This window comes from Pleurodeles waltl, chromosome 4_2, assembly GCF_031143425.1.
Source record: "Pleurodeles waltl isolate 20211129_DDA chromosome 4_2, aPleWal1.hap1.20221129, whole genome shotgun sequence".
NCBI classification, from domain to species: Eukaryota; Metazoa; Chordata; class Amphibia; order Caudata; family Salamandridae; genus Pleurodeles; species Pleurodeles waltl.
The window spans coordinates 293,007,519-293,151,697 of record NC_090443.1 but is presented as its reverse complement, the minus strand read 5'-3'; the positions used below and the strand labels follow the sequence as shown (position 1 = coordinate 293,151,697).

Sequence of the window (144,179 nt, the reverse complement as noted above, 5' to 3'; positions counted from 1 at the left end):
AAGAGAAAGTTGGAGGAGGGAGGGTGGAAACAGGGACAATGTCTGCCATCAGAGAGGAGGCCAGAGCCTGGATTGATCTCTGTTGGGCCACCAAGCCAGTGTGAATGCCCTCCAGGAATGCATTGGTCTGTTGCATTTGGGCTGCCAGCCCCTGGATGGCATTCACAATGGTTGACGGCCCTACACAGATGGATCGCAGGAGGTCAGCAGCCTCCTCACTCAGGGCAGCAGGGCTCACTGGGGCAGGGCCTGAGGTGCCTGGGGCAAAGGAGATGCCCGCCCTCCTGGGTGATCGGGCACGGGCAACTCGATGAGGGGCTGCTGGGAGGGCAGTGCTGGTACGGGGTGGCGGCTGTACCTGTAGCTGGGGTGGTCACAGAAGTGTCCGCCACCACCAGGAAGCTTCCATCTGAGGAGGTATCTGTGTCCGAACTGTCCCCTCCAGTCTCCGCCGTGGTGCTCCCCTCGCCCTCCATCCACTGGTGCTCTCACCGTCGGTGGACTCTGCCTCCTGGATCCTGTGGGATGCAGCTCCCTCTGTCGCCGGTGCCTCTGCTCCTCCGCCAGATGATGCTTATGCACATAAGGACAGGATGACAAAACAAAAAAGGGGGGGAGAGAGACAAAGGATACACTGGGTCAATGGCTGCACCAACTCCACCGTTCGCGTACATAGCACCCTCACACACAGGGAACAGGCATCCGCACTATGAAATGCACTACCAGTAACAATGCTAGCCACCAGGGCATGGGGAGGGCCACATACCGCCAACTGCAGCACACCTGGGACCCACACAGCCCTGCCCAGTAGTGGATGCCTACAAGCTAGGTAGCAGGAATATCACTTCCCCTACTCTGCAATGTCAGGCCTGGGCTATGGGCACCCACTGACACACATCCCTCACCCGGGTACCCCCCTACCATGCGTAAGTTGTAATGATGGGAACTGTACTCACCTCCTTGTGGCTGCTGTGATGCCCTCAAGCGCCCATTCAGCTCCAGATAGGCCACCGCCAGTATGCGGGCCATCAGGGGGGTCCGGGGTCGATGAGTACCCCATCCTCGTTGGGAGGCTATCCCCAGCTGGGCCTCCTCCGTCTTCCATGCCCAGCGTCTCAGGTCCTCCTACCGTTCCCGACAGTGGGTGCTCCGCCTGCCGTAGACCCCCAGGGTCCGCACGTCCTTGGCAATGGCATGCCATATACTCTTCTTTTGATGGGCGCTGACCTGCAGAGAAATACACACAGGAAAAGGTATTAGTCAGACCGGCCTGCATGTTACACTTATGGCCCACCATACCCCTTCACATCGCCATTTGCAGACACAGGGCCCAGCATACAAGCTGACCGCCACCCAGGGGCCATCCACCAACCCCTCCTACACAAGGCCTTCACACACACCATTCCATGCATTCATGCCCCATGCATCGTGCTCACAGTGTACTCACCTGTTGGTCTGGAAGCCCATACAGCAGTCCGTACTGGGGTAGGACCCCATCCACCAGTCGCTCCAACTCTGCCGAGGTGACGGCAGGGGACCTTTCCCCAGTCACACTGGTCATGGTATGTTCCAGACCCCAGGTCACAGCAGCACATGCAGTGTAGGTCCTCTACTGTTGAAGGTCAGGTAGCAAGGGAATGATCAGTTAGAAAATGGTGGTCGCGTCCGCGGCAGTGCATACCGTCACCACAGGCGTACATGACCATTGGCCACTGTACCCCATAGGGGCCATTATTATCCAATGAGGCGTTGCACGGCGGTTCCTGACCGCCTCCCGCAACGGCGCACAACTTCAGCGGAATTACCTCACTTCCACATGTCCCTCCACACGGGACAGGCGTGGATCCCTGTGCTACTCACCCAAGAAGGTCTGCCAGATAATCGTGGCATGCTGCATATTGCACAACCTTGCCTTGAGGCACCATGTGCCTTTTCAGCAGGAGGAGGAGGCTGGAGATGGCCATGTGGCAGCAGTGGACGCTGTGGACAGTGAGAATGAGGAGGCAGAAGATGAGGACAACAGAACAGCAGTGATTCGACAATACTTCCAATGACACACAGGTAGGACAGTGTTATTTCATTTCATTGACATTTTCTTATTTATCTTTGTCACTGGCATGCTGTTATTTCCCACTTCCATGCCCATTCACTGTACCATTTGGCAACTCATTTTGCAGATGTTGGTGCCCCACTATCACTCCTGGTGTGATCACTGCAGCCAACTACAGGTCTTTCCTATGTGAACATTACTGCACAGTTGAATTGCAATGTTTGAACCTGGTTAAACAAATACATACTTAAATCGTTTGACATACTCCATACTTGTATTTATTCAAAGGGTATTTATTGAAGTGCTAAGGAGGAGTGGCGCAAGTGCATTGGGATGGGGTGATGATGGAGGAAAGTCCAGGGTATAGTTCCAGTCTGTTTGTAGCACAGGTACATTGTCCATGGGGACATAGGAAGGGGAGCAATGGCAGTTCAAGGTGGACAGGGTGACAGAGTGGGACACAAGGGTGACAATCAGGAGAATCTAATTTCCTGGCGGGGGTCTTGGCAATAGTCTCTGGCTTCTGCCTGGATCGTAGGGAACGTTTGCGGGGTGGTTCACCTTCTGCAGGGGTTAGGGGTGCTGGTGGCCTGTTGGTCCTGTGGCGAGGCCTCCTGTCTACTAGCGGCAGCAGAGGTGGAAGGCAGTTCAGATGTCTGGCTAGTAACAGGGGCCCGCTGTTGTGAGGCTGCCTCCCTCATAATGTTGGCCATGTCTGCCAGCACCCCTGCAATGGAGACCAGGGTAGTGTTAATGGCCTGCAAGACCTCCCTGATCCCCTGGTACTGTCCCTCCTGCAGCCGCCTGTTCTCCTGCACGTTGGCCACGATCTTGCCCAGCGTATCCTGGGAATGTTGGTATGCTCCCAGCATCTCGGTCAGTGCCTCCTGGAGAGTCTGTTTCCTGGGCCTGTCCTCCCCCGGCGCACAGAACTCCTCCCAGTTTCCCTGTTGTCCTGTGCCTCTGTCCCCTGAACCGTGTGCCCACTGCCACTGACCCCAGGTCCCTGATTGTCTTGGGGGCAAAGTGTGCCCTGAGGTCCCTGTAATGGTGGACACACTGCTGATTGACGTGTCCTGGGGACAGAGGTATGGGTACGCTAGGTGGGTGCTGTGGTGGTGTTTCCTGAGGGGGGAGGCTCTGCGGTGGTGTGTGACTGTGGCTGGGTAACCGACTGTCCAGAGGTCCCTGATGGGCCAGGTTGGTCATCCAGATCCAGGCGACCAGAGTTGCTGTCATCACTGTGGGCCTCTCCTATGCGGGGACTGGATATTGCTGGCACCTCTTCTCTGCTGACATTGGCTGAGGTACCTGTGGGGATGTAAATGCAGTGTAATTGTTTCTGTGTGTAACATATTGTGCCTCGGTGGGTTGCCCTGTTTGGTTGTATTCGCCCTGGCAGCTTTCACTTGTGTGAGTTGGTATGTGGTGGGCTAGCTGATTCTCTCTAGTGTGCATGCTTTAGTGATAGGTGACTATGCAGGGCTGTGAGTGGTGTCCATGCATTGGTGGTGCATGCAGGGCTTGGCATTGGGATGGGTGAGATGTGATGGTGGGGGATGTTGGAGGTGGTGGAGTGATGGGAGTGAGGGTGAGGGTGGGGCTATGTGATGGCATGCAGGTAGGGGGGTGATAGTGATAGAGAGTTGACTTACCAGAGTCAAGTCCTCCTGCTACTCCTGCCAGGCCCTCAGGATGCATGATTGTCAAGACTTGCTCCTCCCATGTTGTTAGTTGTGGGGGAGGAGGTGGTGGTCCACCGTCAGTCCTCTGTACAGTGAGTTGGTGTCTTGCTGCAATGGAACGTACCTTCCCCCGTAGGTCGTTCCACCTCTTCCTGATATCACCCCTTGTTCTTGGGTGCTGTCCCACGGCATTGACCTGTCCACGATCCTCCGCCATAGCTCCATCTTCCTTGCAATGGATATCTGCTGCACCTGTGCTCCAAATAGCTGTGGCTCTACCCTGATGATTTCCTCCACCATGACCCTTAGCTCCTCCTCTGAGAATCTGGGGTGTCTTTGTGATGCCATGGGTGTTGTGTGAGTAGTGTGGGTGAGGTTGTTTAGGGTGATGTGTTGGGGTGTGTGATGTGGGGTGCATGGGTGGTGTATAGGTGATGGTGGTGTGTGGCTCTGGTCTTGTCTGTGGTCGTGGTGTCTGTCTCGTTCCAATGTTTTGTAATGGTAAAGGGTTGTGGGTAATGTGGGTGTGGGTTTTATAGGGGTGTGGGTGTGTGGATGTCAGTTGTGTGTTATTTAAATTGACCAATGCAATGTTGTTTTGTATATGTGTGTGTATTTTGAGCGCAGCAGTATGTATCGCCAATGGTTTACCACCATTGAATGTCCTCTGTGGTGATTCGGGGGTCATATGTGGTGGGCGTTGTTCTGTTGGCGTAACGGTGTGGGTTTTGATACCGCCAGTTTATCACTGACCTTTGGTTTGGTAGAATTGAGTTTGTGGCTGAATAGTGACGGATTGGTGTGTGTGTGTCATAATATGGTGAACGGATGTCCGTGGCGGTATGTTAGCGGCAGTCAGCATGGCGGTAAGCAGGATTTACTGCCTATGTCATAATGAGGGACTGAATAAGGAATTGAATAGTATAACTAGAATTTGTAATTGCTGTAATAGAAAAAATAGATGCAGCATGGGCATATTTGGCTGCTCAATGTACCTGTTAATCGACCTGGTCAGCTGGGGCCCTTCTTCAGAAATAATGATGGCTTGGTAGGCTACTTTTACTTTTACCACCGCCGGGACCTCTTCTGGAAAATTCTGAATAGGATACTTTGTGGACAGGAATTAAGGAAAATAATGTTTGCCCCTATCCTTTCAGTCAGTATCCATGACCTTTTTTAGAGCACTATGTAGGGGAAGATTTTCAGATTCTCTTTTCTCATACTGACAGGTAAAGTATTTACTTTTCCTAACAGAGCTACATCAAGGAATGCCATATTCTTCCTTACAGGATGCAGAACTTCTTTTGATTCAGATCCTTGAAAAGAAACCTCACCTCAACATCTCCTCATTAATGTACTCATCTGTATCCACCAGGTCTGAGAGCATTCTATTAGATGAGGGGGGATTTTCCTGGCAGTATCAAACAAATGTGAGCAACTTCCGCTTCAAATATTGCTAGGCAACCTGTTCCCACAAGATACGGCCATCTTAACCCCAGACAGCATGTTTGCTTTCAGACACCACCTAGGTTCGCTCCAGCAAAAGCATAAATACCTACTTTTGCTCTTTCTGCGCACACTTCATGAAGATGGTCTGCTAAAGTAGGACCAATACATTTATTAAAATACACACTTCACGTGGAATTAATGCTGTGTGTGGGACCATAAAATAGGACCTATTAATACAATAATATCTACTCTGGTCAGGTTTAATGTCATATGTGGGTCCTGTAAGAGACTGGATTACTAATTATGGCCAGTGACTACCAAAGAATATTCACAAACCTTGTCAGGGTATACCATCAAAGTCCCTAAATTAAACTGCGCTCAGCTCCCTGACAGCTATGGCCCAGAGCAGACATGCTTAACTTAAGGAAATGTGTTAAGTATTTATTCAATACCAAAACGGTAATGAAGCCAAACTGCAAAACAATAAAGGTCCCAAACTGATTTACACAAATAGAGTAAAATTTAGTAAGCAAAATGAGACCAAAATGACAACATTACAATGAAAAGGAATCAGAGTTACGAGTTTTAAAAGGTTTAAGTAGAAATACCAGCAAAAAGTAAAAATTATAGTCAGGGGTTGCGGTAGACAAGGTCCCGGCGCAATTTGAGGCAGACTGCAATGTAGTGCATATCGGATACACCAACCAGGTTAGTCGTGTAAAAAGATTATACCTTCTGACTTAGGGCCTGATTTAGAGTTTGGTGGATGGGGTTATTTTGTCACAAATATGACAGATATCCTGTCTGTCGTATTACAATTCCATTATATCCTATGGAACTTGTAATACATCGGACAAGATATCCGTCACGTTTGTGATTTAGTAACCCATCTGCCAAACTCTTAATCAGGCCCTTAGTCCTTTAAATCCCAATCCACCACAGGAGTACACTTCCAAATCCCTCCAGGACCTCAACGGAAGCAATTAGAGATTTACATGGTATCAGACAGAGGCCAACTGCAGGGTCTAGTCAAGGACCAGTAGCTATCAGTCTTCTGGGTACTTTCTGGATAGATCTCTTTTAGCCTGTTGTATCCCTTGTGAAGGAAAATATAAAATGCAAGGAAATCTCACCAGCAGAAAGTGGTGTAGACCAGTATGTAATTAAAGAACAGTATAAGCCTAAGTTTCACAAGGGCACAGAGTAGGTGCGAGTTCACAGGAAAACAGAACACAAGATCAGCAAGTTTAGTTAAAAAGGAAAACATGATTAACAAACCCTTGAAGAATTTACAGTCACAGCACACAAGGACATACCCTCACACCCATTGTTAGCAGAGACGCTGTTCAGAAAATATGTGGTCAAAGGCAGTTTTACTCAGCAGTATAGTAAGTTAGATAAGAAATCCGGGGAACAGCGTAACGAACACTCACACACCCGGGAAGGGAAGGTTAATGATTCAAAGTTCTGTAAGGATCAATATAAGGGGAAATAAGGGGTGAGGACACGAGTTCAAGGATGCAGCTAGTGGGGTGTCTACGTGGAAATATATCACCAACTTGTCTTATTCCATGACTTGTTTTTGCTTTTTTTAAGATAACGTGCATAAAGTCATTGTAGTTTTTGAGTATAAAAGGAGCTACCTGCGAGCAGTATTTTGAGATCAGCTTCAGCTCTATGGGGTTGACTGACTTCCTGGCTGAATTGTGATTAAACCTATATTGTATTGCAAACAGATCTTGTCTTTCTTTATTTTTTAGTCAACCTTTGGTGAGTCAGTCAGGAGTCCAGTTCGTCTTCACTGACTGCTGCTGATGGACAGCCTGAAAAGATTACTATGCAGGAAATAAGGTAAGCAGATACCCTGTTTAACAAAATATCTGCCTATTCTCATGGGTCGGTAGGTTCCAAGGTTGCATTCATGCAGGTGAGGGCAACTCAGACTCCTTACCTTCAAATTTGCAATTGCATGATTCTTTGGCAATGACAATGTGGAAGAATAAAGAAACGCATGCATAATTGTTTGGATACTTCCTAATACTATAATGTATGTAGGGAATGAAATGTGGTAATCACGGTTCCAGTTGGATGATAGTGGTAATCCTCGTTCTAGCTGGCTGATAGGAAATTGATAGTGTATTACCCAGGAATTTCCACCTGGAAGGGACATCTCCCCCCAGAAAATGACTGAGGCTGGGATACCAGAGCGGGGTGGCGTCTGATATTTTGGTAAGGAGACAATTAAAAGATTGGTTTCATCAGCTCAGTCAGACGCTAAGGCCCAGATTTATGAAAAGTGGAGCTGCACCTAGTGCAGCACCACTTTTTATGTGCCCCTTAGCACCACCATGTGTGTGAAGTATTTAAAATACGGTGTTCCATGACAGTAGTCAGGGGAACTAGTGTCAACATTTTTTACGCTAGTCGGGCACTTTGCAGGACTAGCGTCAAAAATGTTTACACTAATCCTACAAAGCACCCAGAGGCTTATTGAACACAATGGGAGCCTCTTTTTAGCAGGCGTTAAAAAATGCCGATAAAAATGGCGCAAAGGAATCTCAACCCTGCCTAGTGCCGGAACGCCCCCGCATACATTTTGCCTGGTGCAGGCATAATGTGGCACAAGTGGTTACAAAGTGGTGCAATGCTTTTGCAGTGTTTTTGCCCTTCCAACGCCACATTAGCATAAAAAAATGACGCTAATATGGGATTGGAATGGTGTTAGGCACCATAAATCTGGGCCTAAGTTCATGGACCAGGAGGGAGTGGCCAGATTGTAAGACAGCCCTGTTAGATCTGGAAGTATAAAGAAGAAGTAGTGAGCTGGGGACCGGACTACCTTTGTTAGGTCTGATGTTTCGGTAAGGAGACGGTCACATAATTGGTGCTTGCAGGCTTTACTCTGAGCAAGGTCAGACATCCTACTTTCAAGTTCCCAGATTTAAGACATCCTGAAGGCGCCTCTAAGGGAAGACTGGCCAAGGCTGAGCCATCAATCTGAGTCTAATGTTTTGGTAAGGGGACAACCAGATGGTTGGTATCAATTTACTTTACCCTGAGCACTGTCAGACCCTTGGTTGCAAAATCTGAAAAGTGCATTAGTTTATGAATGGATATACCTCCATGAGTGAGGAAGGCACACACATTCTATAGTACATCATAATCATAAGGGAGAAAGGGTAATTCACTTTCCCAAAATAACCTGTGAATCCATCACAACCCAATATCCCAAAGTAGTTACACAGAGATTTTGAAAATATCTTTGACATCAACGACCACACTGAGTATAATAACAAAATAGAGAGATAGAGAGATTATGTACAGGGAATCAGATATACAAAATAGTTCTAATAATAATAGGGGGTCCACGGCCCACCACCAGACTCGAGTTCCCTGTTGGCATCTCAGAAAATTGATACAGGACTAATGACGGACACACAACAATCGTTAGAAATAGGGGAAGTGGTTGAATTGATAGTGGTCTTCGAACATCAGAGTGGAGAGCCTGTATGTTGCTCAGTGCCAGAGATTGTAAAAGATTTAGATTCAGAAAAATGCATTATTGTAGGCAACGTTGTCACGTAGGCTCTCATTATTCTAATGAGACGACTGGATTTTGAGCTGCAGAATCGCCTGCTGTGTGGGAGACCTAGTCTTACCCACTACAGGAGACACCTGTCGCCCTAATCCGGGTTTTGCTCCGGCTAACTAGCAGTGCCTCCTCTGTACCCAAGGGCAGGGATGATTGGGCAGCCGAGCGCATGACATAATTGATTTCCCCAGGGAAGACATCATCCCCCATACCTGAGCAAAGGCCTGGAGTCTGCATAAGCAGCTGTAGCAAAGCATTCAGCAATCAGCAAACAGTCGTGGTTCTCTGGCTTGAATCTCCCTCTCACGTGTATGAGACAAGGAAGTGTTTTTATAATGAAACAGCTGATGTTGTGAGAAAATGTCCCTACGTAAGGATGCGTGTTTTTCTAAGAATACCAGAGACTACCTATCTTACTGCAGCCTTGAAAGAAACACAGAGTGAACAAGAATGTCTTGTTTGAGAACGTAGTGATGGCATAGGCAAAAACAGCTAGATAGAGAGAAATAAAACAAGACCACAAAAGTGGCTATTGTTGAAATAATAAATGAAGCTGAATAAAATATATCTAGGTTAAAGTGCACAGCGGCAGACCTAGTATGCTAAAATAACATGCATGGAGCTATAACTAAAATGGCTACACAACACCCTCCCCATGTCGGTTGAAGGTGGTTCAAAGCCTAAATAAAAAATTTACTAAAACTCAACCTACGATATATGTTTAAAAGTGTCAATAATGACAAGCTAAAAGGACACGTGAGCATATAAAAAAGGACAATTTAAAATGTTAACATGTGGCATAACAAGGGCCGAATTTCAAGAGTCAGAGTCATTTTGAAAGTTGCCGATTGAATCCGGAACAATGGAGGAAAGGAAATCTTCCACTTCGGCAGGTGTTAAAGTTGGAAAAGCATCGCCGAGAAGAACCAAGGAGCAGATGTGTTCCATAGCATGAGCCTCAGCCAAAGCAGCCGCATTCCGTGGTGTGCCCAGTAATGAGTTCAGAGCCACATCCTCCAGGAAGGGCAACTCATAAGCAGCTTCCCGTAGCAAATGCACCCTCATTGCGCATGTACGGTAATTAACCCTCAGCGAGAACATCAACAGATCAGCGTCCAATGAAAGCAAACGCTGCATAGAAAGGCAAATTTTCAGTGCATGTTCGAACGAGCACCAGAGGCAGCGAAACACGAGCTGCACACAATGCAAAATCGGTCTGAATGGCAGAGACCCATTCACACTCCAATTCCTCCAGGAGTGTTGCTCCAAAGTACTGCATCATGCGTTCACGCCAGCTATGCTGGTGGGAGCGATTTCATTCCTCCTTGTTGCAGCGGGTCAGCCATTGCGCAGAAAAAGTAGCAATAGCAAAATGCCACCTATTATAGCCAAAGTTATTGGAAATCCTCCAAAAATACTGGAGAATATTGAGCGGATGGCTGATGGTATTGAACCAAAAATGGAGGAAAAGGTGTGAACGAAACCAGAACCAACAGCCTGAAAGAAATTTGTGATTGCAGTAGAACTGGATACATTAAATATTAATTCCACGAGTTCACCAAATTGTCTCGGAAAGTTGTTACTTAAAAGGGACTGTATCTCTGCTGATGACCTTGCCACTTGAAGTGCGTAGGTCTTGCGTGCAGATGTGAGGGCCACATGTATTTGGAACAGCAAAGCTTTGAGTCTGCTCTACTTGTCAAAATTTACACCAGAAGAAGCAATATGGGGCCAGATGTCAGCTACCTCTTTTAATCTAGTGGGAGGAAAAAGTATGTTCCCGCAGCATGTAACAATCTTAGAGACCGAAACAACATAAACTTTTCCGGCTTGCATCCCACAACAGTCTTCACCATTGAGGAGAACATAGCTGCCATTTGAAAGCACCTAGAACGTAGGTCTAATCAAGTGGACTGGATCTCCCTTCAGATAACAAGCCAAGTTCGCTGCTGATGCGTTACACGCCCCGGGCAAGGACAGCTGTTTACAAACCATCGGATGGCTGACAGAAGTCTCACATTCACTACCGCTAAGAAAGACCTCTTTCATGCCATTGAAGCATTTGTACGACAAGGGTAGCTCCCACACCTCATGGATGTAACTATCTCCCAGCCTTTCTTATCTGCCTACCAGAATGTGTTTTAAACAGGATGTGAATTGTAGTGTGGAAATAGGCAGATTAATGACCCATGTATTAACCATTCAGCAGATGGTATTTCAGCCACAGTAAAAGGCAACTTTTCTAACTTTTCGATGTTTAGCAAGACATAAGTTGCTTCTTTCTTAGCCATTAGTTGTTGTTGTTGCCTTAAGTTAAATGTAGTGAATATGTCTCTTGTGCTAACGTGTTGCCAGGGAACGCGACCTGCCTCAGTGTTTGAAGTGTCCAACTCAACTGCATAATGGACCTTAGCTGACTCTGTCCATGGTGTAAGGAAGACATATCTGTTTGTATAATGTCTATAGCAGAAGAGACAATGTTATTTAAGGTGTATATTCGGTTGGACAGGGTATTAATCCCATCATCTGCAACAGCTAATGCCTTCTGTAAGTCTTCTTGGTCTATTTGCCTTAACCGGGCAGCAGCTTCTTGTTGGGAAAGCTTCCAAATGTGATTATATACTTCATATAAGAAGCACTTTCTGCATTGTTTTCTGTGGCCTAACAGAAAGTCCTGTAAATCAGTGTTATTAGACAGGAGACTGAGGTGTTCTCTAACCGCAACTAGTGAGGAACTTTTTAACCATTGCTGGCATAGTTTCCCTACACCGTATGTTGCTACTATACCCACATGTTCAGAAGATATATAGCGATGGTCCGGCCTACTAGTTCTAAAAACCCCTGTGGAGTTTATAAAATGTTGATGAAACCCATTGGTATCTACTGGCCACAATAACCACCCGCCAGGACGTGACAGTGAAGCATTAAATGTGCCATTTTGGACCCATTCATCGAGCTGATCTTCAGTTGCATTGATATATTTTTGCCATTTATGAAATTTTGCAGGCGCAGGAATACTGGGCGCATTTAACTCCTTAATCTTAGCTAAGCCTAAACAACTTGTGTGTTGTACCATTTCATTTAAAAATATTGTTAGAAATGGGGTCTCTAGTTAGCAGTCGGTTTGCACCCTGTCCAAGTAGGGACCCTTACTCTAGTCAGGATAAGGGAGATACCCACTCAGATAACCCCTGCTCACCCCCTTGGTAGCTTGGCACGAGAAGTCAGGCTTATCTCAGAAGCAATGTGTAAAGCATTTGCACATAACACACAGTAATAAGTGAAAACACTACAAAAGGACACCACACCAGTTTTAGAAAAATAGCCAATTTTTATCTATCTAAAACAAGACCAAATACGATAACAATCCAACATACAGTAAGAAAAATATAAATTCTGCAAGATTTACTCAAAACTACAGGTCCTTGAAGTCGATAGCTCCACCTGGGGCTATCACGGCGTTGTGATTAACAAAACCAACAATTCAGGCCGGCCGTGGGGTTGCGGGCCAGCTACAGTGTCGGGAAGACCCGCAAACAGTACCTTGGATTTGCAGGGCGTCCTGATCCTCGCAGTGAGCTTCGGAGAGCAGCGTCACTGACGTCGTGGTGTCGGTTCCGGAGTCGGTGCAGGAGTCTTCGGACCCTTGAGGTCACACGCATTGCAGATCGAACTCCAGGCTGATGAAGTCAGGTGCGCCGGCGTGGATGGCGTTGGGGCTGCGGTGCGAAACTGGACGATGCGACATGCGGTGTCCACAGGTCACGGTGCAGGAAGCGGCTCGGTGATGGTGTCCAGTGGTGTCGGTGAGACCAGGGCTGCGGTGAGAAGCGGGGCGGTGCGACATGCGGTGTCCACAGATCACTGTGCAGGCAGCAGCGCCGTTGTTGCTGAAGCGCTGTCGTCGGTAGGCCTAAGCCAGCGGCGCAGGACGGGACAGTGCTTCATGAACCTCACGAGCAGTGTTCACAGACCACAGTGCAGGCAGGATGCCTGATGACGACGGGCTAGCGTCGGTGGACCAGGGCTGCGGTGCGGGATGGGACGGTGCTTCGTGTACCTCACGAGCGGTGTCCACAGGCCACGGTGCAGGCAGCAGCGCCTGTGTCAGCAGGAGCAGCATCGTCAGGGATGTCCAGGCTGCGGTGTGAGCAGGCGATGTCGGAGTGCGGGGCCCACAGGTCACGATGCAAGCAGTGGCTTGTTGAAATCGTCCGATGACGGCGTCAGGGAGACCAGGGTCGCGGGGCAAAGCGGGGCAATGCGACTCCGTGTGGTGTCGACAGATCACGGTGCAGGTCAGCGACATCGTTGGCAGTGTCGCAGTGGTTTCTCCTCTTGAACAGCACAAAACACACAGTTCCCAGTGCTGCAGGTCGAGGAAACTGAAGTCTTTGGTATCCCTGAGACTTCGAACAGGAGGCAAGCTCTACTCCAAGCCCTTGGAGAATTTTCTCAAGCAGGACACACAGCAAAGTTCACCCTTTGCATACTTTTCAGGCAGAAGCAGCAACTGCCGGCCAGTCCAGCAAAGCAACACAGCAAAGGGACAGTACTCCTCCTTCAGCTCTTCTCCTGGGCAGAGGTTCCTCTTGATTCCAGAAAGATTCTAAAAGTCTGGGGTTTTGGGTCTTCTTCTGATACCCAGTTCTGCCTTTGAAGATGGCAAACTTTAAAGCAAAGTCTCAAGTGTTTGCAAGATCCTTCCTTGTCCAGGCCAGGCCCCAGACACACACCAGGGGGTCGGAGATGGCATTGTGTGAGGGCAGGCACAGTCCTTTCAGGTGTGAGTGACCACTCCTCCCCTCCAGCACAGATGGCTAATCAAGATACGCAGGCTACACCCCAGCCCCCTTTGTGTCACTGTCTAGAGGCGAGGGGTGAACAGCCCAGCTGTCAAACTGACCCAGACAGACAATCCACAAACAGGCAGAGTCACAGAATGATATAAGCAAGAAAATGCCTACTTTCTAAAAGTGGCATTTTCAAACAGACAATTTAAAAACCCACTTCACTAAAAGATGTATTTTTAAATTGTAAGTTCAGAGACCCAAAAACCCACATTTTTATCTGCTCTTAAAGGGAATCTGTGCTTTAAGGATATTTAAAGTCAGCCCCCATGTTAACCTATGAGAGAGATAGGCCTTGCACAGTGAAAACCGAATTTGGCAGTATTTCACTGTTAGGAGATATAAAACACACTAGTACAGGGAGTGCAGAATTATTAGGCAAATGAGTATTTTGACCACATCATCCTCTTTATGCATGTTGTCTTACTCCAAGCTGTATAGGCTCGAAAGCCTACTACCAATTAAGCATATTAGGTGATGTGCATCTCTGTAATGAGAAGGGGTGTGGTCTAATGACATCAACACCCTATATCAGGTGTGCATAATTATTAGGCAACTTCCTTTCCTTTGGCAAAATGGGTCAAAAGAAGGACTTGACAGGCTCAGAAAAGTCAAAAATAGTGAGATATCTTGCAGAGGGATGCAGCACTCTTAAAATTGCAAAGCTTCTGAAGCGTGATCATCGAACAATCAAGCGTTTCATTCAAAATAGTCAACAGGGTCGCAAGAAGCGTGTGGAAAAACCAAGGCGCAAAATAACTGCCCATGAACTGAGAAAAGTCAAGCGTGCAGCTGCCACGATGCCACTTGCCACCAGTTTGGCCATATTTCAGAGCTGCAACATCACTGGAGTGCCCAAAAGCACAAGGTGTGCAATACTCAGAGACATGGCCAAGGTAAGAAAGGCTGAAAGACGACCACCACTGAACAAGACACACAAGCTGAAACGTCAAGACTGGGCCAAGAAATATCTCAAGACTGATTTTTCTAAGGTTTTATGGACTGATGAAATGAGAGTGAGTCTTGATGGGCCAGATGGATGGGCCCGTGGCTGGATTGGTAAAGGGCAGAGAGCTCCAGTCCGACTCAGACGCCAGCAAGGTGGAGGTGGAGTACTGGTTTGGGCTGGTATCATCAAAGATGAGCTTGTGGGGCCTTTTCGGGTTGAGGATGGAGTCAAGCTCAACTCCCAGTCCTACTGCCAGTTCCTGGAAGACACCTTCTTCAAGCAGTGGTACAGTAAGAAGTCTGCATCCTTCAAGAAAAACATGATTTTCATGCAGGACAATGCTCCATCACACGCGTCCAAGTACTCCACAGCGTGGCTGGCAAGAAAGGGTATAAATGAAGGAAATCTAATGACATGGCCTCCTTGTTCACCTGATCTGAACCCCATTGAGAACCTGTGGTCCATCATCAAATGTGAGATTTACAAGGAGGGAAAACAGTACACCTCTCTGAACAGTGTCTGGGAGGCTGTGGTTGCTGCTGCACGCAATGTTGATGGTGAACAGATCAAAACACTGACAGAATCCATGGATGGCAGGCTTTTGAGTGTCCTTGCAAAGAAAGGTGGCTATATTGGTCACTGATTTGTTTTTGTTTTGTTTTTGAATGTCAGAAATGTATATTTGTGAATGTTGAGATGTTATATTGGTTTCACTGGTAATAATAAATAATTGAAATGGGTATATATATTTTTTTGTTAAGTTGCCTAATAATTATGCACAGTAATAGTCACCTGCACACACAGATATCCCCCTAACATAGCTAAAACTAAAAACAAACTAAAAACTACTTCCACAAATATTCAGCTTTGATATTAATGAGTTTTTTGGGTTCATTGAGAACATGGTTGTTGTTCAATAATAAAATTAATCCTCAAAAATACAACTTGCCTAATAATTCTGCACTCCCTGTATATGTCCTACCTTAAACATACACTGCACCCTGCCCATGGGGCTACCTAGGGCCTAACTTAGGGGTGCCTTACATGTAGTAAAAGGGAAGGTTGAGGCCTGGCAAGTGGGTACACTTGCCAAGTCGAATTGGCAGTTTAAAACTGCACACACAGACACTGCAGTGGCAGGTCTGAGCCATGTTTACAGGGCTACTAATGTGGTTGGCATAACCAGTGCTGCATGCCCATTAGTAGCATTTGATTTACAGGCCCTGGGCACCTCTAGTGCACTTTACTAGTAAATCAAATATGCCAATCATGGATAAACCAATCAACAGTACAATTTCTATAGGGAGCACTTGCACTTTAGCACTGATTAGCAGTGGTAAAGTGCGCAGAGACAATAAACCAGCAAAAACAGACCTCAAACAAATAGGAGGAAGAAGGCAAAAGATTTGGGGATAACCCTTCAAAAAGGGCCATTTCTAACAAATATCATTTGGACAGGTATCAGGCATGCTCTAAAAAAAGCTTCCTTTCCCTGTATTTGTCAATGTTTAGTTCCCCACACACTTTTTAAGTCTATCGACTTCAGCCAATATTCATAGCCTTCTATAGTCAACCAGGAAACAAAGGAATCCGAATAAATAAATTTTGTATTTGTCAATAATTTGCGTACATTTCTATCGATGGCAATTAAAAATAATATGGCTCAGCATTTTTAACATAGTGCCCAGAAAATTATGCAAACTTTTCAGAGTATGTTTTCGAACTCCCTTGTGGTGGAGTTGGACAATGTTCCCATTGTGTGTAGTTAAAAACAGTTTTTGGGGTACTTGCTCTGTGGATGAAATGGTGCCCATAATAATTATAGCATCGTGTTTGTGGACCTGCGCGCAGCCTTTGATCTGGTGCCGAGAGACTCCTTATGGGCAGCATTAGGAAAACAGGGCATGCCCCAGACACACACCAGGGGGTCCTGGGCCAGCTGGAGAGGCTACATGAAAATACATTTGCAAAGGTCCGGTGGGGGCCAAAAGGAGAGTTGACAGACCCAATACCTATCAAGAGGGGGGTGAGACAGGGCTGTGTGCTCGCCCCAACTCTTTTCTCTTTATACATCAATGATCTGGTTCATCATCTGAAACAAAGTAACCACGAATCACCAAGATTGAATGATGATCCAGTCCCCGCCCTCCTTTTTGCAGATGACTCCATCCTATTGTCTCAAACTCCAATGGGCCTGCAAACTCTACTAGATAAATTCAGTGAGTATTGCAGCTTGAAGGGGTTAGAAATAAATGCAAACAAGACTAAGGCCCTCATTCTGACCTTGGCGGGCGGCGGAGGCCGCCCGCCAAAGTCCCGCCGTCAGATTACCGTTCCGCGGTCGAAAGACCGCGGCGGTCATTCTGACTTTCCCGCTGGGCTGGAGGGCGGTCGCCTTCAGACCGCCAGCCAGCCCAGCGGGAAAGAGGCTTCCACGATGAAGCCGGCTCGGAATCGAGCCGGCGGAGTGGAAGCTGTGCGACGGGTGCAGTTGCACCCGTCGCGTATTTCACTGTCTGCGCAGCAGACAGTGAAATACATGTAGGGGCCCTCTTACGGGGGCCCCTGCAATGCCCATGCCAGTGGCATGGGCACTGCAGGGGCCCCCAGGGGCCCCGCGACCCCCCCTACCGCCATCCGGATCCCGGCGGTCCGACCGCCGGGATCTGGATGGCGGTAGGGGGGGTCGGAATCCCCGCGGCGGTGCAGCAAGCTGCGCCGCCGTGGAGGATTCAATGGGGCGGCGGTACACTGGCGGGAGCCCGCCAGTGGTGCCGGTCCGACCGCGGCTTTACCGCCGCGGTCGGAATCCCCATTGGAGCACCGCCGGCCTGTCGGCGGTGCTCCCGCGGTCCTCCGCCCTGGCGGTCAAAGACCGCCAGGGTCAGAATGACCACCTAAATACTTAACTGTTAACCCTCACAAAGCACTCAAGAGAAACATTTGTATTAGAGGGCAGGCACTGGAACGAGTTAAAAATTTCAACTACCTAGGGATACTGCTTGATGCCAAATTGTCATGGGCGCCGCACATCAACAAAGCTGCTATCTCCTTAACTCATAGCTCTATGGCAATCAGTAAAAATTACAAATGTTCAAGGTCGAGTACTGTGTCACCAGTATTCGAGATCTACAGGTGCAAAGCACAGGCCGCTGCTCTGTATGGCGCAGAACTCTGGGGATTCACAAAACTAACTCCATTGGCCACTCAGGAAAATAATTTCATGAGGGGGATATTGGACCTCCCTCCATCGACTCCGCTGATTCCCTTAGCCCATGACACTAATATGAAACAAATAGGCAAATTGGCAGCCCTGAGGCCCCTGCTCTACTGGTGTAGACTTTGGACAACCCCTGAACTGATCCAATACAGGCAAGCCTTAATTGAGATCATGGGCTTGGACAAGACTATTTCCCTCCCGTGGCTTTATTATATCAGGCAAAGCTTTTACAATTTAGGGCTGAAAATCTACTGGGATGAACCGCATATACTCACAACCCAATCAAAGATCCGACTAAAGCAAGTATTTTGGGACTTCATCTTTAATAGCCCTCTTCATAGCAAGGATTCAGGTAGACTAACCTTAAGTTTTCTGGATTTTAAACCACTACCGAGCGCTGAGGAATGGATTGATACCATTCAACCTAGACGAGCAAAAGCTTTATTATGAAGTATCGATATGGGATTCTCCAGGTCAAGGCTTTTACCTTCAAATGGGGTCTCCTGAATGGGAGTAATCATGAGGCGACCTGCGAGCTATGTAATATGGAGACTCCAGAAACGACGGATCATGTCCTTTTAAATTGCATTGCCTACGATAAACTAAGGAAGAAATGGATCCGACCCATCTGCAGGAACGTTGGAATCAGGAACTACAATGAAGCTGCCAGATTTTTTAGATCCAGCTCGATACCATATGTTGTTTTTGGTCTAAGCCGGTTCTTAATAGCAATTTCATTCATCAGAGACAAGGCGGGCCTGAGGTTGTAGGCGCTCTAATTCAGGCAAAACTCCCAAAGTCAACCTATGGGTCCTGAAATCGATAACTGGGAGTCACCCTCTGCAATTCAATGGCCTTGGGACCTATAATCGGCCAAGGATATATCTAGCTCAGGGGACACTGTCTATGCCCGGGAGGACCGTAGCTACTGGGAGGTTGATTAAGTTACCTAGAATGGTCATTGTCACCTATGAAACTTGTTCCTGGATTCTGATATTTATTTATCTTTTATCCCAAAAAATCTCCTCCTAGTTAGGCAAACAAGTGCCTGGTGGCACGGGAGGTAAATTTTATGGGTTTTACAAATGAAATACTGTAATCGATTTTTACCTACTGTTTTTAAGATCAATATCAGATAACTTGTTTCTAGTAGATAAGTGAATATTTGCTGCTGCTAGAACAATGTGCCTTTTTGCATCACTCGATCGTATATGACCTCTAAGCAATATAGGCACGTAAGAAAGAAAGGAATCGTTGGGCCCTAGGGATTGTTAATCACTTTCTAAAAATTTGTCAAATAACCCCTCACGTGATGATGGTATCTATATTGCTAAGATTGTAGAGGCAACTTGAACCTACTGGAGGCAAATAGTCATTCAAAAGCATATATCCTACTTTCATAATGGTTACTTTTTGAGCTAGTCTATAGTTAATGATACTACTAGCAAGATAGCAATTTTAACTGTTTTTGTATTAAGGCTTATACTTTAGGGGTATTTTATAAAATTTTATAATAGTTATATGGCGATCTGCATGATGATGTGTACTGTATATTTTATAGTGTTTTAGTGATTAATTGTTGATTTTTTAATAACATTTATACCCATAACTCGCCTATTTGTATTGTATGGCCCTGAGGGAGCTTTGGTCTCGATCAGTTTTTAGTGTTTCTTTGTCTTTTTTCTTTTAAAAAAGTGTCTTTGTTTCTTCTAGAAATGTAAGAATTTTGTCAGTATGCTTTTATGGTATTGTTTTACCGAAATAAAGCTGTAAAAGTAAAAAAAATTATAGCAAAACATATCTCCATAGTTCTCTTTAGATTGGTAAACATCTTCGTTTTCAAATATAGTATAATACTGCAATTCAGTCATCATAGAATCAACTGTCTTCACATCCCAATCATCAGAAACAACTCTGGGTATTATTACATTGTTCATTGTAAGTTTAAACACATATGGTATTTGAATGACCTCTGTAAGGGCCGTATATATCAAATGTCACTTTATTCCAAACAATCCCATCCGTAATTGGTATAGCAGAAATGTTCACAAAAGTCAAGTCTCTGCAGACCTTGTGGGAAGAAAATTGTGGTTTTAGGACCTCATCCACCAGTTCAACGGTTGATTTTTTAGGAAGAAAATGACCATGTATTAATAAAAAGAATGTTATAACAAACCCAATCCAAAGTAGGAAGGCCAGTACAGTTAAAGAAAGCCACAGATAGTTCCATGGAAGAATAAATTATGTTGCTTTAAGCCAATTTATCAGCTTACTTGCTTTTGACAGTTCAGGCGTAGAAGAGGTGAGTGAGTCCGAAACTTTGTTGTTGATGTCGGCAAAGTATCCGGAAGCAGTTTGTGCAAAAGTTGGAGCCGTGTTTGTAGGTGGAGAACCGGTGGGTGTTTCCCTTGGTGGTTCAGAAAAAATTACGCCATCCGTCTGTGTTGAAGTTGTGTCAAATTGATCAGTTATTTCTGTATTGTTGGATGTGAATGGAACTAATGCAAGATTATTTTCCACCCTCCCCAAGCTCGGAGAGGCGTCAGTATTGCTGCTTACAACTTGTAAAGGAACTTCTTGACCAGTAGTGAGAGGGATTAGGGAACTACTGGCTGTTCCTCTTGGTCTGCTGTGCAGGATGGGCTACATGGTGTAACTTGACATTGTTGATAGATACAAAGTGGTTTTCTTTAGCACCAGCCAACGGTGGTAGGATGACAGTTCTGGTGCAGTGTATTCCCAAGACTGGGACTGGTGCACAATAAGAAGGACCAAACTCTTTTTTCACAGCAACCTTTTCACGTACTAGATCCCCAATTTTAGTAATCCAGCCTGTAGGCATTACAGGTACATCCTTAATTCCTGTGGAGGCAGCACTGGCAGAAGCGTTGTCGTCCCGGAACTGTTGCAACTCCTGTAAGACAGTGACACGTTAATTTATATCAAAGGGTGTTTCTGCCGCCTCCACGCCAGGACCATCAAGATCTGGAACAAACATTTGAGTTCCGAACAGGCACTCATATGAAGTACGCCCCCCCCAGGGACATTCTAGGCAGATTGTTAAGTGCTCCCTGGACTCCATACAGGTGATTAAGCCAACTACGACCCGTGCCTAAGACTCTGGCTGCTAAGGACTGCTTTAAGTCACGGTTTAGTCGCTCCACAACAGTTTTTCCCTCTGGATGAAATGGAGACAAGTACTGAGTTGGACCCCCAACAAAGCCATGGCATCCCTGAATGCCCTTGAGGCGAAAGCAAGGCCCTGGTCCGAATGGAAAGCCGCAACTGCATATGTACCGATAAAGACTCACAAATCTTTAATAACAGTCTGAGCTTCAGCCGAGCGTTGTGGCCACACCCATAGAAATCTGGAGCAGGAGTCAACAGCGGCTAAAATGTATTTGTATGCATTATCCGTACACACATTATAATGGTTTGTTTGAAATAAGGAGGGGTGTCTGTAGTGGGCGTTTAGCAGTGGAAACTTTAATTTGTTGGCAGATGTCACAACAAATAACATACTTCTTGGCCTCTTTGTACAGACCTGGCCATCAAAAACGGTATTGTAACAATGATATTGTAGCCGCCACACCAGCATGGGCATATGCTGTCCCCTCATGCGCTGCTTTAATCAACTCTGGCCTTATATCTTTGTTTGGAATTTCTCGAACCCTTACGCCTGATATCTTAACCTCAGCTTTTAGACAGCCTCCCATTCGGTAGGAATATTTAGCAGGAAATGCTTTTGGATATGGCGTACCTTCAGCAGTAGCTTTCACTGCAGCCCATATATCCTAAGTCTGGTTTCGCACCTAAGCGGGTTACTGCAGCGACAGTGGCGACTGTTGACTTTGCGGCTTCATCAGCCAGTGTATTCTCAGCAATGTGTATTCCAACATGCTGGTGTCCAAGTGTATAAACAACATGGAAATTTGGTAGCATTTCCTTCAGATCCGCTACTTCCCCCACAGTAGTCTGTGTTTGATGGTGTTGCCTTTAGAATCTCTGAACCCATTCTGGCGCCAGTAATGAAGGTATTCACTGAAGGACTGGACACAGTAGTACGAATCACAAACAGTCAGCGTTAGCTGTGTAGGATCCGTATGTTCCAGTGCCATCACCAGAGCCTTTAAGTCTGCTAGCTGTGCTGTGCAATCCCCTAGGGTTTGCATGAATGTATGCTGGGGACAAAATTTATTATCTGCCATGTAGCCACTTACGACTGCGCAAGCAGCGGAGTATTGGTGCTTTGTGCCAATCGCAGGTTGCGCTGAGCCTTCTGCGTATATGACTCTTTGATACTGATCAATAGGCAATGTGTTTGCTGGAACTGGGTATTCTAGTTCATATTGCAAACATTCTTGAGTTTTCAACTTTGGGTAAAAAATGTAGTCAACATCAGTGGCTGTCAAAGACGTTGCCTATTGTATCCAACGTGGATGTAATGCTTTAGCTTTAGGAACGGTAGCTTTGGTAACAGCTTCAAGGGCTGGAATTGGAGAGACAAAAATAATGCGTTTGCCTTGGGCCAGAGGTCTTTCTTTAATGACAGCCATTTGTACAGCAGTGAGAATTTTCTCAGTGGGAGCAAAGCGTTGTTCTGCTGCTGATTACAAATGTGATTTGTACACAATTGGGACTGTCTCACCCTCATTGAAAGTTAAATAGGTGAAACCAATGGCACAAGCAATTACTCTGATGACCAAGTGTGTTTTGTTGTCCCTTGTGTGTAAGTGTAGTGCTGCAAGCATGTCTGCGTGCAAAGCCCTAAGTATGTGTGTATGTTCGACTGTCCAAAATGTACTTGAAAAGTCAGGACATATTAAGTCATATAATGGTTTTATGCGTGATGCATAACCAGGAATGTAAGTTCTGCCACAATTTTGAAAACCCAATAGAGATCGGAGGTTTTTAATGGAATTTGGAGGTTGTAATTGTGCGCATTTTTCTAAGAATTGTGGCGGTAAGCTCTTTCCTTCACTCTATAGTTTATATCCCAGAAACAGGACACTAAGGAAGGCTATTTTTGTTTTATTAAGATTGACTTTGTAGCCAAACTCAGCAAATCCTACAACAATGCAGGCTACCCGTCTTAAAAGTTGCAGCAATTCATCATCCGTAAGATAGATATCATCTACATAGGACAATGCTTCAAGGTCAGTGTCGTGCAATATTGAAGTCACATGAGCTGCGAACAGTCCCAGACTGTTCCTGTATCCCTGGGGTAAATGACAGAATTTGTTCTGGGAGCCTAGTGCGCTGAAACTTGTGAAGTCTCTACTCTCAGGCTCTATATTTTGGCAGAAGAAACCATTGGAAATGTCCAGTGTTGTTTTGTATTTCTTGCGCACTATGTTGTTCATAAGTGCTGTGCCATGAGAGTTTTGTATGGCATATGTGCGAGTATGACTGTTTAAGTATCTGTAGTCCAAGACTATTCTGTATTAATGGTCTGGTTCAGCTACTGGGAATAAAGGATTATTCATAGGTGAGACACAGGGTTCAATTACGCCCTGGTACTCCAGTTGTGTGAGGATTTCCCTTACGGGTGCTTTAGCATCATGTTTTATTGGATATCGAGGTTGAGGTTGGGGTTGAATTGCTTGGTGAAGTCTTTATTAGATTTACCCTGGAATTGTGGTTTTGTTGGTCTGGCCCCAGACTATCTCGACCAATACTAGAGTAGGTCTCCGCGATAATCTTAGGCAGCTCCCGTTTTTGATCCTGTGGAGGAACGTCCCGGAGCCGCATACGCACTGCTAGTACTACTGCTTCCCCTTTAAGGTTGCTTAAAATAATTGAGGATACCGTGGCAAAGTTGCCCACTAATTGCATCCCCAAAGCCATGGCCGGGGCAGCCCCGTATTCATCTTGAATTTCAATACTTCCGGTAAATTGGCAAGTGTTGGTATACCGTGTGCGGTTGTATAGAGCGCAGCAAATACCGCGCCCCATGTATTTCAGTTATCTATTGTGGGAACCATCCCAAATGGCAAGCACATTGTTAGTATTCTGTGTTTATCGTGAGGTCCCGTATGGGGAAATACTGCTTCCAGTGCATTTACTTTTTGAGCTAACCAAAACAGAGTTTCTTCTCGTTTGGCGGGTGCTTTACCCATGATCGAATGGACAGTCGCAGGATTAATGCCTGGCGTTACTGCATGTGGTTGCACCAGAGCAGCATGTGTTGGGTTTGTGTTTAATGTTTGCATTACAAACTGTACTAATCGTCTGTATATTGCTGTCAGCTCAGCATATAAGCGACGGACTTCCGCTACTGTTCGGTTTGCTGCAGCCGGATGAGGTGTATAAGTGGCCAATAAAGGCCAGGTAGGACCATCCTTACTTAGAGGACCTAACCTAACAGGTAAAATTGTGTGGGGTAGGGCATCATCAAGCCAATTATTATGTTCTTAATAAGATAAAGGTATTTCTAAATATGTGTATGCTCTGTATTGTCCAGGTACGTTTGCAGGTGTATAGTGATTAAATGTATTTGTGTTCCCATCAACTCCTGGAAATGTGACCCAAGAATAAAAGAGTTCTGTTCTGTAAGCTGCGTCTGCGTCAACAACAAATGTGACTGGACCCCCCTGGGCCGTTAAGCCATGTGCCAGTAAATATGCAGTAAGGGGTGGTCTCATATTGACTGTAATTGCTACCTGCTGTGGATTCACCATAATGAATGGTAAATTTGTTCAGAGATAAGCACACCAAATGGGGATTATCCTTTTAGAGTTCAAGCTTGAACAACCTCCAGCGTCCAATAGGTGTTCCCTACTTAGCTGAGGAGGAAATCCTCAATACCACGGACGTCTCCGTATATACTGTAGTACTGAGGTGTCTTTGTGTATTGTGAGACAGGGATACTCAAGAGGACCCGAAAATTAGAGCCTGACCAAACGTTGGTGGCGCCATGTTGCGTAGGGTTTCATAATTCGAATAAGACTACTGGATTTTGAGCGGCAGAATTGCCTGAGATGTGGAGACTGAGTCTTACCCACTACAGGTGACACCTGTCGCCCTAATACGGGTTTTGCTCCGGCTAACTAGGAGTGCCTCATCTCTACCCAAGGGCAGGGATGATTGGGCAGCCGAGCGCATGACATAATTAATTTCTCAGGGAAATCGTGGTCACTCAGGTCTCATCCGCCTCTCTCAGCTACATTCGTCTCACATACACAATGACAACATCTTAGATAGCAAAGCATGTACTGCAATAACCAGGACGATACAGCATGACAGAATTAGAATTGTGACAAGGAGAGTGAAGCATAGAAATAACGCTACCATATTGTCACTAAAGTCAACAGACTAATTCCTACCTAGGCTATGATAGAGCACAGCATGTTAAGCTCTAATTCTGCCCTTCAGGTTCCCCTGGAAGACATCATCCCCCAAACCTGAGCAAAGGCCTGGAGTCGGCATAAGCAGCTGTAGCAAAGCGTTCAGCAATCAGCATACAGTCGTGGTCCTCTGGCTGGAATCTCCCTTTAACGTGTATAAGACAAGGAAGTGTTTTTATAATAAAACAGCTGGTGTTCTGAGAAAATGTCCCTACATAAGGATGTGTGTTTTTCTATGAATACCAGAGACAAAAGTTTTACCACGTTGACCGGCAACCTATCTTACTACAGCCTTGAAAGAAACACAGAGTGAACAGGAATGTCTTGTTTGAGAACGTAGTGCTGGCCTAGGCAAAAAAAAGCTAGACAGACAGAAATAAAACAAGACCGTAAAAGGGGCTATTGTTAAAATAATAAATGAAGCTGGATAAAATATATCTAGGTTAAAGTGCACAGCGACAGGCCTAGTATGCTAAAATAACACCCATGGAGCTGACTAAAATGGCTACACAACAACGTAAATGACAAACAGTAATTAGTCTGACATGAGTGAAAGACTCATACCAGAATTAATTATCCACACACAATGATTGGGTAGTGGGGTATTCATCAGGAACAGACCCATCACACCCATCTACTCCTGCACCTTTCCCCAATGTACTAAAGGAAACAGAATTGAAAGCCTTGGGCCTAGATAAAGAGCACCCATAGGGCGTGATAGTCACTCATATTGCTACCAAGGCTGTGCCTAATGGCTCGGAGACCACAAATAATTGAGAGAGGGAGAGGTTAAGAGAAGTAGGACCTTAAAGGGATAAAAATAATTGGTCCACATAAATGCAACGGCCTAGTGTAATACACAAAAAGGAAAATATAAGAGAACACAAGATATATTGTCAAGTAAACAACCATGGGGACCCCTCTGGAACACATGAAAAATACACTTATCTCAGATAAAAAGGGGATAGAGAAACACTGTAAGGAGTGGTATAATGTAACACAGAAACATGACTTCCCATGCCCAAAGGAAGACATATTCAATGAAAAGATAATAGAACACATTGCCACCCATCTCAAGAGTAAACACAAAGGGAAGAAACTAGAGAAGAGAGAAGGCACCTTGGCCATGTGTTTTTTTTTTCTCAGTGCACAAACCCAGACCCACACCACATCATTCCCCCTAGTGCACCACCACCTCCCTATGCCACAGATTCCACACTGGGAATTTACACAGCCATACATAAACAAGAGCAACCAGCTACAGGACATGAAAATCCCAAAATAGATCCTCCCTTGGTGAAGCAGAAAGACCTCCCACAGCTGCAAAGTAGTACTCTGAGACAGCCTAGTGAGACCGCCAGTCTACTGCTGGGAGGCAGAGTGTATGACAGGGCAGGTTGAAGTGCAATTCAAGGTAAGATTTGAAGGAGCCAGAAAGACTTCAAGTCAGGAGATGACCAAGGCCCAGGCGATAGTGGATCAGAAAATGGGTACAGGGCCGAATCAGGGTCAGATTCAGATGAAGATAGCCTAAAACTAATGTTGCCGCCACCAAAGAGGGGAAGGTCTAAAAAATAGGGAGACGGAGCAAGTGACGAAGTGTGAGACAGGATAAACACTAGGATGAAAAAAATAGACAAACATATACAAGACGCAAGTAGCTTATTAGGGCAGGCAGAGGTAGATAGGCAGAAAAGAGACAGACCGCCTCAAACAACCACCAAGGTGCAGAAGTTAAGGGTCAGTGGACAACATGGTAGACCACATTATGACAGCCTGAAGGCAGAACTACCTGTATGGCATGGGAAAGAAACCAGAGAAGAAAAATAAAGGAGTGTGTGACCACCCAATACCCTATCAGAAAACCAGCTCAAGGCTCAGCTCTCAGAAAGCCAGCATGGACACCAAATGAGTTGACCCCCAAACAAATAATATTGCAAAGGGAAGGGGACTATTATTGCAACCCCTTTTGCAATGACTAGCAGGATGGACAGAGGGCGAAACAGCGCAATGAAGGGCATGGCCTAGGGAGGGATCCTTCCAAATGGAAGGCATGGCCACTGCAGAGTACTTCATAAGATATGAGGAGAGTGACCTGACAGGGATTATCCCTATATGCAAGAATGTCTTGTAGTGTGGGAAAGATACATAGTTGGAAAACCCAATGGGGCAACAGAGACAGCCAACACCACATTATTTACGCTGTTACCACTGATGAGGAAGGGGCCCAGCTAGCCGCATAATGTGCTGTGGCCACAAATGGACAAAGAGAATTTGAAAAAGACACTACCCCTTTACCCCCATCAGAGGAGGCAGGCAAATGGATAGAGGTCTTCAAGAAAAATACAACAGACATAACATTGGCTATAGGGGATTTTAAGAGTCTGCTTAGTACCTTAATAGGAGACAAGACAGATTCCATATTTTGGAAGGACCAAGTGAGTGGGGTGACAATGACGGAAAGCAAATATGATGGCGCACCCTTTAACCCATACAGACCAACACTATGGAGGGAACTGCATTCAGTACGCCCTGATAGGCCAGCTAGAGGGTCTCTCATGATGGTGACCATGGGAAGCACAGAGGATATAGGCCATTACATCACAAGGATAAAAGAGAGGTGGACACAGGAGGTAAGACATCGTTGGGAAAACACAGTGGGAAACCCAATACTATTCTATAATAATGTAATGAAAAAGGGCTTGCCTTCCGTCCTGCAGGTGAGGCTTGATGGGGTTGTGGGCCTGGAAGCCAAGCCTTGGCTCGATATACAAGCATACATCATTCACTTTTGCAAAAAGAAACAAGGAAAGAAAAAGGAGAAGCAGGAACAGACTGAGAGAATGGGGACTAAATTAGTTTAGCAGAAACTCAAGAAGACTACCACAGAAGGGGCGATCCTTGCTGCCTCTGCACTGATGGACTGCAGTAACAATGGGGCCACCACAAGAGGAATATGGAGGAAACAGGCACGGTTTAGAGAGGGTAGAAGAAGCAATCAAAGGGGACAAGGAGATAAGAATTGCGGACAGAAGATTGGCCAGGAGTGTTTTTACTCTCATAGGTATGGCCATTTCTGAACGGGGTGTAGGACAAAAATTTGAGATATGCAGCGAAAGGGGCAGGGAAACTATAACCAGATGGGCCAACCCCAGGGTAATATGCCAGTAGCTCAGTATCAAAGCAATTTCCAGGTGCCTCAGGTGCAACAGAACTGGCAGCAAAACAATTGGCAGGCACCTCTACAAAAACAGCAAAGCCCCTCAATAGTACTACCTAAAGGAGTGACAATGAGTGGAGGTAACCTATTAAATCTGAACAACAGCACTGATAATTATGGGTCATGAAGGTGTCTGCAGAGTAGTCCCATTTGTCCAGTCTTATTGGTGATGTACAGATCAGAACAGGAACCCGCTGTTTACACTGGCCATTAATAACCAGCCATGTACTTTCTTAGTAGGCACAGGAGTGACCAAGTCATGTATCCGAGAGGGTAACATCCCACTCTCCAGTGCAGCAGTGGACAAACAAGGATTCTCTGGGGCAGTCATGAGGGTTGCATTTACGCAATGGGTCACCATGGACAAAGGAGGCAATCATGTGGAGGAATGACTACTGTACTCCCCCACTGTAGGAGGCTGGCATGGTTTGTAGTGGGTACCTTGGGTACTTACACCTCATACCAGGTCCAGTTATCCCTTATTAGTGAAATGTAGTAGTGTTCTAGCAGCTTAGGCTGATAGAGGTAGCTGTAGCAGAGCAGCTGAGGCTCAACTAGGAGACATGCAAAGCTCCTTCAACACCACTATAGTTACACAGTACTGAGGAGGCAGAGGGGGCTCCCAACACTGGAGGGAACCCACAGATGACCAGGCAGCACCCACGGAGGTCCCAGGACATGGGGACAAAGGAGGTGCAAATTGCGGTTGTTGCAGCACTACAAAAGAAGGTCCAACACCACCGGAGAACAACTCAGCGAGTTGAACGTCACAGGATAGAGTGCTGGGGACCTGGGCCAGGCTGTGCACGAAGGATTCTTGCAATTAGTGCACAGAGGACTCAGGAGGTGAAGATGACACAGTGCACAAGGGTACTTTGTCAAACGGGGAAGGCAGGCTTTTACCTCCTCCAAATTTGGACAGCAGGTCCTTAGGACAGTCTGTGTCGAAGGGGTCCACCACCTGTGTTCCAAGAGCCCGCTCATCACCAGGAGAGGAGTCCAAGGGAACCGGTCATCGTCTTAGAAGATGCCTGCTGGAGCAGGGAAGTGACTCCGTCACTCCACGGGAGATTTCTTCAGTCCTTCTGGTGCCGGGTGAAGACAGGGAGTCCTCAGAGCGTGTACACCGTGGAAACTGTTGCAGTTGCTGGCTGGAGCTGGAGTTGCAGAGTCGAAGTAGCCCTTCTGGATACTTTGTTGCAGTTACAGCGGTTCCTGGAGCAGTCTGCGGTCGATCCGAGGTCAGAGGATGAAGCAGTGGTTGCGGAGGATTCCTGATGGAAACTTGCAAGCAGAATCTGAAGAGAAACCCACAGGAGAGACCCTAAATAGCCCTGAGAGGGGGATTGGCTAACTAACCGGGTATGCACCTATCAGGAGGGGTCTCTGACGTCACCTGCTGGCACTGGCCACTAAGAGACCTCCAGAGTGTCCCCGGACCTTGGAAAACAAGATGGCTGATGCCTGGGATACACTGGAGGAGCTCTGGGCACCACCCATGGGGTGGTGATGGACAGGGGAGTGGTCACTCCCCTTTCCTTTGTCCATTTTTGTGCCAGAGCAGGGACTGGGGGTTCCTGAACCAGTGCAGATAAGATTTAGCATTTTCTGTCTTTAAGCGCCTGATTGCCATGCATTGGAAAGCCCCACACGCTCCCCCACACACCGTCTGGCTCCGCGACCTGCATAGCCGTTCGCTAGCTGAGGCGCAGACATTACGCCAGCTACAACACAAAGGCCTGATACAGGGTGGGGCCGAAATCTGGGACATTTTCGTGGTGAACATAGAAGCCACGGACGACACGTACCCCCCCTGAAGTATCCAACACTCTGAATCTGCCTCCCTGTTCTATACCACACATCCCCACCATGGCCTCCAATTTGTTAGTTCTGATACTCTTATATTCTACATCAGCAAACCAATGGGGACACTTAAGGATACCTACCCCAAATCAATGTCCCTTTGGAATCGGTATCTTGTCTCGCTCATTGCGCTTTGGACGCGGGTCGGCACGTGGCCCCCTCCAACTCGATCAATAGCTACGCAGCTTATTTACTCACACAACTGACATGTCCCCCCCCCTCTTTCCCCATCCTCCTCGACAGGCACGGCCCATCTTCACTCTTGTAATTAAAACATGCATATTGGCACCCAGATATGTCCCTAGTTATCAGTTACACAGTTTCTAAGTTGTATTTTTATGCAAAACAACGCAACTGCACCATACTGGATTACAAATATATGCAGACAGACTGTAAAATCCTGAATCGTGTATTGCAAGAATGTTTATGTATAATGTTTAATAAACAGATTTACAAAAAAAAAAGTACAGTGAAAATGCCTGTGAAATAGTGTGTGCACTATTTCACGCAGACTGCAGAGGCAGTCCTGTGAAAGGGTTTGTCTGAGCTCCTTATGGGTGGCAAAAGAAATGCTGCAGCCCATAAGGATCTCCTGGAACCCCAATGCCCTGGGTACCTAAGTACCATATACAAGGAACCTTTAAGGGGGGTCCAGTGTGCCAGTTGGAATTGGTAAATGAAGTCACTAGCCTATAGTGACTAATTTGGAAGCAGAGAGAGTATAAGCACTGAGGTTCTTGTTAGCAGAGCCTCAGTGACACAGTAAAGCACTACAGACAACACACACATAAGCTGTTTGATAGCTATTTGGCTTTGTTCATGTTTTAAGAGATAACTTACAGTAAATAAAAAGAAAGTTCTATTGCGGGTCCAGCGCTGGCCTTCATATCGCTTTTTGTTTCGAGGCAGAGGATGAGGAAGGCACTTACTAGTAAAGCACTACTGACAACACACACATTAGGCCACAAACTATGAGCACTGGAGTCTTGGCTAGCAGGATCCCAGTGAGACAGGGAGAACATACTGACATATAGGGTTTTCACTGTGACCACAGGGGTCCTGGCTAGCAGTGTTCCAGTGACACAGTAAAAACACACTGACACACACTCACAAACAGGCCAAAAGTGGGGGTAACCATGCTAGAAAGAGGCTACTTTCTCACACCCACTGGCCAAGGTAACTTACTAGGCCAGGACTCAATGTCAAAATTAAACCTGACCATCCACTTCGAGCTGGATGGCACGATAATTTGGAGTATCCCCTGTGAGGCAAATGATGCTTTCTATAAACATGTCAACAGGCAACTAGATTAGGGCAAAACCAACGGATGAGGAGGCCTTCATCAAGGAAGTGTACACCATCATTGCAGAGACACCATGCTTGCTAAGGAAAACCCTCCAACTAAAAAGGAGTTTTTGTTCTGCCCTTATACTGTAGACAAAGATCGTGTAAGCATCCTGAAGTAATTAATACTTTACATACAAGCTACTGAAATAAGGCCAGCTTATGGAGTAATGATGGTAGAAGATTGGGACCACAACCAGTGGGCATGCATAATATTTACAGATCCAGGAAAAACAATAAAAAGGGTGACAGCTATTTGAGGATAACCCAGGGTCTACCACAGTCATGTTCAAAGAGGAGTGTGGGATCAGAGTAGATTTACAGGTCAGAACACCAGCCCCAGGGCCAGGATATGATACAGTACCTGACTCAGATTTGGCTCAAGTGCCCTCCTCATTATGGACCAGAGGTCCACGTGATGGAAGGCTGATACAGACAGCCACCCCAGTACGGATTACACTGAAACCAGGTGCAATATTACCCATCAATATCTCCTGTCCAAAGAAGCAGAGGAGGGCATAGCTCCAACCATGCAGGCACTACTGGAACAAGGGGTAATATAGCCAGGGGTTTCTCCATGTAACAACTCCAGTTTCCGGTAGTACCAGATCCCTCTGTGATAATGACAAACATTCCATGGGGCAGCAAGTACCTCTTTGTGATAGACCTCAAGAATGCAATTTTTAGCATTCCACTGCACCCAGATAGCCAATATTTGCCTATATTCACATGCCACGGTTTCCCAAATCCTTATTCTTGATTACCACAAGGGTATTGCGAATCCCTAAGCATTTTTATCAGATCTGTGAAGCAAGACCTCTCTAACTTTCAGTGTGCTATTACTCTGCTTCAATATGTCGATGACATCCTTATCTGCAGCCCCACAGAATTAACTTGCAGAATTGACACTGTTAAATTGTTGATTACCCTTGCACAGAGGGGTTATAAGTTGGAGAAGGATAAGGTGCAATATTGCCAGAAAGAAGTACATTGCCTATGCCAGTTGTTTTCAGCCTCAGGAAGGAAAGTAACACCTGAGAGGGCTGAGTCTATAAGAAAGATACCAGAGCCCCGCACAGCGAAAGACATACAAAACTTCTTGGGTCTCTGTAATTAGGTTAGACATTGGATTTTCGAAAACAGCACCATCAATTCGCCCCTACTGATAGCAATAAAGGAGGCCAAGAATATTGGGTATGTCATTGAATGGATTGATGACACACAGACCACATTTAGCAAATTGAAGAAAGAAATAACAAATGTCCCAGTACTTGGCACAACAGTCTATTCAAAGGAATTTTACCTCTTCTCCCACTTCAATGGTATTGCAATGATGGGAGTTCTAACACAGAAGAACACCTCTGGGACAAAAGCCAATAGCATACTTTAGTGGCCTACTAGACCCAGTGATGAAGGGACCATATTCCTGTGAACAAGCACTGGCCACAGCCACATTTGCAGTAGGGAAAAGTGCCCCCACAGTGGTGGGCTCACCTCTAATACTGTTTCAATAGCATGCGGTCTTTGCTGTAATTCAGAAGGCTAAGACAACACTGATCACTCAGAGAGTATCAGGGTACGGAAATTATTCTATCAGTACCATCACTGAATGTGCGGTGCCAAACAGTTAACCCAGATACTTGTTACGCCCACCCTGTTGAGGGGGGAAACAATGTTCCTGATTGCGCTACATATGTGCTAGACTAATGCAGCCAAGCTGAAGAAAACCCCATACCAAGCAGCACTGTATTTTTCATTGATGGCTCATTTACAATAGTACTGAAGGCAGGATAAGACACATGGGTGCAGCTGTAGTTAGAGCATCACAACATGGATCCTCAGATTTTGAGGCAGTAGACCACATAACACTGCTGCCACAGTTCTTAGCACAGGCTGCAGAACTCATGGCATTCATAGCAGCCCTCAAACATGCAAATGGGGATAAGGTGACCTTCTACTCTGATTCTGCATAGGTCACCACTGCCGTCCGCTCCATCATCACCCCCTGGAAGAGATGGGGGTTCCTTCAAATCAGATAGTACCCCAGTCATGCATAGAAAAAAATTAGATCAACTAGTAGATGCACTACAAATACCCCTCAGTGGAGCCATATTTTTATTTAGAGAGCATTTTTTTGCATTTGTATACATTAACCAAAAACAACTTTTACCTGTCTCTAGTGATGGATCACATTACAATACAGAAGTATCAGATTGTGTTCCCAGTTAGTTGCAAGGGATACATAATCCCTAATTACCACTGCCTGTTGTCCCAGGGTGATCAAATGACTATATTGTGATAATCTCACAATTTTTTTCCAAATCCTGTCATATTTGCGGGAGCATCCCCGGGACTTGTAAATTACTTCCTCCATTTTACCACATCAGTCCATGCCCGAGTCCAAGCTGTGATCAGGAGGGCCGCTGAATAGGTCCCGGTGCGGGCAATGTCCCTTTTAGCAATCACCATGCCCACCCATACCAATATCCTATCTCCCCTGGATCACCTATTTTGTCAAGTATACCCAACAAAGCAATCTTGGGGTCTCCAGCAATTGTCGTGCTTACTACAGCAGATAGATAGTATGCCCAACACTTTCTCCTATTACTCCCTGATCACAGGACATGACTAAACCACCTGGAAGAAGTCGCCCACGGAGCCTCTGTACCTAGAGCACACAGGGGAGGCAAGAAGACTGGCTTTATACAACCAGAGGGAGGTCATGTACGCTTTATGCAAGTAGTTAAATTGTATGAAGCGGAGTCTGGCGGAGATTGTCAGGGTGTGATGGGCCATACACGTGTCCCCCCAGTCCGCTTCATCCAGCTCCCCAACGTGGCTTTCCCATTTACTCTGCAGGGGGTCGGGTATGTAGGGGCATGTATGACCCAGGATTTATAAATCTGAGAGATCACCTCTTTACCCAAACGGCCCATATGTATCTTATTTTCCGGGGGACTGTACTCAGGAGTACACAGAAGGGCATCACTGTAGATGTGTAGCACATGCCTGAGTTGTAAGTACCAGTAAAATTGGGAGTGGGGAATATGGAAGGCAGTTTGGATTTCCATTTCACACATCCTCAAGCTTGGATATCCCAACGGAGTGCCACACCTTAAATCATTTAAGGGTGGATAACGGCTCCATTCAACTGCCTGCCCACAGCAGAGATTCTGCAGTCAACTTACAGTTCCGGCCCAGCCACCCCAGTGTGGTTCTCCACACTCCAATGGCCACTTGGGTGACCTCAGGAATGTCGGAAGGAATAGAGGCACAGTAGAAGATATGTAAGATATTGTCTAGATCCAGGACGGCCAATTCTCTACCTGTATCCTGGTTCGTGCCACCCTCCATGTAGCCATTCATTAATAGGGAGTAGTTGAGAGGCCCAGTACTAGAGGCGTACATCGGCCATTGTAAGGCCCTCATCGTATATTGAACATGTGCACTTGTTGAAGGAGATCCTAGAGGGTCCACCTGCCCAGATGAACTAATGGCCGAGGGCTTGTACAGAATCAATCCATGCCTGAGGGCTCCACAACTGGTAATTTTGGAGAATAAATAGGGATTTGGGAAGGATCCTCATTTTATACAAGGCAATTCTACCCATAGTGTTGATTGGCAAGGTGTTCCAGCACGCCAATTCCTCCCTTACCCTGCGCAGTATTGGGCTCAGATTCAGGCTCCATGTCAGGTCTGGTTCCCGTGATATGTATACCCCAAGGTATGGAAAACTAATCCAGCACACTATGATTGCCAGGTTTCATCCCGGCTGTTCCATTTTAGTGGACCCGATAGGTACTTGTCCCATTGACCCAGAATCCCGAGGCCTCCCCAAAAACATTAAGGGCTGTTTTAAGAAGCCCCTAGTGCCACCTTGTGCCACATTTGCGTTTTTTTTTTTTTATGTAATGCAAATGTGGTGTTAAGGTGGCATTTCCCCTGCGCCATATTTACAATGTGGCGCAGTGCATGCATTGCGCCACTTTGCAACCCCTTGTTCCACATTAAGCCAGCCCCAGTCATAATGTATGCACGGCGGGGGGGCGTTCCGGTGCTGGGAACCTCAAAAAAATGGCACAGTGAAATTTAACAGATTTCACTGCAACATTTTTTTTGTAATTTTAACACCTGCTCAGAGCTGGTGTTAAAATGACTCACACATTTAAATCAATAGGCCTCCTTGCATTTTGCTACACTAGCGTCAACATTTTTGATGCTAGTGTAGCAAAGCGCCACAATAGCATAAAAAATGTTGATGCTATTGTTCTAACTACCACCATGGTGTACTGTTTGCTAAATACAGCGCAACAATGGAGTCCTTAGGTGCTGGTAGGGGGGGCGCAGAAAAAGTGGCTCATCTTCACTGATGCGCCACTTTTTCATAAATCTGAGCCTAAGGATCTGGAGTAGCCGAGCCTCCGTCTCCGCTGGCCTAGACATGAATGCCAGGACATTGTCTTCATACGGTGCCATAGGTCTTACATGGCTAATCCCCAGTTGAATCCCCACACCTGTGCGTTGCACAGGATCCACACCACCAGAGGCTCAATAGTGACTGCAAAAAGAAGGATTGATAGAGGACACCCCTGACAGGTGCCTCGCATCACCGGTAAGACCTCTGAAAGCACTCTGTTAACTCGCACTCAGGCGCCAACATAGAGAACCCTAACATAACTCCGGAACTGAGGCCCAAAGCCCATTCCCTCGAGCACCTCATCCAAGTTGGTCCAGTCGACTCTGTCGAAGACCTTTTCAAACTGAATGAGCAGGGCTAGGCCCTTATGCCGGACAGTGATATGTGTACGTTACGGATGCAATGTCTGGTGCTGCAGCGAGGGATAAATCCACATTCGTCAGGATGGACTAACCCACGAATAACTGTCAGCAAGTGGTTTGCCAGCAGTTAAGCATATATTTTAATTTCACTGTTGATAAGGGAGATAGGTTTAAAAGCGGTGCAGGTAGACTTCTCAGTCCTGACTCGGCCCATGGTCGGGAGGTGATTGAGGTTGCACGTGCCACCCTCCAAAACATCCAGGGACCTCTATGTGGGATGAGGAGGGGCGACGACGATGGTTCGGTCCATAGGGTATTCAAGCACATCACAGTTAGTGAAAGTGGGAAGAAAGGAAAGCCAGCCTGCTTGCGACGGATACAGACCACAGGGTATGCATCTTATGAGCAGCATGATCAGATGGCCCCACCTCCGACCTAGATGATGCTAGCGTGTTCTGGGCCAGACAAGGCACAATATCCAGGAGTGGAAATTAAGGTAGGCAGTGAAGGGTTCGGGCCCCAAGGGAGTATAATTCAGCAGATGGGGGTCATCGTTTCCGCAGTGCCCAGCGTTGGTCCTGGTCTGCAGGCCCAGGCCCAAAAGTACAAACAGCACAGAGCAATAATGGCCTAGTTGGCCTAGTGCATTCTCTGGGCACAAACTAGGGCCTGATCCCGTCCCTGCCTTGGGGTTTCTGGCCAGGGATCAAGGCACCGACTGGCCATCCTGGAAAGGTCTGCCACCCATTCTTCCCTGCAGGTTCACTCCTTGTGGCCTACCTCATGGCTGAAGACTCTCTCAGCGTGGGTTCCGCTTTCGTCATGGAGTCGGGCCGGGAGTCAGCTGTTGTTGCCGCTTAATAAGGATTCACCACAAGGCTGGGACTGAGTCAGATTACCGTGGGCGTGACTGCCCGCTCGGCCCATGTGAAGCCGGCAGTCCCAGCATGGGGTATCACGTTACACCGTCCTTGTCTCAGCACTGGCCCAGTGCTGCCCCGAGGGCAGCCTTCCCGACCGGTTGGGCAGGTTGCCAAAACGGGTGTCAGCTGCACCTGCCGCCGTGTAGGATGCAGCAGGCCAACAACAGAGTTCTGCGGTGCACGCCTGCACCCAGAAGAAATGCACAATTGGAGCGGCGGTGCAAAAGCTCAGCAATGCCTGTCCACTATCTTGGCTATCCAGACCATGCCCCAGTAGCCATTGTTAAATGCGCATTACACACAAATAATAATGACTATGGCCCTCATTACAACCCTGGTGGTCGGTGATAAAGCGGCGGTAATACCTCCAACAGGCCGGCGGTTAAAAGAATTGAATCACGACCATGGCGGAAACCGCCAAAACACAGACAGCCACTATAACATTCCGACCGCCACGGCGGTAGCAACAAACACTGCAGCGGTAATCGCCAACAGACAGGCGGAAGACAATGTACCGCCCACACTATTCCAAGGCACCAATCCGCCAGCTTTTCCGGGGCAGTACCAACGCCATCAAAAGCACGGCAGAAACAGTACTTGGAACGGAAACCACTCACCTCTCGACACCCAACAAGGAACCAGGACACCATGGAGCCCGAGTTACAGGTGTTACCAATGTTGATTTACCTCCTCTTTTACCAGGAACATCAAAGACGACGGCGACGATCACGGTGAGTACTGCACCTAGCACACAGGGGGGGGGGAAAAAGAGAGTGTCACACACATGCAACACGCAACACCCCCACCTCCAACACACACACACAAACACATGCAGCAACATTACATTTACTCCCCGCAACCTCCTGGAAGATCGCAAGGACCAAATGATGTGATTGTAACGAGTGTAATCATCGAAAATCCAGATAGGCCAACATAACTTTAAAATATCAGTATATACAAATATTAACAGCAAGTACAGAAGTCCGGATACTGTTCCATTCAATGTCCGTGGACCAGTGGTCCCAAAAAGCATGGGCGAAGCCCACATATGACACCTGCCTCAAAACGGAGAGAACACTGCTGGGGCATCAGGTCGGGAAAAAAACAGGCACCTCAGAGGGAAGGGGATGATGGGACGACACCACTGCTTCACGAAGGGGCTACATGCCCACTGCTTGGTCCTGGGGAGTGCAAAACCACAGTCTCTCAAGTCTCTCAAGTGGGTGGGTTGCCCACTGCTTGGTCCTGGGGAGTGCAAAGCCCCAGTCTCTCAAGTCTTTCAAGTGGGTGGGTTGCCCACTGCTTGGTCCTGGGGAGTGCAAAGTCACAGTCTCTCAAGTCTCTCAAGTGGGTGGGTTGCCCACTGATTGGTCCTATGGAGTGCATAGCCACAGTCTCTCAAGTCTCTCAAGTGGGTGACATGTTCCACTGGTTCTGGAGGGGGCTTTGTGCCCATAGTGCTTCATCCTATCAAGGACTGGGGTAGTGGATGCTGTTCTCCACTGTTTCTGGAGGGGGCTTGGTGCCCAGAGTGCTTTATCCTGCCAAGGACTGGGGTAGTGGATGCTGCTCTCCACTGGTTCTGGAGGGGGCTTTGTGCTCAGAGTGCTGCACCTGGGGTGTGGCAGCTCCCATTCCCTCACCTGGGTGTCTGACCCACGAGATTTTCTGGGAACAGGTAGCATGATACTCTATAGAGGCAGAGACACACTCCACCCTGCGGCGACTTAGCCTGCCAACTGCTGGTACTGCCAGTGCTGGTTGTGGTGCCTCATGTAGTGTGTGCAGGGTCCAGGAAGTCTCCTGGAGCCTCGGACGACTGCCCACTGGGGATGATGCTGATGTCGGCTGTGGTGGCACTGGCTGGGCATGTCGCGGGACAGGTGGCGGTGGCTGCGGCGGTGTCTGCGGCGAAGATGCTGCCGGTGGTGTAGGTGTCAGCACCTGTGGAGGGAGACAACAGGACATCTCCTGCAGCCTCAAATGGCTGCCCACTGGGGATGATGCTGGGGACTGTAGCAGAAGCAGTAGACGTGCAGGTGGTGGTGCAGGTGGCGGTGGCCACTGCCGTACAGGTTGCTGTTCTGTCTTGCAGAAGGGGTGACACCAGTCCCTCACCTGGAGGCTCCATGCCCTGAGCTGCTGGGACCTTCGCACTGTCCTCTTTTGTCTTGGAGGAGGCATTGCTGGGTGGTTGGTGTGGCTTTTCCCTACAGCATGTGGGCCCCTTCTTCACCTTGGCAGGTGGCGGAATAGGGTGATCCTTGGGCTCACTAGGCGGCACACTGGCAGCCCTGATGGGTGCCGCCCGCGATGTTACTGAACTTGCAGGGACCACAGTGCTTGAGGATTTTGTGGCTGAGGTGCTGGGCTGGGATCTGGATATCCTGGCCCTAGGGGAAGGACAGGGGGAGGTGTAGGGAATAGATCAATGTTAGCTAGGAAACGTTTTTTAGACACACTGGGACGGGAAGATGGAGGGGGTTTGGGAGTGGAGGAAGAGGTAGTGGTTGTAGGAGGTGTACGTCTGCTGAGTTTGGGTGAGGGTGCATGGGCTGGAGGCTCTTGTGAGGTGGATGGCTGTTGACTGGGTGTGGGCCTGCGTTTGTGTACTTTGGGAGGAGGGCTCACTGACACACTGGGAGAGGACACGGGGACGTGTGCATGGTAGTGGGGGTGGTGATTGCACGTGAGCGGTGTGTGGTGATGGGCGTGCTGGTGATGGAGGTAGTGGCTGAGGATGTAGTGCATGCAGGTGTGAGTGGAGACGAGACTGAGAGGGAGGTGGAGGACGTGGAGGAAGGGGACACAGTGGAGGCAGTGGATGTTGGTGTGTCTGCATGGGTATGGTGCTTGTGTGAGTGCCTGTGGGATGTGTGGTGCTTATGTTTGCCTGAGCCACTTTTGTGTGTTGATGAGTATGCATGCTGGTCTGATGGTGTGCTTAGGATAGGCAGAGATAGAGGGGATTGGTTCTGGGTAGTGGAAGTAGGAGGGGGGAGGCGGGACACAGGGACAATGGCTGCCGTCAGTGCTGAGGCCAGAGCCTGAAATGCTCTCTGTTGGGCTGCCACGCCAGAATGAATGCCCTCCAGGTATGCATTTGTTTGCTGACTGTCCAACAGTGAGGGATCTCAGGAGGTCAATAGCTTCCTCACTGAGGGCAGCAGGGCTGACTGGGGCAGGGCCTGAGGTGCCTGGGACGAAGGAGATGCCCACCCTCCTGGGTGAGCGGGCACGGGAAACATGCTGAGGGGCTGCTGGGAGGGAGGTGCTGGTGGGGCGGGTGGCAGCTGTACCCGTTGTGGAGCTCCCCTCGCCCTCCGTCCCACTGGTGGCTTTAGCCTCCGTACATTCACCCTCCTGGGCCATGTGGGTTGCAGCTCCCTCCTGCTCCGGTGCCAATGCTCCGCCACCAGATGATGCTAATGCACACAAGGGCAGGGTGACAAAGAGGAGACACATGGTCAATGCCAACAACAACACCACCGTTGGCGGACACAACACACAGGGAGCAGCCCTATGCACTAGGCCGTTTATTAACTGTTCTTGGGAAAATCACCTGCCCATGGGGGACTGTGCCTAAGCCCATTTGATGCACACCTGGAACCCACAGGAGCCTGACTAGGTGTAGATGGCCACTAACACTTTTGGGGTTGGGGTGCCACAGAGCCTGCCTAACAATGGACCTACCCTAGCAAGTTTGCCCTGGCCTAGGGAAACCCACAGCCCACTTCCCCCACCCAGACACCTCATACAGCGTGCAGAGTCAGCTGAATGAGACTGTACTCACCCCCTTGTGGCTGCTGTGATGCCCTCAAACGCCCATCCAACTCATGATATGCCACCGCCAGGATCCGGTACATCAGGGGGGTCATGGTGCGACGGGCACCCCTTCCACGTTGGGAGGCCATCCCCAGCTGGGCCTCCGCCGTCTTCTTACACCAGCGGCGCAGGTCCTCCCATCTTTTGTGGCAGTGGGTGCTCCGTCTATGGTAGACCCCCAGGGTCCGCACTTCCTTGGGGATGGCACACCAAATACCCTTGCTCTGGTGGGCACTCACCTAGAGGAAAAGTGAAGTAAGAATGGATTTTACTCCCCCGTCCGGTTCTTCTTACTCATTGGCCACAACTTCCCACCCTGGCCCAGAAACACATACATTGACCCTCCTCACATGTTGGCCACGGCCCACCCCCCCCTGTATCTTCCATCCACCCCACTCCATACATTCATGTCCCATCCATCATGCTCACAGTGTACACACCTGTTTGTCTGGAGGACCGTAGAGTAGCGTGTACTGGGGGAGGACCGCAGCCACCAGGATGTCCAACTTCTCCGCGGTGAAGGCAGGGGCCCTTTCCCCAGACTCACGAGCCATTGTCACTTCCAGACTCAGGTCACAGCAGCACTTGCAGTGTAGGTCCTCTCCTGTTGAAGGTCATGTATCAAGTGAGTGAACAGAGAGAAAATGGTGGGTATGTCCGCGATGGTGCGTACTGTCACCGCCGGCGTACATCGTCATTGGCACCTGGAACCCATAGGGCCCAATGATAACCAATGCTGAATTGCGCTGCGGTCTTCGTCCGCCTACCGCGACGCTGCACAACGCCAGCGCAGTTACCTCATTTCCCCTTATCCCTCCTTACAGGTCAGGCAGCCGCTGTTTCAGGGGACCACATGGCAGGGCAACTGACTGCGTCACAGCACTTTTGGGCAGAAATACGGACAGACAGCGCCACACACCGATTACATCACAATTGTTCAAAACACCCTTGTGCAAGCTATGTGGTGTATGACCCTCTGCTCACCCTTCTCCTCCATAGGGCACATCCGCTGGGGCAGATGATGAGATGGCGTCATCCTCCAGTATACAGACCCCTGGTGGACCTGTCGACAATGGAAGACAGACACATCATTATCACCTACCGACTTGATTGTGCCACAATCCATGAACTGTGTGCCCAGTTGGAGCCAGACCTGATGTCAGCTATCCGCCATCCCACAGGAATCCTCCCTCTAGTGCAGGTCCTGTCAGGACTCCATTTCCTGGCCAGTGGTTCCTTTAAAAAAACAGTGGCCATGGCATCAGGGATGTCACAGCCAATGTTCTCTAACGTGTTGTCCACAGTGTTGTCTGCCCTGCTGAAACACATGCGCAGCTACATCGTTTTCCCTCAGGTGGAGGATTTGCCCACAATGAAAGGTGACTTCTGTGCCCTGGGACATATCCCCAACATCATTGGTGCCATTGATGGTACACATGTGGCATTTGTCCCACCCCGCAGGAATGAACAGGTGTACAGAAACCGCAAAAGCTACCATTCTATGAATGTGCAGATGGTGTGTTTGGCAGACTAGTACATCTCCCATATGAATGCCAAGTATCCTGGCTCAGTGCATGACGCTTACATTTTGAGGAATAGCAGCATCCCTTATGTGATGGGGCAACTCCAGAGGCACCGTGTGTGGCTAATAGGTGAGCCCAAGGTCCCCACACAGTTTGAATAGGTGTCTGGGTATGGGAGAGTCCCTAAGGGTTGGTGTGTGTCTAACAGCTGTCCCTCGAATATTTGCAGGTGACTCTGGTTACCCCAACCTGTCATGGCTACTGACCCCAGTGAGGAATCCCAGGACAAGGGCGGAGGAATGCTACAATGAGGCAAATGGGCGAACTAGGAGGATAATAGAGGGGACTGAAGACCAGGTTCCGGGGCCTCCATCTGACAGGTGGCTCCCTATACTACTCACCGAAGAAGGTGTGCCAGATAATCGTGGCATGCTGTATGTTGCACAACCTGGCTTTGCGACGCCAGGTGCCTTTTCTACAGGAGAATGGGCCTGATGTTGGTCTTGTGGCAGCTGTGGAGCCTGTGGACAGTGAGGAAGAGGAGGCAGAAGAAGAAGATATAGACAACCGAAACAACATCATCATGCAATACTTCCAGTGAGACACAGGTAAGAGACTGGCACTGCTCCTTTCATATCATACTACTGTAGGACATTGCATGATTCTGGCTTTTTACCTCTGTGTATGGACCCTGACTGTTCACTTTGGCTTTCCATTTCACAGATCTGGGTACCACTTTCAGCCGTCTGCTATGTTTACTGCTGCCCAACAACTGTTGAACATTGGTATGTGAAAATGAACATTGACATTGCTATTTGTTAGAGAGGTTGTAATAACACACTTGTGAAAGTACAGACTGACTCCAGATCGTTTTGTGATTCAAGGGTGTTTATTTAAGTGCTATTCAGTGGAGGGGTATGTGCAATGGGCTGGGGTGATGGTGGAGGAATGTCAATGGTGGAGTCCAGTCTCTTTGTATTACAGGTGCATTGTCCAATGGGGCACAGGAAGGGGAGTAATGGCAGTTCAAGGTGGACAGGGTGACATAGTGGGACAGAATGGTGACAATCAGGAGAGTCTTATTTCCTGGCGGGGTCTTGGCAATGTTCTCTGTCTTGTGCCTGGATCACAGGGACTGTTTGCCGGGTGGTTCTCCTTCTGCAGGGGGTGGGGTGCTGGTGGCCTGTTGTTCCTGTGGCGGGACCTCCTGTCCACTAGCGCCGGTGGATGTGGAGGGCTGTTCATCATTCAGACTAGTGTCAGGGGCCTGTTGGTGCCACTGTCTCCCTGATGGTATTGGCCATGTCTGCCAGCACCCCTGCAATGGTGACCAGGGTGGTGTTAATGGCCTTCAATTCCTTTCTGATCCCCAGGTACTGTTCCTCCTGCAGCCGCTGGGTCTCCTGAAACTTGGCCAGTACCATGCCCATGGTCTCCTGGGAATGGTGGTATGCTCCCATGATGTTGGAGAGAGCCTTGTGGAGAGTGGATTCTCTGGACCTGTCCTCCCCTTGTCGCACAGCAGTCCTCCCAGCTTCCCTGTGATCCTGTGCCTCTGTCCCCTGAACCGTGTGCCCACTGACCCCAGGTCCCTGATTGTCTTGGGTTAGTGGGGTTGCCTGGGGTCCCTGTAGTTGTGGACACACTGCTGATTGATGTGTCCTGGGGACAGAGGGATGGGCCCGCTGGGTGGGTGCTGTGGTGGTGTTTCCTGAGGGGGTGGTTCAGTGGTGGTTTATGACTGTGGCAGGGGAACCGACTGTCCAGAGGTCCCTGAAGGGCCGGGCTGGTCATCTTGATCCAGGCGTGCAGAGCTGCTGTCGTCACTGTGGGCCTCTTCTGTGGGGGGACTGGATATGGCTGGCACCTCCTGTCCGGTGACGTTGGGTAGGGGTCCTGTTGGGGTGTAAATGCATAGTTATTGTATCTGTGTATGCCATCTTGTGCAATGGATGAGTTACCCTCTACTCCTGTGCTTGCAATATTAGCTTGGCCCTTGTGTGATTGGTGATTTTGGGGCCTGGGTGAGTCTCTCTACTGGACATGCTTTGGTGACGGGTGTCCCTGCAGTGGTGTTACATGCAGGGCTTGGTTTTGGGATGTGTGGGTTGTGATAGCGGGGTATCTGTGGGGTGTTGGGGTGATGGGTGTGAGGGTAGGGGTAGCAGTTTGTGATGGCACGCAGGTAGGGTGAGGGGATATAGTAGTATAGATTTGCTTTACCAGAGTCCAGTCCTCCTGCTACTCCTGCGAGGCCCTGAGGATGCATGATTGCCAAGACTTTCTCCTCCCATGTTTTTAGTTGTTGGGGAGGATGTGGGGGTCCACCGCCAGTCCTCTGTATGGCTACCTGATGTCTTGCAAACATGGAACATACCTTCCCCATAGGTCGTTCCACCTTTCCTGATGTCATCCCGTGTTCTTGGATGCTGTCCCACTGCGTTGACCCTGTTGACAATTCTCCGCCATAGCTCTATCTTCCTTGCAATGGACGTCTGCTGCACCTGTGATCCAAATAGCTGTAGCTCTACCAGGATGATTTCCTCCACCATGACCCTGAGCTCCTCCTCAGAAAACCTGGGGTGTCTTTGAGGTGCCATAATGTGGTGTGGGTGATGTGTGAGGTGATGTTTGTTGTACTGTGTGATGTGTTGTGTTGGTGTGTGTTCTTTGTGGATGTTGTATGAGTGATGGTGTTGTGTGCCTGTGGATGCTGGTGTTGTGTTTGCTATTCTCTCTCTCTGCTTCTTCCAAATATGTTGTTGTAAGGGATTGTGGGTAATGTGGGTGTGTGTTTTATAGTGGTGTGAGTGTGTGAGTGTGTGTATGTGTGTCAGGTGTGTGTATTTTGATTTGTTCAATGTGGTTGTGTTTTGTAAAGGTGTGTGTATTTTGAGCACGGCTTACCGCGGTTGAATGACTGCCGCGTCGATTCGTGGGTCGTGATAGTGTGGGCGTATTCTTGTTGGCGTGACGGTGTAGGTTTTGCTATCGCCAGTTTATCACTGACCTTTGGTGTGGTGGACTTGTGTGTGTGTCTGTATTGTGGCGGATTATGAGATGTGGGTCGTAATACCTGTAGCGGATTTCTGCCGCGGCCACGGTATCTTGACGGCCGTCAGCACGGCGGTAAGTGGGATTTACCGCCAGGGTTGTAATGAGGGCCTTTCTGTCCAAAGGCAATGCCCTAGCATATTGGGCAACCAAGGAAGCCGCCAAAGGCACACCACAAAAGCACCCTATCTTGCTCCTCCAGCCACCCACTTCAGATACTCCACATACTGGTGACACCCTCAAGGACACACCTGCCAACCCTGACCTCCCCTTCATTGAGACATCCTAGGGAAATACAAGAGGGAGCAAAACAGCACAAAGGAGACCTTTGGCAGCAGAAGGGGTGCCACCAAAGTAGTCATGATCTCATTTACAGGCATACACCTACTGGTAAGCCCATCTTGTAACAAGCGCTTCTTTTTCTAACCTTGCAGCAACTACATTTACATTTACAACGACATCTCCAAAGACACCATGTCCTCGATATTGCAAGCAGATTGTTTTATCACCAATTCAGCTGAAATGTTAACCCTATATATCTATAATTGCACCATTTGCCAGCAATACTCATCCAGTGTGACACTAAAGGTTAAAACATCTACTATACCAAAACTACAAGGACTATTTAAGAAACTACATTTCAATTTTGTTGACATGATTGACGTGATAATTCTAAATTTCTTATTGTTGTTGTATGCCACTTATCCTGTTTTATAGAGGCAGGTCCATGTGTTCACTGAGATGCTAAATCTGCAGCCAACTTCATAGCACCCTTCATCATTCCAAGGTGGGGAGTACCAGAAGCGATCATGTCAGACAACAGCAGCCACTTTGTCAACAACATCTTCACACATCTCTGTACCATGCTAGGTATTAGACATAAATTATTCTCAGCATATCACCCAGAGGGCAATGGCATTGTTGAGCGCCTCCACAGTCTGTTAAAGAACAAAATAAGCAAGATATGAGCCACTTTGGGTAAGAAGTGGCTACAATGCCTTCCAATAGTGTTATTTGTCTTGTGAAGCACTCCTAGTGGAGATCACCATCTCACACTGCATCAGATAGTTACAGGGAGATTAATGTCAACTACAATACCAGTCACCAGACATGCTTCCTGTGCGCATAGCACTGCAGAAATGCTTGATAATGAAATGCATGTATATCCCTCTGAACTAACAAAGACTGCATAGTTCTTTTCCAAACAGGCAGCCAAATGAAAGAAGAAGCGCGCCACTCCTGAGGTCGACCTTCCAGCCGTGCAACTAAGAGATCAGGTGTACATCAAGAACTTTGTCCGGAGATAGAAGGATCCCAAGTTCAACGGCCCGTTCTGAGTGACAATGAGTACCCCCACAGCAATAGAAGTAGACAGCATGAACCCATGGATCCACCTACTGGATGTCCAACAGGACCCTGCATTGCATCAGACACATCCACAGACAGAAAAGGAAAAAATGAGGGGGGAACGGGAAATCAATTGTAAAAATCCCTCTATCCAATGCACAACTGGGACACTTTCTTGACTCTGCAAATGGACAGTTATGTATTTTTCTTTTAGTTTTCCTTTTATGGCTTTTATGTTGCTGCTCACCTTATATATTTACAATGACTCATGCTTTAGAATATGTCAAAATGTCACAGCGCCTGTGGAGAGAAATAGCTACACCTAGCAATGTATGTCTTAGTATTCATGCTAGCTTATTAGACAATATGTGGTATTAATACATGTCAAAATAGGACTAGAAAGCACCAATGAATCCTGCTTTATATGCCCATTGATATCCCATGCCACTGGGTCAGATAGATTACATTCAAGTAAAGAAGTACCCCCAGGAATAGCCTTATACCTCTTACACTTCTACCTTTGTAGGATTAAGGCCCAAATGCAGCCGACACATGTCAAGGTAGCATATTTAAGGGTTAATGCTACAAAGTATGACTTGCTAGTAGAAACATTACATATCCTCACACTTAGACTGGACATTGAGGTCGAAATAAGACAAATGAATAATATAGGCCATGATAAGGCCAAAGAATGGATAGAAGCAGTTCTAAAATTAGGCTTTTTAGAGGTGGGGCATCCACCCATGAGATTAATATCTGCTTCTTTATGTTTCAGAGGGAATGGCACCATCAATGTAGGGAAAGACACCAAGTACAATACCACAATAGACAGCGTCATTAGTGGAAAGGTCTCTGTTCTTTGGTTACCTTGCACACGCCAGCCCTGGTCATCCTGGGAATAACCATCTCCAAGTTACATGTCCACCTCAGGGGCCATCCAACTACCCTGCTCCACCATCATTGGAAGACAAGAGCGGCAGAATATTTTGGTGCTTCAGTCTGGTAAGATGTTTTCCAAGAGTACAAGCTGTTCAATGATGCCCAGCTGTTCTTCAGAAGTGTCCTACTCTTCATTCAGGCAAAAGCAACTACTCAATGGTTGAAAATAACTAGATGGGAACGACCAATGCCGTTTAGGACAGATTCAATGTCATAAAGTAACAGCTGCATGCCATGAGAATGATAATCATGCAGCACTGCTATGTACTTGACCTTATGAAGGCAATGGAGGGATGTATGTGTGCCAAGATAGGAGCAGCTTGTTGTACATATGTCCCTACGAATGATACAGAAAATGGAATATTGACGGAGGCCATATGAACTCTGCATAACTTTAAAAAAGCAATGAGGGGCAATTGAGGTGCCCTAGATGAATGGTTTAAGGGTTGATTTGATAGGCTACCCTCCTGGATGTCAGGACTTTTTAAGGCCTTGTTGCTAATATTGCTTTTGATGTGGTGTGTATTTCAATAAGATATAGCTTGCTGCAAGAGGTTGAGCGCAAAGGTGGGAGGGTTGTTCACAGTCAGGCTACCTATGCGAGTAGTAGATGCACAGGGCAACATATATCAGATGATACTGAGCATAGATTCAGGATTAGAGGAAATATTTTAAATATTAACTGGTGGGGGGAATGTTAAGGAAAATATAAAATGTGAGGAAATCTTACCACCACAGGCACCAGCAGAATGTCTTGTAGAACTGCACAAAATTAAAGAGCAGTACAAGCCTAGGTTTCACAAAGACACAGAGTAGGTGAGAATTCACAGGAAAGCAGAACACAACATCAGCAAGTTTAGTTAAACAGGAAAACTATTAACAAAGCCTTGAAGACTTTACAGTCACAGCACACAAGCAGGTACTCCCATTGTTGGCATAGACACTGTTCAGACAATATGTGGTCAAAAGTAGTTTTATTCAGCAGTATAGAAAGTCAGATAAGAAATCCTGGGAACAACGCAACAAGCACTCACACACTCGGGGAGGGAAGGTTAATGTTTCAAAGTTCTGTCAGGATCAGGATAAGGAGGAACTGAGAGGGGAGGACATGAGTTCAAATGATGCAGATGGTGTGGCCTCTACATGGAAATATATCAGCAACTTGTCATTTTCCTTGACTTTTTCACTGCTTTTTTAAGATAACACGCATGAAATCATTTTCTAGTATAAAAGGATCTACCTGTGGACAGTAATTTGAGATCAGCTTCAGCTCCACGGGGTTGCCTTACCTACGTATTGTGATTAAACCTATAATGAATTGTCAACAGATCTTGTCTTTCTTTATTTTCAAGCTAATACCCTGTCGCTTGAACAGGAGGTCAGCCTTATGACCCTTGGAGTTCATTTCTTTGCCCTGGGTACAAAAGGGCGCAGGTCTAATCCTTAAGGGCTTCTCTCGAGCCACAGGAAGCAGGTCCAGTCCTCTTCTCATCTTCCTCAGGTCCAGGAAGTGTTTTGAAGTAGACTCCTGGATGTGCCACATTTATGATTTACACTGTGGGTGGAAATGACTCCTGAACACTTACTTTCTAATGTGTAAAAGTTCCCAGGGCCATACCTACCCACTTTGGACATTTTCAACATCTTCGGCCACACTAAAATTGGGCTCTGAGGGCTGGGAGTGGGGGGCTGTCTGGACTGTACTAAGGTTATTCTAGTGTCCTCCCACATCTAATAACAAAAATCCATTTGAAGCAGCCATTCTAACCCCAATAAACCCAGACAGAAGTCAAGGAGCACAAAAGAGGATTGATCTGCAACCAGTGGACACACAATAATTGTTTTAAGCCACCATGTTCCTTTCCACATTTAAGATCCTTTCAATTATATTTTCTAATGGTTTATAGAGTGGAGGATTTCTTTGGTCTTCGCCTGGACACTGCTGTGCACACCACTTTGGTATCTCGTTGTTTAAGTTGAAACCTTATTTTGATATCCGTTGCCTCTTTTTTGATTCTACTGTATGCGGTACCATGCATACCATCCATTAAGGTACTTGGGGGATTTGACTGGGAAGAGTATTGCGTTTGTTTTTACCAAGATTGAGACTCTAATTCTAACCCATAACCATTCCAAGATGGCGGCCTCGGAGAATTTGAAGGAATGGGCCTCTTCTTGCGTGTGAAGCCTCGCTCTGCTGACAGGGGGCTTGCGCGCTCTGTATTGGCTACGAGGAACCGGAAAGCGCCTCGTGGCCCGGAAATACTCTTTGGCCGTTGGTGAGGAGACGCACAGAAAGCGCCCCGGTTTCGGAGCTGTGATCTTCTCGTGCCGACATGGCCGACCTGTCCCTGGATGACCTGATCAGGAAGCGGGGGCTGGCGGCTGCGGGCAGGTGAGCACGAAGCCTCGGGTGGGCACGAAAGCCCTATAATTGCACAGGTTCATGCCCCGCCCACAATCTGAAATCTTGAGTCTTTTAGCGGCTGAACCACAGGACTTCCCCCTGCTCGGCCTGGAGGAGTTGTCAGTCACCGACTGAGACGAGAGGGATACACCATTACATAGATCCCTGGTGTATTTGGTGAGCGCAGAACATCCATGGGAAGAAGTGTTGGTTTATTCCCGGTGGGGTACTGAAGCAGAGGATTCAGGGGGTGGATCCCAGACGATGTACGAGGGGAAGATACTATTAAGTGGACAAGGCAAGGGTGCCTCCTGGTTGCGGAAGGGGACAATAACGTACGTGGTTTGGGTGGCAGAAGTATTACAATGAACAGTTGGCTTTTGGAAGAAAGGCTAGCGGTCGTGGCAGGGGTGTTTCTTCGGTGATCACTGAGTCCAGGTGGAGAAAGAGGTGTCCCGGTGGGACTAATAAATACATGTTTCCCTTCATGGAATACTGGCATTTAGTCATATAACAGCAATATAGTGAACTAAGAGGAGGGCAGATAATTCAGAAGGTCAGGTAAGGTATTTTCATTGGGAGTAAACTGTTCTGTCCTTGGAAACTAGGGTGCTCATCTCAAGGAAGGATAATCTGATTAGTAAAAGGGAGTTCCCTGTTTATTAGTGAGCGAGGAGACTGATAATTTCATTTGATAGGAACCCGGTAACAGAGAATTGTACCAGTGGGTTTCTGATAATTCCATTCTTGGAGAAGGGGAACCTGTGTTGGCAGCCCTTTGCATGTGGGAGGGAGACCCTTTTCCTATGTTTTATATGAAAGCCCGGAAAGACTTATCCATGCAGTTATCACATAACACTGTGTTGATGTGTAGTTGAAAGTGTGTTGTCTCTGGTTTGGGCCTATGTGGGAAATGTTAACTTGTCATGCATGATGACCACCGAGGTGTGGTTGCCACGTTATGGGGAGCATTATTTAACTGTATGATTAACGAGGAAGCATGTGGAATTGATGTGCATGTTTAAAATTTGTGTTATGCTGACAGTGCAAATTAGCTGTGCAGGTCCCTTTATTGTGGTTGTAGTGTTTTCTTTTATCTTCTCAATTAGATTTCCTATGGTGGGTATAGTAGGATGTTATCCACTTTGTAAATGTATAGATCTGAAGAGGCAACCGATGTAGATAAAGAATGAACAGTGAGGGTGTATAAAATCTTCCCAAATAGACTGTTACAGTCCTTGTTTATATGGTTGCCATTAGACTTCAAGTTTATCTCGGTGCTCTGCGTTATCATCATCCTTTTTGTTTTAATACAATATCAGTATTCATAGTACACGACTGTTTGGGGAATGCAGGGTCTGTGTAAGTCTTTAGGTGACCAGCAATACACTGTAGGTCTTTTTGGGCTTATACACAAAAGAGAGGGTGTTAGACAATGGAGAAATGGTGCTCAAAGACCCAGTCGCCACATGTACAGTTACTCAAATATCAGTAAAGCGGTGCACTCATAAGGGAAACACCCTTATCTCTAAACCTGAGAAACCCTGTTAATCAGACAAAAAAGTAGCATAAGAGGCACTCGTTATAACAGTATATGTCTCACAAAATCAATATTAAATCACTATATATACATCGTTTGATCACATGGAACATGCACCAGTACAGTCTGAGAACATACTGTCAATAAAAAGTTCATTCAGAAAAAGGAGAGGCGTCTTGGTTCTTCAGTGTGGTTCACCAGTCTGTAGTTTGTTTACAAATCGGCATCTTGCTCTTCGACATATGTAGATGTAGCATATTCAAATACATCTCAACTTCCATGTGTACAGATGTTGCATTTCAATTGTGCCACAGCCGACACGTGTTTCGTCTTAGGGAATAACCCAACGATTTCCTCAGGGCTGTTATAATGTCAAATCCTGTATATGCTTAAAGTTAAGACGTCACATAAGACAAGCATCAACATCTTCTCTCATGCTGTGTTAGCTAGTCAAACTACGCAACTAGGACACATCAAAACTTTAAACAATGAGGTATGGATCTGTATATGAATATAAGCAATATCGTGTGGTGAAAATTTACACCGCTTCACAACATCTGTACACATGGAAGTTGAGATGTATTTGAATATCCTACATCTACATACATCGAAAGCGAAAAGATGTCGATTTGTAAACAATAAACTACAGACTGGTCAACCACACTGTGCCATCTAGTTTCCAGCTAGGTTCCATGGGTCTTTTCATACATTATAAGCCCCCCCCAGTTGATGATGAGCTTTCAGGTAGTGAATTGGTATATCATATATGGTGACCTGGATTATAGCAAGTTGATACTGGGAAGGCGGTCATATATACTATAGTAATTGTCCACTGTTATGTGGTTACAAGTAGGAAGTTGGGTAGACCTTGTTTACTGTGTTAGTGAAGCGAGGGGGCAAAGAGATATATGGCTTGAGTCCTTCATGTCACTTAGCAGGTTGCTGGTCTTCTGGAGAAGTGGCAACACGTACTTCTAGAACTGATTTGAGAGGCGCGTCTCGTGATTTGGATGGCTGAGTTCTTATTCCGTTAATATGCTGTGGTCATTGCACGGTTATGTTGGATGGAGCTCCTCAGTACGTGTCGGGTGCCTTTCCGTTGTTTTTTCCAACTTCCACCCTCCCACTTGGACTAGGTGTCTGTGGATCATTCAGAAGGCATCTCTTGCTTATAGTGGCTTGATAATTCGCATGTTTGGCATGTTTCTTCAGGCAGTCCCTGCAAGGTGGAAGTTGATGACTGTTTATCTCACCCTTCTTTGCACAGAATAGGTGATATCTGAAGTCATTCACGTGATGAACCGAAGATTGTGGTGCATACAGCAAACATGAAAATTGCTCCAATTTGTCCTTTAGTTCTTCAGAGAGATCCCATTCGTCTGCGAGCTGTGAAAATGTTTCCTGTTGTATGTCTGCTGGCAGTCAGGATTTTGAATGCGCTTACTTTTCCTGCAAATGTGCTTACTGTGTCACATCCGGTAAATGTATGAAGACCTATCATAGCTCGACAAACATTTTTACCAAGAGTTGATGCCATTTTCCCACTGTGAAGGACTCGCATGCGTATTTTAGTACCAGATTTCAGAAACAATTTAGACATGATTCTGTCATGGAACCCCAAACACATATTCAATCAATCAATCACTGCATTTGTAAAGCGCGCTACATACCCGCGAGGGTCTCAAGGCGCTGGGGGGGGGGGGGGTGCTACTGGTCGAAGAGCCAGGTCTTGAGGAGTCTTCTGAAGGCCAGCAGGTCCTGGGTCTGTCGTAGGATGGTGGGGAGAGTGTTCCAGGTCTTGGCGGCGAGGTAGGAGAAGGATCTGCCGCTGGCAGTGGTTTTTCAGATGTGGGGGACTGTGGCGAGGGCGAGGTTGGCTGAGCGGAGGCTTTGGGTGGAGGTGTGGAAGCTGAGTCGGTTGTTGAAGTAGGTGGGTCCGGTGTTGTGCAGTGCTTTGTGTGCGTGGATCAGGAGCTTGAAGGTGATCCTTTTGTTGATGGGGAGCCAGTGCAGGCCTCTCAGGTGGAGTGTGATGTGGCTGCGGCGGGGGACATCGAGGATGAGTCGGGCCGAGGCGTTCTGGATGCGTTGGAGTCATCTCAGGAGCTTGTTTGTAATTCCTGAGTAGAGGGCGTTCCCGTAGTCGAGTCTGTGGGTGATGAGGGCCTGGGTAACGGTTTTTCTCGTGTCGAGGGGGATCCATTTGAAGATCCTGCGGAGCATACGGAGGGTGTTGAAGCAGGACGCGGAGGCGGCGTTGACTTGCCTCGTCCTGGAGAGAGTGGAGTCGAGGATGACCCCCAGGTTGCGTGCGTGGTCCGTGGGTTCCGGGGCTGTGCCTAGTGACGTGGGCCACCAAGAGTCGTCCCAGGCGGATGGGGTGGGTCCGAGAATGAGGACCTTCGTCTTGTCTGAGTTCAGCTTCAGTCTGCTGTCCTTCATCCAGTCGGCTACGGCCTTCATTCCTTGGTGGAGGTTAGCTTTGGCGGTGTGGGGATCTTCAGTGAGGGATATGATCAGCTGGGTGTCGTCGGCGTAGGAGATGATGTTGAGGTTGTGTTGTCGTGCAACGTGGGCGAGGGGGGCCATGTAGATATTGAACAGTGTCGGGCTGAGGGAGGATCCCTGTGGGACGCCGTAGATGATCTCAGTGGTTTTGGAGCGGAAGGGTGGGAGGCGGACGCTCTGGGTTCTGCCGGAGAGGAAGGATGTGGTCCAGGCCAGGGCCTTCTCTTGGATACCGGCGTCATGGAGGCGTGCTGATAGGGTGCGGTGGCAGACCGTGTCAAAGGCTGCTGATAGGTCCAGGAGGATGAGGGCGGCTGTTTCTCCTTTGTCCATCAGGGTCCGGATGTCGTCAGTGGCGGCGATGAGGGCGGTCTCGGTGCTGTGGTTGCTGCGAAAACCGGATTGGGAAGGGTCCAGGATGTTGTTGACTTCGATGTAGCGGGTCAGCTGTTTGTTGACCATCTTCTCGGTCACTTTTGCCGGGAAAGGGAGCAGGGAGATGGGCCGGAAGTTCTTGAGGTCCTTGGGGTCCGCCTTGGGCTTCTTCAGAAGGGCGTTGATCTCGGCGTGCTTCCAGCTTTCTGGGAAGGTTGCTGTCTCAAAGGAACAGTTGATTGTTTTCCGGAGGTGGGGCGCGATGGCTGCGCTGGCTTTGTTGTAGACGTGGTGAGGGCAGGGGTCCGATGGGGATCCGGAGTGGATGGAGTTCATGGTTTTGATGGTGCCTTCTTCGCTGACGCTGGACCAGACGGTCAGGCGACTGGTGCGAGTGGTAGTCGCAGGGGTGGAGGTCTCGGTGGTGGGTGCTGGGGGTCGGGGTTGAAGCTGTCGTGGATGTCGGTGATCTTGCGGTGGAAGAAGGTGGCCAGGGAGTCGCACAGGTCTTGAGATGGCGGGGTGTCGTTGGTGATGGAGCTGGGGTTGGAGAGTTCTTTCACGATGCTGAAGAGCTCTTTGGTGTTGTGTGCGTTGTTGTCTAGGCGGTCCTTGAAGGTGGTCTTCTTGGCAGTCCTGATGAGTTGGTGATGTCTGCGGGTGGCGCTCTTGAGGGCTGTGTGGTTGTCTGGTGTTCGGTCGTGGAGCCATTTCTTCTCCAGCTTCCGACAGGTGTGCTTGGAGATCTGGAGGTCCTCGGTGAACCAGGCGGCTTTCTTGTTGGTGTGGTTGGTTGTAAAGGTCTTGAGAGGGGCGAGGGTGTTGGCGCAGTCGTTGATCCACTGTGTGAGGTTGGTCGCGGCGGTGTCTGGGTCGGTGGGTGGTCTCAGGGCGAGGGCGGTAGTCAGTTGGTCCTCGGTGACCTTGCCCCAGCAGCAGCGTGGTAGCTGTTGGGTGCGGTGGTGGGTTTTTTGAAGGTGAAGTGGACGCATCTGTGGTCGGTCCAGTGTGGTTCGGTGGTGTGGTTGAAGGAGACGTGGGGGCTTGCGGAGAAGATGGGGTCGAGCGTGTGTCCAGCGGCGTGAGTGGGTGTCGTTACGAGCTGTTTGATTCCGAGGTTGTCAATCAGGGCAGGGGAGTTGGCGTCGTTGTTGTTCTCGAGGTGGAAGTTCAGGTCCCCGAGGAGGACATATTAAACACATCAGTGTCATCTGAGATTATCATTACTGCCTCATAACCCACATTAGCAGCATGCAGCAACAAACGAAAATCTGCTTCTTAGTGTGTACTTTTGAGATGGACACTTTGTGGTTCTTTTCAGGTGTGATTTTGTCGCATTTATCTTCACTGTTCGCGAAGAGTGTTTTTTATTCTCAAGTTTTACAAAATACTCTGGTTTCCTCCATTCGTTCACTAGAAATGTGATGAGAGTTGTTTTATCCCTTGCGTGGCTTAAAAATTTCCTCCAATAAAAAGTTCTAAACGTGTTTTCATTGGACCAGTCTGCAGACCTGAGAATATCCTGCAATGAGGCTCCAGCCCAGAAAGCCAGAGAGGCCATAGCACCTCTAGCAGAATGGGCTTCAAAGCAATCGACATTGATCCCTGCTAAAGACATGATCCATCTGACCCAACGGGCTAAGGTAGGGGAAGAAACAGGTTTATGAGGTTTTTGGAAATAAATTAGTAATTTGGAGGCTGAGGATGATCTCCGGTCTGCAGTACGATCCACATAATTCTTTAAACAATTTCCAACACACAATTTGGGTTGAGAGGGAAAAACGGATAATGAACAGAGAGGCAAGGTTAGTCTTAGTACGTCTTCGAACCTGAAAAGAAACACCTAAAGGAGAAAAGGAAAAAGGAGGACACATCCAAAGCTTTAACACCCGAAACACGTTTAAGGGAAATCAGACATAAAAGCGTAGTCAATTTTGTAGACAGTTGCTTAAGGGAAAGGAAAGCATTATCCGGCCAGTCAATGAGGAATTTTAACACCAAATAACATCCCACATTATGTTATACCTAGGAGATGGAGGAAAAACATATCTTACTCCCTTTAAAAGTTGACAAGCAAGAGGGTTTTCACCCATCGGTCTGCCATTGACTCTATAGTGTTCGGCTGAAATGGCTGATCTGTAAGTATTAATAGTGTGGTAAGCTTTGCCCTGGGAAGCCAAAGAAGCAAGGAAATTCACAACCAACACTACATCAGCTGAAAGGGGATCGGAATTCCTGTCCATACACCAGCTGCACTAAGCGGCCCATGCAGATTTATAGGCCTTGGTGGTACTAGGCTGTTGGATGAGTTTGAGAGCATCTTCCGAAATTCCTGGGGTGCTCCAGGACGACTCAAAATCTTCCAAGCTATGAGAAACAAGTTGTTGTCGAGGACCATGTGGTGTTGCGACCTTGGGGATCCAGCAATAAATTGGGGAAATGAGGAAGCCAGACCGGATGGTCGGCTGCTAATTCCAAAAGAGTTGTATACCAAGGCTGTGCTTGCCAAAAGGGTGTTATGAGAACCAGAGTGGAGTGCTGTCTGTGTGCTTGTGCAAGGACTCGAGGAATCAGAAGGAAAGGAGGAAAAGCATAAAGATGATGGCCAGATCTGAAGGAAAGCATCTGTGAAGAGAGCCTGCAGATCCGTTCTCCAACTGAAGAAGGAAGGAAGGTGGGAGTTGAGGCGCGAAGCAAAAAGATCTATGGAAAGGTTGCCAAAGATGGAAATAAGACGATTGAACACTGAAGGGTTCAGCTGCCAATCGCTAGAATCCTGAAGATGTCTGGAGCAACAGTCTGCGACTGTATTCAGTTTTCCTGGTTGGTAAAGTGCCCTGACTGAGATGCTTCGAGGAAGACAATATTCCCAAAGATGCTTTGCCAGGGTACATAAAATCTTGGACCTGGTGTCTCCTAGATGGTTGATGTACCTGACGGCAGTGAGGTTGTCCATTCGGAGAAAAATGGTGCAACTTAAAGGAACCTGCAAGCATCTCTAAACTGTTTATGTGCATGCAGGACTCCTTCTGAGACCATGCCTTCAGTCGAGAACCGACCACATCTTGCGCCCCAACCAATCCGACTTGCATTGGATTCTAATACAAGATCTGGGGCGGCAGAGAAGATAGTCCTCCCGTTCCAGGCGTCTAGGTGCGTGAGCCACCACAGTAGTTCCTCTCTGTACTCTGGGTCTAGAACAAGAGGATCGGAATAGGCAAGACCGTTGTGAAGATGGCGAATCTTCAAACGCTGAAGGGCGCGATAATGCAGGGGACCTGGGAAGATAGCCTGAATTGAGGAAGCAAGAAGCCCCACCAGACGAGCCAGAGTTTTGAGAGAGATATGAGGAAGAGATAAAGATTTACGAATTTCCTTTTTGATTAGGGAGACCTTGTTGAAGAATAGAAAGAGTAGTGTCTATGAGAAAACCGAGGAATTCCAGCTTTTGAGTTGGAACAATAGCAGATTTCGGAAAATTGGTGAGAAATCCTAACTTGAGGAGAATATTTTGACAAAGATGTAAGTGGGAAAGAAGCAGATATCTGTCCTGTGCCATAAGGAGAAAATCGTCTAGATAGAGGATAAGGCGGACACCGCGAGATCTGAGGAAAGCTGATACGGGCTTGAGAATCTTAGTGGAACACCAAGGGGCCAAAGAGAGGCCGAAAGGAAGAACTTTGTATTGGTAAAAGGAGTTTCCCCATTGAAATAGGAGATATTTCCTGTGAGAGGGATGAATTGGTACCGTAAGGTAAGCATCTTGAAGATCTAATCTGACCAACCAATCGTTTTGTAGTAAAATATCCCTGAGGTGGAGGATAGTCTCCATCTTGAAATGGCGATAAATTAAAAAATTGTTGGAATTTTTTAGATTTAGAACTAGCCGAAACTTCTGTTTTTTTTCTTTTGGACCAAGAAAATGGTGCTGAGAAAACCGGAAGAGTCGAACTGAACTGGTTCTATGGCCTGTTTGGAGAGGAGAGACTGAATCTCATTGTGGAGGAGCTGGTGTTGTTCTTGAGAGAAAACCAAGGGAAAAGGGATTGGATTGGGGGGGTGATAAAATTCCAAGAGGTAACCCTGAATGGACTGAATCACCCAAGGATCTGACGTGAGAAGCAACCATGAATCTACGAACAAAGCCAATCTGCCTCCTACTGGAGGAAGGCCAGAATTGAAAACACTTACCGGACAATTGTTCTCCTTTATTGGAGCATCCTCTGCGCTTTATTGGAGCATCCTCTGCGCCGGTGACCTCTTGAACGGCTGGGGTAGAAACGTGGCTTATATCCTGAGTAGGCATCAGGCTGGTTCTGCTGATAGTAGGAGTCTCTGTTGGGGTATTGACCACTGCGGGAGTGGCCGGCTAGGCGAATCCTGCTTTTGCCGACCCTGGAGAAAACCTGTGACGAAAAAATCTTCAGAGAGAGATGAGCCTTATTTAAAGTGGCAAAGGTGGAGGCATACTTGCCCAGTTCTTTTGTAAAGGAATCTCCAAATATTAGGCCATTAGCCGAAGGGCCCACTTCCTTGGAGACCAGCGACGCCAATTAGGGGTCAATCATCCGGGGAAGATTCTTCCTTCTTTCAATGGATAACTGGGTGTTTGCATTACCCAGCATACAAATAGCACGTTGTGCCCAATTAGAAAGAACCACATGGTCTATAGGAGACTGTTCCATTTTTGCCTCTTCTGCCAAATCGAGAATCCTAGTTGGAGGACCCACCAAATCCAACAGCTTATCCTGGCAACCTGACCAGGCACTATCCACACCCTTTTTGGGATCTTTCCCAAATTTGGTAAAAAACATAAGCATATTTGGGTCAGTAGCAGTGGTAGCAATAACGTTGGTGGATAATGAAGGTAACCTTGTCTATGGAATGGCGTAAATAAAAAGAAACCTAATCTGCGACATGGTCAACAGGAAACCATTCCTTAGAGTTGGGATGTACCATGAAGGAAGGGTCGAACATAGGTTCACCGGAATGGTCCACCAAAACGTGAGACACAGGGTGAGCGGCACCACCGTCAGAAGGAGAAATTTTCCGCCTTTTCTCCGGAGGCCCATAAACATACTGAGCAATAGATCCATGTACATCATCGGTATGACTGAGGGCATCATCATCATCCTCATCCGTGTCTCTCAAATGGGTAATGTGGATGGGGGAAGAATGGGGTCCCGATTTGGAAAGCTCTCTGGTGGGAGGACAAAAAGAAACCGAAACGTATTTCGAGGGCCCCGGAAGGGAGGCTGCACGTTTCTTGCCATTGACAGAAGGCACATCACTTGTAGAAATTATTTTGGAAAAAGAGGCTTCTAAAGTTTTTGACATATCTAACATTGAAACAGACAGCCTGTTGGACAGAGTCTTTTATGACATTCTTTAAGGTTTCCTGAAGAAATTGAGTGTCTTCTTCCTCAGACATATCGAGAGGGAGAAGAAACAGCCAAAAATATATATAGAAAACAAATAGAAATTGGTAAACTAAAGTTATCCAGCAAAAAAGGGGTTGAAAAACAAGCTAGGAGAGTGGGGAGTGGCCTGAGGATAGAGGCGTGTTGACTGAACGAAGCCAAATCCTACCGCTAAAACAAGAAGAGGCGGTAACTGAACACTAAACCCCTCCCAGGGGGAAGAGGAACCAGGAAAGCCAAAACGGAAGACCGGACGTTGCAGGGAAGCGACCCGAGGCAAGGAGTAGAATGGTTCAGTGCGTTTCCAACGGCCGAAGACGACCGTTGGAAGACGCAAGGCCACAAAGAAACATGCGCGGACGAGCGCGAGGAGAGGTATGCACACAATAAATACAGAGTAAATAGCAGTAAATATGAAAATGAATAAAAGGAAAAAGGTGCAAGTACTTATCTTGACTGCAAGCACCAAGAAAAGAGGACTTGTTGTTCGCAGCCAATATATTAATAGCTGTACTCGAAGTCCCATTTGTTGTGTTCCCCCCCCCCCCCCCCCCCCCATCGTGATGTCACTTTGTAGTTTTACCTTTTCTTGGGAAATGTAGTTTTTTTCTTGGCTGCTGTTAAAATTAAAGCAAGAAAAGACTGCATAATATGAGCCTCCGGTCTTGTAATAAAATTTAAAATGGACTCCTGTCACTTGCCTTTTTATCCCTGCACTCCTACATTTTCTTAAGTTTTATTTTTTTTGTATATATTTTCACTTGGTTCTATCCTAATAGGTCTTCTAATCCATTTTCTGTTTGAGGTGTACTCTGAGACTCTCATCTACAATACATTGCTTGGTAAGCATGCTGATTATCAGATATACTGCATGCTAAATTGATCCTACTTTTTTGTCATCACAATGCATGTTTACATTACTATATGCCAGCACAGTGTTCCTCTGTTTACCTGGATCCTTTGGCATAAGGATTCTGTTTTTTGGATACCGCTGGCAATGTGAACTAGTTTCACTTTGAATTATTTGATATGCACTAAGAACACCTACCTTCTTCACTTGGGCTAATGGCTTCACTTTTTTCACAAAGGGATCTGATAACGTTTCCAATAACAAATCAGTTTGTAGACGTCAATTTTTGTCTTTTCATTCTACAGCCTTGAGAAAGCCCCATGTTTTTAACTATGTAAGGGGCGAAACACATGTCGGCTGTCTCTCTCAACTCTTGCAATAAAGGGTGTTTGGATGAACAATACCACTACGGCCATGTTTCTTTGATCTTGAACTTCTGAATTGACAAACTTTCCTTCCATATGCATCGTCCAGGATTGACTCTAACTTCTAATTTTGGGTGGCATCACCTACTCTTTCGCGGTATAACCTTATAATGTTTGGCATGTTTGCTTTGTCTTGCTGTTTTAATGGAGTGCCATGCTTTTTTGGCATTTAATGCAAATATGTTGTGCCGAACCTGAGATCTAAAACAATTGATATTGTATATGTTTTGAATTATGAGGCGCATCAAACCATCAGAAACTCTGGCTTTTATACCTGCTACAGTTGTGATGTTGTTTTCCGCTTGTCATACCATTCATAAACAAATCTTCACTACATTGGTTATGGGAGTAGAATAGTTATATTGGAAAGTCGTAACATTTCCAATAAATATTGTTTCTTCAAGCTATTGCATAGGAGTCATGTTTAATTTGACTGCGGAACTTCTGAAAGTAAGAGGAGCACTTATTCGTTCTGTAGTTCTTGCTTAGTGTAAATCTCTAGCAGGACATCAGGTAGCTATGTGATGGAATGATCATTCAAAGTGTAAACCTCTGAGATATTTTTCAGTTGCAAAACAATATTTGAGTTAATAGTATGCTCTGGCTCGCCCTGGCTACAGTTATTTGATGTCACTATATTGTTCTAGTTATTGGAACTCATAGCTATTCCTGATTTTTTTTTTTTTTTTTTTTTTTTCTGTGGCAACTCTTGCTGTTGAGATATGTATTCTAGTAGCTTCTTCTGTTTTGTGTACTGTATGAGAATGGAGGGACATCTGGACTGAGTCCTATTTAGTGGGTGTTCCTGCTTGTACTAGCTAGGATCCAGTGATTTCCATACTTCTGAGTGGTGATAAAGAGAGAAATGTCTGGACATTACCAGTGGATTCCATTTTTAGAAAAGGCAGGTTCTGTGCCGTCGTTACGAATACCAGCAGTGCATTCATGGCTCGTATCCTTGCTCATCACTGCACAAGAGTTCCATAATTTAACAACTTGGTCCAAGAAGAAGTTTTTGCGGTTTGTTTTTCTTGTAGGGTGGTATGGTTCACATATGCCCAGTTTCTAAAACTTTATCCCTTGCTTTTAATGTTTCTATCATGGCACTGCCAAGGGCATATTTACTTTCCAGTGATGAATCAGAGTTAGGGTGAGGGATCAAGGAACCCTTGTCAGACTCAAGTTCTGCCTCACCTAAAAGCACTGTGATTGATACAGTGTCCATGCTGTGAGTGAATGGCTCAGAAAAAACTGAAATAAGTGCACACATATTTTGCAACAGATTTACTATTTTATCACTCTCAACTAAAATCTGAATGCAAGCTGTTTTTGAAAAAAATACTAAAACAAATATGCTTCTAAAAACAATTTTATTTTCACCTGTTTCATACGAGTTGTGTTGGCTGACTCTAAAATGAGAAAAGGATCTTCTGGGTTTATTTCGGAGGGTAGTGATAGGGGAAGGAATGGTATAAGAAATGATCCTCAAAGTGTAATACGGAGATATGCGCTGGAAGCATGCAAGCAATCCTAATCCAGAAAACACTGACCAACTTTTGATTTATCTTTTCAGACTAAATTCAAGACCCGTGGTGAGTGGTATTCGCTCGCGGATTGGAGTTGCTCCACGCTTTGGAGTGCCACCGCGTGCAGGAGTCCCAACACGAACTGGAAACTCCCAGCCCACCTTCAAAAGACCAGTTGTTCCCACTGCTGGTTTCCAACGGACGTTTGATGCCCGTCAAAAGATAGGCATCACAGATGCTCGCCAGCGGCTGGGGTTGAAAGATGCCCGTGAGAAGTTGGCACAGAAAGATGCCCGTTTCCGCATTCAGGGCAAAGTACAGGACGCTCGTGAGATGCTTAACTCCCGTAAAATGCATGGTGACATAAGTGAGCCAGCTGGCAAAATGTTGGATGCTCGTGAGAAAATAGGCTTCAAGCGTAACGCGCCTGCAGCCATAATCAGCCCCGCCATGGCATCAGGCCCCTCTAACATGAAGATTACAAAGACCATTCAGGTGACTTCCCTTGATCATGTCCCAGTTTTTGTTTGCCCAATGTACACTACTGTTTTTTTTTTTTTTTTTACATGTGGTAATTATATTGGATAGGATTAGTAGAATGTTGTGCTCATTCGAAGAAGTAAACAAAGATAACTTGCTTCTTAGTGTGTAGATCTGTGATTAGCTTTTTTTTTAAAACATAGAGTCAAGGGGAATTAGGAGACGTGATGACTAGGAATGTTTTTTTACTTAAAAATACAAAACAAGGATGGCAACTATGAGGAATACACCAGCCTCATAGTGATGGGAGAAAGCAAGCCTTATGTGCTGTAACCAAACACCCAGCACATATGTACAGTGTATTCACATTTGTTAATGAACCAAATCTCCTTAAAGTATATCCCCAAATACTGTTTTGTAGATTGCCCATGCTGTATGCTTAAACATTCCTGGAGGTATCTTGGGGTGGGTGTTCTGCTTTCCTGCTCTTATCTCAAGACTGAGCTTACAGAACCTCTCTGGAATGCCCTTCTGAGTTTAAAGAAGACATTTATTGTTATTATTACTTCACCACGAGGTTCCTGAGAGGCGAAATTAGTAGGTTGGAAGCACACATTCAAAATTAGTCGCAGCAATGAAAGCAAAATATATCAAAGTACTTCTCAGTTGCAATGTACACAGCAAATACATGTGATTATATTATAGCATAAAAGTCAAAATTGCATCACCGTCGGGCCTATAACTCAGCTTCATCTTTCTGGGACCTGCAAGTTGATGACTCCGGTTCAACTGCGAGAAAGAGATTTTCTACCCAAACGGGGGACAGGCAACTGACGTCTCCGTTCCTGTCTGAAGTCAAGATAGTTTCCATCTAACTCTGCTGTAGCCATCCTTAAAGGTAAACTCAGTGTGAGAACCGAAGAAACTTGGAGAGTGGCCAATTCTCCGAGCCTCACTCGTTCTCAGACTGGATTGAGAGGTAAACACAAAATCTACGTGCTCTTATCAGCTAGGGTCTGGTGTGAAAAACACAGCTTGGTCTATCAGGTGGAAAAACACAGCTTGGAAAAACACAGCTCATCTGCAATGTCTAACTCCACGATAAAGCCAATAGGCAGCTAACCTAAATATCAAATGTAATGTCTAATATGTCAAAGCCAATAGGCAGCTAAACTGAATTCAGAATGTAATGGCTAATGCCATGTCAAAGCCAATAGGCAGCTAACCCAAATACCAAATGTAATGTCTAATGCCATGTCAAAGCCAATAGGCAGTTAAACTGAATACAGAATGTAATGTGCTACTGGTGAACATTGAGCAACTAATATGCGCAGTGGTGAAACACAAAGTCATTGGTCAAACACAATTAATAGCATCACAGGTGGGTGGGGTGTAGTGGTTCGGGGACGGGTTGTGAGGTGAACCCAAAAGATGTAGTACAGTTTAGAAATGGAGGATCAGCGGCCAGTCAAGGGTTTTTTGTGGCATTAAAATACATCAAGCTTAAATTAATCTTTGTAAATAGTACAGGGGGAAATTAAATTCACTAAGGAAGGAAGTTATAAGGATGCAGTGGCCAGCACTAATATTGTAATGTCTGATCCGGTGTCAGATGTGCACAACCAACCAAAGGAAAGTATTAGCTGTATCTTTATATTGTAAACTAATCAGATAGATTCTGCCTGAGCCCGAAGATTTCAACTCGCAAATATTTTTACTGGCTCCTGATGGCAAAGAGAAGTTTATATTACCCTTCAATGTCTTCACAGCACAAGAGCAAAAGCCCAAAATATGTAGGCATTTTCGCCACAATGTATATCCATTTTAATGCTGAGGTCCAGCAGTGCTAACCTGGCCACGCGTGCTCGATTCAGTTGCCAGTGCCATAGGGGTGGAGCACTCCGTATTTTGGGAGAGCAACTCTCCAAGTGGCTTAGCACAGATCTAATAAATCAACGAATGTGATAGATTTGAAAGAAAACTAACAGCAAACCCCTTGGAAGAGATGTGTTCATCCCTCCTGATAACCTTCAAAAGTACCACTCTTCTACAAAAATACTCAGGCCCTCTGTGAGCACAAATCTAGTCTCTCAGAAGCCCCATCTGACGATCACCTGTAGTCTCATGTAGCTGTAGATATACATCATCAACACTGACAGTGAGCTACTGAGTAAAAATTTAGCTTCTAAACAATGTAAAACGGAAAATGGCGAAAGAGACACTATGCAGTTTTAGCAGGACAGAACTCTACTGCTGAACCTTGCTGAAAGGTGACCTAATGAGTTACTGTGTGCTTGAGATTGGTGTGCAGTTATTTGTGTTTTAACAGAATTCCTTCAAACAATAATTTAGGAGCATCTAGTGCACATTTGCCCCCTACATAGCTTATTAGTGTGTAAATAACAGGTGGAGAAGCTGTTTCCTCCCAGTCTTCTTCTGCATTAAGTCTTATACTTGGAAATGGAAGTTTCATGTGGTGAGGTCTCACAGCTGCAATAGCTATTCACATTTTTAGTATGAAGCCTTTTGTTTCCAGAATTATTTTTTTGTTTTGGCAGGGTGTTTAAAGTACTTGTTTCCTGAAATTCTTTGTGCACTTTGTAATACAAGAGAACACATTTACTGATATTAGCTGTCTCTGGGTTTCCACTGCTGCATTGTAGATCAGGACGCAAGTGGATGCTACAAAGGGCACGTATCAACCAACGGGATGAGATCCCTGCTAACTCCTTGGAATCACTGCCTAAGGCAACCACAGAAAAAGTTCTCAGACATGACTCAAAACCTTGACTGATGCCTTCTCCTAACTCTCCCAGTAACTGCTACCGGAGACAGTTCCACTCTGAAATTCATCAAAGAATAAACTCCTAGCTCCCCTTCACCTTATGACCACCTCTGCTGCCCTACATCATTTTGATTTGCTTTATGTCCCCCTTCAGTTACAAAACCCTAAACGGGAACAGTTACGTGTTCAAATTCAACAAGAACTTTGAAGTGAATACCTAAATTCCACTGGTACTCAAAATATCCCTTCAGACAACTAATAGTCAAAAGTGACCTTGCAGATCTTTTCTTCAAAAACCAAGTATTAAAATAGTTGTAAGAGGTGTAGAGCTTCTGGATGACTTGTCATCCTTTGTGGGCCCATAATCTAGTCCCCACTTTCAGGAAACCTCTGAAACCCCATCTGTTTAGTCAACCTGTAAAACTGTTATTTTAATCTTTCTCCCTTGTTTTCTGCCTCCCTCACAATTCAGTTTCCACTAGTGCCCTCTTGTTCCAAGTGACCTGAGCTGTACATTGGCATGATTGCTGTACAAATGTTATACATTAAGTGATGCAAATTTGAACAAACAATTCACTGTGCTAGAACAAAGCTTCCTTGAATGGAGAGAATATTGTTGATCTTATCTTGAAATCCTCTATCCAAAACAAGATTTGGTTATTCCACTTACTGTACAAGCATTGACAAAACCAATAGGTTTTCCCTCTATAAAATCTAGTTATTGTCAATGTTTTTTCAGACATGTGACACAGCAGCCGTAGCTGCTGCGCAGCATTCTTAAAGTTAAAAAAAAAAAACACTGACACGGTCACCGCTAAACTGTAATGCGGCCCATGCTGCCCACACTATAGCCCTTTTATTTAAAAAAAAAAAAAAACTGACATGCTGCACTGCTGTGTGACGTGTAAAAAATAAATAAATGACAAAACCAATAGATTTTGTATAGGAGAAACCTACTATTTGCTTTGCCACTGCTTGTTTAAATTAGTATTTTCAGCTTTTACCATAGATTCAAAGCTTTGGTTGAAAAGTGTACAACACAAACTTGGAAAGGTGAACAGACTTATAAAAAGAGCTACGTTTTTGTGACAGGTCAAACTTTCATGGTTGAGCACTTAAAACATGTTTCTGAATCTCAGACTGAAAGGACAAATTATTTTCCTAACCCAAATCATATGTGACTTGTGAGGCTGATAAAATGTGTTTTATTCCCCATTAAGTTAGAAGAAAAATGTACATTATGTAATGAAAAGGAAACTTCAAAAAGATTATGAGTACTAGACAAGTTACAGACTGTCAATCGTTTTTGGACTAGAGACAGACCACGCAATGTTAATTGGAGGCAAATGTGTGCTTGTATCTCAGTTTTGTTTTAATTGGCAGTACTTAGATACCACATTGCAGCTGTTGAATGCAGTGCCTGCAAGACTCGTCCATCCCTGTGAATTCAGTGTGTTGTGATGCCCGACTCAAAGCATAAAATACATCGCAAAAACATGCATTTCCGTTTCTTAACCTCAACTATCCTTTGTTGTTACTTCGTCAATATTCGTGAGTGCACCATGTGTTTTGTATGATGTCTCATCGCTCCAACATTTGGGTGATTGGTTGGCTGGTTTAAATGAAAACTCTACCTTTGTGATCAAAGGTATTAGTAAGATGTAATGTAACCAACATATTACGCGAGCTACGATCTGTTGCTACAACGGGATGTATGGAGGCGTTAGAAACTCACTTTCACAATATCTTGAGTGGCACTAACATAGTTCATCACGGCATGCTGTAGTTCATTACCATCCTCCCGATCAGACAAGTTAAAGCACTATGAAGGCTTTTGCTAAAAATATTTGGTGCAAGAAGGAAGCCGCCAACAAAATAGCATTAAAGAACTCTGTCCTAGCCCTCCAAAATCTCCAGGATCAAAGCGAGCTATTGTCTTAGCAGCCATGATCTGCAGAGGATGCAGCTTGACGTTTGGGATGTCCTACCGAAAATCCCCAAAGGGACCTATATTAAGTGTTGTGACCCAAGGCAGGCTAAGTGTATCATTCTGACGCTCGCTCACTGCAACAAATCACTTCACACACTGCAAAAACACCTTTCCAACCAAGCACTCTATCACAGCATAACGTGCTATCGCCGGATGCTTCTGCCCTGTAGTGCCTAGTTAGGATCTAGAAGCGCTACACTAATACAATTACGATGGGTTATGTAGACAAAAAACAATTTACTGACCTGTCAGTGGATAGTACTGGAATTGAACATACACCATCAGAGTACCTCCATAACACTTTGCGTCTTAGAGATTAAGAGAATTCTAACAGTGCCTGCCATAAGCATGACACGCACTCTTCCAGGACATTGTTTCTGCCACCTCCTAGGAGCTGATTGGTCGCTGCTGGTCAATGGCATGACTCCAGCCTCCCACTAAAACTGATCCCTTCACATGGTACTTCTGGACTGTGCTCACATGCAAGAATCCTCACTGCCAATTAACTAGGGAAAGTAGCAATAGAACGCAAGCAACATCTGCGCTGGCTCACAAGAGCCTGCCCCTCGATTTCCAGAGTACAGGGCAGTTTTCTTTTGGAGCATCAGCAAACTAGGTCATTTCCGGTGTAGCAAGGGTTTCCTCTGGAATGGTTTGGACATCTTTATGGAAGCAGTTCGTTTTTTAAAACCAATAGTTGGTTCCACTAGGAAGTATAACCACTTTCTTTGGTTAAAAAAAACAAAAAAAAGAAAAACTGTGTTAAAAAAAAAAAAAAAAAAAAAAGAGCAAATAAAGGAGCGTGATGGACAGCAGGAGTAAGTATGACAAAGAGGGTGAAAGGGTCACAGAAGAAGCAAGAGAAGACACATGAGAGAAGGAATGAATGTTTTGAGGGGAAAAAAGAAGGAAGAACTTGCACATATTATCGAGACAGCGTACTGCAGGTGGGGGGGTGCAAAGTAGCACAGTGGAGACAAAGGAGGGCAAGAAAAGAACAACTGACGTTGCAAATGGACAGGACAAAAGTAAAATAAGAAATCCTTGGGAAGCGTGCAGCCAGTGGAAGGATATTGACTGCCAGCCACTCATCGCCAACCGGAAAGAGTATTTGGTCCAAGCGCCAGAGAACAGCCAAAGGAGAAGAGAGGAAGTGCAACCTGATGTCAGGATTCCTGCTGACCAATGCCAAGCAAGAAAAGGAGAGTGACTGGAGAAGACTACCAACCATAAGTAAAGGGAAGAGTTTGGGCAGGTTCTAAGGCTGACTATAAGCCCCTTTTCAGATTTTTTTTCATATACAAAAAGATTTTGCCACAGTGCAAGAGATGTGCAGGTGAGACCTAAAAAGGTGAATATAGTCCCCAAAACCGGTTCATTTGTGTGCACAAGGACAGACACATCTATGAGAATCTCCTTTGCAACTGGACGTTTTTCAAACCTTCAAGAAACCTACCTAGAAAGTCTAACTGGGACCAAATTTATCTGGGGACAGTGGTGGCACCTGTAATGTGCTCGGAACTTTCAGTAGTCTAAAGTGTTGGAAGATCAAGCTTTCTGTAACCCAAGCAATCTTGTTTCCCCACAGATCCCCTCTAGGCCTTGGAAGAGTTCGCTGAGTTTTGCTTCGCAAAGTGACCCAAAAACTCCACCGTGCTACATGGAGTTCTGCAAAGTGGCTGTGTGTGTATTAGGTTGTGCTGTTCTTGCTGATTTTTAGCGCTGTGTGTTTGTTCCGTGTTGTAAAATCAGCGCAAAGGGCACCACATGCAGCGTGCTTCTTTTTTGCCACTCGAGTAGATTTTCTATTCGGGTGGCAGCTTTCTTAACGCAAACGTAAGGTTTCTCACTGTGAGTGGAAGCAACCATCCGTGACCGCCCACTTTGAGAAATCTAGTTGGAAGGTGGTCTGGAGTAAGATTTTCCTCGGTCGCAAACTTACCGTTTGCGAGGGAGACTAAGGGAAAAAAAAAACTGTGCTCCACTACACATAGATTTTTGGAACTCTACACTCTAAGCATAGTGAGGAGTGGTAAAAACTTTGCCAGCGGAGAGTTCACTGTCCACCCCATATCCTCTAATACTGCTATGTATAGTTGCCCTCTTAGCTCTGACTGACCCCTGACATGCAAGCTCCTTGAAATGGTGTTCAAGGGTAAACACATATTTGTACTATAACGCTAATGTTTTCATGTGAGTAAGTTATTTTGTTGTATAGGAATGTTATTACAGGGCTAAAACTTAAGAGATATTCAAATGAAAAAGTACTATTAGTTTTAAAAAATAAACGTGGACATTTGCAATTTGCAGCTCTATTTTTTAATAGAACCCAAGCTGAAAAATAATATAGATAAATTGAGCAAAAATAAATATGTATAAGTTCAGACCGAAACGTTTAAAAAAAAAAAAACACCATAAAAGCGTTAGCCCTGGTATAGTCTATATGTACCATTAACCACTAACATTCTGATGTAAATATGATACAATGTAATATATTTGTATCAGTTTTCAAATTTCAGAAAATGAGCAATTTTGCTGCAGTCTGTATGCAGAAAGCCATGAACCTATGCCAGAATTTTAGATTGACACTAGTCGTCATTTTTGTATATGTTGAAAATTTGCATGGGATCTGGACCTCACAGACTTGCACAGGACACTCCTAGGCTAATCTGTTATTTCGTTAATGATTTGTGAGTACAATACACTGTCGACAATGGTTCTTATGTCTCTGCTGTATCAAGATCTACAATTACTCACCTGTTAGTCTGCTGTCCCTTGACTTTGTAGTCAGATCGGCCAAATACTTGTGGCCTATTCTGTGGTCAATGTCTTTCCAGATAGTTTGTATACTGTACCACGATATAACCTATATTGCCCAGCTTCAACAGTACACAGCATCTCACTCTTTCTTTTGTCTAGCATATCACTTTGAAAGATCTGGAAAGGGGTTCCAAGCAGGGAATATGCATGGTTAGTCCTTCCTCTGACCACCTTCCACTAGTAGATTGCTCTCCATATCTGGTACTTTCACTGAGTCTACTGGCATCTGACTTGATCACCAGATATGGTCTGGAGCTGAAAATCACTCTGCCGTTCCACTCCTCCATGTGGTCCAGCCACCAAAAGATCCCGTCCCTGTTGTCTTCCTTCAGGAACAGCTGTTCTGCATATGTGAAACCTTTCCGCAAATGAGAGGCCTTCTGGCAGTGTAAAGACACATACTCAGGGGTGTGGAATTTAAGAAAATATCTACTTGTCCATGTGACAGGTTGCTTCATAAATCTACTTGTCCTGTAAAAATATCGACTTGTCCCTTTGGTACCTTGTAGTACTTTGACAATCTATGGTATCAATTTAATTATATAAGAGCTCTAATAATATCCTATGTTATTATGCTGGGCTAATACTATAGTAGGACTTAAATATTAGCAAGTTCCTTATTTTACCACCTTTCCACAGATCTACATAGTGGGGCCGGAGTTAGCAGTAAGCAATAGTTCCAGGTTTGGAATGCCCTTTTGAGTCTGTGCAAACCTACTAACTTGCATGTTTTAAGGGCTTCACCAGCCCTTCACTAATATTTTCCCATACTGAGAAAGGTTGGCAATGCACTTCTGACAAGGGCAGAAGTAAAACTTCTTCCAGGGTTGGGGAAAAAAGTGGTTGGAGGGAAAGTGAACTTCCAAACCCTCAACAGATTTTCGCTTGAGCAGATCTACACATGATGCATATTTGCTTGTGCTAAAATACAGTTCACAAATATTTTGTACGACTACAATTTCCTAGTCTACTTTTTGTAAGTTCTTGTGAATTCATGAAATATGTAAATATGCACTAATGCAAAGACATCTACCCTGGGTACAATTTTGTGACTTTCTTTAAGAATTGGGCCCCTAATTAGGTCTGGCATTAACCAAGACTTCTTTGTTTATATTAAAATTCTATCTCTCTCTCTCTATCCTTCTGTTGGCTGCCTTCACTGTGAGTGATAGCATTCTGCTCTTTCACAAGGAGCACATCGGCACACAAAGTACTTTTGTTCCGTGCCAGGAAATACTGTGGCCCTGTGTGGTATTTGAGTCCAAAAAACATTTTTGTTTTTTTGCCAGTGTTCGTTACAATGGTGAGTGCCCAGCAGCTACCACAACAATAAAGTTTTATAAAGGCCATATCAAAATAAGAAATGCATTAACAAAACCAAAAGACTGTCCACCAATGTCAGACCTATTGGCTTTGGCAATGTTTGTTTATTTTCGTGTTTCCCATAATCATGTTGAAACTGGTTTTGCATTATGAACATACTTTAGAAATACTAGTATGCATCAACGCATTTTACTAAATGGTGCTTCAAAGAAATGGTCCCTAAAATTTCACAGTAATTTAGCAAAACATTTTTCTCCTAGTTGCATTTTTGTGAACGTTTCATTTTGAAAGCAATCTTGCTTTCAAGCTTCTGCAAATATTTGCATCTCATCAAAGAGCACCCTGGAAGCACTATATGTAGCCTCATAATGTTAAACTTTGCAAACAGGTATACACCTTTTTTAGGTTGAGCGTAGCAGTGTGCAAGCACTGCTTTCCGATGTGGTGTTATCTATCTGTGGGGGTTTAACCACGCCCACCTCAGCCCCATCACTTTGATTTGTTCGTTGGCTTGCCTTTCAAAAATCCCAAAATGTTGTTAAATGCCTTACGTTTGACCCGCCCTAGAGAGGTATTGTTACTGCCTTTGGGACCCATCCTTTTTCATGGATAATTACACGACTGCCGATTATGTTTAACTGTGGGCAAACTACTTATTTTATTTTTGTCTCTCTCCCTCGTGCTCATGGCGGTTATGAGTTTAATGCAGTGCAAACTTGAACAGTTGTATTTGAGCGCTTTGCATGACGACTAGGGGGTGATATAGGCGGCCATGCTGCTTTGAAGTTTAATACACTGCAAACTTTTTTTGTTCCTGCGTTGCATTCCACTTCGTGGCTTGCCCGTCACTCCTACCACCTAACTGCCCCCTGTATTCCCCTTCCCTGTTTGTTGCTTGTTTTTATGTTTATGACAGCATTCTGGATTGGTGGGAAATTTAGACGTAAAGAATAGACTGCTTTTCCTTCACTGGTAGAACTTACAGTGACCATTTTGGAGTGGATGTTAGTATTATCGGAAAAAATGAAAAACTGGAGGACATGTGGCTTTGCGGCAAAGAGCAGCCACATTTGGAACTGGGGAAACCAGGTTTAAATCCTGGCCACCGCTTACCCCCCTATCATTTTGGAGTAATCAGGCAATCTCCTGTGTCTAGAAAAAAATATTAAAATATTCTGCTGCTCATGTAAACCATCCTAGTGTATACGCGTCAGGTTCACACTACATAAAATGTAAAAAAACAGAATTGTGTTTGATGTAAGTGGCGACTGGCAGAATTCCATAATTTAAACGCAGACTTCCTCCAGATAAGAAACATATGGAAGGAAACACAAGGCGTCAGTATGGTAATACATAATGTGGCAGATACAGAACACACTCCTAATTTCTTGTATGAATGTATAACTTAAGAGAAATAAAATATATAGTAACAGTTTGTTTGTTAATCATTGACAAACTTGAGTGTCAGTTCATGTTTCATTAAAATAACGATCTAAACTCCACCTTGTGTTAAAAATGCCTTTAAATAGGGATACAATTTTTACAAAGCATTAGGTGATCGTGTCAGCATTTACACCACACCCACCTCCTGAATGTCAGCGCTTGCATGCGCATGTGGCTTGGCTAAAGACCGTGCTGAATGATGATTGACAGAGCGGCAGGCCTTCTCTTTCAGATGTGCTCATGGTGACGCTCAACGCTGGCCCTTTGGTTCTTTTGCGACTCCCTCATGTCCTGTGTTCCACACTCCGCCAAGTTCTTATCTTACACGTTAGCTGGGTGCATAGGCTGCCCCTGAGCCAGAGCATCTTCACCATTGGACGTAGACACTGTAGGAACCGACAAAGAAACTAGGAGCCGAAACAATGTCACCCGGAACAAGGAAGACCATTTCGAGACAACGCAGTATAAGTGACTGTAACTCTGCATGCACTAGTTAAATGCTATTTATCTGCTTGTTTGGTGTCTGACTCCAGTCACCCAGGGTGTACCTTATTCATTCGTGGCTCCGTCCCTTGAGGTCTCTTGCTCCACTTTTATTTCCCACTCTTTAGCAGGGTGATAAGGTTTCCCGGATTTGTCGGAAAAGCTCAATTTTCCTCACCATCCTCCCAGGCAAATTTAAGTAAGATTAGCCCATGTCCCTGATTTCTCAGAGGCTTGACTGACTAGAGAGAGAAACAGGTTTCCATATGTTCCAATGCAGAATTAGAAGCCCCTAACAGAAACCCATTTAGTCAACTAAGCTCATAGTGTGTGCAAAAGTAGCATTTGATTCGGTTTAATGCCCATAGCTGCTAAAGTTTGTGTCCTTATGTTTCTCTTTCCTCTTTGTAGTGTATTTGTATGACATTTCAATTTCCTAAATGTGAGACTCTGAGCAAAACTTTGTGAGCAGAACAAAAACCGTAGTCTAATGAGATACATTTTAGAAAGACATTGATAATGTCGAGCTGCACTGTTCGTTTGGAGTGGTCCCCAATTTTGCCTATTTACAGAGCCCCCTTGGTCACAAGGCTGTATTCCACTTAAGTCTCTGAATACCCACGATGCGTTCATTCTGCATGCATCCACCATGCACTAACTATGCAAGCCTGCCACAGTCTTACATTCAGCTGTCCAACCCTGCTACCTTATGCATACAGTCAGAGTGGAGCTGGATTTCTTGGGCTTTGATGTAAGATGCCACCTGCATTTTGGCTACTTGGTTGCATATGCATAGTAGCTTGTACGTTTTTTTTCTCCATGAAATAAAGTGGAACTATTTGTTCCCAAGCAGGCATCCAGTCAGACAATTTGGGAGACCTACCCAACCAAAGATCTTTGATTATTCTCTCTCTTCTTATTAGACAACAGTGAGAAGTAATAAGTATTATTTGTACTGTATTGTATCTCAACAATCCCATAGCAGGGACTACCCCTTTGTGGGGTGCTTAAGCAATTTTGTAATGCCATTTTCTTTTTGTGTGGTTATGCACTCTGGGGGATAACTATATAGTTACATGACTGTATCTTACAAATGCTATTTTTATTGTGGTGTCCTCTGGGAGCTTTTCTAAGCATTATAGTCATATCAACATACTAAAATATTCGTGGCACAAGAAAACGTGCCCCATAAAGCTTTGCAGGGCATTACTTTGACAAAACATTTTTGCTCCTCACTCAGCTTGTTGTGGTCCTTTGACAATGGGACCACCTTCAGAACATTCACCACAATGTGCTCTTTCTGCCTCCACCATCTCTGGCTCCCCACACTGTTAGAGGGTACTCCAAAATAATAACCCCTACCACCATTCATTATATTTTTATGCTCCCATAGCTAGAACATTTGTTTTGCAGCAGAGAGAAATTGTTTTTTGGGCTTTGTTTGTAAGATTATTGTAGTAGATCTGCTAGTCTTGAAATTGTGTAACGTCATGCTTTCTAGGGCCTAAATATATGGTTACACTGCATTACATTCGCCTGATTTTTCATGGGTTTATGCTCTTTAGGGGTTAACAATATGGTTACATGACCATGTTTCTTACAAATTATATTTTTGTTATGGTGTTTTGAGCATTACAGTCTAATTGCAAAAGTTTATTTCTGATACAGGTTTATATGATAATTGTATATGTTATAATAGTTTCTCTTTATTATAGTCTAATTGCAAAATTTTATTTCTGATACAGGTTTATATGATCATTGTATATGTTATAATAGTTTCTCCTTATTACAGTTATGACCATGATTCAGGCCAAATTAACATCCTTATTACACTATGACTGTTTGAACATTCCTGATATGTTTGGGTGACCCTTCTAATTTTTCTCCTCTGAGGCTGTCTTGTGTCTTATTTTGGGGAATTGTGTTAGTCAGCCAGCGACTCTTGATGGTGGGGTGGATGGGTGGGGTGGTGAAAGTGGTATTCTAATGCAATTAACTTTGCAGATTTAAATTGGAATACTACATAGCAACATTTTCATTTTTTACTGCAGATAGAGGAAGAAGGTAAATGTAAGTGCTTTAGTTATATTCAGAGCCACTGGAATTATATGACAGGAAAATTTGAAATTATGAGGCAGGGTTGACCAATTCATGTGGCAAGAAAAGTCCAATTATGAATTTACAGTGCCAATAGCTCTAACTCAATAAAATGCAAGACCTATTGCATTGCACATGCTTGTTTTTTACTGGAACTACTGTCAGTAGTGCAGTCCGAGCTTACAACATTTATTTAGACCGCTCATCCAAATAATAAAGTTTTTTAATTAATGAACCATAAATATAAGTTGGGACAGCTTTAACATATGGATAAAAATATTACATCAACTGCAGGCAGTTCCCTTTCCTGCTCCATAGTGTGGTAATCTAAACTGGCAGCCAAAGGGTTTGTTGTTCCTACTTGTCCTAAGGACAAAATAAAAATGAAAACTTGTCCTTGACACCAAACAATATATCCTGGGTGTCGGGCTATATGAATTCCACACCCCTGCATACTAGAGTGGTCCATTGAAGTTAGGGCTAAGTTCTCTAGATTTTCTGTAGATACACAAGTCCATTTTCTAGACCCCCCTGGCACCAAGGACTCAGTCATTGTCCTAACTTGAATCTGAAAACCATTGTACTGCAGCCATTCTACAACCCACTGAGCGAGATGAGTTTCAGGTAACATTCAATCCCAGGAGACATTACAGGGATAATTAGTGGAAGGCCCAAAACTTCTTTCGTTAAGGAATAGCGCACTCAAGAACATTCGGACATGATGGATACTTTTTTTTAATATATGTATTTTTTATATATAACACTATATGCATTTAATAACTCTACAAAACAAACCCCTATACTGCCACAGATCGGGCTCAGTACATTCGTAGAATCGAGTTCTCATGGCATTACCCCCTTCCTGTACCGCTATCCCCACCCACCCAGTAAAGATTTATTTTTAAATCCAAATTCTAGTCTAATGCACACAATATGATGTAACCTCAGTGAAGACCAATAAAAAGGTAGTTGCAACGTTCAACAAAATTGTAAATTAGAGGAGCCAGTGTAACATGATTACTGTTATAAATCTGTAATAATCCTACCCTCAGTCTGCTACTTCTAGGTGCTAAACTAAATGTAGCAGAGCAGAAAATGAGACCTATTTTGAGTTTCAGAAATGCTAAACACCTGCATACTGTTTGAACAATAGGAGTTCTGTGTACAGTGAAAAAGTGAGGTGTGCTATTCTTGTCTCTCTAGGCCATTAGCACTGATAAGTCAGCGGTGAAGGCTAAGTGCCTCTTTTCCCAGTAGCTTTCAGTTTGGATCAAAGATATGACTTGAGATATGATTCTGTACAACCTGCCCTAGTGTTACCTGGTGTGAAAATGTAATTTACCCTTCTCTCTATGTTCGACTTTTATAACATAATTTTGTTGTCGTTAGGAACCCTTGGTAAAAACAATTAACAGAAAGTGGCCTCTTGCCCTTTCAGCTATTTTCCTTCTTTGAGGTTGTGCCCTTTAGAATAACAATAACAATAAATGAGTCAGTTGCTGACCTTATGACAACTCCTAAGACATCTAAAAAATTAATACAAAATTAAGTTGTTGGCTTTGATATTAAAAACTGCAAATATATTCATGTAAGCTTCATTACAGCATTGCAGAACATAATAATCTAAACTAAATGTGTCATATTAATTACCCATATTCAGCATTTTGAACGATTGGCTGGTACATGTAACTCAAGCAGGGTACTTCCCAGAATAGAAAAGACACAATATTCTTAACAGTGGATTGACTTGAAGAGGCAAGAATGCTCACCAACCATGCTAGTTGCATCAAAGGAATGTTCGTTCACAGCAATGCAGTCTTGACTTCCTTCCTGCTCCCAATCATTTTTCTGTTGGGGAGTTTCAGCATTGCTTAGACTGAGTCTGTGATGATCCCTGAATAGATCATCCTTTGACATGGATTGAGTTCGAACTTCTTGTCTTTGATGATGATTCAGAAGTCTGGAATGTTGTGACCATTGTCTGTAAGTGGTCCTGAAGATGCCATGTGATGTCTTTCAAGTAGGCCATTAGCTTAATAAATATGGCTCAGAGAAACTCCATTGCTGGACGCAATACCTTTGTAAAGCACCATGATGCAGACAAAGGTCTGAAAGATTGAACTTTGAGCCTGGTGTTTCCAGTGAAACTGGAGACATTTTCTTCATGTCGAGAACCCATCCAGTGACAAAACCGAAGGATATCCCTGAGATGATGGCTTCCCTTCCTCCTGAAATGATTGAAAACCAACCAGTTTTTTGAAGTCCTTGAGGTTTATCACATAGCAGTGGCCTTTGTCCTTCTTTTGAGCTTGAAAGATGTTGTTCAGGAATCCCATACCCTGTTCCGTGAAGGAGCAATTGCACCTTGTATCATCAGCACTCCAATTTCCTTGTGCATCAATTCCTAATCTGAACCTGGAAAGGTGATCAGCCTTCAACTCCACTGTATTGGTGATTAATAGCATTCCAAGTGGAAACACATGGTTGTTTGATTCACCCAAGCTTTGCTGGTCATTCCCTTCATTAACAAAGCCAGCTGCCCCCTCTTCTTTTTTTTTTTTTTTAACTTTGGAAGGAGAGATCAGACTTGCCAGTGAAAGACATGGCTTAGTTGTTGTATCCCCTGTAAGATCACCTGACACTATGTCCTTTTATTGGCCCTGCAGAATAACAAGAAACTGCCAAACCGACTCTGATATTGGCACTGTCCTCTACTCTAGTTCAATTCCCTTTGAGAGCCATGACTTTATGAACTATCTGGCAGAGAACCCCCCAACCCAACCCCAAAACCCTCGCTTTTTTCATCTCCTTCAAAAATCTTAATTGGAGCCTGCGCGATTGACAGGATTGTCAAGTTTTTCGCCAACTCATTTTCCCCAACACACATTCTGGGCTAGGGAACTCACCTCAGAGGTGTCTAGGTCATTTAGTTTTGGGTCACTTAAATTAACAGAGAACTGGTCCACCCATAGAGATGGTGCATTTTGCGTTTCCCAGAAATATGATGGCTTTCTGGGCCCAGCCTTATAGTGTCTCCAGGGAATGAGTGCCTGACTCTTTGGCCTCTTCTGACATGTTATTTTCATTTGGGGGCCAAAATGCTTGTCTTGGCCATCCCTCTAGGGCTTATCCATGCCCTTCCGGTTTTTGACAAACCTTGCTGAAAATGTGGCTGCACATCCATAAATTCGGGTGTTGTTGCCACCTTTCCCTCCTCCATTGGATGGGGGCATTCCACAGAGAGGCGTCCCCTAACCTCTTTGACCAGGGATTTCCACAGATGCTGGTTGTATATTTTTTGCCTCCTCTTTGACTGGAGTCCATTGAGAAGATTGCGGATGGTAAATATTCTCTGAATACAGCATACCTGATGATGTCTTATTCTGCTCATCTCCAGCCTCCTTACCCTTGTGACGGTTCTGTTGAAGGCTGGGAAGCCATGATCTGCCCACTCCCTAAAAATCCCCTTTGGAATCCTTTTGATCTGTTGTCACTTCTGTGACGGGAACGAGATCCGAGCCTAGCCTGGAAATCTGAACAGCAGAACCACTGTCTGTCTAGGTTCAGAGGAGGACTGGCACTGGCCATTTTGTACCACTCCATTAAGGCTTCCTTGAACCTGTCAAAGACATCCGGCTCTGAGGATTGCCCCCTCTTTTCTTTTTGCTTTGACCTTCGCTGGATTCTCATCCCTAGTCCTACGGATGTCCCTCCCATGGAGGGATTCAGGATGGTTTTGTGCCGTCAAAAGGAGTTGCTGCCTGGTAGGCACTAGGATCATGCTCACCACTCTCTGAATTGACGCACATACATAGTTTCTGAAAGTATATGTAACCCCCTCAATGCAAATTAAAGTGCCTTACCCAACCTGTCAAGGTTAGGGGCTGCTGTACCATATGTTCCAAGGTGACATAACACTGTTAAACAGCACCTCTCACAGTTTGTGTGGTAGAACCCTGATCACGAGCACCTCCACCCTATAATTGTTTAATTTATGTGCTGTGCAGTGCCTAGAACGTAAAACGCTTATAAGTGGTATAAATCAGACCCGCAGGCATCATACACTGCGTCTTGGCAGGGTTATTTAGCTGCACACTCTGATTAGTGCTCGAACAGGGTCCGCCTGTCCTATGTGGAAGAGGAACCCTCCGCTGCCTGAAAAGGGAGCTTGCTGTAGCACAGAGCACTAAAGAGCTGTTTGGCTCCACCTACTGGATGGCGAGACGCACCATGCCAAGCACGAGACTCATCCAAGACCTAGTTCACCTCCATCTAAAAGTTTACAAAATCCTTCAGAGATGCATCACCGCAGAACATCAGGTAACAAAAAGGCTACTCGTTTAGCACAACGTTTTAACAATAAGAAAATACACATAAATAACAATGTACTGTAAACAGTGAAGAGCAAGGACTACTTTTCTTCTGCTTGAGCAGCGAAGAAAAAGGGGAGGGAGGGTGATATTCTAAAATGTCATTGGATTGGTGGACTGTGATTTGCATTTTTTGCCTACTGTTTTCCCAAAGCCTCTTGCGAAATCAAGTTTTATACTTATGTTTATGGATACCTTTAGAAAATCAAGCGAAGGTGGATGGCCTAATTCTTGCCTCTGACATAGAATTAATGGAGAACATTCTTCAGGACTAGTACTACGTGTCTATGACTTTTTCCCTAAAAGGATTGGCATCTGTTTTAACAGTAGTGGCTAATTGTGTGCCCTCTCTTGGAACTGACTTGGCAATAGCAAATTACAGTATCCTGCACCCAATTTTTTTCATGAAAGATTTTACATATTCAAGCACGGCGTACCTCTTTACTATGTCCAAGAGATGAGATTATGGAGTTTGCATGTTGATGATTAACTTCTTTGTTCGAGTAATAACCATTCTGGCGTCACCATGGCCTCTTGACTTCCAGGAAAAAACCTCTGTGGTTAATTTAGTATAGGAGAGAGTCTGTTTGCCATAGTGTACCCTGATTAGCTGCTAGTTAAGTGTAGAGTCCCATTTTTGTTATAGAATTTTTTTTTTTTAAATTAAAGGTCCTTTGTCTTGCTGTTGCACTGTTGATCTTTGGGTCCCACCTGAGACAGTGCATGCGCTGTCGCTTGCAAGACTATTTTTAAAAAAAAAAAATTTATTACGAGGGACTTAAAACCGGCCTGTTGCTTATCAGTGGTTGGCTTCAATGTCTCCTTTCCTTGCTTCTCTTTGGTCAGCCTGTTCCGACTTCAGTTCCTCTTCGTGTGATTGTGCCTTCCCTGGAGCATGACCGAAGTACTGCTTCCTTGCCCAGTGCGTGTCCTTCCAGTGATCATACTTTCGGAAGTACTTTTTTTTTCTTTTACTCGAATTAGGCTCTGCCACTCCTCCTCCCTGCTTTGCTTGCCTCATCCCTGCCACCCCTTCCTGCTTGTTTGCCCCGTCCCTCCCGATCCTATTCCGTCCCTCTCCTGCTTTTTTGCTTGCCACTTCCACTTTGTTGCTTGGCATGTCCCTCTTGCCACCCGCCTTCATTTATTCTATTCATTTATTTTTTTAATTAACATTTCAAATAACCAACTGCAGTGGGCAAATTGGTACAATAACATTGCTTAATGATACGGACCCAACATTAATACTTAAAATGTCTGAGGATAATGTTTTCTCAATTGTGATACCCAATAATTTCACCTTATCAGAGAAGTGATGATAATCAGCAAGGCAACCGGTATATGTAGCTGTTTTATACAGTTCTTTCCCTGTGACACTTGGGTAAATAAGCATTGTAATATTGGACAACTCTCTTCAGTATTGTTATCCATAGAACATACCGTAGATAACATGTCCGTCACAAGTCCCTGCACCCAATCCCACGCCCCACCCCCAGCTTCCAAACACTTGACAATCAAATTATATAATATGATTTCATATACATCAGTGAGAATTGTTTAGAGTTCTTTCGCATCTCGAATGCCCAGGGAACCTGTTAGCGTGTCAAACCTTAAGTAAAGTTACAAAGGGACGCGAATAGGTCGATGAACCTTTTGACTAGCAGTTAAGAAGTTCTTACCATAACTCCAGTACATAATGAATAATCAATGCACAATAATCAACAATCATGACCTTTCCGTCATGAATAACCACCCCTTTAGTAAAAGTTTAGTATGTTTATTTCCCTATATTAACAATGCTAAGGTCATGTAGATCAATCTCAAAATCAAACGAAACACATATAAAAACAACACTGGTTGTCCAAAGCAGCGGAAGAAACACAATCTAATCCGAGCTTGAACCATGACACATTCTAAAGTTGCAGTGCAAATCAATAGCAGGGTCCCGTGCAACAAAGATATAACATAAATGGAATTCAGCAAGGTAATTCATCAATCCTTAGTTAAGGGCCATCACAACTGACTGACTTTTAAAGGGACTAACATCAGATTAGCATCAGCATGTTGGGCTTCATGCAAAACAGTTTCGAAACACACATTTTGAAAAACATCTAGCTATGGATCTATCAAAACACAGCATAGTTGATACCTAGAAAGATAAAAGCATAAGATGCATAACAGTCACAGTTTATCATTGTATACCTATCCTCGGTATGGGTCAGCAAAGCAGAATCAGTCTTCGTCCTCAGGTCATCAGCAAAGCATCAGGCTCTCAGTCAGTGAATATGAGCCCAATGTTGGTATGAATCTCGAATCTCTCCTAGAGTTCTTCTCTCAAGTCTGCTAAGGTCTCCCTAAAATCTCTCTTCTCAATTCAGTCTTTTTCCCTATGCAGCGGTGTTATACCAAAGTCACCTAAGCTATCCCCTAATTCCCTATTGGTCAGTCAATCGTATGTTCATATTTTACCCAATAATATTTCTATACCAAATCTATGAGTTCTAATATTTCACTATTCACATGCAGTTGATTGGTCCACTTTTACGATGTTCTCATCATCTGGCTCGTCAGGTAACAATATTGTTGCAGCTTCAGCTCCAGTCAGTATCTTCATTGTTCTTGTCCTGGGAAAGTCAGTCTCGCACGCACTACACATAAAATGTTGCAGTAGCAGGGACATCATCTTGTAGCAGTTGGTTCTCATGAAAAGCTTCCGTTAAGCACTTTTGACAAGACAATGGAGCTAAGAAATACAGCTTCTGCATGAGGCCTGGCAAGATAGGCCAAGACACTTGCTAAGTTGAGGCCTACAATTAATAAAGCTGAAGCATACTTCATAACCCTTAATATGACATATTACTGCATTAGTCTAGTACATATTCGATATTTCATAAGTATTAATCACTAATTAGTACATTTCGTCAACATTGGTGGCCATTCTTCGAGGTCACATTTTCAAATGCGTGCATTATTTTTCTACATTAATTAATTTTCTACATCAACTCATAAACACTCAATAATTTCTAATTAAAACACCTGCGCTAGCAAACCCCCCGGTATTATTTATCCTTCTCCCTGTCCTGATCCTGGTACGCATTTAGTCAGGTGTTGCGGTCTGGTTTTCTCCCCCTTTTGACTCTACTAATGCCTGAGTCATAGTACTCTAGGATAAGAAATCATCTGCCACCCTCTCATCCCTGCATATATGTGCCTTCTCAGCGCCCACCTGTTCCAAAATTTCCCTTCTCCAGTCAGCCTGTGCAGGGATTTTAGCACTCGCCCAACCTATTGCAGTGTGCCGTTTGGCAACTTTAAGTGACCGCATCGCAATGCACTTACTCAGTTTCCTTTTTGGGTTATCTGGAAGGAATCCCAAAACACACTGCCTAATCGTGTGCTGAACCACCCAACCTGTCACATGTGTAGTAAATTGCAGCATAAGTTTCCCAGTAGGTAGCTATGTCTGGGCATTGCCATACTGCGTGTAAAAAGTCTTCGATGGGCGCATTGCACCTGACGCAGCTCTGGGATCTATCTCGGTAGATGGTGTAAAGTATTTTTGGGGAAAGATTCTCCAGATTTATCATATAGTATTGAGTCAACTTAAACCCCGAACAGAGTGACACTGTCCTTACACCTGCATGCATTTTGTTTTTTTGTGCCAGTCTCTGGGTGCACAGGGCTCTTCGCACACTTGTTGCCAAGTGTCTTCTATTTTTAGTGGCGCCAGTCGTCTGTCTGTGTGTAATGCGCGGTAGATGTGAGTTATAAACTTTCAACCTCCATCCTTTGAGAGCATAGTTACTAATGTTTGTGTGTGTTCAGCGGCTTCTGGGAATGAAGGCCATAACTCTTGCTATTGCTGCTGGCTTGGCATATTGGAGGAATTGACTTGTCCCCAGCCTGTATGTCTCCATCACATCACGCAGGGTTATAAAGAGGCCTGTCGGGTATAGGTCTGAGAGCATAAAGCATCCCCCTTCCTGCCACCTGTCAGTTGCCATTGTTTGAGCTATTTGTTTGAAGGATCTTACAATCCAAATATCTAAATCCGGGGCATAAAGTGTGCGTCCAATCACCTCCGTGCCGCTCTTTCCCAGAGACGGCCTGTTAGAAAATAGCCCTCTCTGAAGGGTCACCCAAAATTTTTGCCTTCCTCGTTTTTGTTGGCTTTAGGACTCTTTCACTCTAACCAGTGCTAAAGTGCCCTCTCCCCAAAACATGGTAACATTGGCTCATACCCAATTGGCATATTTAATTTGCTTGTAAGACCCTTGTAAAGTGCACTACATGTGCCCAGAGCCTGTAAATGCTACGAGTGGGCCTGTAACACTGATTGTGCCACCCACATAAGTAGCCCCTGAACCATGTCTCAGCCTTGTCATTGCCAGGCCTATGTGTGCAGTTTCACTGCCACTACGACTTTACATTTAAAAGTACTTGCCAAGCTGTAAACTCCTCTTTCATTACGTATGTCACCCCTAAGGTAGGCCCTAGGTAGCCCATAGGGCGGGGTGCTATGTAAATAAAAGGCAGGACATGTACTTGTAAGTTTTACATGTCCTAGTAGTGGAGAGCTCCCAAAATCATTTTTCACTAATGTGAAGCCTGCTCCTCTCATAAACCAGCATTAGAAATTCCCTTGTATGCTTTCAAAGATAATTTCTGAACTGAGAGGAATAGACTTGTCATGTTTGATCTTTTCGGGGATTGTAGTGAGAAATCCTGTTTACTGGTGAAGTTTGATACTACGCTACTTTCTAAAAGTGGCATTTCTGAAATAGTAACACAAAGATGATGGACAGAGGGTTGAAACTTTTCAAACACTAACCCCCAGTCACAGATCTGGGTTCAATCCATCGTTCTTTTGCTCACCATGCCACCCCAGGTTGGACCCAGCATATGCAAATCAGTCTAGAGCCTGTTCCCCATGAGAACAATCCAGCCTGAACTGCCAGGCCACTCCTCCCTGGACCAGAAACAAGCATCCTGCGACCGGTTTCAGGGTATCACCCTTCATCTGTCATGGGGAACAGGGTCAAGATTGATTTGCATATGACTTGGTCCAAACTGGAATGGCATGGCAGGCAAAAAACTGATGGATTAACCCCAGATCTGTGACTGGGGGGTGAATGTTTGATTTGCTCTGCATCCCGTCCATCATTTGTTGTTTTTGCACATTTAGAAAGTAAGCATTTCTCTGCACTTACTGCAAACGGTGCCTTAGAGCCTGTCTTCAATCCACGTCTGGTCTGTGCTGGTTGACTGCTCCCCTTGTGCATTCCACCCAGACAGCCATAAACACAAGACACTGAGCTACATCTGCATACAGATGGGTTTCCCTGGGCAGGAAGGATGGAGGGGCTCTCTCTTATACTACAAAGTCCAAAGGCCTGCCCTCACACAAAGGACTGAAATCTCCCAAAGGGCTCCAGGGAGACAGCTGAGTTGAAAGGGTAACTTGTGCACTTCAAAACCAGTCTTTGAAGTTTCCTCCACTTCAAAGACACTTTTAGGAATATATTCTGGGTCTGTGACCTCACCAAATCAGACACTTCTGGACCTACAACTGGACTCTGTCAGAGTGACTCCTTTGCTGACCAAAGGATTAATCTGGCCTGCTTTGCTGGAAGTACTGCTCTTCTGTTGCTGCCCTGCTGCCTGCAGGCCCCAGACTCTGCTGAAAGGACTCTGCCTTCCTCCAATAGTGCTCTCCAAGGCTTTGAATGGAGCTTGCCTCCTGTACAGAAGTCTCAGGGCCATCAAAGACTTCACCAAAGAGAAGAAAATCCAGTGTGTCGAAAATGTGACGCATCGCCTGCAGAAATCGATGCAGCGCCTTCCTCGCTGCTGAACAGTCGTTGCATCGCCTACTGGATCAACGCAGCATCTGCTCCTTCCAACCAGCACGTTCTGGATTTTCAACGCATTGTCCCTGGGCCTCAAAATATCCCCGCAACACAGTGAGGAGCCAAGCCTACACTCCCGGAGATCAACGTATCACCTTGCCGTGTGAAGAGAAACTATGCTTCGTCTTTGCTGCACACAAAAATCGGACGCATCGCATTACTTTCCAAAGCATCTCCTTCTCTGTGCGGTTATTTTTTACACATACCAGGTACTCTGTGTTAAAAGGATACAACCACTGATTTTTAAGGATTGAGATTTTAAAGCTTTGAAAAGTCATATCCTGACATGTGCGTATTGGATTGTTCTCGTTTTGGTCTTATTTTATTCAGATAAATATTATCTATTTTCATAAAGTGGTGTGGAGTACTTTTTAGTGGCATATTTAACTGTTTTACTGTATGAGTTATTGCACAAATACTTTACACATTGCCTCCTAAGTTATGCCTACCTGCTCTGTGCTAAGCTACTTGAGGGTGAGCACCGGATAATTTTGGTTGTGTTGTGACTCTTCCTGACTATGATTATGGTCCCTTCTTGGACAGGAAGCATACCTCTGCCAACTAGAGGCCAAATTTCTAACACTGTTCGTAAGACTTATTAGGTAGGGAAAAGTATTGGGTATATTCCTCCCTCTCATCAGTAAAGCCCCAAGTTGGTCTCCATCGTGCGTACTGCCCAGCAGTGCCCTCTCCCAGTTAGGCTCTCTATCTAGTCAATGTATGGCGTGTTGTAGGTGTGCCGCTAGATCAGAGTTCCAAGTCCGGAACCTCCATCCCAGTGCTGACCCATTCCCTATTGAGGGATTGAAGACTAATTCTACAGTGTTTCCCTGCCCAAAGGAGCTCTACCAGCAGGCGATCCAAATCAGGGAACACCCTGTGTGGGTTCTTGTGCACGGCTCCTTGTATGGCATACAAACATGGAGGTAGGTGTAGAAAAGTACTCTTTTTGGCCTGGTTACCCTCACTTTTTGCCTCTTGTCAGTATGATTTGACTGTGTGCACTGGCATCCTTCTAACCAGGATCCAACTGACTGTGATCTCGCCCTTTAAATTTGGTTGCTTGGACCACAGACATTCCACATTTGGCATACTGGTGTGCCCCCTTATAAGTCCCCCAGTATATGGTACCCAGGGCATTGGAGCTCCAGGGTCCCCCATGTGCTGCAGCATGTATTATGCCAACCATGGGAGCAAGCCTGCTATTGCAGCCTGCTTGAAAAGGCACATGCACCCGTTCACTTCAGGTCTCTGCACCAGGTCACTATGTCACCCCTGTGGTAGGCCCTCCTAGCCCAGAGGGCAGGATGCAGGTACCTGTGTGAACACCAGCTCAATTTTTCTGGACTTCGTGACTGCGGGGCTGCCATTTTACAAGTGTACTGGACATAGGTCGCTACCTATGTCCAGCTACATAATAGTAACTCCAAACCTGGGCATGTTTGGTGTTAAACATGTCAGAATCATACCCCAGTACTGTTGCCAGTATTGTTTGTATGATTCCATGCACTCTGGGAGACCCTCAGCATTGCTCCTACCAGTTTGTATGGTTTTTCCAGGCAGCCCGCGCTGCTGCCGTCCTGCAGACAGGTTTCTGCTCTCCTGCTGCTTGACCAGCTCAAGACCAGGAAGGCAGAACAAAGGATTTTCTTTGGGAGAGGGAGGCAACACCCTCTCCCTTTGAAAATAGGTGTTACATGGCTTAGGAGGGGTAGCCTGCCCAAGCCACTGGTTTGCTTTAAAGGACATATTTTGTGCCCTCCTTGCATAAACCAGTCTGCACTGGTTCAGGGACCTCCAGTCCCTGCTCTGGCGCGAACCTGGCCAATGGAAAGAGGAGTAACCACTCCCCTTTCCATCACACCAGGGGTGGTGCCCAGAGCTCCTCTAGGTGGCCAGTTGATTCTGCCATCTTGAAACCAAGCTGGGCAGAAGCCTCTGGGAGCATCTGAGTGGCCAGGTCAGGCAGGTGACATTACAGCCCCCTCCTGATAGGTGGTCACCTTGCTGGATGACCACCCCCCCTCTCTCCCTTTTAGAGATATTTAGGGTCTCCCTCTTGGGTGGGTCCTCCGATTCAAAGTACAAGATTCCATCAGGACTGCTCTGCAGCATTTACTTCGACTTCTGGCCACTGGAACCACAACTGGAATTCACAGGAACCTACAATCTGCTGCTCCAGCGATGACTTCGCTCTGCAACATTGTTTCTCCAGCTCCTTCCAGCAACTGCAACATTCCCCAGGCTGTGCATCCTTTGAGGGCAGCAAGTCTTTAGTCTGCACCGAAAGCAAGAAGGAATCTCCTTTGGAGTGAAGGAGTCACTCCCCTGTGTCAGAGGGCACCAACTGCAACAACGACCGGCCACATGGATCCTCTCTCCTGCAATGCTGCGTGGATCCTGCAACACAGGTGGTGGTCCTGATTGGACCACTTGGTGCCCTCTACAAGCTTTCCAACTCTGGAGTTGGAAGAGTCTTTGCCTCTCCTTGCAGGACAGTACCCCTGTGCACCGAGACTCTTGCCGCTACCAAGGCTTGTTGGCTCTTCTTCCAAGGGATCTTCAGGCTCCGTGTAGCCCCAGCTTCCAGCACTCTTCCCTGCAATGTGTAATGTCCTGCCTGCTCCAGCGACTCCTTTCCAGGTGTGCTGAGTGGGCCTCACTGCGATTTCTGTGCCTGCTGCTTATGATTTGTATGTGGGGGCAGCATCCTTGACATCTGTCTGGCTCTCCTCCCTGCTGAGGGTCGCCTGTGACTCCTCTCTGTGGGTTGAGCCCCCTCAGACCTTCCTAGTCCCCAGCAGCTGCTGCAACTCTTCTTCTGCAACTTTTCCCTTTGCATAGGCTTGTTGGTGGTTTTCCACACCACTGACTGACTGCAACTCTTCTTCCAATGTGGGACATCGACTGCATCACTTCTGGAACTCTTCTCCTGCTCCTGTGCCGCATAGTCGACTCCTGGTCTTCGACCTAGTCCTTCATCACCAGAAGGGTGAGTAGTAGCACCTGCACCCAACCGGACACTACCAACTGGAACTGGACTTGGTCCCCTTTATTTGCTGATCCTATTCTGTCAGGATCCATCTTCTGTTTCTTCCAGTCTTGCTTGGGTCTTGCACAGTCCTTTTTACAAAGTTTCTCTGTGGGTTTGGGAAAAAAAACAGATACTTGCCTGTTCTCTCCTGGTCACTGGGGAGCACTCTGGTACTTATCGTTTGGGGTTCCTAGTTCCTCCAGCTCCCCTCTAAAGTTTCCACTCGCCTGGGTAGAGGTCTGACGTTCGCACTCCCATTTGTTTAGTATATGGTTTGGTCTCCCCCTAGGGTCTCTATTCTTTACTGTTATTCACTGTTTTCTTTTGCTTTTTACACCAATTACTGATTGCTACTGTACATATAATAGTGTTTACTTACCTCCTATTGGAGTATTGGCTATCTAGTTTTTTAGTGTTTGTGTTACAATAATAAAGTACCTTTATTTTTGTAACACTGTGTGGTTCTTTCATGTGTTTAAGTGCTGTGTGACTATACGTGATATTGCATGTCTCCTAGATAAGTCCTGGCTGCTCATCCACAGATACCTCTAGAGAGCCTGGCTTCCTAGACACGGACTACACCTCACTAATAGGGGGATACCTGGACCTGGTATCCTGATAATACCGTAGGTACTCACCACACACCAGGCCAGCTTCCTACACTAGGATTACCATTTTTATAAGTGTGATCTTTCCTGTAAGGGATCACTTCAATGGGTTCTAGAAAACAATGGTGGGGGGCAGGTCGGAGATCACATGTTCAATATTCTATGCTCGTTATTCCCCATTAGTGATATGTATCCTGTGGTATTTGATGCTAAATGTCTTCCACGGCAGTCCAGTGTCAGGCAAGCGATCTATAAGCAGCCCCTTCAGTTGTCCCAGTGGCTAAAGTGCTGAATTGACCCTGTTTACCTGTAGTCATGATAATTCCAAAAACTCACGGAGGACACTAAGCAGGAAGGGGGCCTGAGATGTTCAGTTGGGCACAGATAAATCATAGCATTTTCTGCATACAAGGAGACCACATGCAGTATGCTGCCCGCCTGCACCCTCAACTGTGTAATATCTATGGGAGACGAGAAGCCCACAGCTCTTTTAGGGAAGAAGATCAAGAGTGATAATGGGCACCCTTGGCGCGTACCCCCCTTAACAGGATGTTTGCCGACACGTAGCCTGCAGTTCGCTCCCTCGCTGTCGGGCCGCTATAAAGCAGCTTTACTCATCGGATAAAATTCGGACCCAGACCCATCCTGTCTAAAACGTGCCAGATATACTCCCATCCTAACAAGTCAAAAGCTTGTTCTATATCTAAAAAGACATGTGGGTAGGGATAACTTTCCAGTTCGGGCACATGTAAAGCATGCAACAACCCACGCATATTTTGTGATGTATTTAGATGCGGTATGAATTCCAATTGGTTTATGTGGGCCAAGTGGGGGAGATAAGGTAACAGTCTATCTTCCAGAATTTGACTAAGGAGTTTCTGATCCAGATTTAGCATGGAAATCGAACGGTACGAGCCAGGCACAAGGGGGTCCTTACCAGGTATGGTATTTAAGACTATATGTGCTTCCCTCATCAAGGTCAGGAGGTACACCTTTTCAAACGTCTCAGCGGAAACTGGAAGCATCCTGTCCACAAGAGTCCCTGAGAATTCCTTATAAAATTCTGATGGGAGCCTCTCTCCCCTGGGTGATTTGGCTGCTTTAAAGGAATCCACCGCCCCAGAATTCCAGTTGAGTCAACTGCAGCCCCAGGTGGTCACAGTCCTCCGCGGGGAGGCATGACAATGGTAACCCCTCCAGGTAGTCAGGAAGCCGGAGCACCTCCATGTCCTCCCCTTGTTCGGTATTACCACCTTCTTTGTCCTGTGTGTTGAATATGTTTCTCCAAGCAGTCCCAAAGTTCCTAGACCCTATGTTTTTGTCTGTCCCACTCCCTTAAGATCTCTGAACAGTACGTGTTTGAGCGCCTCCAGTGTGGCCTCCTGACTGGTCAAATCATCATTCTAGTGTGTGGCGTATTCCTGCTGAAGACACCATACAACCCCCCTCCCCCACCAATACCTTCCCCAATGCACCCTCTTTCATGGTGTTCTTATTCTGTCACTCTGCTATCCGTACTTTCCCAGGTATGTTCAAAGTAGTTGGTCAGTGCCTCAGAGCATATCCCGAAACACCTGATCAGTTAAGGCATCCAGACAAAGTCTCTATAAGGGCACCCTTGGCACTCATCTTTCTAGGGAGTATGTGAGCAACAGGGGCGAGTGGTCAGATTTATATAGCAGTCTAAATAGTGCACATTTATCACTCTGTGTAGCTTCTGAGTGGATAAAGTAGTAGTCAAGCCGGCTTTATGTTTTTACTGCCGGGGTATAATATGAAAATGCTTGTGTGTGAGAGAAGGCACCATTGTCTTCTATATTGAGAGCATAGACATTCATAAAACCTAACTCATGTGCATCTAGTGTGCCATCCAAAATGACATACCTCCCGTCACCATCAGTCTTGACCCGTATGGGTTTAAATGGGACCCCCTGGACTACCCAAGTTAAAGCACCTCGTGCATAGCCAGAATAGGACATGGCAAAAACCTGTCTCTTACATTGTTTTCATAGATATTTAATGCAACCTCCCCACAAGTGGGTCTCCTGAAGAAACGCCACAGATGGACCATAGCGCTGTAAATAAGCGTACACGCGTTTTACTGGTACCTGCAGTCTTCTCACATTCCAGGACAGTAATTTATAGTTTGTTTCCAGGCTATCCATATTCTCCTTGGGTGGATGTCCAGTATCCTACTGCCCATTCCATACCCCTCCCCCCCCCCTCTCCCCCACACCAAGGTTCCTGACAGTGATCGAGGCTCCTCCCCCCAACAAGTTACCCTGCAAAAACATGATGCAATAAAAGGATTTTCACATAGAACAATCCCCAACAGCAATAGTTCTTACCTCCCCTTTCCTCCCATGGGCAGACTCTGTGGTTGAAGATGGCCCCGAAAATCCCTGCAATTCCCCTCCTTTCTCGTACTCAACTGGCTAGCTATTAGCACTAAGTGTAGAAACAGCCTGAGTGGATCTAGCCCCTCGAGTCACAAGCCCAATATGACACTCGGTGAATCAGTTCGAGCTTCAGCAGAAAAGGAATGAGTCTTTCGTTTTAAGCGGCTACAGTACATCTCCCAGACACAAGACTTAACCTGATTGCTGACATCGCACCTCACCAAGGGCCATATGTACGACCCAGAGTTTTGCGAGCCACAAAACCTTATGCACAACAGTGTACTTTAGACTGTTTGCGGTTTGCAAGGGGGGTCTCAAATGACCTACCTTATGAATATTCATGAGGTAGGTCGCAATTTGTGACCCCAATGGAAATGGCTGCCCTCACAGGGATGATGGCCTGCTGGAGACAGCAGACCACCATGTCTGTGCCTGCTTTTAAATAAAGCATTGTTTTTTTTGTTTTTGTTTTTTTCTATGCAGCCCATTTTCCTTAAAGGAAAACGAGATGCATTTAAAAATAAAAATGAAAAGTTTTTTCTTTTCATTTTTTCAGAGCAGGCAGTGGTCCCCGTGGGACCACTGCCTGCTCTGAAAAAATATTTTCGCTGCCATTCAGGGACCCCTTCCTGTTTGCGAATGGGTTAGCACCAGTTTGAAACCGGTGCTAACTGTGATTGTTTTGTGACCGCATTCACGGTCGCAAAACAATGCTTCATCGCGCTGCGACTCGCAATTAGGAAGGTAACGCCCCTTCCTAACTGCGACTCACAAACCTATTTTGAGATTCGGTAAATAGATTACCGAATCACAAGAGGGTCTGTACATAACAAGATGTTTTTTTCCTGTCGCAAACGGTCCAATTCTGCGAATTGGGCCGTTTGCGACAGGAAAAATGGTACGTACGTGGGCCCCCAAATACCTGGTCCATACCTACTCAGCCCATCTCCACACCATTGCTTTGAGTCTCAGGAACATGACTCAACTGCAGAAACGGGTTCGGCATTTCGAGGGACACCAGTATAGATTGCATTGTACCATCCGAGCTAACTAGGATGTGTTCGCTCCACGTTAGTTTCGGAGATCCAGATTGCTGCTTTACTGGTGTTCGGTTCCATGCTGAGCATCGCACTCCACGCTGTTGGAGTTTTCGCCGTTCAGATGTTCGTTGACAGTCACTGAGGCCCAGTGACTCAAGCCAAGCCAACGCCTCCCCCGGAGTTCGTAAATATGGACTTTGCCCTCATGTTGAACCCAGAGGCGAGCAGAAAACATTATACTGTATTTCATAATGTGCTCCCATAACTGCCATTAATTGACAAAAGGGTATTCCTACGATCTTGGGCTCTTTTTGTATAGTCCAGGTAAATCTGTATCTGCTTGTCCTCATAGCGCAGGGGAGACTTTGTGCACAAAAATGTTCAAGGATTATGTTGCAACCGTTGTAACTAAAAAGGTGCTATAAGCGCCCTTGGTGGTGCCTCGGGTACACGGCCGCCGCCACCACTCTATGCGCTCACTGTACAGAGAAGAACTTGGAAAGCCATTTAGGTTTCGACATGGTCACAAACCAATCCTCTAAGAAGGCTTTTGCAGAGGGACCCTCGCTTTCTGGAAATCATAGCACTACATTTAACTCCAGCAACAACCATCTGTAGGTCTTTGACCTCTCTCTTTTTTTTTTTTTTTTAAAGAGTAGTAAAGTGCTCCTCAGTAGTTGTGACCCTTTCGCCACCTTGCAGACATCCAGGTGTAGGTGATTTATGGACATTGTATCCGTTTTGGGTTCCAGGGCCTGTAAGGAACCCTGTATTGTAGCAAACATCAGGGCAGTGTCTGCTGTGCGTACCACAGTCTCCTGGGTCCCTGGCCGTTATCCTGTTGGTCCGGGAATTGTATTCTGTGTTAGCGTGTTGACTTGTGCCATTTTTTGAGTCTTTGTCCTTCTCAATCTGATTTGGTATGCTCAGGTGCTCATTCGCAGATCTAGTCCAACCTCGATCCGGGCATGTTTCTGGACTGATATGTACACTCATGCCGTGCACCCCCTCCCCCCAAACCCCATCCTTCCCCCACCAACCCCTCCAAAGCCTCCATGCTCGCCCCTGGTGCCGGCCCCTTTCAGTCTCGCTCTAGGGTCATAGCAACAGGGTAGGGTGTTGCACCACTAAAGACAGCTCCCTCAGCTGGAAAGTAATATCTGTAGGGCCACCTCAAAGGACCCAGGGGCAACAGTGGGGAAGCTGCAGGCATCCGTGATCTCCTGCAGGGATCCAACCCTGCCACTCAGTTGTCCGGTGCGCTATGAAAGAGCTAGCCCAAAAGCGCCTCCTGGGTACAAGTTAACTTCACTAATGGCTCGAGTGTCCTCCAGGTCCCCTTCTCCTTTCTACCAGGACTAAGCACGGGGGGATGTGGCATGTGGCGCCCCTCTCTCAGTATACATGTTTATTACAGCCCCCACCCAGGCCTCATGAGAGTCACAGGCTCACTCCCCTTTTCGCACCAGGGGCGCTTTTCAAAACAGGCTGCCCTAGTGTAGCTGGTTCAGAGGACTCTTCTCTCCGGGATGGCGTCTGTCCTTAATTCAGGCTGCTCCAGCCCTGCTCCACAGCGCATGGCTGAAACTCGTCCAAATAATATCAATTGGAGTGACAGCTGTCTCTCACTGCAGCGACTGCCTGTGGGGCAACCACACTCCCATCGTAGGCGTAACGCTGTCCCATCCCGCTCAGAGGCCCTCTCACAATCGGAGCGTCACAATCCTTTATTGCCACTTCTTTCATGTAGTCCCCGCTCAGGCCTTCACCGCAGTATCACCGCCGTCGCTGCAGGCCACAATCCCCAATTGGCCCCGGAGCTCTTCGTAATCTCTTGGAGGGGGTCCAGTTTACATACAAAATCAGAGTGCTCTTGTGTAATAACCCAGTTTGCCGGGACTCTGCTCATGCAGTGCTGCAGGATGGATCAGGATTCCGGTCTCCTTGTTAGCTGCAGCGGGGCACAGTAACTTGACCTTCTTGGTTGGTCACACCCCCCTCACCTGCGCTTTTGCTTGGTGTGTCTATACTGTCAGCTGATGAGGCAAACGCTGGCCGCGTCATAGCACTTCTTTTATTTACAGTTTAAATAGTTGCCTGGTAATGCATCACACTGCATTAAAATGATTTAACTCCCCTGCTAAGGACAGGGAAAGACCGGCATGTTCAGTACAATTATGAACACATGTGCCTTCGCACCTCTGAAAATCAATATGTGCAAACTACTTATTTGGTAACTCGCAATATGACAGAGATTACATTTAAGTGTAGGTCTTCTTTCCCTAATTTTGCAATAAACAAAATAAGGCTGCACTTTATACAAAACGTGTCAAAAATAAAGTGTCGTTTACTGTATGGAAGCATTCAACACATTTCATGTAGTGCAGAGATGCAGTGGTGTAACGAAACGTGGGGGACTGCAAAGTACATGGTGCCCCACCCCCCTCTGTAATCACTCAGGAGGTCTCAGGCCAGGGTACTGTGCTGAGGGGGTTCCCTTGAGCTCAGGGGTCCCCCTGCACCACAAGGGTCTTTGTTACACCACTGCAGAGATGCTGACTTTGGAAACAAGACACCTAGACCATGTACCAGCATATTTGCAACTTAATCAAGAAGCTGTGTTTCTCTGGTTATATCACATGACCGCCTTGCTTGTAAATGCACGATGTACATGCCTGCACATATACAACTGTGCCTAATGTAATCTTAAAACCACTTTATAGAGCATCCTCCCATAACATGTTCTATCATTTGTTTTACGTAATACATTTTTAAGCAGACTGTAATTTCTCTCCAATTTGCCATCCCTGTCACCCCTGGAAACACAGTCCTCCTTTTTAAGAATCCGCTACTGCAAAGATTTCTTGGAACTCGATGTACATTGTTTTTAATAAATAATCTTACTGAATGACAAATGTAATATTCAAATGGGCTCCCAAGTAAATTCCATAGTTTAATTTGGAGAATAAATAGCAACAATTAGATTTAAAAAAATAATAATTTCCATAATACACAGGGCTAGACAAAGGATTCCTTTTACCAACTGCTTGTGACCAAGCTTACAATATTCACTAAGCAAAATGGAACAACTGTAGTGTATATGTTTAAAATATCAGAGTATTTTTTTTTCAGTGGAATCACGTTGTAATACATTTACTTATGTACGTGTCAGGGGCATTTAACTGTGATAGTGACTGGGTATTTACCAACCAATATGCTTTCATTTATAAGAGTTTACTGCATAAACGATGCATGAATAAGGGAGGCCCACATCACACGAAATTATTTCTATTGGCCTCACTCTGGTATGAATTTATATGTATTTGAGGTGATCTGACATCAAACCGTCAACAAACATTTTTTTATAAGCGCTTTCCAGCCGTTCTCTTTAAGCTGGAGGAAGACTAGGTCTTTGAGTTAAAGCAAATAGCTTGAACATTCACCCCTGCTAAGTCAATAATTTGATTCCATTTTGTGTTTCTAGTTATTTCCCAAGCACAAATTTCAAAGATTGCAATGCCCATCTTACACAACTACTTTCACTACTCCAAAGCCTCTTCTATCGCTTGAATCACAGGGGAAGGAGGGAGGCGGGGGCGTTAAGTGCTGATCAAGTAAGCTATTAGCCATATACTGCCAGATCTGGCTGTGCTACTGTGTTCATGTTCCTCAGCAGCAATTGTCAGAACCACACAAGGGGAGCCCTCAGTTTCGCCCTTGGTAATCTGTGCATAATACGTGTATTACATAACTGAATTGTGAACCAACACCTTTTACAGCTATTAAATAAAACAAAACCCAAGGACCTGCCTGCCTTTCCGCTTTGCTTTGACCCAAAAGGTGTTCCACCAATTTACCAATCAAATTCCTACATATGATAGACTTTAGGAAAACGATGGGTTGCTGGGGAACTTCACTCCTGATCTTGTGAAGGATCAATGATGTAGACTGCTTTGTGTATATTTAACAATTCTTCTAGATTTCTTTCATTAAGCAAAACTTAGTACTTCAATTATTAACTAAACGTCTGTTCCGAAGGCCGGATTATACGCATTGCCTGAGACGGTAACAGGCATTTGCTCAGGTTTTGCGCTCAGGGGACAATTTTGTATTGCAGAAGCAGCAAAACCAGCATGTGCGGTCTTTTCTAGAAGACATACTGCGTGAAAGGGAAAGTTAACAGCAAAGCCTTACCAGGTGGCACAAGAGGCAGTACTATCAGATTGTGTAACGCAGACTTCAAGGCCCACAAGTGCAAGAAGGTGAGGCAAAATGTATTTGCAGTAGGGGAACCACTTATTTATTTTTCTAGTGCACTGTCTCCGGCACATACACTTACTTGCTTAGATAGAACATTTATGGTAAACGGCGCTTTAAATGTCTTGAGTACAGATAGCTTTTACCTGTCTGTTATGATTTCACTTTTCTTCTTTTGGCTGAAGTGTCGACCAAGTACTGTTTGCTCCAGCTTGATTGCTGTTCATCCACTGATTGCACTGTGCTAAAGGTACCACTAGTGTTTTTTTTATTTTTATTTTTTTATTCTCTCCCTATTGTCCTTGTTGAACTTCTTGCCTTATGTAGCTATCTTTTACTGCCACACAAACTTCAGAGGAGCCGTTTTCTCCTTTAAAATTGATGTTTATTGTGACAACAGATGTTTACTTTTATTGTGAGAACAGATGTCCTCTGCTTAAATATGTATTTTCACTAAGACATGGACATGGGCTCATTTGCTCTCTCAAATAGGATTTTTGGCAAATGTTTTTTTTTTCTTAATCATGGGGATATTAACCTATTTGCTCAGAATTATAGGGGTGTTGTGCTGAGACCTAACACGGATTGACAATGACAGTAGATCTTGCCCTTAAGACTTTTGACGCTGCCATTGCCTTTTGTTGATTCTGTACGGTATGGTCATTGCAGACTATGGAGATGATTTGTAGCCATGTTGTATAGCAATTGGCGGCTGTGCAGCAGGTCTGAAAATAATGATCACAAGGGGGGGACTAGGATGCATCCAGCTCCAATACACTTGTAGAAAAATAGCACATTAGCTCTGGGTACACTATAGTGCTTTTCAGGCTGAAACGTACCAGACTGGTTTGCTTAAGACATCCTGGGGACATTCAGAAAGCTTCCCTCGGAATGTATTCCCCCTGTTGCTTACCATTTGCTTTGTGGTTTGTAACTCACATTTTTGGCATTCTGTGTGCTGGCTTTGTTTTAGGCTGTCCAGGGTTAGGTTGCTGCTCCCAAGGAGCAAAGCCTTTTCACACCAACTCCATTTGTGTTCTTCCACGAGTGCTCTTTTCTGTAAACAGGACTGTAAATCTCGTTCTTATCTTGTCATGCTTGTTGTGCATTCAAAGACTGAGGTCAAATGTCAGGCTCTGTCTTCCGACTTCACATGTACTTTGTTTCTCTGACTTCAAAGTGAGAGGATTTATGTGTTAATCCTGATGGATACTAGGGTAGAAAAGAGTTGTTCTTCTATCTAGCAGACAGCGATAATTAAATGAACTGTGCAAGTATTTCAGAAAATATCAGAATTAGGAACAAATGCAAAGCACTTTTTCTGTTAAATCTGACTTGTGTTGGAAACAAATAATTTATTATGATCAGAACAGATAATGACATTATGAGATGCTATTTCCACACATCATCATTTGGGCGCCATATAGTTTTATCAGTAAAACGTATGCCTGTTCAAATGTAATGGTCATTTCAATTGAAAATGTGTTGTCTGTAATTAGCGTGCTACCACACTAGGTATACTCCACTCTAACCCACTTTAGTGCACTCTATTCTGCACCACTCCATGCCACTGAAATCGGCACCACTGCACTCTACATCACCCAGTCTAGGCCACTCCATTCTACTCGGCACAACTCCACCCTGCACTATATGCCATGCAGTTTACTCTGTAACACTCAACTCTGCAGTGCCTGCACTTTATGCTACTCTAATCTACTCTGCACAGCTATACTCTGCAACACTCTAGGCTAATGCGCTTAACGCCAGTCCACTTTCCTTTATGCCGCTCCGCAGCACTCTACTTGGCAGCATTGCACTCTATCCCAATGCTGTCTGGACCACTGTACTCATCGCCACCCTACTCAAAACCATTCTATACCACTGTACTCTATGCTAATGCATACTATGCCACTCTACACCACTGCACTCTGACACTACTCTGCAACGCTGCACTGTATGCCACTCCACTCTGAACTGCTGCCTTGTTTGCCACTGCACTCTACAGCACTCTGACACTATATTCTGCTCTGCACCACTCCATGCCACTCTACACTGCACCACTCCATGCCACTCTACACTGCACCACTCCATGCCACTCTACACCACTCCATGCCACTCTACACTGCACCACTCCATGCCACTCTACACTGCACCACTCCATGCCACTCTACACTGCACCACTCCATGCCACTCTACACTGCACCACTCCATGCCACTCTACTCTGCACCACTCCATGCCACTCTACTCTGCACCACTGTACGCCACTGTACTGTACACTACTGCTCTATGCAATACTCTAATCTACACCACTGCATTATGTAACACTGAATTGTACACCGCTGCACTCTACGCCGTTATACTCTTCAACACTACCAGTCTTCTCTATTCTGCTACTCCACTGTACGCCATTCTGCATGACTCTACAATACCACTCCATGCACAACACTCTCAATCACTCCACAATACTCTACTCCACACCACTAACTTTTAGCCATGCTAACCAGCAGCCACTTTGCTCTACAACATGGCTAAAACCCATTGACAAAGCCAATCGCTGGTGCATAGGTGAGACCTATTGACTTTTCCAATGCTTGTTTAATTTAGTTTTAGCCATACTGCAAAGCAGCCACGCTGCTGTACAGCATGATTATAAAACTTTTTCAAAGCCAACAGCCCTCATAGGCGAGATCCTATTGGCTTTGCCAATCGTTGTTTCTTTTAGTACTCAGTGGGAGTCAATTTATTCTCTTGCTGTTTCTCCCTCTTAACACCACCCTTAGCACTAGCCATGTCCTGTCGACCAACTCATCTGTGGCTTCTTCTGTCCCCTCCTTGTCCTGTGCCTATTTTTTAGGTCTCGGCTAGACAGCACTTGCGCTGTCTTAAAGACATTTTGTATATACTTTGTGGGTTTCAGCCCGGCCATAGGCTTCCCACTTGCTGGCTCCTTCGTTGCTTTTCTATTCCTTCTCCCCATTTGTCCATAGCATGCATTTGTCATGCCTCTTGCTGTATTTAGCCCTCCCTGAGAGCACGGACCAAGTACTATATAAATACACTGATCACCATTTTACTATCTGTTCAGGAACTACCTTTTTTCTTTCTTAAAAATAAGTTCACAGGGTTGGTCCTGTTTTCGTTCTCTTGAGGCTCCTCTATAAACAGGCTGGTAAATCTTGTTCTCATCTTGTTACATCAGACACTGTTTACCTGAATTTGGTGAATGTTCCGCTCTCTCCAGACTCAGACATGCAGAGTAAGCCTTGTTTTCTGTAAGCTCAACTGAATCTATGCGTTGTCTGTCTCTTTATTCTCTCTTTCACTTTCACAGTTCTTTCGACTTGCAAATATTGCGTTGTTCCATCAGTGTTTGAGGCAGTGACTTAGATACATATGCCTAGTTTTAATTGTTTTCTGTTTAAAATGTGTATTGATATATCAGTGTAGTATTCGCTGCTGTTGTTGTTGCCCAGCTCCATAGCTGTCCCTCCCTGCCCCTTTTCAGTTTATTATACATTACGTTTCAGATAGATGTTAGGAATGATTTCAGTGGCTGTCCCCCCCTCCTCATACGAATAGTGCTCATTGGACAAATTGCCATTTGCCCATAAAATTTAGACCTAGCAGCTCCTGTGAGGTCCAAGGCCAATACAATCTGGTTAGGTCGAGGTGACCTCAGACGGCAGCAGCAACAGAAGTGAATGCCAGACATTGAGGAAAATAGTTTGTGCTGAGGGGTGATGCATGGGGATTCTTTGTGGATTTCAAGCAAGTGTTAAGTTTCCTGGAGCAGGATCTTTTTAGCGCACTGCCCATGTGCTAATTGTAAATTAGCTTGGCTGATGATTCCAGTGATTTGATGTATTAAAGACACTGCACTGCTTAATTTTGTTTGGCCGTTTTGAATATAGAGCGAATGTGCAAGATAGATTAGTTAGTTAATGCACATCTTTCAGACGCTTGTGCATTCTGGTGTTCACAGGTTTGCTTCCAAGCGGGGCTGAGTTTGCTTTACCTCATTCAGAGGCCGGTAAAATGGTTACCACTCAGCTTATAAATGCCAGTACAAGAGCATGGCGCCACAGAATAGTGTTCTTCATGCTGAAGCCAGTTGTTGTGTCAATAAAACGTTTGAAAAGTCTGTTTGCTTGCAGATCAGGTCACGAGATTTAATTAAGCAGAAATAAGCCATCCTTTCAATGTTTGCAAAAGTCAGACCTTTTCTCTCAGTTGTACTCTCTTGTGGTTTCTACTTTCCTCAGACCTTGCTTCCCCCACTTTGACTAAATGCAAAAAAAAAGTTTATACTTGGCGTCATGGTTTGTACATTCCCCAAATAGTTGAGGCCTATTGCAGTAAACACTTGCAAAAAACCTTCTGTTTTGTCTCTTGACTAGCATCCCTTTCCTACCTCTTCCAGCACACATTGGGATTCTATGAAAGAGTTGGAATGCTATTCTAATTTTGTATCGCCACCCATCCCTAGCAGTTCTGAATAAAATGTGTTGACCAGTGGTCGAAGCAGGCGGGATCGGAGGGACACTATGTGCCCCTACTTTTTTATGGGCGAGCACAAAGTGCTCCGTCCATTCTCTAATCTCTCTTTGGGCTTGAAACCACGCCCATGCCACGTCCGTCACTTACATTGGTTCGTGGGCTTGCCTTTTAAAATCCGCTTGCTTTCATTTGTGAAAGGCATGCATACGTCATGCCTTTTCCGGTGTTTAGCCCACCTACACAGCACCGGTAAAGTACCAAAAACATACTAGGCTCGATATTTTCAGCCTCGAGTCCGGACTACTTTATCTGTTTATTTCCACGCAGCACGATTGCACTGCATTTTACATAGCGCGATCGCACTGCATTTTTTTAATTTTTTTTGCTTTACAACACTAATAGCTCTAACTCGAACAAATGCGAGACCTGTTGCATTGAAAATGCTTGTTTAATTTGTGAAAAAGTTACCCTGCTTCTTATTAAAAGACAACCGTCCCGGTACGGTACACTCCAGTCGTGCAAATGCTTCAGCTTATGTTTCATTCAGGGAGTCTCCTTGCTTTCAGGCCAAGAGAGGGGCAGGTAACTTAACAATAAACAGGCCTTCTTGCCATGGTGCATCCTTGCCGGAAAAAATAAAATGCACACAAATGGTTAATCTGCAAACGTAAAGGTGGCTTGGGAGCAGGTACTGGTGTAGTTAATCGAATCACATGAATCTTTGTGTTGACAAATATTTATTATTTTCGATTGGTAGTGCAAGGGAGTTACCAGCTGAGCTGTGCAGTGTGCGCTTTTTAGGGCATTTAAATAAAAATAAATCATTACCTACAGTCTGGGTATTACTAAAATCTGTATTTTGGAAGCACAGTTTTATCTGAAACCTTTTTACACATTTGGTAGCAGTCTGTCTTATACCGCCTGTAATGCAAGTTTATCATTATCACTTACTTTTTCTCAGTGCTTCCTGTCACCGGCTGGGCGTCACACCTCACAATTCTCCATTGCACCAACCAAGATTTCCTTCTATGGCTGTCTGGTTACACACAGATCTGTCAGTGCATTAACTAAGAGATTTCATAATACACAATAGTGCACTTACCACAGATTAACTTAACTTTTTTATTTATTTTTTCAGTTAATCCGTGAGTTATTATTTATGTAGCTTCCTGAAGGGGAATGTATATAAATTGTTTTTTTTAGCCACACCTTTAACCTTGCCCCCACACTCATTGACCCCCGCCCCCATTGCATGCATCATCACAGTTCCTATATTTTTTTTTAATGCGCTTCAACCGCTGTTGTTGACAATATCGAAATAGGACTCTGTTTCCCCTCCTCAGAAAAATGGAAGGTTGGCCCGGTCTTGGCAGAATTTGAGCTTGCGAGAGCTGCCTGCAAGCTTTTACCTAAGTGAGCCATTTGAGAGGAATCAGTTAGTGTATTTATGAGGAAATCGTGTGACATTCTACGGAGGGTTTATTCTATCAACCTTCAATATTGGGTTTAGTGTATTTGCACTTTTTTGGTGGGAATCTAGTGGAAAACATGCAGAAAAATGCACTTGTAAAAACGTTCTGTAATTTTAATTAGACAGCAATGCAAACGTGATTTAGCTATTTTTCTCGTACATGATGCTTCCTGTCATTAATTAAAAGGGGTCAGAGGGCAGAAGGCGTGAACGCGGTTAAGGGCTGCTAATGAGAGTAATAAACAAGGGAGAAAAGAGAATCTTAGAGGGTGGACATTTTGTATTTAGTAACAGTCATCTCACCAAGCAGCGGCTTGTTCGTATGGGATGAGGAGCCACGTCCCTACATTTTCCCTGATGTGAAGAGTGTCTGTCAGGCTGAACAAAAATCAGCCTGACCGATATTCTTCTGGTTCAGGTCTGGCAGCCAGTAGATGGACATGCGCAGACTCATGGCTGCCTGAGCTAACCTTTGCTAGGCTGAAGAAGTTACAGCTCCTGTGGGTGTGACCTCTTCAGCCTGGCATAGTCGCCAGAAAGGCCCTCTCCCTCATAACAAGGGGGGAGAACGTCACTGATTGATTCGGACCTGTGTGCTTCAGTTTAAAGCCCTGAAGTGCCTAGGGCTAAGTGTCAGTCAGTGACCCTCCTCACAGAAGGGGGTGGGGTCAGCAGTCTCACTGATTCGTCCCACTCTATGGCAAGCTTGGGACTGCTACCTTCCATCTTTGGCTTACCTCAGGCAGGAGTCCAAACCCTCCTGGGACCTCTAAGACTCTGCGGCTCTTGAGGTAAGTTTTATTATTTTTAGTGTTTGGTGCATGCATTTATGAATGTATGTGTATTTGTTAGTAAGTGTTTTGAATGGGTGTGTGAGTGCATGTGTACATCAATCGGTGTGAGTGAGGTGTATGTGTAACCTCACCTGCCCCCCTCCACTCAAAATAAAATTACTTGCCACCGCTGATCTCCCCTCTGAACTGAACAGAATTGCAGACTTTAACTCATGAAACATGATAATACAAATTTGCGATCCGATGTTTGAGACAGTTTTTTGTGTAGTTGATCACATCCATTAATGCTGAGCCAGTGTATGGTGCACTTGTGCTTGCGGTCACCGTGCAGTCGATGCCTCTGAATTTGCTCCTTGCTTCTAATCCATCCCAAATTAAGAAGTAATGCTACTCATCTCTTCTGATTAACAGCGCGCACAGCTCTTGGCAGATGACAAAAGAAGATTTGAAAGCAAGCTCTGAGGAGATAGCTGGGGTTGTTATAGATAACTTTAAAAAACACTTTTACCTGGAATGCTCCTGTCTAGCGTCCAAATACAGAGTGCGCCTCGGGTCTCACAAAACACATGCACAGGCAACCCGATGACATCCAATCGTGCACTGCTATATCACACAATTGTGTTTGGAAACACACACAAACATGCGCACATAAGCCACAGTCACCCCCTCAAAAGTAATCACACACACTTGCACACAAGACACATATGCAGCCTCAGTAAGATACGGCTAAAAACATTGACAATGCCAAAAGCTTGGCCATTGCCGAGACCTATTGGCTTTGCCAATGTGTGTTAATTTTCCCCACCCACATACCTTTGCTGCTCCCTCCCATATTCCCATGCTGCTTCCGCCACACAGCAGACTTTCCCTTGTGTCCTGCCAACAGTGCTCTTCCCTGACATTTTTTTCATTTACTGCTCCAAGATGTGTGTCATTTTGGAACTGTAAATAAAAAAGGGGGCTGTAATGTCTTGACACATTTGTGTGCATGCATGGAGAATCAAATATGTGCATATGCCATTACACAGGGTCAATCTTTTTTTTTTTTTCTTTTCTTCCGCTATTCTGTTCAGCATTGATGTTAAGCATCTTTTTCTTTCTGTCAGTGCTGTTCAGCATCAGTTATAAGCGTTGGCCAACCAAAAGTTCAGCAAATGTCTTTCAGTGGCGAGACTTCCTGGATTTGCACAAGTTTATTATTTTTTTTAATTTTTTTTAAATGTTTTATCTATTTGATAAACCACCCATCCAATTTTAGATACTTGTTAATGCACAGAATAATGTTCTGTGAGTTATTAGTCCCATGAAAGGACACCTACTCAAATCCCCCCCCCCCCCCCCCCCCGCCCCCCACCCCACCTCCCCGGGTGGTGTGTTGAGTTGGTGTCCTGTCATGGGACTAATATCTTCCCCCATCCCAGTTAAGCAAGGGTACATGTAATGGGATTTTGTTGCCGTTGGTTGTATTTCCTTGTGTTCACCTATTGTTGTCCATGCGAAGCCCACGGTGGAGCTTGGCAGGGATCTAATGTAATGCCTCTGTGGTCAGACCATCCCTGCCAAATCTTCCTTTGTTTTTGGGGGCATCCACGTCCTTGGTATATTGGCCTTTCAAGGGCCATACAGTGGTCCATGCTGGTAGCCCATTTGGTTGACGGCGGAGCACATGTTTGTTTGTTTTCTTGGACAGCATCCTTCTGTTTCTTGAGCAGTGATGTGCCATTGAATGTCTTGCTTGAAATTTGTCCCTGTAACTCCAGTCTAGAATATCACCTGTGAAGCATTCTAAGCACCCAACGTGCTAATTATTTGACAGTTATTTCTGCTAGATAAAGGCATGACTATTGGAACTATTTTTTTTTTCCTTCATGTGTGTGAGAGTGGATGGATACACTGGTCTCCGCTTTAGCCCATTGGCTTTGCTTATGTCTAGAAAGAAGTGCTGTGGAATTGAAAGTTCTCAACAGTAGACTCTAATTTTTGTTCTACTTATTCAGAGTTTCTCTCTTTCCTCACCCCTTGCATGACCAGTCATCTTGGATCTTAAATGTCCTGATGTGTTTACTTCCAGACATCCTCTTTAACGGAGTCTTCATTAGTTCGTATTTCCTAGTAACCTGGGATCTTTTTTTTTGTCCGAATTGTAGTTTTTCCTTTTGAAAACCCTTTTATCCTGGTTTATAGTAGGTTGACATGGGCAGATAGTTGCTGCATTACTGTGGTTTGTCAATTTTTCCATCAAGAAATATGTCTGAACTGCCACCTTACAGTACAAAAAGAATTGTACAAACTTCATCACATGTTGTCATTCATCCTCCTAAGTTAATTCTCCAAATAGTTATTCACATAATGTCCAAGTTTATTTTGAGTTTTTGTTCCTCTTTAAGTACATAATATCTAGTGATTTCCTTTTGTTCAGCATCTGAATTGCTTGCATTGTGAGTTCGTCTGGAGCAAGGGTCTTTTCAAAAGTGTTTTGTTTTATGGCCTTTATTACACTTGGCCTTGTTAGACACAGCTGGCTCTAGTGTCTGTTCATAAGTTGCACTTTCCAAGGATTCTGTGCTTAAATTCTTGTCAAATTTGTTTGGGGTGTGTAGTCTTGACTTTGGCATTGTGTGGTGTTTCACGGTCTGTTTTATCCAGAGCAACATCGAAAAGCATGGAAAACGACATTTAGTATAATGCAGGAGTGTATCAGTGCTACATTTGCATATATCTCCTACATTGGACCGTGGTCTGTCTGTGCAGGGTTTCAGTCGTATGCCCCTAAGCCCTGCCCAATCCTTCCAGCTTTTATACTGTTTCTGGGGGCATCCCCTTGCCAGATATATTGGGCGTTCCAATCCCATACAGTAATCTATGCCTTTGGCTTACCTTTCTATGGGGGGGGAGGGGAGGGGCATCATATCTTTACAGCCCCTAGCAATGTCCCATTTGGCGACAATTAAACTTAGCCAAAGGAGCGCCCCTGGATAATGCTTTCCTCGTAGATCATCTGTGATGTGAACGAGGTTGATTCTGGGGTCCCGAGGGATATTCCAGCTCAGCACCCCCGCCGACCGCCCCTCCAACTCTGCTCAAAAAGTGAGAGTGCAGGACAATGCCAGGATGTGTGGGGTGTCTTTCACTATTATTGACAGACATATTTGAGGCCAAAGGCTCCTAAGTCACATTAGTTTGCAGCCATTAGTGGAGTTTTGTTCATGAATTCATTTGAAGTATGTCATAGTTTACTTTGTACCTTCCCTTTTCTGGGGTCAAAGACTTTACATCTTTCTAGGTCTGGAGGTTTTTTTGTATTTTATTTTTTTATGCTTGACCTGAAACTAGTTCTCTTTCACAGGACCTTGTACATCTCTCTGTCCTGAGATATATATCTTGGATCGATTCTTATTGATTGCTACCTGTTTCTTTTCAAAGTTCTATATTCTAGTTGAGCCCTGTAAAAATCTGGTTCCTTGAGATGTCATTGGTACCTCTTTGTCCTGATTTGAGTCTCGGGTGTGTCTACCTCTCCGAGGGTGAATACATATCCGACTGTGGACATGGCTAAACCCCCCCCCCAAAAAAAATCCTGCTTTTGCTTCTGCAACTTGAAATGTTAGGGTTAGGTCTGAATTTTCCCACAAGCTGTAGACCAAAAAATTATGCTATTGGACAGATCTTAGCTGGAGTGTCTTCTATAGCCCTCTATCTCAAAATTTTAGGCCAACCTCAGAATACCCAACAAAATGATCATGCGGCCAGTTCCTATAGATAATTTGAAAATTTCAGTTCACTGTGGCTCCATGCTTGCTTTTCTTGTTCCCTTTTGATGTTGAACATGTTGCATTTCCCCTTACCATGGACCAGAGAGATGGCCATCAAAAATTGCTGCACTGTACAGTAGAGAATGTTATTTCCGATATTGGCAGATTGTCAAAAAAGGCATTTTGGAAATTGGCAGAGGTCCTAGACGACAACTAATATGCAAGTAATATCTGGGATATTTTGACCAGTTACTACAAAGTAGGTTAGCTGTGTTGCTGAGCCTGCAGAGATTAAAGGGAATGTTTGACGTTCACACCCAAGCACCATTTTGTACCCAGATTTATAAAGCCTTCCTAGACAACCAATTAACTAGTGCTCTTCTTCAATGTAGGTTCCGCAGCACAAACCTGTAAGTGTGAGCCTGCCGCACGGTCCAGCAGGCATGAGGATAAATGTGGTGAACCACCAGCCGCTCAACCAGGTACCACTACATAAATTGGGTCTCCTCCAACAAACTCTCCAATTACATATCCTTATGCCGGACTCTGCTTTTCTTTTCATTCTTCCATCTTTCTGTGGCTATTTGTGCTCTTTTTCTTGTTCCTATCTCTCACCATCTGCCTCCTTTATCTTCGAGCCTCTCGTCCATGCTGTCCTCCTTCTGTATGTCTGCCTCTTCCTTCTTACCTTGCACCAGTCTTTTTTTTTTTTTTTTTTGCCTCTCTCACATTTGCCCCCCCTTCCCCCGTGTCCTTCCTTGGCTTCTTCATCCTCTTGTTCTTTTGACTCTTGTCTTTTTTTGTCAGTATCCTCTGCTTCCTCTTTCACTCTTACCCTTTTCTTTTCTCCCTTTCTCTCACAATGCTACTTCTGCCTCTACCTTTCAGCCTTTCTCCCACTCTTGCAATGTCTTCTGTTTCTCAGTTTCCTCTTTTGGTTCTCCTCGGTAGCCAGCTCTTTCTGCCTCGGTTACTGTTTTCTTCTTTCTCACTCTGCTTCTTCTTGCCTTTCTCCTACACTGCCACTTTCTTCTTCAACCTCTGTCTCTCCCTGCTTTTTTTCTATTCTTAGCCATGCTCCTTAGTGGCTCTTGTGCAATTTGCCTCATGCCTCCCTTCAAATTGCCTTTGTCTTGAATTCTACTACTGTCGGCTGTTCTTTGACTCCTGAATGTGCGTCCTAGCCAAGGGTGGCATATCTAAGGCATGATTTTACCTCCCCATGCAGAGCCTAGAAGACCTGGAGGATTACGAAGATGAGGATGAAGAGCTGACCACCCCTATTCCCAGGAAGCAGATGAAGGTGGGCCCAGCAAACAGCTTCCTCCAAAAATGTGTATGTGGTTGGTGTTGTGTGACCAGTAAGGGCCTCTGTCATCTAGTACTCTTTAAGGGCAGAAATATATTAGGTATACTGGTGTTACAAGATGGCCAATGAGCGATATCTTTTGTTGTAATAATTCAACTGAAAGCCTAATGAATCAAAAACGGAGTAGTGTTACTCTAACTCGAGAAAGCTTCTGCTGTCTGTCCACCACACTGAACCAATAGGAAGCGTTCATGAAATCGTTGTATGAGCAGAGTTGGTCTTCAAGATAAGGTTCTGGTACATTAAATCTGTTTCTGCATTTGAGATATATTGTGAGCGGCTGATGTGGGGAGAGGGGAATATGGGGACCATTATGGGATGCTTAACCCTACCCTAAACCCTCCGCAGTGACTCAGTCATCCTACACCCATGCGTGGCACATTCCAGTTTGACCACGTTCTGCTTTGCTCAGTAACTAAGAAATCTGTGGCATTTTCACTGTAGCCAATGTCAGTCAGTTAACTGAACCAGCTCCTGCCAGCACCTGATCGCTACCGTGTAGGCTATAGTAAGTCCTACTTGACTATCCTCCCAGGCGATGACATGGGCCTTTGGACCCCTCATAGCAACTCATGCATACAATGTCCATAGGTTACTCTGCTCAAGGGGCATCCACAACTAATGTCAAGCTGGAGGCCGCCTTTAAGACTTTGTGAAAGCTTGGTACCAGTACACCTTTTCCTCTGAAGGCAGAAGTGATCGCACGAATGATTAACTGAAATTCACGTCATAAATTACACTGATGTGCAACCGTGGTGTCCTTGCGCTAATAGCACCCGGGGAAGAAAGGTAACTGAACCAAAGGAAACGGCTGTGCCTTATGTTTTTTTTTCTGTAAAGTAAGATAATTTGAATTGCACATGAAGGAGCTGGAAGATATGAAAAACGAGATCTATGGCATCAGTCACTGCCTGCAATAATAGACAAGGAAAATACTTTAGGACTGAAAATAGTCTCCTGGCCTTTTGATAAAAAGTATAAGCTGATTACGTCCAGAGGCTCAACACTATTTCTTCTTCTGCGCATACCCCATTTTGTGCTCCCGGTGGAACTGGAAGTACAGGATGTTGGAGGGAGAAAAGACTTTCACGTTGCTAAGCCTGGATGGCCAGAATTTTAGCTAATTCAGATATCACGGTGGCCCAAGCATCTGTGACAACAGCACTTTGAAACTCTGCTTAAATGATTAGATAGGTCGGGAAGTGACAGGCAAGGAGTCTCCCGAACGGCAGTAGGAAAATGCAGTCTTTAGTATCCGTAAATCCTCTCTTGCCATTCGCCAAATGTTCTCTACCGTGGTTTACTACACTATAGTTAAAGGGTACATTTAATTTTTGGTATTTCAACAAGCTGGTTTCTCTTTTGATGCAACCTATTATGTGGTCTTATTTCATTAGCTGGTATGACTTCCAAAAACATCGAAAGAACTGTTTATTCATTGTACAAACCAGTTCATTTACTCTTGCACAGAACTAGAACTCAAGTGTTAATTCTGTAACTGATAATTCCTCTTCTGCACAGACGAGGCACTGTTTGCACCAGACTTGCAATGCATGATCTTTCTATTCTTATTTGGCTAGCAAACAGAAAATGCCTACGGTTTGTTGTAGGACCTCCGTACTTCAGTTAAAGTAGCCTGGTACAGGGCAGACGACTTCTTGAAATACTTCTCAAAGTGCACATGTTCTTGTCGTAGGATCCTGCACTTCACTTTTGTCTTGCTTTATCTTTCATGCTCCAGAATTGTTTTGAGCACTTGGGGTGTCCTTATGCGATAGGTTGGCACTTTTTAGGCATACTTTCTCCCTTTGAGGTTGTACCTTTGTTTAGGCAGGAAGTTTTGTTTCTGCAGCAAGAAAATATTAGGATTGTTCCACTAATTACAAATGCTAAGCAAGCAAAAATGACTAAGTCATATTGCTGAAATATGTCCAGTACATTTCTGCAGTAACATCTGGTTAAGATAACATTTAAAGGTTACAGCAGAGCCTGCCCTGAATAATTGTGCTCCTAGGTATGTTGTTGAAGTCTGCAGTGTGATTTATATGAATTTCAAAGACCATAATCAAGAAAGGGTTACAAAAAATGTTCATGTGGATTGGCTACAGAGTGCTGTCAAAGAGCTAGATCATACTATCATTCAGACCAAGTCTGAATGACAAAACAATTGATATAGTACAACCTTCTTTGCCACAAACAGATGTGGGTTGGTAATAAATCCAAAGCTCGTCCTCTCTCCCCTTCGACATTTGTGGTAACCACAACAAAAAGCTAGCATTCGAAGGAAGAGGAAGAATGTAAAGAATGACAGTGAGAATACATGACCATTTACAAAGCTTCAAACAATAGGAGCAAGACCAACAGAGGGAAATGCCCTCGCCATAGTGCAGCACAATTGCACTACGAATATCAAAAAGCAAACTAGTTGAGGCTCAGGTTGATAAAGATATACACCCTGCTGTGCACGTATGACCGCAATAGGCATTTAAATGGTGCATGTGGGGGTGCATAAAAACACTTAACCTAGACTTGCATCTTTTTACTTTCAAGGCCGTTTTCCAAAACGGAGATCGTTTCTTTTTTTTTTTTTTTTTGTTAACTTTGTTTTTAACTTGTATCTGGCTCTATCAGTGCTCAGTATTGGGCCTCTTTCCTAAGCAGGATAAAGAAAGCTTTGCAAGGTGTAAATCTGTAGTGTTGTGAATTTTTGTGTTTTGCCGTTAACGATCATAACAGAATGTTCGATGGCATCTGTCGCTGTAGATACGCATGTTTTGCAATAGCTCGCCATCTGGTGTTGGGCCGGAGTGTTACAAGTTGTTTTTCTTCGAAGAAGTCTTTCGAGTCACGGGACCGAGTGACTCCTCCTTTTGTCTCCATTGCGCATGGGCGTCGACTCCATCTTCGATTGTTTTTTTTCCGCCATCGGGTTCGGACGTGTTCCTGTCGCTCCGAGTTTCGGAACGGAAAGATAGCTAATTTCGGAAGATTTTCGTCGGTATTGTTGCGTTCGGGATCGGCGTAGTTAGATTCAACACCGCGTCGAAGGATCGAAGAGCTCCGGTGCCCTTCGGGGTAGTTTTTCGATCCCCCGTCGGGGCCTGGTCGGCCAGACCACGTGCTGAAGAACGCCGATGGAACGGACCCCGTTCCGTTTCTGCCCCAAATGCCACAATAAATACCCCTATACAGACCAACACTTGGTCTGTAACCTGTGCCTGTCACCTGAGCACAGCGAAGACACCTGCGAGGCCTGTTGTGCGTTCCGGTCCCGAAAAACTCTCCGAGACCGTCGAGCCAGAAGACTTCAGATGGCGTCCGCGCCGACAGCCCACCGGGAGTTCGAGGAACAAGAAGAGGAGGGATCCTTTCCGATCCAAGAATCGGACTCCGAAGGATTCGACGATACACAATCCGTGAGTAAGACGTCGAAAACCACACAGAGGAAGATTTACAAGGCCCAGGGGACGCCACTGCCATCAGGCCATGGCTCCACCCATAAATTCGGTGACCGACCGTCGGCACCGAAAAAGGCCCAAACAGTGCCGAGATCGTCCGACTCCGGTCGAGACACCGGCACGCAGCCTTCTCGGGACCGAGAAAGTGCTGGAGACAAGCCTCGACACCGAGATGCCGGTGTGGACACTGCTCGACGCCGAGACAGCGGCACCGAAGAAGATCGACGCCGAGAGGTTTTGGCCCCGAAAAGGAAAAAAGTCACCTCGGAGCCGAAAAAACACGCAGACAGGGTTTCGGTCCCAAAACAAACTGCAAGCGACCCAGCTTCAGGCTCTTGTACAGAAGAGCACTCGCTAACCTCCCAAATGCTAAAGCATAGGTTTGAGGAAGAGCTACAATCAACTGATGTGGACCATACGCAAAAGCGTATTTTCATACAGCAGGGGACAGGAAAAATAAGCACCCTTCCCCCCATTAGAAGAAAGAGAAGGTTGGAGTTCCAAACTGAACAGACACCACAACCAAAAGTGGTGAAAAGAGTTACCCCACCACCCTCTCCTCCGCCCGTGATTAACGTCTCACCAGCACAAACTCCATCACACTCCCCAGCTCACACCACCATAAGTCAGGGTGACCAAGATCAAGACGCATGGGACCTATACGACGCCCCAGTGTCAGATAACAGTCCGGAGGCATACCCTACGAAGCCATCTCCACCAGAGGACAGCACCGCGTATTCTCAAGTGGTGGCTAGAGCAGCACAATTTCACAACGTAAGCCTCCACTCAGAACAGGTCGAGGATGATTTTTTATTCAACACACACTCCTCCACCCACAGCTCATACCAAAGCCTGCCTATGCTCCCTGGTATGCTCCGGCCCGCAAAAGAAATCTTTAAGGAGCCGGTCAAAAGTAGGGCAATCACACCAAGGGTGGAAAAAAAGTATAAGGCGCCTCCTACAGACCCGGTTTTCATCACTACACAGCTGCCACCAGACTCTGTCGTTGTAGGAGCAGCTAGGAAAAGGGCCAACTCCCACACATCTGGAGATGCACCACCCCCAGATAAAGAAAGCCGCAAGTTCGATGCAGCTGGTAAGAGAGTCGCAGCACAAGCTGCAAACCAGTGGCGCATCGCGAACTCCCAGGCACTACTTGCGCGCTATGACAGAGCCCACTGGGACGAGATGCAACATCTCATTGAACATCTGCCCAAGGACTTACAAAATAGGGCAAAACAAGTGGTTGAGGAGGGACAGACCATTTCCAACAACCAGATCCGCTCCTCCATGGACGCTGCAGATACAGCTGCACGGACAATTAATACATCTGTAACTATCAGAAGGCATGCATGGCTCCGAACGTCTGGATTTAAACCAGGGATTCAACAAGCAGTTCTCAATATGCCTTTTAACGAAAAAGAACTGTTCGGTCCAGAAGTGGACACAGCGATTGAGAAACTCAAAAAAGATACGGACACTGCCAAAGCCATGGGCGCACTCTACTCCCCGCAGAGCAGAGGGAATTACAGCACATTCCGTAAAACACCCTTTCGAGGGGGGTTTCGGGGTCAGAGCACACAAGCCAGCACCTCACAAGCAACACCGTCCAGTTACCAGGGACAGTATAGAGGAGGTTTTCGGGGACAATATAGAGGAGGGCAATTCCCTAGGAATAGAGGAAGATTTCAGAGCCCCAAAACCCCTACTACTAAACAGTGACTCACATGTCACTCACCCCCTCCACACAACACCAGTGGGGGGAAGAATAAGTCATTATTACAAAGCATGGGAGGAAATCACTACAGACACTTGGGTTCTAGCAATTATCCAACATGGTTATTGCATAGAATTTCTACAATTCCCTCCAAACATACCACCAAAAGCACAAAATTTGACAACACACCATTCCAATCTCCTGGAGATAGAAATGCAGGCACTATTGCAAAAGAATGCAATCGAATTAGTGCCAAACACACAAATAAACACAGGAGTTTACTCACTGTACTTTCTGATACCAAAGAAGGACAAAACGCTGAGACCAATCCTAGACCTCAGAGTAGTGAACACTTTCATCAAATCAGACCACTTTCACGTGGTCACACTACAAGAAGTATTGCCATTGCTAAAACTACACGACTACATGGCAACTTTAGACCTCAAGGATGCTTATTTCCATATACCAATACACCCATCGCACAGGAAATACCTAAGGTTTGTATTCAAGGGAATACATTACCAATTCAAGGTACTGCCTTTCGGATTAACAACCGCACCAAGAGTCTTTACCAAATGTCTAGCGGTAGTCGCTGCACACATAAGAAGGCAGCAAATACATGTGTTCCCATATCTAGACGACTGGCTAATCAAGGCCCATTCGTTAATACAGTGCTCAAATCACACAAATCATATCATACAAAAACCCTCTTCAAACTAGGGTTCACCGTCAATTTCACAAAATCCAAAATTCTGCCGCGCAAGGTACAACAATACCTGGGAGCCATAATAGACACATCAAAAGGAGTAGCCACTCCAAGTCCACAAAGAATTCAAAATTTCAACACCATCATACAACGCATGTATCCAACACAAAGGATACAAGCAAAGATGGTACTACAACTCCTAGGCATGATGTCTTCATGCATAGCCATTGTCCCAAACGCAAGACTGCACATGAGGCCCTTACAACAGTGCCTAGCATCACAATGGTCACAAGCACAGGGTCACCTTCTAGATCTGGTGTTAATAGACCGCCAAACTTACCTCTCGCTTCTGTGGTGGAACAACATAAATTTAAACAAAGGGCGGCCTTTCCAAGACCCAGTGCCACAATACGTAATAACAACAGATGCTTCCATGACCGGGTGGGGAGCACACCTCGATCAACACAGCATACAAGGACAATGGAACGTTCATCAAACAAAACTGCATATAAATCACCTAGAACTTCTAGCAGTTTTTCAAGCACTAAAAGCTTTCCAACCAATAATAGTTCACAAATACATTCTCGTCAAAACAGACAACATGACAACAATGTATTATCTAAACAAGCAAGGGGGGACGCACTCCACGCAGTTAAGCCTGCTAGCACAAAAGATTTGGCGTTGGGCAATTCACAACCAAATTCGCCTAATAGCACAATTTATACCAGGAATCCAAAATCAACTCGCAGACAATCTCTCTCGAGATCACCAACAGGTCCACGAATGGGAAATTCACCCCCAAATTCTGAACACTTATTTCAAACTCTGGGGAACACCTCAGATAGACTTGTTTGCGACAAAGGAGAACGCAAAATGCCAAAACTTCGCATCCAGATACCCACACAAACAGTCCCAAGGCAATGCCCTATGGATGAACTGGTCAGGGATATTTGCTTACGCTTTTCCTCCTCTCCCTCTCCTTCCTTACCTGGTAAACAAACTCAGTCAAAACAAACTCAAACTCATATTAATAGCACCAACTTGGGCAAGGCAACCCTGGTACACAACGCTGCTAGACCTATCAGTAGTACCCTGCATCAAATTGCCCAACAGGCCAGATCTGTTGACACAGCACAACCAAAAGATCAGACACCCAGATCCAGCATCGCTGAATCTAGCAATCTGGCTCCTGAAATCCTAGAATTCGGGCACTTAGAACTTACCCAAGAATGTATGGAAGTCATAAAACAAGCCAGAAGGCCATCCACCAGGCACTGCTATGCAAGTAAATGGAAGAGGTTTGTTTGCTACTGCCATATTAATCAAATACAACCATTACACACAACTCCAGAACATGTAGTGGGTTACTTGCTTCACTTACAAAAATCTAACCTGGCTTTCTCTTCCATTAAAATACACCTTGCAGCAATATCTGCATACCTGCAGACTACCTATTCAACTTCCCTATATAAGATACCAGTCATTAAAGCATTCATGGAGGGCCTTAGGAGAATTATACCACCAAGAACACCACCTGTTCCTTCATGGAACCTAAATGTTGTCCTAACTAGACTTATGGGTCCACCTTTTGAACCCATGCACTCCTGCGAAATACAGTTCCTAGCCTGGAAGGTGGCATTTCTCATCGCCATTACTTCCCTAAGAAGAGTAAGCGAGATTCAGGCGTTTACAATACAGGAACCTTTTATACAACTACACAAGAATAAGGTTGTCCTAAGGACCAATCCTAAATTTTTGCCAAAGGTTATTTCACCGTTCCATCTAAATCAAACAGTGGAACTTCCAGTGTTCTTTCCACAGCCAGATACCGTAGCTGAAAGGGCACTACATACATTAGATGTCAAAAGAGCATTGATGTATTACATTGACAGAACAAAAAACATCAGAAAGACTAAACAACTATTTATTGCATTTCAAAAACCTCATGCAGGAAACCCAATATCAAAACAAGGTATAGCCAGATGGATAGTTAAATGCATCCAAATCTGCTACCTTAAAGCTAAACGACAGCTGCCCATTACACCAAGGGCACACTCAACCAGAAAGAAAGGTGGCACCATGGCCTTTCTAGGAAACATCCCAATGCAAGAAATATGTAAGGCAGCCACATGGTCTACGCCTCACACATTCACCAAGCACTACTGTGTAGACGTGTTATCCGCACAACAAGCCACAGTAGGTCAAGCCGTATTAAGAACATTATTTCAGACTACTTCCACTCCTACAGGCTGATCCACCGCTTTTGGGAAGATAACTGCTTACTAGTCTATGCAAAACATGCGTATCTACAGCGACAGATGCCATCGAACTGAAAATGTCACTTACCCAGTGTACATCTGTTCGTGGCATCAGTCGCAGTAGATTCGCATGTGCCCACCCGCCTCCCCGGGAGCCTGTAGCAGTTTGGAAGTTACCTTCAACTATTTATATATGTATCATCTCAACCTTCAATAGGTGCATACTTAGTCACTCCATTGCATGGGCACTATTACTACAATTCAACTCCTACCTCACCCTCTGCGGGGAAAAACAATTGAAGATGGAGTCGACGCCCATGCGCAATGGAGACAAAAGGAGTCACTCGGTCCCGTGACTCGAAAGACTTCTTCGAAGAAAAACAACTTGTAACACTCCGGCCCAACACCAGATGGCGAGCTATTGCAAAACATGCGAATCTACTGCGACTGATGCCACGAACAGATGTACACTGGGTAAGTGACATTTTCATTATTGTGCCTTATGGTTGTAAGGCCAAAGACAGTGCTGTTGCAAAAGATACCATAGCATTTGATTATTGACTTCTATACTAACTGTGAAGGGCTTGCAAGGGAGCTTGCCCCTCAAGGAACATAAGCTGGAGCATTACAAAATATACGACTTTTTGTTTGTTGCTTCAATGTAATCTAACGCAACCAGACAGACGTCTTTTTATACCTTCACTAAGCACAGCTATGTGGGCACCTGACACCAGTTCAAGAATTTGATGGTTCAAAGCCTCAATCCCTGCTGCAGCAATGGTGGGTATTGATGTCGTAATTGAGGAAACCTGTGCTGCATGTTCAACAAAAAAATATAGCAGCACAAAGCATTCCGTGTTCCCATTTTACAGCTCATATTTCTGAGGGATGTTTTACTCTTCCACTTATTTATGTTTTTTTTTTTTTTTTTTTTTAAATATATATATATATATATTTTTTTTAATGTACGTATTTCATCATTTTAATGACAATCCGGTTTTCCTTAATATGCTTTTTCATTTTACGAACTTGATGATCTCGGGGTTTTGTTTTTTAAAACAAATTGTGCTTGGACCTTATTTGTTATTTCTCTTCCAGCCTGGCCTAAGTGGTCCTAAATTCTCACTGTCCAAGACTGTTCCTCTGACAAAGGTTGTCCAGAATGACTCCTACACAGTCCCCATCCCTCACCCCCAAACGCCGACTCCTCTGCGCTCCAAACCTCTAACCAACATGTCCCGTACGCTGGTGACGAGAGAAGAAACCCCAGTGCCCCTACCTCCTCCAGCTGAGGTAAGATCTGATCTGTGTTAAGGTTTAGGCATTGGAGATTCTATGATTTTGCTGGTGCCACAGCGTCGTTTGTCAGAGATTGTCTAAAGTGGCACAGTCATATGAGAGTGGAGCCTTTGCAGTGTATACCAGAATTGTGCCATCGCCTCCCCAGCATAGTTGGGTTGCTTTCAACTAGAGCAACACTCATAGCCAAGACTTGACATGTAAGAGAGGGAGGAATAGTCCATTCTCTTGAAGAGGTCCACACAGTTGGGTCTATTCGAAAGCTGTGAATTAGAGGAAAATGTTTGTGGGTGCATCCATATACCTAAGCAATTCACTTTCTGTTCTGCTTACTTCCAACAGCCTGTATACAGCCCCCTGGAAGGCACCAAGATGACTGTGAATAACTTGCACCCACGAGTGACGGAAGAGGATATTGTAGTGAGTACCTGTACATCACTGGGCTTATGGGGAATGTAGGTGGCTATGTAATCAGACGAGGCTGATCCCTCTCTAAAAACATTTGGCATGGACTTTCACTCCTTCTGCCCCAAGCCCCTAACTTACCTTTCTTGTGCCTCTTCTGGGGGTCACTCACTTTGCACCTTGGAATTACCTGCACTTGGCATTCCTTCTTGAGGAATATAGCCAATAATATGACTCAGTGTGCTGATCGGTCTCCACTGTCATATGCAATAATCTGCTGGTCACAAGGTTGACTCCTGGCATGGTGAACCCAGCCTTTCATTATTCTAGCGGCCGAAAAACGAAGTATCAATTAATTTGATAAAATAAATATCTTTTTTACAGTGCTTACAAAGGCAGAAGTACAGTGGAAAGTGCTTTATAGAAAAAAGTAATTTATTACATAGAAAAGAGTGCTCCTTGTATAGACTGCTGTGACAAATATGACTCCTAGTATTCCTTCCTTGTTCCCCTTTGACTCACAGGATAACCTCCTGACTCTCCATACACTAAAATCCCCCATGACTCCTGACTAAACCACTAATCACCCCTTTCCATTTTGCCCCTTAAAGCTCCAAAGCTAAAACGTTTACCCCTTTGTTGTTCATATATCCCAGAATTCTTTCACCTCAGTTCCAATCATCAGCTTTCCACAGTTGTGCCTCCTGTTGCACATGGCTCTCTGGATAAATACGCATCCTTTCCAAATTGTTGTTCTTGCCTGTGATGGCTCTGGCTGACCTCAAGTCATGGCTTATTTGTTTTCCATAGGAGCTGTTCTGTGTGTGTGGAGCCTTGAAACGTGCCAGACTGGTGAATCCGGGTGTGGCAGAAGTTGTATTTGTGAAGAAGGATGATGCCGTCAGTGCATACAAGAAGTACAACAACCGCTGCTTGGATGGTAAGCCACTTGCATGGCAGCCAGTTGTGGGTGTGGAGTTGAGGGATAGTAGTTTTTTTTTTTTTTTGTAGTTTTTAAATTTCTGGAGGGGTTGGCTTTAGACCTTGAGGGATTGATTGCCTGCATCTCCATCATTTTGGGGGTTTGTGAGTTCGAACACAGTCAAAGAATTAAAATGTGCAGATCACTGATTTTTGGTAGCATACTGTGGGGAATATGAGGCCTTCTCTGCTTTCGGGAGGGCAAGGATGACAATGCGGGAGCATTATGGTCAGGAACATGCTACTGCGTGGGTGTGGGTATGGGGGATGGAGGGGCTGTAAGTTCAGCTTCCTGCAGCTAAAGAAGGTGTTGCTTTTAGGGTGTGTGGGTAGTCTGTGCACAAGGCCTTGCCCTGGTGTAATTGGGAAAGGACAGAAGGAGTGGAAGCTGGCAGTATTGACATCCCGGCACACAGTTGTTTGGCAAACAGTGAAAGTTTTGAGGGTGAGGAGGTTGAGGGATCAAAACACAGATGTCTTTGTTCTGGTGAGGTACAGTGGGGATTGCTGTGAGGTGGAGGCTGGGTAGGGCAGTGTGTACATGGGTTCCTGACCTGGAGACGGGGTAAGGGATATGGTCAATGTTCAGTGGGCTTTGAAGTGATGTTAACCATAGGTTTCTCTTTTGCAGGCCAGCCCATGAAATGTAACCTACACATGAATGGCAATGTCATCACATCAGACCAGCCCATTCTCCTGTGAGTATATAGGTTTCTTGTGTTTCCGTGCCTGCCAGTGAAGGGAGGGTGGTCGAGTGAAGAGCTGTTATAGAAACAAGGAGAGGAATGTCTGCGCCACTGATAGATGAAAGATGGGTGGGCAGTTTAGTTGAGCATACTGGTGTTTTTTAGGTTTGCTGAAATGTGTAAAGGAGGGTGCAGGAGTGGCGATTGTAGAATAAGCTATGTTCATGTGTACTATGTCAGCTTGTGTCAAGCTGATAAATTGCCCCATCCTCCTTTTATGGGGATATCCTGGTGCCGGAATTGTGGTGCAAGCTTTTAGGGACCTGAAAATGAACATTGCTCTAAATGCAACACCTTAAAATCTCTGCATGTAGGTTACTTACTTGGCAGGTTACCCTTTACTATGCTTAATTGAACTGAACCAGCATGTGCTGCTCGTCTGAAACCTAAATAATGAAAACCGCCAACCACGTACATTTCCCCAAAAAGAATGGTTACCTGCTTTGTCAAGCAAGTGCTTTTTGCCCTTCTGGCCTAAGTTGTCTAGCTGATGCAGTTGTGCTGATAGATAATGTGCTGTACATTAGCGACTAAATGCATCTTCTTCAGTCTCCTGAAGTAGAGACTTCTGATGTTGAACCAAACCTATTTTTGCCAAAGGGCAGCAATATTTACTGTCTGGAAATACTGTATGTTAGACCTGTCACCTCTTGGTGTGGTTCACCAATCTTTTTGCTTCTGACCTCCTATTTTTGATCCTGTGCTGAATTTAGTTTTTGCTGGCTTTAGGACTCTGGGCACTTGACCACTACTGACCAGTGCTAAATTGCAAGTGCGCCTGTGTAAATTGTATTGATGATTGATTTCTCCATGATTAGCTTATCAAGCAAGTCCCTAGTACAGTGCACCAAGTGTACCCTGGGCCTGCAAACCAAATGCTACTAGTGGTCCTGCAGCACTGATTGTGCCGCCCACATGGGTAGCCCTGCGAACATACCTCAGGCCTGCCATTGCAGTGTCTATGTGTGCAGTTTTAAACTGCCATTTCGACCTGGCAAGTGCACCCGCTTGCCAGGCACCAACCTTCCTTTTTAGTACATGTAAGGTCACCCCCTAATGAAGGCCCTGAGTAGCCCCATGGGCAGGGTGCAGTGTATTTAAAAGGTAGGACATGTACTGGTGTGTTTTTCATGTCCTGATAGTGAAATACTCCCAAATTCAGTTTTCACCATTGCAAGGCCTATCTCCCCCATAGGATAGCATGGGGACTGCCTTTAAATCTCTTAAGTGCAGTTTTCCATTGGAAGCAGATAGAGATATGGAGTTTGGGGATCTTTTGGTAGAGTTGTTTTTTAGATTGTCTGTTTGAAGATGCCACTCTTATAAAGTGGGCATTTTCTTGCTTAACCATTCTGTGCCCCTGCCTGTGAAATCCACGTCTGGATCAGACTGACAAGTTGGGCTGTTTGTGAATTCCCTCTAGACCGTGGCACAAAAGGAGCTGAGGGGTGTCCTGCATATCCTGGTGAGTATTCTGGGTTGGAATGGGGAGGGAGGAGCTGACACACCTGAAAGGACTGTGCCTTTCTTCACACAGTCTCCAACCCCCTGGTGTGTGTCTGGGGTTAGGCCTGGGCAAGGAAGGATCTTGTGAACAACTGAGACTTTCCTTGGAAGATTGCCTACTTCAAAGGCAGATATGAGTATAAGTAGTGGACCAAAAACCCCATACTTTTAGAATACTTCTGGATCAAGCCGAACCTCTGCCAAGGAGAAGAGCTGGAGGAGGAGTACTGCCCCTTTGCTGTGTGGGTTATGCTGGGTTGGCCCACAGTTGCTACTTCTGCCTTAAACAGGACAAAGACTGGACTTTGCTGTGTGTCCTGCTTGTGAAGATTCTCCAAGGGCTTGGACTGAGCTTGCCCCCTGTTCTGAAGGCCATCACAGACTTCATCTGTCAGCACCTGGGGATCTCTTGCTGAGACCCCTGCCCTGCCAAGTTGTGCACACATCCAGTCCCTGGGCCTGTGAAAGGAGAAGCTGATGGAAAAAAAGCTATTAGTGCCCAGGTCTATAAAAACAGACAAAACAGTATTATCCTTTGCTGTGACATCTGTCTGCAAATAAAAGGGTCCATCGTCAAACGCCCACTGCAGACACCCTTTTTTACATTTCAAACAAACTGCTACAATGTGTGTACATGGACCATTGTGGTCCTCTGACACCTGATGGTGTATACAAATACATTTCAGTCGCTGTCGACTTATGGTCCAGATTTCTGTGGGTATGGCCACAACGATCAGCTAACGCTCAAACTGTTATTAAAGATTTGCGAGTCTTTATTGTGACCTATGCAGTTGCTACATTCCACTCTGACCAGGGCCCTCCTTTTGCCTCAAGGGCATTCAGTGACACCATGGTTTTGTTAGGGGTCCAACTCCATTTCTTTTCCCCCTACCATCCCGAGGGTAACAGTTTAGTGGAACGGCAGAACCGAGACTTAAAGCAATCCTTAACTGTGAGAGTATTAGGCACGGGCCTTTTTTGGCTAAATCACCTGTATGGAGTCAGGAAAAGCACTTAATACTCTTCCCAGAAGGTACCTGGGAGTGTGCACCCAGTATGAGGTGCTGTTTAGAACACACATGTATTTTCCAGAACTTGATGGCTCTGGCGCGAAGGCGGCAGACACACCTTTTGACATGAGCATGTCACTGTCTTGCAGGAATTACAAGAGTTCAGTGATGAAAACACATCTGCCTGTGCAGTCTCCTTGGGAATAAGGGATGCACCAATAACATCTACCGTCTGGATTATGAAAGTTTGGGATCTAGTGTGAGAAAAGATTGCTGTGAAAAAGGAGTTTGGTTCCTCATATCGTGCATTGGTTCCAGTCCTGGGAATACGTGGTACTGGAACGGTTATTCTACAACCTCTGCCTGGTTCAAAGGAATACCTCTTTGTCTCCATTGATAATGTCAGGTTACACCATGTTGGCGATCCTACACAACAGACCTAGAGGACTCCTGTGTATTTACTGAATCCCTCTCACTTTGGACCGGGAAGTTTCTCTAAACATTTCGAGCAGCAGTGTTGATACTTCCTCGAGCTTGTGGAGGGTGGAAAATGAACTTTCATTAGTACCTCTATCTTCATCTACGTCAAGAAAAGTCCAAAATAATTAGCATTTCTACTCAAATTTGACTCAAACTGATGGAATCGTTTACTACGAACCACCAAGGGAAACTTCTTCCATTTCTCTCCATTTCCTTACATGGCTCCAGTTTTGCACAAACTGCTTCTGGAAACTATGCCAACATCATTGACTTTTTCACTGAGTTATCCACTTCTTCTTCGACACCATTGTCAAGAGAACGTAAGCTGACAAACTGGCTCAAAATTAATTTTTATTCATCCATGGAACTATCTACGTCTCATTCTAACTGCACTTGCCTTTCTCCTTTGGATTGGCTTTCTCATTCTCTTTTTCTTACTCATACATGGTCATTACCTTCCTGAACACTCTGCAGTTGAACTGGTGGATGATGTTCTAAAACCACATCTTTCCTCACATAAAGCCCGTCGAGACCTGTCCGTAGTGAACATTTCAGCTGTACCAATTTCTGATGGAATTGTTTGGGATAAAGTAACTCTGATATATTCGGCCCGACAGAGATTCTTCAGTTTCCACGTTTTCAAATTTTCAATGAATGTTGTGATAACGCCTGGGGTTGTTTCTGATGACTGGGATGTTAAAACTGTTTATGCTTTCTGAAGGTGAATATTGTACTGTATTTGAAAGTGAAGATATTTACCAAACAAAAGAAAAATAGGTAGATATGTTATTTTATAATTATTATGGATATCATTTCATTCATAAAGCTAGCACCCTGAAGACTGTTTTTAATTACACACAATGGGACCATTGTCCTACCCCACCAGTTGTGAGTTCAAAAACATATATGGAAACGTTTGCATATTTTTCTGGGCATAGTGTTAAAAATGCTGAGTTCTGATATAGCCTTAGAACCTGCCATAGCGGGCTCTACCGGCTATTAAAGGCCCGCTCCCCGCGTTAAATGCCCGAGCCGAAGGCCAGTAAAAGCCCGCAGCACTCCATTGTTTTCAATGGAGCCCCCAGCATTCCAATGTTCTAATATTTTAAATTGCCTCCAATGGGAATGTACTGTTAACAGACACAAAATTGATTTATTCTGATTCCTTTGTTTCCTGGTTGGCTATAGAAGGCTATGAATATTGGATGGAGTCGAATGACTTAGAGTATTTTGGGAACTACAAATTGGTAAATATAGGGAATAATTGCCATTATTTAGGGCATGCCTAATACCTTTACAAATTTATATTTTAAAGAAAAAATGTACAGCAGATGAGTTGTGTAGGCTTGGCAAACATTTTAAAATTGAATGCACCCGGTATCATCCACTCCCGCAAAATTTTTCAAATGGCAAAAATACATTCATGCAACTGGAGAACAGCTCAACAGGTGGGTCCAGAAAGGAGCATTTAACACAACACTTTCAAGTCCTGGCAGATGGTTATTGTGGCCAGTGGACACAGATGGTTGTCATGCACGTTTTGTAAACTCAACAGGGGAGTTCAGAGTGAGCAGACCAGATCCTCGTTAGGTCATGAGATCATTTGGGTATTGTTACAACATACAGTGTAGGAAAATTGTGCCAGCAGTGGTTAAAAAGTTCCTCACTAGACACTGTAAAAAGAACACCTCAGTCTCCTGTCAAATAATATTGACTTACAAGATTTTCTATGAGGCCCAAGAAGACAACGTAAAAAGCGCTTCTTATATGCAATTTACAACAAAATTTTGAAACTTTCACAAATAGAAGCCACTGCCCGGTTAAGGCAAATAGATCAGGACAACTTAGAACGCATTCGCCGTTGTAGATAATGGGATTAACACCTTGTCTGACTGCATATACATTCTTAACAACATAATTTCTTCTGCAGTTCACATTATGCAAACTGACATGTCATCTCTACAACATAGACAGAGTCAGCTTAGGTCCATTATGCAGTTGAGTTGGACACTACAGACATTGAAGAGTGATCGCGTTCCATGGCAGTATGTTAGAGCAAAAGACCTGTTTGCCACATTTAATTTGACGCAACAGCAACAAATAATGGGTAAGAAGGAAGCAACTTATGTTGAATATCGAATAGTTGCCTTTTACTGTGGCTGAAATTCCATCTGCACTATGGCTAAATCGCGAAGTTATCAATCTGCCTATTTCAACACTACAGTTCACATTTTGCTTGAAACACATTCCAGTAGGCAGATATGAAAGGCTAGGAGATAGTTACATTCATTAGGTGTGGGAGTTACCCTTCTCATACAATTGTTCTACTGGCAGGAAGGTCTTTCTTAGCGGTAGGAATGTAAGACCTCTGTGAGCCATTCAGTGATTTGTAAACAGCTGTCCTCTCACTGAGAATGTAGTACTTCTGCAGCAAATGTGGCTTGTTATCTGAACGGAGTTCCTGTCCCCTTGTTTCGACCAGCATTGCAAGTGGGCTCAAATGGAAGATTTTTGCTTCTAAACAGTGAGAGCTATTTTGGAATCCGAGATGGAATTGCCTATGTAGTTCCAGTCTCCAGAATTGTTACTTGTTGCCTTAATATGCTTTTTCCTCCCAAGCAACAGATGAAAGTAGCAGACATTTGGTCTCATATTGCTACTTCTAATGTAAATTTTGACAAGCTAAGCAGACTAACTGCTCTATTGTTTCAGAAACATGTAGCACTGACATCTGCCCGTGAGACCTATGCGCTCCAAGTAGCGAGGCCATCTGCAGAGATAGTCCCTTTTAAATACAAGCTTTCTGAGACACTTCGGTGAACTCGTGGGACGAATTCTCAAAACCTTCATACTGCTGGGATTGTATATTTCTTGAAGGCTGTTGGTTCTGGGTTTGTCAGCACCTTTTCATCAATGTTTGATATAATACCTTGAGCCATACACACAATAATTTTGGGGGGGATTCCCAATTACTTTGGCCTTAATTCGTGGCATTTTGCTGATGCTATTTTTTATTCGCAATAGATGGCCAATTTCAGTAAGAAGGACTGATGGCACTTCCACCAGCGCAACAAAGTTGTGATCGCATGATGCAGTATGTGGAAGTACCACTCCTTGAAGAACTGGAGTGCAACTGGTCTTTATCGTTTAGACCGGTCCTGAAATACGTGCAGCCCGTGTTTCATTGCCTTTGGTGCCTCTTCGAATGTGCACTGCAATTGTATTTTTCTACGAGGCGCTTTCTTTCATTGGACGCTGATCTGTTCATGTTTTGCTGAGGGCTTATTACCAGACATGCACGTTGAGGGTGCGTTTGGGAAGGTAGTGTCTTCCCAAGGGGTCCTGAAAGGCTGATAAGGGTTAACACTTCAGTGCGCTAGTTTAGAACCTTGGTGGTGTCGTTACGAATTCCAAAACCTAGCGTTATGACAGTAAGATGGGACATTTCTTATGTTTCACTTTTTTCGTCACCGCTCCTCTATTATGTTCCAATATCCTGTTTATTGAAGTACATGCCTTTTTATCTGCAATTAATTCAATAAAATTCATGAACCAAGTTCTGCTTCTGTTTTATTTTTATTTTTTATTGCATGTGTGAGACAAATGTAATTTGAGAGAAAAGGGTAAGATCTTTTCCACCACGATTTCCCTGAGAAATCAGAATGTCATGCACACGGCTGCCACAAATACCTCTACTCTTTGGTACTTGTTAGGTTCTGCTAGCTGGCCAGAAAGGTTAGGCTGACAGTTGTCACACAGTGTGGGATTGGACTCCATTCCCCACAATCCACTGGTGCTGCTGCCTGAATCCAGCAGTCTCATTGTTATAATGAGAGCCAACACAATATCTGTAGGCATTGTCTTGCAACTCGAAGCATTTCTAGATTCAAATGCTACCACCTGCATCCCTGGAAATGAGAAAGGGCAAACAGGCAAAGTCAGCAAAACTAAGGGGAAGTTCAAGCACCAGTTCCAACTAGTCACTAAAGGGGAAAAAAGAATATGAAGAAAGCGACTATGCACAGGAACTTCTAGGGTGCACATCTGATGTCACAAGAGGACGGACAGACCACTCTTATGGTGGTTGAGACGATGCCCCGAAACTACAAAATAGAGAAGACAAAATTCTTGACCCAACATCTAGATGGCTGAATATTGTGCAGCATGTGAATCCAGAAAACTCTTCAAGCTTCAAAACTGCTTCAACCATTTTATTCTTTAATTGCTTCATTTGCACTGAATATTACACACTTCTGTACTCCTATAATATACAAGTCTGTGTCTCTGGGCATTACCTCTTGTAGGCACAGCACCCACCCTGCTGCCCCTGTGTCGCACTACAGGGCTGTCTTCTCTGGTTCTGTGTTGCTCCTGTCTCTCTAGCGGTTATCATTAGTAGCACTAATCAGGCTGAGGTGCACCTCAATCAACCACAGACTGTGGTGCACTCGTTCCAGAAGACTTACTTATTCGGGAGATGGGAGAGTACTCTCAAGATCTTTCCGCAGCTCTCTTGCACTCCGACAGTGCCTCATTGCACTCACAAGAGCAGCAATGCACCAGCAGTCTGGTGGAGTTCCTCTGCGTTAGGCCGAGGGCCATGCTCAACAATGTGTGCCCAGACTTTCTTTTACAGTTGCAGTGACTTTTCCTTGACAGGTGAATTCAGTTGCTATGTGATCGGTAGTCCTGGAGAAGATGTCTCCCATGCTGCCACCACAGCTCTGGGTAGTAGTCTCCCACTATAGGGACAATGATCATCTGTCACAGATGAGAGCATGCTTGGTGCGTCCCTCCAGGTCATTTTGTAAGTTCAGCACCTCTCCATGACAGGGACAAGCCTAAACATTTCTGCACACACTTAGATTAGCACGGCGCCAGAGCCAAGTATAGAACTTCACCATACCAGATACACGTAGTTGCAGTGGAACATGCATGTTGGTCCCGGCACGGGACATTCTCATACAGACATATTAAACTGAATTTAAATATTTTCATTCTTGTAACAGCTTAGTGAAGTCTTCCAACTAAGTATTACTATATACCACATTTTGTCCTTCACCTCAGTATGTCATAATGAGATCTAAAGCCCTATTATGGAAAGACAAGTACTTTTGGTGATAGTTCTTTTGGCAGGCATTTATTGAGAACATTGTATAGTAACATCTGGTTCCTGGATGACCTTTCACAATGCATGGTTGAAAATGGTCTTCTTTTTAGCTATACCTGTGTGAAAACTGTTGGATGAGGGATGTGAGGCTTGGAGACCTGCTTCGAATTTGGTGTGGTAGTATCTCTTTGTATAAGCATGAGATGTTGAGGAAGAATTCGAGAATGTGCAGTTGCCTAAGCTTCTACCTACCTTTTGTTATGAGATAACATTAGTGCATGGGGAAAAACAGGTTTTTAACACTCATCAGAATTTGGGATTGTTGTAAATCATTCTTATTTTAGCAGGGAAGAAGACAATATCCATAGGGACGTGCTGGAGTGAGATGGTTACTTTGACTCTGGAAAAAAGGCACTCTTCTGCTAGTTAGGATCTGCCTTTGTGTGTCCACGCCATTGCTTTTTCAGCAAACTGTTAGAGGGTAACCCTAATGCTGAAACATGCAGAGCATTTTAAAATTCAATTTGGTGCCAGCCACTTGGATACAGAAGGAACATTTCTGAATATATGGAAGATAACCAGATGCAGAATGTATTACAGAAGATTACATTTTTCATATCCATTGCACATTTTGTATTTGGAACCCTGTGCAAACACTTTATCTCCCTGCTTGCGTTTTGGTCCTGCATTGTTGTACTGAAAAAAAGAAAGAGATGGAGTTCCCTAACAGTGTAGCGTTGTAAGGGGCACAATAGATTTGTGATTGGTGGACTCACATTGATGTAGTTACAGAAGACACGCCTGGCTAAGATGGCAACTATTACTATAATCCTGGTTTTCCTTCATTGTCTCTTTTTAGGCGGTTAAGTGACACTCCCTCTGCTGCTAAGAAGGAGCCTGATGCCCGCCGGCCTGGCCCTGTGCCCTCTAAGCCTGCGCCAGAGGTGGACCCAGACACTATCCTGAAGGCGCTCTTTAAATCATCATCAGCAGCTGCCACCACCTCTGCCGCAGCCACAGCGTTCAAGATCAAGCTCTAAGGAGTGGGCTTGGAGTCGTTTGGGGTGGTAGACAGAAGAGTTATCATGGGGCAGGAGAATGCGAGGCAGACCCCTTGCTGAAACATAGAACGAACCCTGGACTTTAACGGCCAAGCAGAGTATGGACTGCAGACAACTGCCGAGAAGGGGGAGGGGGAAGTAGCGCTTTAGGAGAGACTTGAGGCGGGCATGGCAACAGCAGGGCGAAAAAGAGACATGGATTTGTTTTTTCTTCGACCAATTTTACGTTTTTTTTTTTTTTGTAAAAAGTTTTTTGTTTCGTTTGACTGTTATTGCTTTCAACCATTTTTTGTTTTTTGTTTTGTTTCTGTAAAATGAAGTGAGAATGTATCCCAGGGCCTCGGACGCTCTCATCTCTCATTGTTCCTGTGTGTCTGCTTTCTATACGACCCAGGGCCTCACAGTCTACTATTTGGCCAGTTTGTTCTAAACGTGTTTGTAGTAAAAAAGAAAAAACATGTTAAAAAAAAAAGTGTTACTTCTATTTTTAACAGGAGGTTGGAATGATCTACTCAAACTGTTGCATTGCAACAAGATGTTTTTAAGTCTGCACCGTCTTTGAAGTAACCTGAACCTCCCTGCATCTAGTGCCTAGCAGTGGTATTAAATATGTTTAGTATTATGCTAACTTTTTAAAAAGATACTATAAAACCAAAGGTATTAAAAAATACTTTATAGCGCACCAAATCGGCCCCAGTTTGTACTGAAATCAAATGAGTTCTGTCACGACGCAGTGTTACTCAATGAGAAATTTTGAATACAGTAATTTTCTTTTACTGAATTCAATATTTGAGTAATTTCAGAAGTGTAAACTAGGGGCGTAACAGCATCTTTATTCCTGGAAACAATACTGTGCCTTTAGGAGATGTTTTTTAGTTTCTGTGAACCACATAAGCGGTATGACCCACCTTTTCTGGTAGTCTTATCCCAGGCCATATCAAATTGTAACAATGAAGTATAAAATAGCCTGAAGCAGCAAAGGCCTGGAGTCTACGCAGTAAGATTAGACTCAATATATATTGTCTATCAGGCACACAAGTCACCATCAGATAGCTTGCACTACATGTTTACTGCATATTTTATAATCTCAACACCATAACCAGAGTCCTTCATTCTTCACTTCACAAAGATTTTAAATGCTTGTTTAAGTTAATGCAACATATCCCAGACCGGTAATCTGTAATAGCCAATGCGGTATTTCATATAATCCATCCTGTTTTACTGTAATAGAAATGGAGGTTCGGTGGCATGTGTAGCTGCAGATACACATGCTGTGCATAGTCCGCCGTCTGGTGTTGGGTCGGAGTGTTACAAGTTGTTTTTCTTCGAAGAAGTCTTTTCGAGTCACGAGACCGAGGGACTCCTCCCACTTCGGTTCCATTGCGCATGGGCGCCGACTCCATCTTAGATTGGTTTTTTTCCGCCATCGGGTTCGGACGTGTTCCTTTTCGCTCCGTGTTTCGGGTCGGAAAGTTAGTCAGAATCAACTGAAAATTCGTCGGTATTGTTTCGTTCGGTATCGGGATAGTTAGGGCAAATCGACACCGAGCCTTAAAGAGCTCCGGTAACCCTTCGGGGTATTTTCAATCCCCCGTCGGGGCCTGGTCGGCCCGACCGCGTGCAACATCGAGACTGATGGAACGGACCCCGTTCCGATTCTGTCCTAAATGCCACAGTAAATATCCTTATACAGACCAACATTTGGTCTGTAACTTGTGCCTGTCCCCCGAGCACAAGGAAGAGTCGTGTGAGGCCTGTCGCGCGTTTCGGTCGAGAAAAACGCTCAGGGACCGAAGAGCCAGGAGGTTGCAGATGGCTTCCACGCCGACAGGACAACAAGGGTTCGAGGAGGAGGAAGAAGAAGAAACTTTCTCCATCCGCGAATCGGATTCCGAAGAATTCGACGTCGACGAGCAACCAACCGTGAGTAAGACGTCGAAAGAAAGATCACACGAAAAAACAGACAAAGCCCAGGGGACGCCACTGCCAACAGGCCATGGCATAACCCATAAAGTAGGTGACCGTCCATCGGCACCGAAAAAGGGCGAGCTGGTGCCGAAGTCGTCCGACTCAGGTCGAGACACAGGCACGCAACACTCTCGGGACCGAGAGAGTGGTGCAGAAAAGGCTCGACACCGAGATAGCGGCACCGAAGCTACTCGACACAGAGACAGCGGCACCGAAGCTGCTCGGCACCGAAGATGGTCGGCACCGAGAGGCCAAGACACCGAAAAAGAGAAAGATCTCGTCGGAGCCGAAAACAACTAAAGACACGGTTTCGGTGCCAAAACACCCGGCAACCGAACCAAAAACCAGTTCCTACTCAGAGGAACAATCACTGTCCTCCCAACTAAAAAGACACAGATTTGAGGAGGAATTACAAACTACAGAGGTAGATCACACGCAAAAGCGGATCTTTATCCAAAGGGGTACAGGGAAAATCAGCACTCTTCCCCCAATCAGAAGGAAAAGGAAACTTGACTTCCAGCAACAAGACAAGCCACCACAAGCAAAGGTGGTAAAGAGGGTAACTCCACCACCCTCTCCACCACAGTCAACTCCTGTATCACCGGCACAGACTCCACCACAATCACCAGCTCATACCACCATGAGCCAGGATGATCAGGAAGCATGGGACCTCTATGATGCTCCAGTATCGGACAATAGTCCAGAGTCGTACCCAACTAAACCCTCACCACCTGAGGACAGTACAGCATATGCACAGGTGGTAGCTAGGGCAGCCGAATTTCATAATGTATCTCTACATTCGGAGCCTATTGAGGATGACTTCCTCTTTAACACCATGTCCTCCACCCACAGCCATTATCAAAGCCTTCCCATGCTCCCGGGAATGCTAAGGCACGCTAAACAGATTTTCAAGGAGCCTGTTAAAAGCAGAGCAATAACTCCAAGGGTGGAGAAAAAATACAAGGCACCGCCCACAGACCCTGCTTTTATTACATCACAACTGACACCAGATTCAGTAGTCGTAGGAGCAGCTCGTAAAAGAGCCAACTCGCATGCATCAGGCGACGCACCACCTCCGGACAAGGAGAGCCGCAAGTTTGATGCAGCTGGGAAAAGGGTTGCAGCACAAGCTGCAAATCAGTGGCGCATTGCCAACTCGCAAGCACTCCTAGCGCGATATGACAGGGCCCATTGGGACGAGATGCAGCATCTCATCGAGCACCTCAACAAGTGGTTGAAGAGGGGCAAAATATCTCCAACAACCAAATACATTCTTCTATGGATGCAGCAGATACAGCTGCAAGAACAATAAATACTGCTGTGACAATAAGGAGGCACGCATGGCTGCGCACATCTGGCTTCAAACCTGAGATACAACAGGCAGTGCTCAATATGCCGTTCAATGAACAGCAATTGTTTGACCCAGAAGTGGACACTGCAATTGAAAAATTAAAGAAGGACACTGACACAGCCAAAGCCATGGGCGCACTCTATTCCCCGCAGGGCAGAGGCACATTTGGCACATTTCGCAAAACAACTTTCAGAGGAGGGTTTCGAGGTCAAGCCACAGAAGCCAGCACCTCACAAACAAGACCACCTACCTACCAGGGACAATATCAAAGGGGTGGCTTTCGAGGCCAATACAGAGGGGGCCAATTCCCAAGAAACCGGGGAAAGTTTCAAGGTCCCAAAACCCCTCAAAATAAACAGTGACTCACAGGTCACACAACCCCTTCACACAACACCAGTGGGGGGAAGACTAAGCCAGTTCCACAAATCATGGGAGGAAATAACAACAGACACTTGGGTCTTAGCAATTATCCAACATGGTTATTGCATAGAATTTCTCCAACTCCCTCCAAACGTCCCACCGAAAACACACAATATGTCAAAACAGCATATAGACCTTCTAGGACTAGAAGTTCAATCATTACTGCAAAAAGACGCAATAGAATTAGTACCAAAAACACAAAAGAACACAGGAGTTTACTCACTGTACTTTCTAATACCGAAAAAGGACAAAAGTCTGAGACCAATATTAGATCTCAGAACACTAGACACCTACATCAAATCAGACCACTTTCACATGGTCACGTTACAAGACGTAATACCACTACTGAAACAGCAAGACTACATGACAACGTTAGATCTAAAAGACGCGTATTTCCATATACCGATACATCCCTCGCACAGGAAATACCTAAGGTTCGTATTCAAAGGAATACATTACCAATTCAAAGTGTTGCCATTCGGAATAACAACAGCACCAAGAGTCTTTACAAAATGTCTAGCAGTAGTAGCTGCACATATCAGGAGGCAGCAAATACACGTGTTCCCGTACCTAGACGATTGGTTAATCAAAACCAACTCGCTAACAAAGTGTTCACACCACACAGATTATGTTATACAAACCCTTTACAAACTGGGTTTCTCCATCAACTATGCAAAGTCACACCTTTTGCCGTGTCAAACACAGCAATACTTAGGAGCGACAATCAACACAACAAAAGGGATAGCCACTCCAAGTCCACCAAGGGTTCAAAATTTTCACAAGGTGATACAAGCTATGTATCCAACACAAAAGATACACGCAAAGATGGTATTAAAACTCCTAGGCATGATGTCCTCATGCATAGCCATTGTCCCAAACGCAAGATTGCACATGCGGCCCTTACAACAGTGCCTAGCATCACAATGGTCACATGCACAGGGTCAACTTCTAGATCTGGTGTTGATAAACCGCCAAACATACATCTCGCTTCTATGGTGGAACAGTACAAATTTAAACAAAGGGCGGCCTTTCCAAGACCCAGTGCCACAATACGTGATAACAACAGATGCTTCCATGACAGGGTGGGGAGCGCACCTCAATCAACACAGCATCCAAGGACAATGGGACGTACATCAAAGAAAGTTTCATATAGATCACCTAGAATTGTTAGCAGTATTTTTAGCGTTGAAAGCATTCCAACCAATGATAACCCACAAATACATTCTTGTCAAAACAGACAACATGACGACAATGTATTATTTAAACAAACAGGGGGGAACACACTCGGCACAGTTGTGTCTCCTAACACAAAAAATATGGCATTGGGCAATTCACAACCACATTCGCCTAATAGCACAGTTTATTCCAGGGATCCAGAACCAGCTAGCAGACAATCTCTCTCGGGATCACCAACAGGTCCACGAATGGGAAATTCACCCCCAAATCCTGAACACTTACTTCCAAATTTGCGGAACACCTCAAATAGATCTATTTGCAACAAAAGAAAACACAAAATGCCAAAACTTTGCATCCAGGTACCCACACCGGCAATCTCAAGGCAATGCTCTATGGATGAATTGGTCAGGGATATTTGCGTACGCTTTTCCCCCTCTCCCTCTCCTTCAATATCTAGTAAACAGATTGAGTCAAAACAAACTCAAACTCATACTAATAGCACCTACATGGGCAAGACAACCTTGGTATACCACACTACTAGACCTGTCAGTAGTACCTCATGTCAAACTACCCAACAGGCCAGATCTGTTAACACAACACAAACAACAGATCAGGCACCCAAACCCAGCATCACTGAATCTAGCAATTTGGCTCCTGAAATCCTAGAATTTGTACACTTAAACCTCACACAAGAGTGTATGGAGGTCATAAAACAAGCTAGAAGACCATCCACTAGACACTGCTATGCAAGTAAATGGAAAAGATTTGTTTGTTACTGCCATAATAATCAAGTCCAACCATTGCATGCATCTCCAAAAGATGTAGTAGGATATTTACTACATTTACAAAATCAAATCTAGCTTTCTCTTCCATAAAAATACATCTCGCAGCAATATCTGCTTACCTGCAGATTACTCATTCAACTTCCCTATTTAGAATACCTGTCATTAAAGCGTTTATGGAGGGCCTAAAGAGAATTATACCACCAAGGACACCACCTGTTCCTTCATGGAACCTCAACATTGTCTTAACAAGGCTCATGGGTCCACCTTTCGAACCCATGCATTCTTGTGAAATGCAATACTTAACGTGGAAAGTTGCATTTCTCATTGCCATCACATCTCTAAGAAGAGTAAGTGAAATACAGGCGTTTACCATACAAGAACCATTTATTCAAATACACAAAAATAAGGTCGTTCTAAGAACAAATCCAAAATTCTTACCAAAGGTTATCTCACCGTTCCACTTAAACCAAACAGTGGAATTACCAGTGTTCTTCCCACAGCCAGATTCAATAGCTGAAAGAGCACTACATACATTAGACATCAAGAGAGCGCTAATGTACTACATTGACAGGACAAAAGAAATTAGGAAGACAAAACAACTATTTGCCTTCCAAAAACCTCATACTGGAAATCCAATTTCAAAACAAGGTATCACCAGATGGATAGTAAAGTGCATCCAAACCTGCTATCTTAAAGCAAAGAGAGAACTGCCTATAACACCAAAGGCACACTCAACCAGAAAGAAAGGTGCTACTATGGCCTTTCTAGGAAATATTCCAATGACCGAAATATGTAAGGCAGCAACATGGTCTACGCCTCATACATTTACTAAACACTACTGTGTAGATGTGTTATCTGCACAACAGGCCACAGTAGGTCAAGCCGTACTAAGAACTTTATTTCAAACTACTTCCACTCCTACAGGCTGAACCACCGCTTTTGGGGAGATAACTGCTTACTAGTCTATGCACAGCATGTGTATCTGCAGCTACACATGCCACCGAACGGAAAATGTCACTTACCCAGTGTACATCTGTTCGTGGCATTAGTCGCTGCAGATTCACATGCGCCCACCCTCCTCCCCGGGAGCCTGTAGCCGTTTAGAAGTAGATCTTGAACATTTGTACATTTGTAAATATATTACATTAAACCTTCATTTTGTACATACGTATTTATTCCATTGCATGGGCACTATTATTAGCATACACAACTCCTACCTCACCCTCTGCGGGGAAAACAATCTAAGATGGAGTCGACGCCCATGCGCAATGGAACCGAAGTGGGAGGAGTCCCTCGGTCTCGTGACTCGAAAAGACTTCTTCGAAGAAAAACAACTTGTAACACTCCGACCCAACACCAGACGGCGGACTATGCACAGCATGTGAATCTGCAGCGACTAATGCCACGAACAGATGTACACTGGGTAAGTGACATTTTCCTTACTGTTATAAGCCTCCTCCCATTAAATCTTTTTTTTTTTTTTGCAGATTGTCCTTCCCATGTGCATATAGTCTTATGGAGCATGAAAGTGGGGATTTATAGTTGGTGAAAACGTTGTGATATGTTGGCGGATTCAGTCTGTGGTATGGATTTGCATAGGTTAAGGCTTTCCCAACTTCATTTGTTGCGATCAAGTTTGTTTCCCTAAAAGGAGTTCCACCATGGAATATGTCTGGCTTTATTTTTGCTTTATGCACCATGAGGGCTTCACTCGTAGCTCGCCAACATATCCATCCACAAATCCCTTTTAGGGATTGCTGTGCTGTCAGATCTCTGCGTGAGTTCTTTAAACAAGCCATCCAGTCTAGATGAAAACAGTTCTTTATCCATTCTTGCTTCTATAACAGCCACCTACAATAGGTATTCTAGAATGTTGCTTTGTTTGAACTCTGCTGAGATTTTGAAACCTGTTGTGACCTCATACACTGGATGGCCTCTTTAAGGGATGTTTTCTATCTTAGCTTTTCATGTAACATTAGTCCTAAATATCCTAGCTTTGCACTTGTTAAGTAGGTGACCAGTTCATATATCATCCTAAATTATTTTAGCTTCAAAAGATCTTTATCTTGATTAGTTTGACCTATAAGTTCACTTAAGCTTAATTATTTAATGTTTTACAGTTTTTGCTGATCGATTTGTGATATACATATAAAACTCGATATTACAGGCTTGCTATTAAAAGGTGTGATCCACATCATACCGGATGTGAATTTGCTCTTCCCTGGATCAAATATAAAGCTTCTATGCATAGACAGGTAAGGTGGGGCAAGGACGCAGCCATATTTAAAAGTGTTAAGTTTCATTAGAGTAGAGTTCTACTATTTCTGATAATTTTGCTGTCAGTCAGGTGTTTGGTATTTGTAACACGATGTGGTTATTTTAATGGAATGCTTTGAGGTTTTTTTTTTTTTTTTTAAGTGACAGCGACCTTCCTTCATTGCTTATTTTGGTGCCTGGTAGTTTGCATTGAATGGCATATATTGTATCTGTAATGCTTGTTAGGCTGTCTCTTGCTCACTGTTGCATGTTTATGCATTAATCTTCTCTTCATGCTGATACTGTAGACTAGTCCTAAATACTGACCGTGGAGGAGATATCGCCATTCTTTGGCAGCCCCATCCTTCTCAGACCTTCCTTTATTTTGTTGCTGTAGTTGCGTGGTTGGTCAGATAGCAACTGAACATGGGGTTTAGTGCAATGCTTCCCGGTTGCATTTGTTGGTGCTTGTGGCCCAGGGATTGTGTAATTTAGCTCGCTTCGTGCCAACGAAACCTCCTAGGATAGGACAGTATCTTCCCCCTATCACCTCAGGCGTTCAGTGTAGTAATGTCTGCCTATTTGGGCGTGTCTCGCAATACCTGGATTAATATTGTGGATATCCTACAGTACTGGGATATTACGTGCCTTTTTAACTGTATACGTTTTCCCTAAACTTTTTTTTGCAATATTTTTAAACATCTAGCACATGTGGCTGCAACTGTGTGAGCCTGGGGGTATATTTCAGTGACCTAACGGAATAGAACTGTAAATGCTTCAAAGAGTCCCATCGTTCACTGGAATTCTATAGGGGGAGGCTGTGTTGGGGTGGCAGTGTCTTGGTTCACAGACCTAATTTCTGACTCTTCCACTGCTTACGTCTTCATTGTGAATGAGAAGGCATCGTTCGTTAATACTCAGGTGTTACTGCCTGTGTCAACTGTCTAGATTAGTAGCAACGGAAGTGAGGTTTTTTTTGTGGTCTTTGTCTTGTGTTAGCCAAGACCATTTCATTTTACATAAATTATTAGAACTAGTGTTAGCTATGTGTTTTGGATTTGCACTAAAATTATTTTGTTAAGTTTTATGATAACCAAAACTTTTTGAATCGGTTTTACTACAAATATATTTACATACTTATAGGCTCTTTCAGCCTCTTCATCTATTGATTTGCTGTGTTGTTCACATTTTTCTTCTGCCCTCTACTTCATACATCATAAGGCAGTGGGTCAGCCCACTTCAGCCGTTGGCTAACCACGGAGTGAGTGGTGGGATTCTGCTCTTTCTGAAGGAGCACATCCAGACCCAAAGTAATCCCCTTCATTGCCAGGGACGAATATGGCAATTTGTATTCTTTTGAACCGAAAATATTTTTGCTTTTAGCCAGCGTTTCATAAGTGACGAGAACACAGCAACTTCCCAACAATTGTTTCAAACTCACGATAAAACAAGTATTGACAAAGGTCCAGCAGCCAACTATTGACTTATTGGCTTTGCCAGTTTTTTTTTTTTTTTTGTAATCTGGTCAAAACTGCTTGGGCCGATCGAGGTCTTTAATTGCAAACTAAGTTCTAGATTTGAGGGTCCAGTATATGCAACTCCGCATGAGATTTAATTTAACTGTGCAATCTATTCTCACTACAAGGTGACGCCCTTTCCCATACCCATTCCTACTAGCATGAATGACCAGAATGCAAGTGGCTGCTGTTTGCGCCATTTGTGTCCTTTTTCTTGTTTTTTTTTTTTTTTTTTTTTTTTTTTTTTTAGCACAAAAATCTGGTTTGACATTTTATGTAATTTTCTGAAATTTCACAAAATTACAATTTCGTAATTAGTTAAGATGCACACTCCTGGAAGTTTTCGGTTTTAACTTGGACAGAGGGCTGTGTTTGTTTGAATGTCCTCTTTACGTGCTGTGAAACCCTTTGATTATTTCCTAAGTCAGAGTTTTATACAAAAAAACACTTCCCTTGATCATCCACAGGCTATCACCGTCCCTTGAGAAAGGTTAGTAGAAGTAGAAAAATACTTTTGTCGGTCATACGTGACCATCAAAGTGCACATAAAATAAGTTATATTTAAAACAATTCTATAATATAAACATAGAACCCTTGAATGGAAGAAAATAAAATATGAATACAAATCCTACTGTATTATCATGACCTCCGTACACTAAGGAAGATGTTACTTCCCTAAGTTGCAGAAATCCCACAGATAATAGCATAATAAAAAAAGAAACTTCTTCAGGCCAATCCAGTCCAGTAACTTAAAACAATATTCCTAGTTAGATGTTTATCATCCTAGACTTAAAACTATTGGTGCCTGCACCAAAATGACAGCAAAAATCTGCTTACTGAAAATACTATTTCCTCTGTTGTATCGTATTTTAAAATTCTTAGGGCCTGATGATGGTGTGTTATCCCAAGCATCAAACATATTTGCGAATCTATCTTCTTCTTTGTTCTCTATACTCTGGGCATGCAAATAAAACATGGGCTTCAGTCTCATTTGCCAGGCCACAGACTGGACATAAGCTTGAGGCAGTGCCCTCATTCCACCTGCTGGTGAAAGAGCTTAGTGGGAAGGAGCCTGTTCTGAATCTTATAAACAGACTTTTGGCCAGGGCCGAAGTGATCCTATCAACGTATGGTTCAAAGAATGGGAAGAGCGAAACTGCTTGTCAGACTACCGTAAGTGCCTGACAGAACTGTCTGCTGATTTATGAACTCCCAATATCGTTTTTTAATTTTTTTGGGCATCAGCTTTGCATAGACATTCTGATGGATACAACTACCTGTGGATTCCTCACCTAATGAATACTCCCATGGCGCCAGCATTCGACGGAAATCTTCTTACTAGTCTCTGCACGTCGACGAGGACGTCACTCTAGCCCACACGACGCCGTCTGACGTCATACAGGCAATAAGAGGTCCTCGCCGACGTGCCGATGACAGTTCCCTTTTTTCCGTGCATTCGAAACGGTTATCTTCGAGGGAGCTACTGTTACCTTCGTGGTTACAGTGTATTGTCTGCTGCGTAGTCTTCTCTGCGGTAATAATGTCTCCGAGGAAGTCGGGTTTCAAGCCCTGTCGAGAGTGTGGGGGCAAGATGTCAGTTACAGATCCTCACTCCGACTGTCTATGGTGTTTGAGCTCCGACCACGACGTCTCGACTTGCGATTCATGTCAACACATGAATCCGAAGGCCCTCAAAGAGCGTGAGGCCAAGTTATTCATGGCAAAGTCAAAGAAGAAGGAGAAACATCATAAGAAGTCTTCTTCGCCAAGGTCTCACCGGCGTCATCGAGACTCCCGGCGCCGTAGAGACTCACGACGTCATTCCAGCAAGGAGTCTCGTTCGAGGTCACCTTCGGCTCGGCGTCGGAGGACTTGGGAGGTCAGCCCCACGGTCACGCCGCATCCATCGACGCCGTTGCCCTCTCCGGCGTCACCGACTTCGCCTGGTCAGGCGTCGGTGATTGAGGTGGTGCAGCCTCTTGTGTTTTCTCCGGCGTCGCAGACGTCGAGGCCGGCGTCAGGGTCGCCCTCGATCCAGGCACCCCAGTATCTGGCTTTTCCCACTCCTGGAGCCGATAGTACCGCGTTTCTTAATGCGATGTATACCATCTTTCAGCAGATGGCTCCAGGAGCTGCTCCGGCTGGTCCTTCGGGGCCCTTGGCCTTTTCGTTGGGTGATCCTGCGCCTCTTCGGCCGGCACCCTTTATGCCCTTTCTCCCTTTTGGGAATGTGGGCTCGGCGCCGGTGCCGGCGTCGGTGGCCGCTCCGGTGGCTTCGGATGTTTCGGCCCCGGAGGTTGCCCTTCCGTCGAAGTCAGGATTTTGCCCTGTGACTCCGGTTGGTCCATCGGCTCCAAGACCTCGTCCTCCGGCTCCTACCTCGGCGCCGAAGCTGCCTGTGGCGCCGGACGCGGCGTCAGATGCTTCTGGAGATCGGCGCCGTTCTTCGACGTCGGCGGAGGCCATGTCGACTCCGCGTATCGAGGAGAGACTTCATTCGAGGAGGCGTGCTCTCCGTCTTTTAGAAGAACAGGAGTACCAGCGAGTCTTAGAGGAGGGAGAGATTGAGGACTCTGGAGACGGACTACATGGTCTGGATACAGCCAGTGGGCTGGACACTTCCCCTGAGTGGGACCTTTCATCTCCAGGGGAATATACGGAGGAGGCTGCTTCCTTTCATGCTGTGGTGAGGAAGGCAGCGAGCTTTTTGGACCTGCCTTTGCCGGTGGCAGAGGCGAAGCAGAATTTGCTGACAGAGGTATTGCATCCGGCCTCTGCTGCAGCTGAGCCTCTCTTGCCATTTAATGAGGCTTTGCTGGATCCGGTGTTGGAGGTGTGGAAGAAGCCGGTGTCTTCCTCGGCCGTTCATAGGGCTGTGGCCAGGAGGTATCGAGCTGCACCATCTGACCCTGGCTTTCTCTCTAGACACCCTACGCCGGAGAGCTTGGTGGTGCAAGCCTCCTGTTCCTCAAAGTCAGCGCCTGGTTCCTTCCCGACGGTGCCTGGAGACAGAGACTCCAAGAAACTGGATGCGCAGTCCAAGAAAATATTTTCGTCATGCAGTTTGGCGTTGAAGGCCACCAACGCAACGTGCATTCTGGGGAGGTACATCCATGCTCTGATGGATGATATTTCGTCTTCATTTACGGAGCTCCCCCAGGGTCTCTTGGATGTGGTCTCGGACGCCCAGGCTGCCGCGACCCAGATTATCCAGTCTGGGCTGGACACGACCGACTCGGTGGCCAGGGCGATGGGCACGGCTGTGGTGGCAAGAAGACAGGCCTGGCTCCGAAACTCAGGGTTTTCTGCGGATGTGCAGTCGACCCTGCTGGACCTCCCGTTTGATGGGGACAGACTGTTTGGAGCAAAGGCAGATTCGGCCTTGGAACGATTTAAGGAGAGCAGAGCCACAGCCAAATCGTTAGGACTGCAAGCTCCTTCTTCCTCTGCCTCTTCTAGATTTTTCAGGAGGTTTCGGGGATTTGGGCGTGGCTCTTCTTCCTCTTCCTTTCGGGGGAGGTTCCAGCAACCCGCCTCTTCCCTCCCCTATAGGTCATTTAGAGGGAGGGGGAGGGGTGGGGCCCGTACCAGAGGAGCCTCTCAACAGCACTCTGCCTCTTCCTCGTCCTCTGGAGGGGTGCAGCAGGGGAAGCAGCCTTAGGCTTCCACCGTTTCCCACTCACTCCTCTCCTGTAGGGGGAAGATTACAGCATTTTCTCCACAAGTGGAAGTCTATCACAACGGACACTTGGGTTCTCGGCATTGTGGGGAAAGGCTACGCCCTTCCCTTTCGGGAGTTCCCGCCCCTCATCCCGCCCCGCCCATCTTATTGTTCAGAAGAACACCTCCTGTTGCTAGAACAGGAGGTTCAAGTCCTCCTTTCAAAGGGCGCGGTAGAGTTGGTCCCAGAGCAGGAAAAGGGTCGAGGTTGTTACTCAAGATACTTCCTGATTCCCAAAAAGGATGGTCAGTTGAGACCAATCCTGGATCTGAGGATCTTGAATTGGTTCCTCAAACAGGAAAAGTTCAAGATGCTGA

The 144,179-nt window shown here is 45.3% G+C and overlaps 1 protein-coding gene across 4 annotated transcripts; it reads left to right on the top strand.

Moving 5' to 3' along the window:
* The first annotated feature begins 50,196 nt into the window (after positions 1-50,196).
* Positions 50,197-131,355, top strand: POLDIP3 (DNA polymerase delta interacting protein 3). 4 transcript variants are annotated; one of them, XM_069231224.1, is made up of 9 exons: positions 50,197-50,353; positions 63,057-63,504; positions 108,955-109,044; positions 109,791-109,865; positions 119,169-119,363; positions 119,712-119,789; positions 120,585-120,714; positions 121,387-121,453; positions 130,467-131,355. In XM_069231224.1, the coding sequence occupies exons 1-9, from the start codon at positions 50,295-50,297 to the stop codon at positions 130,645-130,647; spliced, it is 1,323 nt and encodes a 440-aa protein (XP_069087325.1). In that variant the 5' UTR covers positions 50,197-50,294; the 3' UTR covers positions 130,648-131,355. The 4 variants fall into 4 exon arrangements, with proteins under 4 accessions (XP_069087325.1, XP_069087324.1, XP_069087327.1 ...); XM_069231223.1 differs by having other exon boundaries at positions 109,791-109,898; positions 130,467-131,111; XM_069231226.1 differs by lacking the exon at positions 130,467-131,355 and adding an exon at positions 124,167-128,053.
* Positions 131,356-144,179: the final 12,824 nt, after the last annotated feature.

What these genes read in the sequence shown, in the direction of transcription:
- POLDIP3 (XM_069231223.1), top strand. Translation starts at nt 50,295, where the DNA reads ATGGCCGACCTGTCCCTGGATGACCTGATCAGGAAGCGGGGGCTGGCG. An exon ending in CCCTACCTCCTCCAGCTGAG is followed by an intron (nt 119,364 to 119,711) that starts GTAAGATCTGAT and finishes TACTTCCAACAG; the next exon opens with CCTGTATACAGCCCCCTGGA. An exon ending in TCAGACCAGCCCATTCTCCT is followed by an intron (nt 121,454 to 130,466) that starts GTGAGTATATAG and finishes GTCTCTTTTTAG; the next exon opens with GCGGTTAAGTGACACTCCCT.